This window comes from Rutidosis leptorrhynchoides, chromosome 1 (assembly GCF_046630445.1).
Source record: "Rutidosis leptorrhynchoides isolate AG116_Rl617_1_P2 chromosome 1, CSIRO_AGI_Rlap_v1, whole genome shotgun sequence".
NCBI lineage: Eukaryota > Viridiplantae > Streptophyta > Magnoliopsida > Asterales > Asteraceae > Rutidosis > Rutidosis leptorrhynchoides.
In genome coordinates, this window is record NC_092333.1 from 127,537,736 (window position 1) to 127,681,914 (window position 144,179).

General features: G+C 33.7%; 3 protein-coding genes and 2 long non-coding RNA genes across 5 annotated transcripts; 4 read left to right on the plus strand and 1 right to left on the minus strand.

The window, feature by feature from the left end:
• Window positions 1–25,698: 25,698 nt before the first annotated feature.
• On the plus strand, window positions 25,699–26,022 carry LOC139889027 (uncharacterized). Its single transcript, XM_071872002.1, has one exon. It carries the CDS (start codon window positions 25,699–25,701, stop codon window positions 26,020–26,022), a length of 324 nt encoding a protein of 107 aa, XP_071728103.1.
• A 14,588-nt stretch (window positions 26,023–40,610) lies between these two features.
• LOC139864787 (transcription factor-like protein DPB) lies at window positions 40,611–47,037 on the plus strand. Its single transcript, XM_071853360.1, has 9 exons — window positions 40,611–41,032; window positions 41,390–41,469; window positions 44,032–44,075; window positions 44,624–44,683; window positions 45,361–45,507; window positions 45,652–45,720; window positions 45,827–45,925; window positions 46,413–46,483; window positions 46,606–47,037. Exons 1-9 carry the CDS (start codon window positions 40,794–40,796, stop codon window positions 46,823–46,825), a joined length of 1,029 nt encoding a protein of 342 aa, XP_071709461.1. The 5' UTR covers window positions 40,611–40,793; the 3' UTR covers window positions 46,826–47,037.
• A 4,380-nt stretch (window positions 47,038–51,417) lies between these two features.
• On the plus strand, window positions 51,418–51,775 carry LOC139886369 (uncharacterized). Its single transcript, XR_011772411.1, has 3 exons — window positions 51,418–51,492; window positions 51,568–51,618; window positions 51,722–51,775. It is a non-coding gene; the product is annotated as an uncharacterized lncRNA (long non-coding RNA).
• Window positions 51,776–52,512: 737 nt separating this feature from the next.
• Window positions 52,513–55,284, plus strand: LOC139864796 (uncharacterized). The gene is made up of 3 exons (XR_011764493.1): window positions 52,513–52,639; window positions 54,600–54,651; window positions 54,916–55,284. It is a non-coding gene; the product is annotated as an uncharacterized lncRNA (long non-coding RNA).
• Window positions 55,285–55,978: 694 nt separating this feature from the next.
• Window positions 55,979–57,377, minus strand: LOC139864803 (S-adenosylmethionine synthase 3-like). Its single transcript, XM_071853375.1, has one exon. The coding sequence runs from the start codon at window positions 57,371–57,373 to the stop codon at window positions 56,201–56,203; it is 1,173 nt and encodes a 390-aa protein (XP_071709476.1). The 5' UTR covers window positions 57,374–57,377; the 3' UTR covers window positions 55,979–56,200.
• Window positions 57,378–144,179: the final 86,802 nt, after the last annotated feature.

The window sequence follows — 144,179 nt, forward strand, 5'->3', positions numbered from 1 at the left end:
AAAGAAAAAGCTTTTATTTAATTGAAAACGGATTATAATCAGATACAGAGTGACAGAGGATTGGTTTATGGGGTGTCCGGGTGAGCGGGTGGTCATGGGTTCGAGTCCAAGCATGCACTTTCTTTTTTTTGGAACTCATTTCACTTGAGGTAGTTTTTCTGAATTTGTTATTATTATTATTATTTTTATTATTATTGTTAATATTTTTATTATTATTGTTATTATTATGATTATGATTATTATTATTTTTTGTTAGTATTATGATTATAATTATTATCACATTTATATTTATAAGTATTATAATTAATATTAGTGTTAGTATTATAATTACCATGATTATTAATAATATCATTAGTATTATTATTATTATTGCTACCAGTATTATTAATATGTTGATTATTGTTAAATTGTATCATTTATGAAATATAGATATTGTTACTAATATATGTATTAATATTATTATGATTAGGGATATTATTATTATTATGAAATATATTACAAGTTATCATTTTTCTTATTAATATTAGTACTAGTATCACTTTTGTAACTTTTAGTATTATTATTATTAAACAAAGGTATCATTATTAACAATATCTTTATTAATATTATCGTTTTTAACAAAGTTATTATTATTTTTATTAGAAAATCATTAATATCATAACTACCCTAAACAGTAAAATTAATATTGTTATAAGTACTATTATTAATATCATTGTTATTATCACTAATAGGGTTATTATTAACATATGTATATTATTAATGTTATTATCATTATTTACTTTTACTAATATTAACTTAGTATAATAGAACTACTATTTTGATAAACAAATTAAATACATACATAAATATATATATTTAACACATATAATATAACAAAATTTAATATTTTTATATATATACAAAATGAACATATAAAACATATATATATATATATATATATATATATATATATATATATATATATATATATATATATATATATATTAACATAAAAATGATATAACTAATACATTTATATATATATATATATATATATATATATATATATATATATATATATATACGTGTTCAATTACAACTATGAATATTAATAAATATACAAATGATATAGGTTCGTGAATTCGAGGTCAACCCTGCATTGTTCAGTTGTTCAATGTCGTCATATGTATTTTTACTACAAAATTCAGTATGGTGAGTTTCATTTACCTTTTTACCCTTTATATTTTTGGGCTGAGAATACATGCGCAATTTTTATAAATGTTTTACGAAATAGACACAAGTAATTGAAACTACATTATATGGGTGAATGATCGAAGCCGAATATGCCCCTTTTTGCTTGGTAACCTAAGAATTAGTAAACCGATCTACTAATTGACGCGATTCCTAAAGATAGATCTATTGGGCCTAACGAACCCCATCCATGGTTGCGGATGCTTTAGTACTTTGATGTTGTTTTATCATGTCCGATGGATATCCTGGAATGACAGGGAATATACTTATATTCATCTTGTTAATGTCGGTTACCAGGTGTTCATCATATGAATAATATTTTTGTCTCTATGCATGGGACGTATATTTATGAGAAATGGAAATGAAAATCTTGTGGTCTATTAAAATGATAAAAATGAATGATTATGATAAACTAATAAACTCAGCAACCTTTTGGTTGGAACTTTAAAGCATGTTTATTCTCAGGTATGAAAGAAATCTTTCGCTGTGCATTTGCTCATTTTAAAGATATTACTTGGAGTCATTCATGACATATTTCAAAAGACGTTGCATTCGAGTCATTGAGTTCATCAAGATTATTATTAAGTCAATTATAGTTGGATATATTATGAAATGGTATGCATGCCGTCAACTTTCGATGTAAAGAAAGTTTGTCTTTTGAAAACGAATGCAATGTTTGTAAAATGTATCATATAGAGCTCAAGTACCTCGCGATGTAACCAAATGTAATGTATTCGTCCAGATGGATTAGGACGGGTCATTAGATATATAACTCATTGTTACAATACCTAATGAGATACTTACTTATCATACTATCATGTTAACTATATATATATATATATATATATATATATATATATATATATATATATATATATATATATATATATATATATATATATATATATATATATATATATATATATATATATATATATGTCATCATATAGTTTTTACAAGTTTTAACGTTCGTGAATCACCGGTCAACTTGGGTGGTCAATTGTCTATATGAAACCTATTTCAATTAATCAAGTCTTAACAAGTTTGATTGCTTAACATGTTGGAAACACTTAATCATGTAAATAACAATTTCATTTAATATATAAAAACATGGAAAAGTTCGGGTGACTACAGTACCTACCCGTTAAATATATTTCGTCCCGAAATTTTAAGCAGTTGGAGGTGTTGACGTATCTTCTGGAAATAAGTGCGAGTATTTCTTCTTCATCTGATCTTCTCATTCTCAGGTGAACTCGGGTCCTCTACGAGCATTCCATCGAACCTTAATAATTGGTATCTTGTTTTGCTTAAGTCTTTTAACCTCACGATCCATTATTTCGACGGGTTCTTCGATGAATTGAAGTTTTTCGTTGATTTGAATTTCGTCTAACAGAATAGTGAGATCTTCTTTAGTAAAACATTTCTTCAAATTCGAGACGTGGAAAGTGTTATGTACAGCCGCGAGTTGTTAAGGTAACTCAAGTCGGTAAGCTACTGGTCCGACACGATCAATAATCTTGAATGGTCCAATATACCTTGGATTTAATTTCCCTCATTTACCAAATCGAACAACGCCTTTCCAAGGTGCAACTTTAAGCATGACCATCTCTCCAATTTCAAATTCTATATCTTTTCTTTTAATGTCAGCGTAGCTCTTTTGTCGACTTTGGGCGGTTTTCAACCGTTGTTGAATTTGGATGATCTTCTCGGTAGTTTCTTGTATTATCTCCGGACCCGTAATCTGTCTATCCCCTACTTCACTCTAACAAATCGGAGACCTGCACTTTCTACCATAAAGTGCTTCAAACGACACCATCTCAATGCTTGAATGGTAGCTGTTGTTGTAGAAAAATTCTGCTAACAAAAGGTGTCGATCCCAACTGTTTTCGAAATCAATAACACGTGCTTGTAGCATGTCTTCAAGCATTTGTATCGTCCTTTCACTCTGCCCATCAGTTTGTGGATGATAGGTAGTACTCATGTCTAGACGAGTTCCTAATGCTTGCTGTAATGTCTGCCAGAATCTTGAAATAAATCTGCCATCCCTATCAGAGATAATAGAGATTGGTATTCCATGTCTGGAGACGACTTCTTTCAAATACAGTCGTGCTAACTTCTCCATTTTGTCATCTTCTCTTATTGGCAGGAAGTGTGCTGATTTGGTGAGACGATCAACTATTACCCAAATAGTATCAAAACCACTTGCAGTCCTTGGCAATTTAGTGATGAAATCCATGGTAATGTTTTTCCATTTCCATTCCGGGATTTCAGGTTGTTGAAGTAGACCTGATGGTTTTTGATGTTCAGCTTTGACCTTAGAACACGTCAAACATTCTCCCACATATCTAGCAATATCAGCTTTCATACCCGGCCACCAAAAATGTTTCTTGAGGTCCTTGTACATCTTTCTAGCTCCGGGATGTATTGAGTATTTGGTTTTATGTGCTTCCCCAAGTACCATTTCTCTCACATCTCCAAACTTTGGTACCCAAATTCTTTCAGCTCTATACCGGGTTCCGCCTTCTCGAATATTAAGGTGTTTCTCCGATCCTTTGGGTATTTCATTCTACAAATTCCCTTCTTTTACAACTCCCTATTGCGCCTCCTTTATTTGAGTAGTAAGGTTAGTACGAATAATTATATTCATAGCTTTTACCCGTATAGGTTCTCTGTCCTTTCTACTCAAGGCATCGGCTACCACATTCGCCTTCCCAGGGTGGTAACGAATCTCAAAGTCGTAATCATTCAACAATTCACTCCACATGCGCTGCCTCATGTTCAGTTGTTTCTGATTAAATATGTGTTGCAGACTTTTGTGGTCGGTATATATAATACTTTTGACTCCATATAAGTAGTGCCTCCAAGTCTTTAATGCAAAAACAACCGCGCCTAATTCCAAATCATGCGTCGTATAATTCTGCTCGTGAATCTTCAATTGTCTAGACGCATAAGCAATTACTTTCGTTCGTTGCATTAATACACAATCGAGACCTTGCTTTGAGGCGTCACAATATATCACAAAATCATCATTCCCTTCAGGTAATGACAATATAGGTACCGTAGTTAAATTTTTCTTCAACAATTGAAATGCTTTCTCTTGTTCATCCTTCCATTCAAATTTCTTCCCTTTATGCGTTAATGCAGTCAAGGGTTTTGCTATTTTGGAAAAATCTTGGATGAATCTCCTGTAATAACCAGCCAGCCCTAAAAATTGGTGTATGTGTTTCAGAGTTTTCGGGGTTTCCCACTTTTCAACGGTTTCAATCTTTGCTGGATCCACCTGAATACCTTCTTTGTTCACTATGTGACCGAGGAATTGAACTTCTTCCAACCAAAATGCACACTTTGAAAACTTAGCGTACAGTTTTTCTTTTCTCAGCAACTCTAGCACTTTTCTCAAATGTTCTTCGTGCTCTTGATCATTCTTCGAGTAAATAAGTATGTCATCGATGAAAACAATGATAAACTGGTCAAGATATGGCCCACACACTCGGTTCATGAGATCCATGAACACAGCTGGTGCGTTAGTCAATCCAAACGGCATAACCATAAACTCGTAATGACCGTAACATGTTCTAAAAGCAGTCTTCGGAATGTCATCCTCCTTCACCCGCATTTGGTGATATCCAGAACGTAAATCGATCTTCGAATAAACCGACGACCCTTGTAGTTGATCAAATAAGTCGTCGATTCTCGATAATGGGTATCGGTTCTTGATGGTAAGTTTGTTCAACTCTCGGTAGTCGATACACAACCTGAATGTACCATCTTTCTTCTTGACAAACAGAACAGGAGCTCCCCATGGTGATGTACTTGGTCGAATGAAACCACGCTCTAAAAGTTCCTGTAACTGACTTTGTAATTCTTTCATTTCTAAGGTGCGAGTCTGTATGGAGCACGAGCTATTGGTGCAGCTCCTGGTACAAGATCTATTTGAAATTCAACGAATCGGTGTGGAGGTAGTCCTGGTAATTCTTTCGGAAATACATCGGGAAATTCTTTTGCGACGGGAACATCATTGATGTTCTTTTCTTATGTTTGTACTTTCTCGACATGTGCTAAAACAGTATAGCAACCTTTTCTTATTAGCTTTCACGCCTTCAAATTACTAATAAGATTTAGCTTCGCGTTGCTCTTTTCTCCGTACACCATTAAGGGTTCTCCTTTTTCCCGTACAATGCGAATTGCATTTTTGTAACATACGATCTCTGCTCTCTCCTTTTTCAAACAGTCCATGCCAATTATCACATCAAAACTTCCTAACTCTACTGGTATCAAATCAATCTTAAATGTTTCACTAACCAGCTTAATTTCTCGATTCCGACATATATTATCTACTGTAATTATTTTACCGTTTGCTAATTCGAGTAAAAATTTATTATCCAAAGGCGTCAGTGGACAACTTAATTTAGCACAAAAATCTCTACTCATATAGCTTCTATCCGCACCAGAATCAAATAAAACATAAGCAGATTTATTGTCAATGAGAAACGTACCCGTAACAAGCTCCGGGTCTTCCTGCGCTTCTGCCGAATTAATGTTGATGACTCTTCCACGGCTTTGCCCATTTGTATTTCCTTGATTTGGGCATTTACTCTTGACGTGGCCCAGTTTTCCACATTCATAACAAATAAAGGCGGCATTACTTGTCCCGACATTACTCGTTGCATTATTTTTGTTAATCATCGGTCCATAGATTTCCACACTTCGTCGCGCTATGACCACCTCTCTTACACTTAGTACACATTTTCGTGCAGAACCCAGTCGGATGGTATCCTTCACACCTCTGACATGGTTTTTGCCTTTTGTTATTATTGTTGGGATGGTTGCTGTTGTGGTTGTTGTTGTTGTTGGGACGTTTGTTGTAGGTATTGTTAGGATTGCGGTTATTGTTGCGATTGTTGTTGCAGTTATTGGGATAGTTGTTGCGATTGTGGTTGTAATTGTTGTTGTTGTTGTACTGGTGACTCTTGTCACCGTTTTCCTCCCACTTTCTCTTGAGTTGTTTCGTGTTGGCTTCTTCGGCCGCCTGCTCTTTAATTCTTCCCTCAATCTGATTTATGAGGTTAAGAGCCATTCGACTTGCCTTTTATATGGAAGTGGGCTTGTGTGAACTCACATCTTCTTGAATCCTTTCTGGTAACCCTTTTACAAACGTGTCGATCTTCTCTTCTTCATCTTCGAACGCTCCCGGACACAATAGGCACAACTCTGTGAATCGTCGTTCATACGTGGTAATGTCGAACCCTTGTGTTCGTAACTCTCTAAGCTCTACCTTGAGCTTATTAACCTCATTTCTGGGACGATACTGCTCGTTCATCAAGTGCTTGAATGCTGACCACGGTAACGCGTAGGCAGTATCTTGTCCCACTTGCTCGAGATATGTATTCCACCATGTTAACGTAGTACCTGTGAAGGTATGCGCAGCGTACTTTACTTTGTCTTCTTCAGTACATTTACTTATGGAAAACACCGATTCAACCTTCTCGGTCCACCGTTTCAATCCGATTGGACCCTCGGTTCCATCAAATTCCAAAGGTTTACAGGCAGTGAATTCTTTGTAGGAGCATCCTACACGATTTCTTGTGGAATTAGTTCCACTGCTAGAACCAGAATTATTGTTGTTATTTTGCATTGCGGCCTATACGGCGGCTATGTTCGCAGCAAGGAAAACACGGAAGTCTTCCTCACTCATGTTCAAGTTCTGACGAGTCGTCGGTGCCATTTCCTTCAAAAATAGCCAAAAGAATTGAGTTAATCATATAGAATTTAAGAGTAGTCAATAGTATTTCGTAGCATAATATGAACTTATTTATAAAAGCTTTTTCTTCATATTAGTATTTTATAGTTTTAATTCGGGTAGTACCTACCCGTTAAGTTCATACTTAGTAGCTATTATACAATTCAACTACTACGATTCTATTTGAAAAACTTATTACAATAATAATTCGCGTTCAAACTTTTATACAATATTTTACAAACATACAATACCGCTATTATACATATAGGATGAAATATAGCACATAATAACTTGCTACTCGGCAGCTATAAAGGCAATTCTAGTTAGTACGCAAGCCGTTCAGCAAAAGAAATAAAGAAACGTAATTCATAAGTCCAGAAACAAGTCATGCATCCTGGTTGTACTAATATTATTTCCCATCCTTGGTTATGTAGCAGATAACCATTATGACCGTTAGCTAGGCAGCATGTTGTAACATCGTCAAAAGGACGAGGGTTTCGTAATGCCTAACAGCCCCGTAACAATCTAAAAACCTTGTTTCTCACCTCAACTACCGAGTCCGTCACTTGTGGGAATGTTTTATTTAAAAGTTGCAACCCAATGTTCTTTTTCTTAATTTGATGAGAAGCGAACATTATTAATCCGTAAGCATAACATGCTTCTTTATGTTGCATGTTAGAAGCTCTTTCTAAAGAACGCAGTCCTATGTTGGGACATGTTGAGTCAAAATAGGTTCGTAACCCGTAGCGTAAAATTGCATATGGGTTTCCCGCACTAAATGCCTTAAAGAAAACTTGGCGTAACTTAAAGTCTCCCCAATGTGATATACCCCATCTTTCAAAGGAAAGCCTTTTATATACTAAGGCATGCCTGGAATGTCTTTCAAACATTTGACAAACTAATTTTGCCGTAACTAATTGTGCTGATGAATTCTGCCCGACTCTAGACAAGATTTCATCAATCATATCTCCTGGTAGGTCTTCAAAAAAATTTGGTTGTCTATCCTTAACGTCCATTTATGTTTTTATACTGTAAAATAAACAAGGATTAGATTCGTAAAAGGTTATTAACAAACAATACAAGAAATTTTTACATATAAAAATACAAACACACTACAATACATATATTACACAACATGATTACAACTCTTTATTCCGACTCACTCGTTTCTTCTTCTTCAGACTTAGTTCGTTTGGCTAATTTCCTAGGGATACTTGGTGATCCTCTAATACGAGCCGTCATTTTCACAAATGGTTTAGAAAAACCTGGTGGCCTAGATGTTCCCGGATTATTGTTAAAATTTAAGAAATACGGGCGTTTACGATATATATAAAGTTCATCGAGGTTGTAATCAGGTTTCTCTATTTTGATACCTTTTCCCTTATTGTTTTCTTTTGCTTTTTCAAATTGGGTCGAGGTAATTTCTATAACATCATCGGAATCCTCGTCGGGATCCAATTCATCAGAAAATTGGTAATTTTCCCAATATTTTGTTTCCTCGGCGGAAACACCATTGACCATTATTAAGTTTGGTCCATTGGTTGAGGATTTTCTTTTATTTAATCGTTTAACTGTAGGTATTAATATTTCTTTCTCCGAAACCACTTCTTCTTTCGGTTCCTCCTCTTCCGGTTCCTCCTCGGGATTTTGTAAATCTTCCCAAAATATATTCAACTCTTCATTATTATTAGGTGAGTCAATGGTATTTGTACTAGAAGTAGACATCTATCACACAATATCAAACACGTTAAGATTTATATATCACATAATATTTACATGTTAATAATATATAGTTTCCAACAAAAAGTGTTAAGCAATCGTTTTTAGAAGAAAACACGGTCGATGTAGAGACCCGTCCTAATCCATCCGGACAAAGTCCGTATCGATTATAAATGATTCACAATAGTTGATTACATCGCGAGGTACTTGACCTCTATATGATACATTTTACAAACATTGCATTCGTTTTTGAAAAGACAATATTTCATTACATCGAAAGTTGACGACATGCATACCATCTCATAATATATCTAATTATAATTGACTTAATATTAATCTTGATGAACTCAACGACTCGAATGCAATGTTTTTTGAAATATGTCATGAATGACTCCAAGTAATATCCCTAAAATGAGCAAATGCACAGCGAAAGATTTCTTTCGTACCTGAGAATAAACATGCTTTAAAGTGTCAACCAAAAGGTTGGTGAGTTCATTAGTTTAACATAAATAATCAATTCATAATTTTAATAGACCACAAGATTTCATATTTCCATTTCTCATAAACATACGTCTCATGCATAGAGACAAAAATATCATTCATATGGATTGAACACCTGGTAACCGACATTCACAAAATGCATATAAGAATATCCCCATCATTCCGGGATCCTCCTTCGGACATGATATAAATTTCGAAGTACTAAAGCATTCGGTACTTTGGATGGGGCTTGTTGGGCCCGATAGATCTATCTTTAGAGTTCGCGTCAATTAGGGTGTCTGTTCCCTAATTCTTAGATTACCATACTTAATAAAAAGGGCATATTCGATTAGATAATCCAACCATAGAATGTAGTTTCGATTACTTGTGTCTATTTCGTAAAGCATTTATAAAAGCAGCGCATGTATTCTCAGTCCCAAAAATATATATTGCAAAAGCATTTAAAAAGGGATTAATGAAACTCACGCATATAAATATTGTAAAACAGTTAATAAAGCATTTGCATGTATTCTCAGCCCAAAAACGTAAAAAGTAAAAAGGGCAAATGAAACTCACCATAATGTATTTTGTAGTAAAAATACATATAACGTCATTTAACAATTGAACAATGTAGGGTTGGCCTCAGATTCACGAACCTATATCATTTGTATATATATATATTAACACACATACTTGTAATCGAACAACTTATATTTATTTTGTTATGTATTAAGATTAATATTCTTATTTTATTAATACTTAAAATATGTTATAATACTTATTTGATATCTAATTCAATTAACGTTATGATATTGTTAAAACATAATTTTTATGTAATATTAGTATACATATATAATAAATATATTTAATGTTCAAAATATTTATTTGTTAGAATGTTAGTTTTTTTTTTAAATATTGATTTACTAATAATCATAATAATAATAATAATAATATCTTTAACGTTCATAAATAATAATAATAGTAATTAATTAATATTACTAATTATATGTTTATCGTAATCATAATTATAATATATATATATATATATATATATATATATATATATATATATATATATATATATATATATATATATATATATAAATCAAAATTATCCAATATTAAAAATAAAAAGATTGAATTATAGGTTATACCCTTCGAGATAACGAGAGATTGAACGATCGAGTGTGATCGTGGTGAATCGAACTGAGAACAAACGGGGTTATTATCATGATCATATTTATAACCATAATCATAACTTCGCCATTATCATTATTCTTATATCATCGTCATCATGAACTAACCTCATCATCATTACTTAAACTATATCAACTCATCATCGTGAACATATATAACATAAAATTATGTAATATTATTGTGATCATATCATTATCTATATCTTCTTAATATCACGACATCCATCAGAATCATCATTAATCGGCTACTGGCCCATCAGGAAATCATGCAATGAATCTCGACCCAATCACAAGTACACGCTCCAAAATAACAAGGATATATGTTGACCCATTAAACAACTGCATCGTGGCCCCCAAACACATATGCGTACACAGCTCAAGAACAGCCCACGAAAGTAACAAAAATATTTCGATATTTAGGTACATACTTGAACGGATGTCGGCGTTTGAAAATGGAAATAACAAGAGTCTCGACTTTATGCAATTATTTAATCATAGGCATGCTAGTAGTGATCCCACATGCATTATCATTGCAGCAATATCATTATCATTTCAATCATCCATATCAACAACTAAAAAAAGTAAAAGTATTGCAACCTCACTCCCTTAACTCACGGCTCAAAAGAATGGCCACAACTTGCATTTTTATACTTGATTGATTTCCCTTCTTGTGGAGAAAAAGAAAAAAAAAATAATAAGTGGAGTTAAAGGTGTCGGTAATGACAGAATGTATACGCGATAGATTTCAGTTTCATTTTTTTTTTTTTGTATATATTGTTTCATCATTCATGGTCCCTTTGTGTCTCAAAACACCTTCACTGCATCGTTGTTAAAAATAACTCCAACAAAGGTTGTAGCAGCAAGAAAAGAGAGAGTTCACGAAGAAGAGGAAGAAAAGGGTGGAATTGGTTGTCTTATTCGATATCCATAAACCGAAAACGAAAGATAAAGAAGATGTAAGTGATTATGGTGGTTCCTGATTGTTAGTGCTTGATTAAAGAAAGGGTGTGAGGATGGGTGTTCCAAAGTGGTTCTCGATTAGCAAAGATAGAAAGCAAGTAAGAGTATCAGTGATTGATCAATAAAGATTAAAGACGATAGTATCAACGAATGAGTGTAGTACTCAATCAAGGGTGGTTTGGTCTTGGGTCTCATTTGAACCATAAAACGGAAATAGGTAGAAGTTCATTAGTGTGTGGTTTGTCATCAGGAAACAATTGCAATTGCAGCATAATAGTTTCATATTGGTGATTGTACATGGAGAAAACTCGATGGTAGTTTGTCTAGCTATTTTTCCTTTTAGACTGAAACAGAAAACTCGATGGTAATACCAGGGAAAGAATTGGTGATGATAGGGATTCTAAAGGTGGTGAGAGTCTCACGATGGTGGGTTATGTGAGAGTGAAGATGGCTGTTTTTATGTTGGTTCAAGGTGGTTTGTTTCTTCATGACAGAAAATAGATACACCTTGTGATTAGATGATGTGATTGACGGTTAAGGTGGTGAAGGTGGTTTTGGGTATTCAATGGTGGCGTTTGGTGTAGAAGTGTGAAGATGACAAGAGAGTTGAATGAATCGTTTTCTCATCCACACAAGCTTAATCGAATCAAAATATAATTTATAACTCGACAAAAAATACTATCCATGAAGAAGAGTACAAAAAAAAATTAAAAGGAGAATAAGATTCATACCAGAATCAGATACAGTTAAACTTGGAAATTGGCTTGTAGTAATTTTTAGGTCCCAACTGTGAAATGAAATCGACATATACAGTTTACCCAAGTACAGAAAATATATAAAAATCTAAAGATGATATTACTCTTAACTGATTTTGGATTTAGTTTATTGTAAAGGAATCAACTAGTAGATAGGTACAAAAGTCTATACAGAACAATCGTGATATCATACTGAATCCCTCAAGAAATTCGTGGGTTATTCCTTTTAATAAATAATTGCAAATATATTATTAATAATAATTCCAATAATAATATTAATAATAATAATACTTATAATAATATTTACTAATAATAATATTACTAATGATATTAATAATAATGACAAAGATAATAATAATATGATAATAACATTAAGGATAATGATAATAAAATTTATGATAACATTAACAAATAATAATAGGTTGATATTAATAATACTCAAAATGATAATTTTAATAAGTTTATTACTAATAGTTAACAAGAATGATAATAATAATAATATTATTAATGATGCATATAATAAATTGTATTATTTTCTAAGAATATTCATGATAATAATCATTTTAATGATAATGATAAAAATAATAATCTTAATTAAAATTTTAGTAACTCATTATGATATTATCTTTTAATTCCGTAAATAAACATATTGAACAAATACCTTTATGTAAAGTATTTTATATCTAATACTTTGTTAACGTTTTCAATTAATAAGTATATATTATATATACCTATCAGTATACACATAAATGTTCGTGAATCGTCAGGCATGGTCAAAGGGTAATTGATTACATGAATATAGTTTTCAAAACTTTCGAGACTCAACATTACAGATTTTGCTTATCGTGTCGGAAACAAATAAAGATTGAAGTTTAAATTTGATCGGAAATTTCCGGGTCATCACAGTACCTACCCGTTAAAGAAATTTCGTCCCGAAATTTGAGTGAGGTGGTCATGGCTAACAATAAAAATGTTTTCATGACGAATATGAGTTGATAACTTGAGTTTTATCATCATTGAGTAATATGGATAAAAATAATTCGATTATTCGAAGAGCACGAGTGAAGCTATTCACAAAAGAATGAAATGAGAAACAAAGATTTGTTTTTAGCTTTTGACGTAGTCAGGTTTGAATTTAGAAAATAAGGCGCGTCTTAACTTTTGACATTGCCTTGGTTGAATTCCGGAATTTAAGGGATTTAAAGAAAATCTTGAAGATCTATAAGATCTGATTCTTCGGGATTTATGGAAATTAAGATCTCTTTAATTAAATACGGTGATCTGCTCCGATTACTACGTCTGATATTTCCTTTATAAATTTACCTTTTCCATTCCATTTATTTTCACCACTTCTATACTCAATTCCCAAATTCAAAAGATTTATGAAAATGCTTAACCCTGTTCTGATCCTTGTTCTTATTCTAACTATCGCAATGATCGTTCTTCTTTTCCAACTCCCACCTGAAGAATCTGTTTATTTCTATTATGCTCTAGGGATTATTGTATTTATAATCCTCCCGTGTCTTTATATTGCTATACGTACTGATATCCACGGTTTGTAATTTCGGTGTTGTCATTGGGCTTTATATTTTCTCTTATATTTTGGATCTCTTTGCCTTTTTATTATCCTCCCGACCTCTATTAAAGCGAGTAATGGTCCAGAATTCGTAAGTATGGAATTTCAGATAAACATCATGTTCTAAATAAGAAAAAAGGTATTAGCACGATTTGATTTGTCAAATTATCAGAATCACTGAGTATAGAACTATCAAGAATATATATATTTTTGATATGTTCAGAAGTTACGCAGAATGAAAGAGTTATGTAACATGGCACATGATGACGTTATGATCTGTGAATCATCACGTCCCATTAGAAACTCAGCATGACTTACTGTAATATAATCACGTTGATCAAGTGTTATTATATTATACTAACTCATGCTTCAGTTCCCAACATTACTTCAATAACATTCATATTTTAAGCTCGAAAGTTTACAGAATATAGAAACTAACAGTTTCTGTATGATGTAATACTGATAGCACGAAGAGATTAATGATTTCAGATAAGAATAATTATAAAAATATCTCCAGAAATATGGAGAATATTTATAATGAAAGATACGATAATATCTCAGAGTATCTAAGATCAGAGGATGATAGAAACTATTGTCTGCAAGGGTTTAGAGTAAGGAGCAAGATATTCACTAAAGACTTTAGCAAACATTGAATCATTTGGATTCTTTGAAGTCAAACTTATTCTTTGTGATTTGTCCACGGCTTTCTTCATAGTTTCGCGTAATCTGCTTTTCGGTACTAAATTGTCTCTTGAATGTTTCCAATATAATGATACACAGGAAGCACGAAGAGGTATATAATTTCGTACGAGAATATTTATGAAAATATCCTCAGAAATATCGAAGATATTGATGATGATATTTTGGAATTTCTAAGTTCGATGGTTGATGGAGAAAGATTTTCCGCAAGATTTTAACATGACTTCGGGGCAAGATATTCTCTAAAGATTTCAACGGATCCAGAATTATCTGGATTCTTTGAATATAGGGTATGGTCCTTGTATTTGTCCTTGGTCTCCTTCATGGGTAGCTCAATCTATTTTTCAATACCCAATTTTCTATCGAGCGTTCCTAACACTCCTTTCTTTATCATCAAACTTTTGGTTGTTTAGACCATCTACCATTTTTCTGTTTCCTCTGCATTTAATGCTATGATATCTGAATCATCAGTTATTAATCCGAGGTGGTTTCAGGAAAATTGTGTTTTTAGATGATTAAACGTTGATGGTAATATGGTGGAATATGAAAGGTTCCCTGGTAACAATAAAAGAGCACGCGTATATATCAACGTTATAATAAGGTTGTTTCGTACGAAAAGTCGAAGTTGTCTTGCTGGAGCTGTGACAAAACTGGCTATCTCGAACAGCAGATGCAAAGTTATTTTTGGTAATAATAACGCTAAATGAATTAGCACAGCTACGTGTTAAACGTTTACTCAGGTTCCGAGTGTTTTCAGATGCATAATTATATGCATAAATCTTTTCTCTCGTAAATGAAGTGCGGTTGGTTCATCCTCTCGATCGAGGTGTTTTCAAGAATCATGAAAGGTTTGAACGCAGAATGTAATCGTGAAGATACAAATGATGTTTAAGACGAAATCAAGTGGCAACTTGAAGAATTGTTTAGTTTCATATGTTATAATCAATATTTTAATTCATTTTAATTGTCCAATATTATTAATCCACAGTCAATAGCCCACAGTTGACAGTGCAATCATTCATATATAGTTTAATATATAATATTCGAATTAATTAATTCATGTCGTGACCCGTATACGTCTCAGACTCGATCACAACTCAAACTATATATATTATTGTAGAATAAACCTCAACCCTGTATAGAGAACTCGATCATTACTGCATATAGAGTGTCTATGGTGATTCCAAATAATATATATAGATGCGTCGATATGATATGTCAAAACCTTGTATACGTGTCCCGATATTTAAAGTGCGTAAAATAAATAACAGAAAATTAAATAACGATAAATAAAGTGCGTAAAGTAAATAACAGAAATTTAATGACGATAAATAAAATTGCAAGAATGTAATTTGCGATAAAATAAATTGTGATAAATAAAATGTAATCAGTTAGCTAGGAACAGTTAGGTAGGATTTCGTTAGCGTGGATTCTTAACAAAATTTCTCATAGTTAATTTGTTTGTTTCTAACAAATTTTATTTTGTCCAATATTTTCTTCATTATGCCACTTGTCGGATTCTGATAGGTCAAAATCCAAATATGAAATTGAATGAAAATGGTTATTCTGTGATGAACGGATTCGTATAGCTGTGGTTGCAAGTAGAATAGTAAATGACTGTTGAATCAGATTCGAAGAACGTACAATGTAACTTATTAATGTGAAATTTAAATATTCCTTGGGTATTACCTATCCGTTAAAATATTTTCACCATTAACAGTTTGTACAAGAGAATTTTTAATTACAATCTTTATGAAAACATATATACATATATATTTTCTTCAGATGTATTCATGGATTTAATGAGTTAATATGATATTAAACTCATTTTCTTTTCGGTTGGAACTAGAATAAATAATCTTTAAAACTTTAGAGTTTACATATTCGTCATGTCGAACGAAGATAAATGAGGTAGAACGATACGTAGAACGAAGATCATACTCAAGTACAGATGATGATATTGAAGCATGGATTGTTGATGGTACTGTTGGTGCCGGTGATGTTGCTGAAGCTGGTACATTTTGCACCATATTCTCTGAATTGATTATTCGAGCGCGAAGTTCGTTGACTTATTACTTCAGGATGATTGTCGGTCGGAACGAGCTGATGAATAAGGTTCAGAAATGTGGATAGAATATAATCTTGTCGAGTTACCCTAGAAATGAGACTGAAAATGGTGTCTCGAACAGGTTCACCGGTAAACGCTTCAGGTTCATTGTCAAGAGGTAAATTCGGTTGGTGGAAGGGATTGCCTTCTGCGCGTTTCCATTAATTAAGTCGACTACGAACCCATCAGATGAATTGATAATGGCTGATTGGTTGATTCATGCCGATGACGTTGTTTTCGGAGCTTAGGTGAACATCTATGTCGGAATAGCTGTCGGAATAACTATCGGAATAGCTATCGGAATCCGAGGGACTCGAACTGGTTGCAGGATTCATCTCGTACGATCAGATGGAGGATTTTCGATAAGAAATAGATTATAGGATGTAGATTAGTATCCTGCAATACATAATTTACATATGCATATATAATACTAAAATTCCATAAAGTTACGGAGGAATCTACGGAAGTTGTCAGGCAAAGTTACAGTAACAGATACGCTAAGATATGAATTTTGTCTATACACTATTCATGCAGTCAATGCAGTAAAACGTGTCTAGACTAAGAATGATAAGCAAGTGATTCCCTAAGAATGATAAGCATGAAATTTTTGACACGAAATGATAAGCAAAACTTTTGACATGTAGACACGGTCGGAGTCCAGACTCACTAATGCATCCTAACGACTTATCAGTTAGACACACTAATGCAGACCTGGTTCACTAAGACCACCGCTCTGATACCAACTGTAGAGACCCGTCCTAATCCATCCGGACAAAGTCCGTATCGATTATAAACGATTCACAATAGCTGATTACATTGCGAGGTACTTGACCTCTATATGATACATTTTACAAACATTGCATTCGTTTTTGAAAAGACAATATTTCATTACATCGAAAGTTGACGACATGCATACCATCTCATAATATATCTAATTATAATTGACTTAATATTAATCTTGATGAACTCAACGACTCGAATGCAACGTTTTTTGAAATATGTCACGAATGACTCCAAGTAATATCCCTAAAATGAGCAAATGCACAGCGAAAGATTTCTTTCGTACCTGGGAATAAACATGCTTTAAAGTGTCAACCAAAAGGTTGGTGAGTTCATTAGTTTAACATAAATAATCAATTCATAATTTTAATAGACCACAAGATTTCATATTTCCATTTCTCATAAACATACGTCCCATGCATAGAGACAAAAATATCATTCATATGGATTGAACACCTGGTAACCGACATTCACAAAATGCATATAAGAATATCCCCATCATTTCGGGATCCTCCTTCGGACATGATATAAATTTCGAAGTACTAAAGCATCCGGTACTTTGGATGGGGCTTGTTGGGCCCGATAGATCTATCTTTAGAGTTCGCATCAATTAGGGTGTCTGTTCCCTAATTCTTAGATTACCAGACTTAATAAAAAGGGCATATTCGATTAGATAATCCAACCATAGAATGTAGTTTCGATTACTTGTGTCTATTTCGTAAAGTATTTATAAAAGCAGCGCATGTATTCTCAGTCCCAAAAATATATATTGCAAAAGCATTTAAAAAGGGATTAATGAAACTCACGCATATAAATATTGTAAAACAGTTAATAAAGCATTTGCATGTATTCTCAGCCCAAAAACGTAAAAAGTAAAAAGGGCAAATGAAACTCACCATAATGTATTTTGTAGTAAAAATACATATAACGTCATTTAACAATTGAACAATGTAGGGTTGGCCTCAGATTCACGAACCTATATCATTTGTATATATATATTAACACACATACTTGTAATCGAACAACTTATATTTATTTTGTTATGTATTAAGATTAATATTCTTATTTTATTAATACTTAAAATATGTTATAATACTTATTTGATATCTAATTCAATTAACGTTATGATATTGTTAAAACATAATTTTTATGTAATATTAGTATACATATATAATAAATATATTTAATGTTCAAAATATTTATTTGTTAGAATGTTAGTTTTTTTTAAAAATATTGATTTACTAATAATCATAATAATAATAATAATATCTTTAACGTTCATAAATAATAATAATAATAGTAATTAATTAATATTACTAATTATATGTTTATCGTAATCATAATTATAATATATATATATATATATATATATATATATATATATATATATATATATATATATATATATATATATATATAAATCAAAATTATCCAATATTAAAAATAAAAAGATTGAATTATAGGTTATACCCTTCGAGATAACGAGAGATTGAACGATTGAGTGTGATCGTGGTGAATCGAACCGAGAACAAACGGGGTTATTATCATGATCATATTTATAACCATAATCATAACTTCGCCATTATCATTATTCTTATATCATCGTCATCATGAACTAATCTCATCATCATTACTTAAACTATATCAACTCATCATCGTGAACATATATAACATAAAATCATGTAATATTATTGTGATCATATCATTATCTATATCTTCTTAGTATCACGACATCCATCAGAATCATCATTAATCGGCTACTGGCCCATCAGGAAATCATGCAATGAATCTCGACCCAATCACAAGTACACGCTCCAAAATAACAAGGATATATTTTGACCCATTGGATATATGTCGACCCATTAAACAACTGCATCGTGGCCCCCAAACACATATGCGTACACAGCTCAAGAACAGCCCACGAAAGTAACAAAAATATTTCGATATTTAGGTACATACTCGAACGTATGTCGGCGTTTGAAAATGGAAACAACAAGAGTCTTGACTTTATGCAATTATTCAATCATAGGCATGCTAGTAGTGATCCCACATGCATTATCATTGCAGCAATATCATTATCATTTCAATCATCCATATCAACAACTAAAAAAAAGTAAAAGTATTGCAACCCCACTCCCTTAACTCACGGCTCAAAAGAATGGCCACAACTTGCATTTTTATACTTGATTGATTTCCCTTCTTGTGGAGAAAAAGAAAAAAAATAATAAGTGGAGTTAAAGGTGTCGGTAATGACAGAATGTATACGCGATAGATTTCAGTTTCATTTTTTTTTTTTTTTTGTATATATTGTTTCATCATTCATGGTCCCTTTGTGTCTCAAAACACCTTCACTGCATCGTTGTTAAAAATAACTCCAACAAAGGTTGTAGCAGCAAGAAAAGAGAGAGTTCACGAAGAAGAGGAAGAAAAGGGTGGAATTGGTTGTCTTATTCGATATCCATAAACCTAAAACGAAAGATAAAGAAGATGTAAGTGATTATGGTGGTTCCTGATTGTTAGTGCTTGATTAAAGAAAGGGTGTGAGGATGGGTGTTCCAAAGTGGTTCTCGATTAGCAAAGATAGAAAGCAAGTAAGAGTATCAGTGATTGATCAATAAAGGTTAAAGACGATAGTATCAACGAATGAGTGTAGTACTCAATCATGGGTGGTTTGGTCTTGGGTCTCGTTCGAACCATAAAATGGAAATAGGTAGAAGTTCACTAGTGTGTGGTTTGTCATCAGGAAACAATTGCAATTGCAGCGTAATAGTTTCATATTGGTGATTGTACATGGAGAAAACTCGATGGTAGTTTGTCTAGCTATTTTTCCTTTTAGACTGAAACAGAAAACTCGATGGTAATACCAGGGAAAGAATTGGTGATGATAGGGATTCTAAAGGTGGTGAGAGTCTCACGATGGTGGGTTATGTGAGAGTGAAGATGGCGGTTTTTATGTTGGTTCAAGGTGGTTTGTCTATTCATGACAGAAAATAGATACACCTTGTGATTAGATGACGTGATTGACGGTTAAGGTGGTGAAGGTGGTTTTGGGTATTCAATGGTGGCGTTTGGTGTAGAAGTGTGAAGATGACAAGAGAGTTGAATGAATCGTTTTCTCATCCACACAAGCTTAATCGAATCAAAATATAATTTATAACTCGACAAAAAATACTATCCAGGAAGAAGAGTACAAAAAAAAAAATAAAAGAAGAATAAGATTCATACCAGAATCAGATACAGTTAAACTTGGAAATTGGCTTGTAGTAATTTTTAGGTCCCAACTGTGAAATGAAATCGACATATACAGTTTACCCAAGTACAGAAAATATATAAAAATCTAAAGGTGATATTACTCTTAACTGATTTTGGATTTAGTTTATTGTAAAGGAATTAACTAGTAGATAGGTACAAAAGTCTATACAGAACAATCGTGATATCGTACTGAATCCCTCAAGAAATTCGTGGGTTATTCCTTTTAATAAATAATTGCAAATATATTATTAATAATAATTCCAATAATAATATTAATAATAATAATACTTATAATAATATTTACTAATAATAATATTACTAATGATATTAATAATAATGACAAAGATAATAATAATATGATAATAACATTAAGGATAATGATAATAAAATTTATGATAACATTAACAAATAATAATAGGTTGATATTAATAATACTCAAAATGATAATTTTAATAAGTTTATTACTAATAGTTAACAAGAATGATAATAATAATAATATTATTAATGATGCATATAATAAATTGTATTATTTTCTAAGAATATTCATGATAATAATCATTTTAATGATAATGATAAAAATAATAATCTTAATTAAAATTTTACTAACTCATTATGATATTATCTTTTAATTCCGTAAATAAACATATTGAACAAATACCTTTATGTAAAGTATTTTATATCTAATACTTTGTTAACGTTTTCAATTAATAAGTATATATTATATATACCTATCAGTATACACATAAATGTTCGTGAATCGTCAGGCATGGTCAAAGGGTAATTGATTACATGAATATAGTTTTCAAAACTTTCGAGACTCAACATTACAGATTTTGCTTATCGTGTCGGAAACATATAAAGATTAAAGTTTAAATTTGATCAGAAATTTCCGGATCATCACAGTCGAAGTCCAGACCCACTAATGCATCCTAACAACTCGGAAAGACACACTAATTCAAAATTCTGGTTCTCTAAGACCAACGCTCGGATACCAACTGAAATGTCCCGTTCATATTGATTATAAACGTTCCATATTAATTGATTTCGTTGCGAGATTTGACCTCTATATGAGACATTTTTCAAAGACTGCATTCGTTTTTAAAACAAACTTTAACCTTTATTTTATCGACAAGGTTAAAAAGTCACCACCTAGATTATCCAGAAATGATAATCTAAAAATATCACACTTACACACTACCAATACATATTGGTTTACAATATTAATATGTTACAACAAAGTAAATCTCGAATGCAGTTTTAAACAATATTATACAAGCATGCTGACACCAAATCTTGTCCATATTTTAGCATGCAACAGCGGAAGCTCTTAATAATCACCCTAGAATAAACATGCTTTAAACGTCAACAAAAATGTTGGTGAGTTATAGGTTTAACCTATATATTTATCAAATCGTAATAATAGACCACAAGATTTCATTTTTCAATAACATACAATCTGTATAAAAATCATTCATATGTTGAACACCTGGTAACCGACATTAACAAAATGCATATAGAATATCCCCAAAACAGAAATCCATCTGTATTAATAACTCGAAGTACTAAAGCATACCATTTTCTAGTATGGGGGGAGTTAGGGCCTGTAGATCTACCTTTAGGATTCGCGTCAATTAGGGTGTCTGTTCCCTAATTCTTAGGTTACCAAGCTAAAAGGTGATATTCGGTATTCATAATCCAACATAGAATGTAATTTCAAGTACTTGTGTCTATTTTGTAAAATATTTACAAAATTTCATATATTCTCATCCCAAAAATATTAGATTTAAAAGTGGGACTATAACTCACTTTCACATATTTTTACTTCGTCGGGAAGTAAGACTTGGCCACGGGTTGATTCACGAACCTATAACAAATATGTACATATATATCAAAGTATGATTAAAATATAATTACAACATTTTTTATTACGTTTTAAAGATTTGAGTTTGTTAAGTTAGCAGTCCTCGTTAGTAACCTACAACTAGTTGTCCACAGTTAGATGTACAGAAATAAAGCAATATATATTATCTCAAATTAATCCACGACCTCGTGTATACAAGTCTCAGGCTAGATCACAACTCAAAGTATATATAATATTTTGGAATCAACCTCAACCCTGTATAGCTAACTCCAACATTACTGCATATAGAGTGTCTATGGTTGTTCCGAAATATATATATAGATGGGCCGATATGATATGTCAAAACATTGTATTCATGTCTATGGTATCCCAAGATTACATAATATATGTTAGAATACATGTATAATATAATATAAGTTAGTTAAGTTATGATTTGTATAAATTTGATACAAATTTCACGTAGCTACAACAATCAAAATTATCCAATCTTGTTTTACCCGTAACTTCTTCGTTTTAAATCCGTTTTGAGTGATTCAAGTTGCTATGGATTCATATTGAACTTAAGTTTATGAATCTAAATAGAAAAAGTATAAGTTTATAGTTGGAAATACAGGTTACAAGTCATTTTTGTAAAGGTAGTCATTTCAGTCGAAAGAACGACGTCTAGATGACCATTTTGGAAAACATACTTCCACTTTGAGTTTAACCATGATTTTTGGATATAGTTTCATGTTCATAAGAAAAATCATTTTTCCAGAATAATAGCTTTTAAATCAAAGTTTATCATGGTTTTTAATTATCCAAACCAAAACAGCTCGCGGTGTTACTACGACGGCGTATATCCGGTTTTTACGGTGTTTTTCGTGTTTTCGGGTTTTAAATCATTAAGTTAGCATATCATATAGATATAGAACATGTATTTAGTTGATTTTAAAAGTTAAGTTAGAAGAACTAACTTTTGTTTGCGAACAAGTTTAGAATTAACTAAAATATGTTCTAGTGATTACAAGTTTAAACCTTCGAATAAGCTAGTTTTATATATATGAATCGAATGATATTATGAACATCATTACTACCTCAGGTTTTGTAGATAAACCTACTGGAAATGAGAAAAATAGATCTAGCTTCAAAGGATCCTTGGATGGCTTGAAAGTTCTTGAAGTAGAATCATGACACGAAAACAAATTCAAGTAAGATTTCCACTCGAAATAAGATTGTTAAAGTTATAGAAATTGAATCAAAGTTTGAATATGAGTATTACCTTATATTAGAAAGATATCTTACTGTAAATAAGAAAGATTTATTGAGGTTGGATGATCACTCAAAGTGGATTTGCAAGATTGGAAGTAAGCTAGCAAACTTGGAAGTGTTGTTGGTGTGTTCTTGAGTAGTTGTTTTATAACTTGGTTTATGTATGGATTTATGAACTAGATTGAGCTAGATTTTGATGAAGATGATGAAGAAAACTTAGAACAATGGAAGAACACTTGAGAGAGAGTAGTTTGATGCATGTAAGTTGCAAAATGAAAGTGTTTGTGTACACCATACTTCACGTGAATATTGATCCATCATATAGGCTCCATTAGTTTGTTATTTTGTGAGATATTTTATACTATATGTTAAATGATGGTTCCCACATGGTTAGGTGACTCACATGGGCTGCTAAGAGCTGATCATTGGAGTGTATATACTAATAGTAAATACATTTAGAAGCTGTGTATTGTACGAGTACAAATACGAGTGCATACGAGTAGAATTGTTGATGAAAAATGAATGAGGATGTAAATGTAAGCATTTTTGTTAAGTATAAGTACTTTGATAAGTGTCTTGAAGTCTTTTAAGAGTGTATGAATACATATTAAAACACTACATGTATATACATTTTAACTGAGTCGTTAAGTCATCGTTAGTCGTTACATGTAAGTGTTGTTTTGAAACCTTTAGGTTAACGATCTTGTTAAATGTTGTTAACCCATTGTTTATTATATCTAAAGAGATATTAAATTATTACATTATCATGATATTATGATATATTAATATATCTTAGTATGATATATATACAGTTAAATGTTGTTACAACGATAATCGTTACATATATGTCTCGTTTCGAAGTTATTAAGTTAGTAGTCTTGTTTTTACATATGTAGTTCATTGTTAATACACTTAATGAAATGTTTACTTATAATTTATCATGATTAAACATAGTGTATCAATATCTTAATATAATTCATATGTATTTAGTAAAACGTTGTTATAACGATAATCATTATATATATCGTTTTCGAGTTTCTTAAATCAATAGACTCATTTTTATGTATATAACTCATTGTTACAATACCTAATGAGATACTTACTTATAATAATATCATGTTAACTATATATATATCCATATATGTCATCATATAGTTTTTACAAGTTTTAACGTTCTTGAATCACCGGTCAAATTGGGTGGTCAATTGTCTATATGAAACCTATTTCAATTAATCAAGTCTTAACAAGTTTGATTGCTTAACATATTGGAAATACTTAATCATGTAAATAACAATTTCATTTAATATATAAAAACATGGAAAAGTTCGGGTCACTACAAGAGAATCATCCGGCTACTTCTGAACCGTGTTACACTCATTCTGAGAAAACACTTAAAAATCCTGATTCTTTTCCTAGTGATTACCACATTAACTCATCAAAGTATAAAAAAGAAATTAATTCTAAATTATTTAACTGTCAAACTTATGTAGAAGAATTTCTTAAAGATTCAAAAACCATTATTGAAAATTTCTAAATTTTATTAAATGATATGTTTTAGGCTATAAAAGATGAACTAATAAATGAAAACAATGAATCTTGCGATGAGATGTTGGTAGTAACTAGAGGGGGAAAAGAAACAAGGATTGATCCATTCCCATAAAAAGATATACCAGTCACTTCTGAATCTGTTATACCACAGTCAGTTCAAGATCCTCTTGATCTAACTAAACCCGAGACCTTCAAAAGAGATTCAAATCCCCGGATCCCTTTTCTCGGAAGGCTAAAAAAGGAAATATTTGAGGCAGATTTTGCATGGTATCTTGACATGTTTAAAGGGTTAAACTTAAATGTCAAATTTTTGGATGCTCTTTTAGAAATGCCAAAGTATGGTAAATTTCTAAAAGAGATCGCTGCTAATAAAAATAGACTTAGGCAATTGATTACTCTCCCTCTAGGAGAATAATGTTCCCTAATCCTAACAAAAGGCATTCCGCTTAAGTTAGGAGATACTGGGCTATTTATTATACCTTGTTTCCTTCAAGAAGTGCAAGTCCACAATGCACTAGCTGACTTAGGAGCAAGTGTCAATCTGATGTCTCTATCTTTATTTGAGAAACTAGGGTTAGGAAAACTAAGACCTACCCTAATGACCATTCAACTAGCTGACAGATCTGTCAAACTTCCAAAAGGAATAACTGAAGATATAATGGTCCAAGTTAACAAGTTCATATTTCCAGTTGACTTTGTTGTCATGGAAATTGACAAAGACACAGATATACCTCTTATCATAGGAAGACCTTTCCTAAATACTGCAAGAGCTATCATAGATGTAAATGATGGATCTCTGAAGCTAAGGGTTGGTTTAGATGAAGTCACATTCAGTATCGATAAAATCATGAAACATCCAAATGAATGATGTGTAAAATCTAGTATATAAATTATGTCTGGAAAGAACTAGTTAAAAGAATATTACACACTCACGGACAGTGTACCCATTCGTGTAGCAGTATAGAATGTAGGTAATTCCAAGTACCGTTCCAAGGACAGTTTCACACAAATACCAATTGTCAACTAAATAAAAATAAGCAAATAATAAACTAAGAATCAGAAAGTACGAAATTGTTTATTTTTTGGCTATTTAACGATTAGCCAAATCAAAGGTAGATTTAATGTAAAGAACAATATTTTTGCTTTTTAAGTTTATAGAAAGTAGAAAATAAAATGCAGACTCAACAAACAAATAAAGATAGTTTGAATTCAATAGACAAAGAAATGCTCGCCTAGATCTTTTACTCTCAGTGTCAGATGATTTAGTATTAAGCACTAGTTATATCGATAAATGCATGCGATTACAAAATCGGTTTACGCAAAGTTTTATTTAGCAAATACTTCAATCTGGGATTTATCGGTTTAGGGTTCCCTTTCACCAAAGACCTTGCTCGATTTATTGGGCCATTTAAAGTGTTGGCACGTGTTGGTGAAGTTGCATATCGGTTAGATTTACCCGAGGAGCTTGTGGGGATCCATAACACATTTCATGTTTCCTACCTTCGCAAGTGTATTGCGAATGACTCGATGTAGGTTCTGTTAAATGAGATTACTCTAAACAACAAATTAGAGTATGTGGAAGAGCCGGTTGCAATTCTCGACGAAAAGGTTAAAGAGATCTGGAATAAGAGAATTCAGACTTATAAGGTTCAATGGCGACACCGGAAATGGTCGGAATTTACTTGGGAGACGGAAGAGTTTGTGCTAGAGTATTTCCCTTGTTACACGCAGCTTGGATCTCGAGGATGCGCTCCGGTCTAAGTGGGGGAGCTTGTAACAGCTCGTGACCATCGTTTCTAGTCACAGGTCGCGTCGCGACCCGTATTGTCGTGTTGCGACTCCTGTCTGTTTCTGGTGGACTGTTTTGTAAATAAATTAAATAAGTTTGGGGGACCATTTTGCAATTTTGAATGTCCGGTTGAGAGAGGGTTTGATATTGCTCATCCACGCTATGTTTCTCACGCAATATCTACCTCGTTTTACTCAGTTTTTGTTTCCAAAGTGATCGAAAAGTTATGATCTTGGGTTTTATCGCGTCCTGAGTGCTATTGCAGTTCTAAGTTTAAATTTGGTGTAAAATTGACCAAAATGTGCAAGTGTTTCAAGAAAACTGCAAAGTGCTCATCCTGGCAACAAGAACGACGTTCCACTATGTAAGAACGACGTTCCATAAGCAAGAACGACATTCCAATGCCAAGAATGATGTTCTACCTGGGAAATTTACAAAGGAAATGAAGACAGAACAAGATGGAAATTCTAGCACGATTCAAGAACGACGTTTCGAATTAAGAACGACGTTCTACATGAAGCCAAGAACGACCTTCTCACAACCAGAATGACGTTCTACATCAAGAGTAAAGGAACGACTTTCCTTATAAAGGAACGACGTTCCACCTGCATTTTCTGGGTAGATTTTGAAGAGTATAAAAAGGAAGAGATTAAGGGTTTTAAGATATCATTCACTCAATAGAATAGTTCATGGTGGCTGATCAAAATTAGGGTTTCTTAGCTATTTTCTTAAGGTTTTCATCAAGATTCCATCATCCATTCCATTCTACATCAAGAATTTGAAGATTGAATCAGGTTGTAGGGCTTGTTCTTCACCGTCTTCATCTTCTTCATCTAGTCACTTTTGTAATTTCTTAATTTTGGTACAATATACTCTTGTTTATTGCTTAATGATGTTTATGTTTACTATTATAGCTTGTATTGATCTTGTTCTAGCCATTATTGGCTAGACTTATTATGTACACTTGTTTATGATACTTGATTGCTATGGGTTATTCTTATCTTGTTAATTGATTGTGTTTGGATGATCATTTGAGTTGATAATTGTGGTTTGTCATTAGAACTAGTCACAAGATCCTTTGCTATGCTTGTTTTAGGCTTGACTTTGATCATATGATTTGTGGAACTTTCAAAGGGATTTGATTAGGGAAGCATTTCATACTTCAACACTTAGGTGATCTAGACAATCAATTTGGGGCTATCAAGGGACTGAGTCTTAAATTGGGTTAGTTTTCAATTGGTCTTTAGTCAACATAGTGAGGTTGGTTTTCTTAAGGGATTTTGATCACCAAAAGGTTTTAAGGGACTTTAACCTAGGCTAGGTACTAAAGGTAATCACATGATTCAACCAGATTCAATTAATGCAAGCTTATGGGAATTTGTAAGTGTTGATTGATCATATTAACATCTAGTAGAGATACTAGTCCAAAGTTTGAACAAAATTAGCTCTTAAGTGAACAATAGAACAACCCGAATGCATCAAGTGGATTAAACAAGTGTACATGCCTTTAATATTGCTATTTACCAAATCATTCTTAGTTTCTAGTTTTAAATTGAATTAGTTTTCTTAATATCTAAACTTCAAAACCCCCCAATCAAACAAACCTTAGGATGATTATGAGTTTTCATAGATTCAACTAGCATTCATCGCTCTCTTGGGACGAGTCTTAAATGGAACACTTACTAACTACAACTACCGAGTCATAGTTTCTCGTGAGTTTGTTCATAGTTGAGTCAAAGTTTAATTAAAATTATAAAGTTAAAAGAGAGTAAGAAAGCATGTTTGCAACGAACTCATCGGGGTTTTAGCAGATTTTGGGTTTTCCTTCTCACTTTTCATCTATTCAAAACACTCCCAAAGTTAGAAAGAGGGAATCCTAGTGAGAGAAAGCTTAATCCTGTGAAAAAGGAGCTAATCCATCCCCAAATTGAAGCTCTAATCTTGTGGTAGTTGCTTCCTAGCTCCATTTCATTCTTGAGGTAAAACCCTAACTCGATTTCAATTGTGTAAATTCAGATTATAATTAGGATTTGGGTTTGAAATGGGTTGTAAACCTCATTTCTTGAAAAAAAAAAATTGAGGTTTTCGCGGTGAGATTGGGTGTATGAACCCTAATAAGGGAGGTTAGGATTTGGAAAACGAATTTGTGAGACTCAAGTGTTGCATGTGTTTATAAATCACTAGTACACTTATGAACTAGTGATATGGGTGCTAGTGTTAACTTGATTTTGAGTTCAAACCCTAATTTGGGTCAAATGGGATTGGTGTCAAATGGGTCTAAGAGTACTTCAAGTACTAGACCTAGAGTTAAAATTGGTGGATTTAGGAACTAGATCACTAACTATTAGTGGTTTAAGGTGTTAAGTCATGACTTGGGTTGGTGACCAAGTGCAAAATGGGTTGAAATTGCACTTGGGTTGTTTTGGGTTGTAAGAGCTATAGTTGATTATAGCTTGTTATGTGTAATTGGATTAAGTAAAGCTCAAGTTTTGGTTGTAACTCATCAAGTTGAACAAGGTGAGTGGAATACTTATGCATTTATGTATATGGTTTAATTGCTTGTGTTTGATGTGGTTTAGTGATTCCAAGTGTGTCGGTTTCTCTAGAGTAATTTCCAAGTGTGTCGGATTCACTCAAGTTTGCGTGTTCGATACCACATAGGTCGTATGGTGTATATCGTGTGTTCGTATCACCATGGGTCGTATGGTGTATACCGTGTGTTCGTATCACCCTGGGGTTGGTGTATACCGTGTGTTCGTATCACCATGGGGTTGGTGTATATAGAGAGTTCGTATCACCATACGGTTGTTATGAATAATCGGTGGTCCTTGGAAAGAACCACTCCATTGTGCTATAGGTTACCCATGGAGTGTTAATTTAAAATGTTGTGTTTAGCATGCTATTTTGGGTTACTTGTGCCTTGCTTGTTGTGGTGCTACATGTGTGCTTATATATTGAATTGTTGTGGCAATACCAGTAGGTAAGTTGTATGCATATATGTATATTTATTCTTTTCACTAAGCATTGCTTACCCTCGTTGTTTTACTCTTTTATAGATTCATGCACGATGAGGGATAAGGGTAAGGATGTAGCTTAGCTCACGTGTTGGTGGCTTGGGAGAAAACGCTTTTGGTAATGGTCCCGACGGTCATGCTCTATATTGGGTCATTTTGGTGTATTGGGTTGTATTATACACTTTGTTAGATTATGGGACTTGAGTTCCCGATTGTGTAAACTTGTAACTTGTTGTATTTTGAGTCGTACTTAACTTTTGGGTAGATTAATGTGGATCAAGACTTGTGATGTTGGAATTAATTTGTGTTGAACCTTGTTGCAAACTGCAGAATCTGTCCCAGCTTGAGGTCACGTCGCGACCCACAATGTGATGACCCGAAAATTTCTGATCAAATTTAAACTTAATCTTTGTATGATCAACATTTCTGACGCGATAAGCAAAGTCTGTAAAACTGAATCTCAAAATTTTTGAACTACTTTCATATATTCAAATACCTTTCGGTTGTTCTCGACGATTCATGAACAATTATATGTATGTATATATATATATATATGTACAAGTAAAAACGACTTTTCTACAGTAAAACACTATTTGCAACAGTAAAAATGACTTTGCTACAGTAAAACACTATTTACTACAGTAAAACACTATTTGCTACAGTGAAACCGTACTTTGCTACAATGCTACAGTACTTTGCTACAGTGAAACCATATTTTGCTACAGTGCTACAGTGAAAACGACTTGCTACAGTGAATTGCTACAGTAACGCTATTTGCTACAGTAACACTATTTGATGTCAACGAACTAGCAAACAAAAACGGAAAAGGCGGTCATGCGATCGCATGGCAAAGACACTGAAAACTCATGCGATCGCATGGAGTCTGAAATCTGGCCACATCTATAAATCGAGCCATTTCTGCATTCTGGTTCTCATTTTAATTCCTACTCCGTATTATATTTATTAATTATATTATTATTATTATTATTATTATTAATTATTATTATTAATTATTATTATTATTATTATTAAGATTAATCTTATTATTATTAGTAGTATTTGTATTATTATTAGTATTACACATAAAATACTACGCCGAGGTCATGTTCAAACGATTTCAAAAATGATTTTCGAGTGAATTAAAGCTAAGGAAATTATGGGTTATTGCCAAGGAGGTTATGGGTAATGTTCGGGGGTATAATTGTGAATCAAACTTAGTGTTTATCATCTCCGTTACGTCTACGTACTTTTCTACAATATTGAATCTCAATATTAATACGTAAGCATTTATATTTTATATTTTATAAATTAATAGTGTATACATACTAGTGCTCGAGTGTATATATTTATACATGCTTGTATGCTAAATTTCGTCGTTAAACAGTTTATAATAAATCACGAATTAAATACATATATTACGGGTAAAAGGTATATGATATACATGTTTTCGGAAAGCTGGCGAAAAATCAATAACTTTTCATTTAGATATCGAATAGTTTCGAGGAACGAATCAAAAGATATGGTCAACTGAATTATAATTGACATTAATTAGAATTGATTTTTGAATCTGCAATTAATACTTAAACAACTTGTTTACGAGATTGATAAAATGGATTTTTGAATATTACCAACCGAGTAAATGAATCCTTATATAAGGTACATCTCGTTTGTTGAACTATTGTCAAAATTGACTTTTTGAAACAACTTTGAATAACTTTTGTATGTCAATTTCGAGCATTAGGATTGTGATACACTATGACCTGACCTAGCTTGATAGACATTTATTGACCAACATATGTTCTCTAGGTTGAGATCTACGATTATTTGATATACCGAGTTTCGGTCACATTACGATGAACAACTTTATGTGCTGCTAAGGTGAGTTTCATTGCTCCCTTTTTAATTGCTTTTGCAATATATATTTTTGGGCTGAGAATACATGCAATTTATTTTAAACGCAATGGATACAAGTACATACTTAATTCTACACTGAGTTTGAACCTAAAATCCCTTAACTTTGGTAACTAGTAGCTGCCAGTACATAGGCTATGGACTGGTGGGCGCGAATAATAGTATATGGATCCATAGGGCTTGACATCCCCGTCCGAGCTAGAGCGCTAGCCTTTTAACGGACGTGTGTTATTTGAGTTTAGGACACGTTGGTTTGCGTGTATTAAAACGAATGGGGTATTTATCATTATAACGTTAAAGCTTAGTTACCAGGGTGCTCTGTTACGTAGAATCTATTGACAAACTTTTGATAAACGTTTCTGGATGAAACAACTGAAATCTTGTGATCCATCTTTATATACAGATTATGCGAAACATACAAACTATGAACTCACCAACCTTTGTGTTGACACTTGTTAGCATGTTTATTCTCAGGTTCCCTAGAAATCTTCCGCTGTTTGCTTATATGTTAGACAAGCTATGTGCATGGAGTCATACAGGGCATATTTTTTAAGGAAACGTTGCATTCACTAAATCATCACCATGTATCTTATTTTGACTGCATTGTCAACGGAATTACTATTGTAAACTATTATTTACGGTGATTGTCTATATGTAAAAATCATCAAATGTTGAAAACATTTGATTTAAATATTCATTTATGGTGTGCCTTTTCAAAAGAATGCAATGTTTACAAAACGTATCATATAGAGGTCAAATACCTCGCAATGAAATCGATGAATGACGTGTTCGTCCATATGGATTTGGAGTGATCGTCACAGTTGGTATCAGAGCGTTGGTCATAGCGAACCAGGTCTTGCATGAATGTGTCTAACTGATAGTTGTTAAGATGCATTAGTAAGTCTGGACTTCGACCGTATCTGCATGTTAAAAGTTTTGCTTATCATTTCTTGTCAGAAATTACATGCTTATCATTCTTAAGTCTAGACACGTTTTCCTGCATTTATTGCATAAATAGTGTATAGACAAAAATTCATATCTTAGCGTATCTGTTACTGTAAACTTTTCCTGATATCTTCCGAATATTTCTCCGTGATTTATGGAATTTGGTATTATATATACATATGTAAATTATGTATTGAAGAATACCAAACTAAATTCTATAATCTAATTCATATCTAAAATCATCTCCCTAATTATACAAGATGGATCCCGTATCTAGTTCAAATTCCTTAAATTTCGACAGCTATTCCGATATGGATATTCACCTGAACTCCGAAGACATTGTAACCAAAATGGATCAACCAATTAGCCATCATCTATTCTGGATGAATTGGGGATGGGTTCGTAGCTTACTTAGTCATTGGAGACAAGAAGAAGGCGATCCCTTCCATCCACCACATTGCCCTCTTGGCGAAGAACCTGAAGCACTTACCGGCGAACCTGTTCGTAATACCATTTTCTCTCTCATTTCCAGAGTATCTAGTCATGATTATATACTATCTCACATTCTAAATCTTATTCGTCCGCTCGTCCGAACCACCGATCATCCCGGTATAATAGAAGAAGTCAACGAGCTTCGCGCTCGGGTAGTGGCTTTGGAGAATATGGTGCGAGGGTTACAAACACCAGCAGTAGCACCAGCAACAGCACCAGCAGCATAACCAGTACCACCATCATCAACAACAACAGTACCATTACCACCACCAACAACCACATCCGCATCCCACACCTCAATATCACATCTAAAAACTGTACTTCGAATATCAACATCATACGTACCGTAGATACCAAGGAGTGCCAACAACAATAAATGATGAAGTACTGATTCATAACTTCGTCGAATAAATATTCTACGGTGATTATGTAATCTCTAAAATCTTAGAGATTATTTATCCCAGTTCTAACCGTAAATCAGATAAATAGAAGGAAGAATAGAAACCCTGACAAGAATGATGCGTAAGGTACAAGCTAGACTTGTTTTACCAACAGCATCAATAGTACCCTTAGCCTCACCAGCACAGTTAGTGCTATCAACATCATTAGAATCATCAGCACCTCTAACATCACAAGCTCCGCCAGTTCAAGAAAGCACCGTGGATATTATTACAAGTCAACAACGCGTATATTTGTATCAACGAGTTATGAAATATTAACTCATTTCCTCTGAAGAATTTATATGTATATCTTATATATATTTTAAAAACCATCATAAATCTTTTCGTACTAAGCTATTAAGTATGAATTGAAAAAGGGTAAATACTACTCGGTTAAATTCATATTACTAATATGCTATGATGTACATCCTTCGTTAACAACTTAACCTTCGTTAACTACAATCTCTGTTTCAATCCAAAGAATTCCATTTCATAATAAACCAAGTGTATTAATTAATTACATAATTAATTTTACATTTTCAATTTCAATATACTCGAAACTTTTCAGAAAACATCATCTGTGCCTTGTAAGCTTCACAAAAATTCCACGAGCACCAACATCCTTCACCGAGGAATATCAATAAGAATAAATAATGAAGTATCGATTACATTAGCGAAATACTCCGTAAAGATTATGTAATCTTTAATGTTTTAGAGATTAATCATTTCTAAGTCAAGCCGAAAATTAAATGAGCTTAATATGATATTAACTCATTAAATCTGTGTTACATCTGAAGAAAATATACATACATATATTTTCATAAAGACGGTAATAAAAATTCTTTTGTACAAAGTATTAATTGTGAAATCTTTAACGGGAAGGTAATACCCGGGAAATATATAAGTTCGCAATTAATATGTTACACTGTACATTCTTCAACTTTGATTCAAAAATTATTAACAATGCTCACAATGATATACAATCGTTTTCATACAAATTCGATTACATATTGACGGATTAGAATCCAAGACTCTGAACCGGTGACATCATTCTTAGATCTTGACATCTTTCAAAGCTATATTTTGACTTCAAAACTGTGCAAGATCCTTTAGCGTTGTTTTTACCGAAAATAATCTTGCAATCCTTTTCAAAGTATCCAGTTTTATCACACTTCCAACCAACTTCGACTTTTCATATTAGCCTTATTGTGACTTTGATATATACGTTCTTGTTACTGGGAAACCTTTCATGTTCCACCACATTAGCAGTAAATTTACCAACAACTCCATTGATCTTTGACCTTCCGAAAAATCATAATATTCATTGAAACCCTATCATGTACTCATCCACATCTTGTAACAATAATTGCCATATCAACTACCTAGAATTAGCAATCAGTATTTCGAATATCGCAGCAATTCTACGTCAACAGTTATATATATACATATAATGTCTATCTTCTAGATTTACATACTTCGAATGTGAAGTTTCTGAAAAATATCCCAAACTATGAACTAGTTCTCTGAAATTGAAACAATGTTGATGAAGCAGCAAAAACTGTAAACGACCTTAACAGTCAAAAGTTTAATGATAAAGAATAGTATGGTGGTAAAGCTGAGAAAAAGAGAAGGTTTGGAACTGGAAAACGGATTGAGCAAAGTATGAAGGAGGCTGTGGATAAATCACAAAGACTGAACCTGCCTTCAAAGAATCTAAATGATTCAGTGTCTGCTGAAATCCTTAGTAAATACCTTGCTCTTTACTCTAAAACCTTTGCGGACAATATTCTTCATCATCATCATTATCTTAAATATTCTAAGATATCATCATATCTTTCATTATAAATATCCTCGATATTTCTGAAGATATTTTCATAACCATTCTTATTTGAAATCATTCATCTCTTCACGCTATCTGTGTTACATCATAAAAGAAACTATTTTAGTTTCTAATTTCTGAAAATTTCAAAAAATGGATGTTTTTGAAGTAGTGTTGGGAATTGAAGCATGAGTTAGTATAATAAAATGACACTTGATCAACGTGATTATATTACAGTAAGTCATGCTGAGTTTCTAATGGAACATGATAAAGGTTCACAGATCATACCCTCATCATGAACCATGTTACATAACTCTTTCATTCTATTTAACCTCTAAACATATCAAGAAAATATTTTCTTGATGATTCGATTTTTTTTCGAGGTATTCTGGTAATTTGACAAGTCAGATTGTGCCATTACCGTTTCTTTCTTAGAACATTAATTATGTTCATTTCAAAATCCATACCTATGAATTTTGGACCATTATTCGCTTGACTTAAAGTCGGGAAGAGAAAACGAAAGCATGAAGCTCAGAAATATAAAGGAGAATATAAGCCCGATAACAACCCTAAAATTTACAAACCGTGTATATCAATGCGTATAGCAATATAAAGACACGGGAGAATGAAAAACACTATAACCCCAAGGTAATGGTAGAAGAAAATAACTTCCTCCGGTGGTAGATGAAAAAGAAGAATGACAAATATGAAAGTTAGGAGTATATCAAGAATCAGAACTCGATGAAGCATTTTCACAATATTTTGAGAGTATGAATTAAGGAAGAAGATGTAGGAGTGATGAAAATAATGAAACGGGAGTGGTTAATTTATAGCAAAATATCAGACATAGCAATCGAGGCAGATTACGCATTTAATCAAAGGAAATCTTAATTTCCTTAAAATCCGAAGAATCAAATCTTATTTAGATTATGAAGATTTTCTATTCCTTAAATTCCGGAAATCAATCGTTACTACGTCAAGAGATAAGACGCATCTCTATTCTCCATTTCACTCGATTAGGATAACTTCTCTCATACGCTTCGAGTAATTGGATTGCTTTATCCATATTATTCAAAGGTAATAAAACTCTATTTATCGACTCATATACGTCATGAAAACATTTTTATTGTTAGCCATGACGACCTCACTCAAATTTCGAGACGAAATTTCTTTAACGGGTAGGTACTGTGATGACCCGGAAATTTCTGATCAAATTTAAACTTAATCTTTGTATGATCAACATTTCTGACGCGATAAGCAAAGTCTGTAAAACTGAATCTCAAAATTTTTGAACTACTTTCATATATTCAAATACCTTTCGGTTGTTCTCGACGATTCATGAACAATTATATGTATGTATGTATATATATATATATATATATATATATATATATATATATATATATATATATATATATATATATATATATATATGTACAAGTAAAAACGACTTTCCTACAGTAAAACACTATTTGCAACAGTAAAAATGACTTTGCTACAGTAAAACACTATTTACTACAGTAAAACACTATTTGCTACAGTGAAACCGTACTTTGCTACAGTGTTACAGTACTTTGCTACAGTGAAACCGTATTTTGCTACAGTGCTACAGTGAAAACGACTTGCTACAGTAAACACTATTTGCTACAGTAACACTATTTGATGTCGACGAACTAGCAAACAAAAACGGAAAAGGCGGCCATGCGATCGCATGGCAAAGACACTGAAAACTCATGCGATCGCATGGAGTCTGAAATCTGGCCACATCTATAAATCGAGCCATTTCTGCATTCTGGTTCTCATTTTAATTCCTACTCCGTATTATATTTGTTAATTATATTATTATTATTATTATTAATTATTATTATTATTATTAAGATTAATCTTATTATTATTAGTAGTATTTGTATTATTATTAGTATTACACATAAAATACTACGACGAGGTCATGTTCAAACGATTTCAAAAATGATTTCCGAGTGAATTAAAGCTAAGGAAATTATGGGTTATTGCCAAGGAGGTTATGGGTAATGTTCGGGGGTATAATTGTGAATCAAACTTAGTGTTTATCATCTCCGTTACGTCTACGTACTTTTCTACAATATTGAATCTCAATATTAATACGTAAGCATTTATATTTTATATTTTATAAATTAATAGTGTATACATACTAGTGCTCGAGTGTATATATTTATACATGCTTGTATGCTAAATTTCGTCGTTAAACAGTTTATAATAAATCACGAATTAAATACATATATTACGGGTAAAAGGTATATGATATACATGTTTTCGGAAAGCTGGCGAAAAATCAATAACTTTTCATTTAGATATCGAATAGTTTCGAGGAACGAATCAAAAGATATGGTCAACTGAATTATAATTGACATTAATTAGAATTGCTTTTTGAATCTGCAATTAATAATTAAACAACTTGTTTACGAGATTGATAAAATGGAGTTTTGAATATTACCAACCGAGTAAATGAATCCTTATATAAGGTACGTCTCGTTTGTTGAACTATTGTCAAAATTGACTTTTTGAAACAACTTTGAATAACTTTTGTATGTCAATTTCGAGCATTAGGATTGTGATACACTATGACCTGACCTAGCTTGATAGACATTTATTGACCAACATATGTTCTCTAGGTTGAGATCTACGATTATTTGATATACCGAGTTTCGGTCACATTACGATGAACAACTTTATGTGCTGCTAAGGTGAGTTTCATTGCTCCCTTTTTAATTGCTTTTGCAATATATATTTTTGGGCTGAGAATACATGCAATTTATTTTAAACGCAATGGATACAAGTACATACTTAATTCTACACTGAGTTTGAACCGAAAATCCCTTAACTTTGGTAACTAGTAGCTGCCAGTACATAGGATATGGACTGGTGGGCGCGAATAACAGTATATGGATCGATAGGGCTTGACATCCCCGTCCGAGCTAGAGCGCTAGCCTTTTAACGGACGTGTGTTATTTGAGTTTAGGACACGTTGGTTTGCGTGTATTAAAACGAATGGGGTATTTATCATTATAACGTTAAAGCTTAGTTACCAGGGTGCTCTGTTACGTAGAATCTATTGACAAACTTTTGATAAACGTTTCTGGATGAAACAACTGAAATCTTGTGATCCATCTTTATATACAGATTATGCGAAACATATAAACTATGAACTCACCAACCTTTGTGTTGACACTTGTTAGCATGTTTATTCTCAGGTTCCCTAGAAATCTTCCGCTGTTTGCTTATATGTTAGACAAGCTATGTGCATGGAGTCATACAGGGCATATTTTTCAAGGAAACGTTGCATTCACTAAATCATCACCATGTATCTTATTTTGACTGCATTGTCAACGGAATTACTATTGTAAACTATTATTTACGGTGATTGTCTATATGTAGAAATCATCAGATGTTGAAAACATTTGATTTAAATATTCATTTATGGTGTGCCTTTTCAAAAGAATGCAATGTTTACAAAACGTATCATATAGAGGTCAAATACCTCGCAATGAAATCGATGAATGACGTGTTCGTCCATATGGATTTGGAGCGATCGTCACACACAAAGTCGCGTCGCGACTTATAGTGTAAAATTGATGCCGAGCATAAAAGTGGTTATGGGCATCTCGTACAGTGGGAGGTCGCGGCGCGACTAAGTGATGGAACAGATGGTCCGGGGTGGGTTTTAGATTCGGCATTAAGAATAAAATGTGGACTGCGTCGCGACGAGAATGGTCCGCGACGCGATGATGACCTATTTTTTTTCTTTCTAAAATGTGAGTCGTTTTCGATAACGGATTCGAGTCGTTTCAATTGAGGTTTCATTACTAACTCATTTTATATATCATTGTTTCTTGTATTTTTTTATCAATAACTCTGACAAACTAATATAATAATAACGAATCGTTTTATTTTATTTTGTAACGCTCGCTTATCGCACAATTTAAAAACCTGAGTATATGTATATTTCGAACAAGAAACATGTAATTTATTTTTCTTGTTTCATTATATTTTTTTTTTTTGGCAAAAAAAAAAAACGATAACATTAAAACTAAGTCTTTTCATCAATAGATGAAAAGACGAATAGAGATACAAAAGAACCAAAAGCACTGCAAGGCTCTGAAGCAGTGAACGAACCCTAAATCTAAACAAGGATCAAAAAGTAACTAAATCTGAGCCTTGAGCAAGCAGAACACAAAACGAGCCCGACACACAAACAAATCCAAGTCCTAAATAGTCCTATCTAACCAAATAAGAATAACAAAACATTAAAAACAATCATCTCAATAACAAACCGGTCACATCTACCCGACAGCCGCTTTAACCTTCCGCGTCTTTGTGATTAGCTTAACAATCACCCCGTCAACCTTCAACCGAACAAATTAATTCTTCGACCGATTTTCAATCGCATAAGACGAAACCTTAGTCGAAGCGCTACCAATCCTAATACCCGGCACAGAAGGGGGTAGCCAACCTTCCTCCTTAAGGACCTCAAAAAAGCCAATGTTTCGATTCACTCCTGCACCATCGCCACTGGTACCATTATTGTCGGACACTCCAGGATCTTCTCCTTCCCGAATCGCGAGCTCATTACCATCATTGAACGACCTGACCGACATCTCTTCATCCCTAAGCGTAAACCCATTATCAACCGACTCCGCATTAGAATTAATAACCACGTTTCTATTCTTTTTCGTGTTTCATACAAGCAATAGCTTGTCCAATTTTAATCATAAAAGTATAAATAAATGTCTCTTATTCACATTCAGTAATTTTTTGAGTAAAAATTAAATAATTTAGATTTAATTGAATAAATAAATAAAGAAATCTAGATTTAATTGAATAAATAAATAAAGAAATTATACAAACCCTTATTGGATTTCCCTCCTTCCTCAATTTCCACCTCTTGAGCCAACGCCTCTCATCTTACTTTAAACACACAAATACACCTTCTGATCAACACGTTACACATTCCACCATCAAACTCTGCAATTTCACTCACTTTCCTTTTTACCCTTCTCAAAACAAAAACCCAATTTGGATTCCCATAAAAGTTTCAATCTTTGTATCCTATTGATACCCAATTTTTCGGTTTTCATCTATAAACCCTTAAGTTCGCCCTTCCAAATTCAGATCTAATTCGGTTTAATTCCATCTGGGTATCTTTCAAAATCGTAACTTTTTGATGACTTTAACTGGGTTTATAAAGTAACGATGGGATCAAATGGTAATTCAGAGAATGTGGTTGCGAATACAAATCCGTTTTCAGGTGTTTCTAGAGGAGCCGGGTCGACCCGGTCATGGGGTACAGCGGGTTCGGGTCAATCCGTTTCGACAAGCGGTAGTGCCGGGTCGCCGTCCACCCGGAGTGAGTTGGCGATTGTGAGCTCACCGGCAAGTGATAATACATTATTGAGGTTGAATGATGATGCTGGATCTCAAGGGGCTGCCGGGTGCGACTTTTTATTTGGTCAACTCTGATTCTGTACCTACTTTAATTATGAAAACCTAACCTAATATAAGTTGACTTTTAAGTTGACTAAAAGTTCTTGAATTTGGTGGGAAAATTGATACCTATTTTGCATCAAATACTGTATAATAGAATATATGTCAATCTTTTAAGAACTGGAATTTTGTTATGCAATATTGAATATATTGTTTTGAAGCTAAAATTTGTTTTTTTTTTTTTTTTTTTTTTTTTAATGATTGTTACTATGATGATGGTAATGAGCCACAGTGACATATAGTTTTATTCAGTTGATAGTCTATTATGGGATGATACTGAATTACTGATGTGTGGCCTTAAACAGTAACAAGAAGAAAAAACGAGCTCAACGTGTAACTGGAGGAGATAAAGGTGGCAGAGGACTCCGTCAGTTTAGCATGAAAGGTTTGTTCTTTGTTCGTTTCTAATTTTCTATTTGGGCTAGATGTGGCAAGTTCAACCCATTTATTGAAACGACCCGCAACCAACACTCGAAAAAAATGACAACCATTTTTTTAGCATAGCACATTATGACCCATTTCAAACCAACTCATTTTGACACTAGTATTTATCTACTCAAACACAACCTGTTTTAACTACAGTTTTCACATTAACAATGATACTAATATCAAAATAAGGACCCAAATACAAAAGTGGTAATTTCGACCCGTTACACACATCTTTGACTCGAAAGACCAACATATCGATAGCATGAGTCCTCGGGTTATTGCTAGACATTCCAAAGTACAAAAGCCAACTAGCAAGCCAAGCCTCTGTGGCACAAGTCCTCCAACTCTAGCAACTCCATACAAAGCAAACTATCATCTAGCTTACCTTCCTCATTATTTGCAAACACCTCTAAAAAGGATTAACAACAACGGGTAAGCTTTCACTTAGTGAATACCAAGGTTGCAAAATTCGCTATTCGGGGATTAATCGGTCGGGACTTTGGAAGGATTAATCGGCAATTCGGGGATTAATCGAAGATTAATCGGATTGTACTTTATACATTTAAATATTAAATTTTAAAAATTATATGTGTAACTTTAGAAAAAAACCATAACTATAAAGATAATTTTTAACATAGTAGTCTAAAATTGTTCATTTTGCTTCAAAACTATAAAATTCTAGTTTGAATTCATGTTAAAATGTTAACCATTTTTTACTTTGACCGACTTTGATTACCAAATTCGATTTTGATCCATTAATTGACGTTGACCGTTTAATTAAACGGATTTATGGAAATCGGAACGGATTACTCCTAAAAATGATTAATCGGGAATTAATCGGCGAGTAATCGGATTTTTTACAACACTGGTGAATACAATATAATGCATATTAGCCAACAAAATTCATATGGATAGTCAAATTGCATCCAACACTCAACCAATTACAAATTCATACCACACTTAACCATTCACAAATTCACTTTAGGTACTAACTTGGGTCATTGATGCGTTCCCAATGTGAAGCAAGTCCCATTAACATCATACAATCAATCACAACTGCACACTTGGTGCTAACTTAGGTCCTTGCTGCGTTCCCAACATGAAGCAAGTTCCACTTGATGCGTTCCCAACGTGAAGCAAGTCTCTCCATACAAATTTTTAATTTCATAATAACACTTGTTGCGTTCCTAATGTGAAGCAAGCTCTTATAACATATCCAATATCGTAAACATACATTTGCACATCAATATCAATTTCATCAAATAATATGCACACATTCTCAATTCCAAGCAAGCAATTCAACAAGTACTTCTAAGCAAGAATTCAACACAACCGTTCTTGAGCACAATCACCTAATCATCATACAATCATACATATATCACAATCTATCCATACTTGGTCTATCAAGACCAACTATACTCAGGGTTAAATCCCCATTTTCCCAATACCCACAAGACTTTGGCTAGGCTTTAACACTTACAAGTGTTCTTACAAACTTTATTATCACTTCATTAACTTATCAAAAACCAACAAGTCTAGCATGCAAGTTTACTAGACTCTTAATTCATAATTTTACCAATTACTCCTTTCAAAGTCTAGCTGTTACATTTACAACATATCCAAACACATTTTGTTAATTTTAACCAAAATTATCAATTTGTACATCTAAAGATTTCTAGACTTATTCACAATTTTAACCAAACTCATGCAACTAGGAAGTTCTAAACCAACATTCCCTTGACACCAAATTACAACTAAGACGAACTCATGTTCATCTTCATTATATTAACTAGCCAAAATCAAGATTGTAGTCACAAGTAGTTCTTACATGCGCTTTAATGACAACTAATAAAACCCACAAACAATAAATTGGGGTTTTGTTCATCATCAAACCCTAACCCTTAACAGATTTTCTTCAATTTCTTGCACTTCATCTCACTAACTTATCTCTCTAAAGATGAGAGCAACTTCTGTAATGTTTTAGAACCAAATGATCTCACCGAACAGATTTTGGGGCCGAAATATGATTTTAACATATTTACACTTTCAGTCCCTCAACTTAACAACACTATTCTGGCGGCGCATCTGTATAGATGCGGCGCATCTGTCCAGTTTTTAGGACGTTACGTTTATTGAGAAACGGGTGATTTGGGTTATGTTTTCCTCCCTCAGTGGATCTGATCGGTAAATATTAGAGTAATTTTAGTTTTTTAAAATGGAAACCTGCTGACTGGGTCAAACAGGTTGATGATCATCCAAACGTATTTAAATCGCATTAACCTACTACAGTATTTTATTATTGAAAAAGTTTAATTACTATTCTCTTACTTTATTTTGTAATTATATTTTAACACAATAATTAAGCAATTATAAATTTCAGTATAGAAAGATGAAAGTTTCTGCAGGTTGGCCCAACCCGTACCAAAAATTACTCGTTTTGACCTGTTACCCAACATGCGGTCACCGATTTCCATCTTTAATGTAGGCTAATGTTAGATTTTTTGGTTTTGTGACTCAGTTTGTGAGAAAGTCGAAAGCAAGGGAAGAACCACTTATAATGAGGTCAGAGCTTTTTTCCCCTTCAGTTCTTTAACACGTGATTGTAGATATTTAGGTGGCGTTTGATTGGGGGTTTTATAATCCTAGGATTTAAAATTCCATGGGATTTGAAATCCTTCTGAAATCCTATTTTTTCGTTCGGTTCATGTTTTTTATTCTAAGGGATTCAAATGCAAATCCCACCAACCAATCGCACCCTTATAATATTCTTTTTTCGATAATTTGGGTACTACTCTCAATGCTAAACATTCTTTTTATAGTTTGTATTTTTTTCTATGTGTTAGTTGCTATGAGTACAATGTGTGTCATATCCATACTCCATTATCAGGAATATATTTGTTTTATAACTTATGGCATGTAATATGTATTTCAAAGTTATCGTTGTTTAGAGTTCAAACTTTTGCTTTTCTATTTAAAACTATATTATAAAAATATTATATGTTATAAATTATAAATATGTCCGCTTTTTATTCTATAGAAGTATGATATTTAGTAATTATATTTGAAAGAAGTGTGTAGAAAAAACTGAATTGGAAAGTCTGATTTTTCAGGTTGCGGATGAACTTGTAGCTGAATTTGCAGATCCCGGCAACGGTGAAGTTCCTGACCAGGTTTGTGTCACAATTTCCAATATGGAATTTATAGAAAGTTGCAACATTTGACTAAAACATCATAGTAATGTTAGTTGGTTTGACTATTTGTGTCAAATATGTGCATGCCACAAATTTTCTTTATAAAGATTATGATGGGCATATATGCAGTTTTTTCCTTTAAAACTTTCGAAAACGGAGATGTTTAAATTAATAATTATGAAAATAAGGGTAAATGGCACAAAAAGTACCCAACTTTATCATTCCTGGGTACTTAACTTCTTTTTGATTATATATGCAGTATCCTAAGTTTTTTCACCACCAAAAAGGGATATATTTTTACCTTTTGAAACTATTATTATTATTATTTTTCCAAGCATCATAACACCAATATAAAATTAGAAAGAAAATAAAACAAAAAATTAACATGAAAAAATTCAATTAACGTAGATTTCCAATATTAATAGGAAAACTTGGTGCTGGTTTTCTTCTATGATAGTATTACAAAATTTTACAAGATACAACAAAAAATATTAACATTAGAGGACATAGGTAAATATTGTTTCTTTGTTTTGAACTTTTGATTTATATATTATTTGGGTGTGACTTGCTAATAACAATACTTATAGAAGTGAGTAGATATTAGTAATGTGATTTATGTCTCTATATATGAAACTTATATCTAATGCTCATATCAGAAACAATACGATGAGAAGAATATTCGGCGACGAGTATACGATGCATTGAATGTTCTAATGGCTATGGATATTATTTCTAAAGATAAAAAAGAAATACAGTGGCGAGGTCTCCCACGTACTAGTTTGAACGATATCGAAGAACTCAAGGTCCATCTCTCCTCTTAAATCCGTTTGAATATATTTTTTGTCTAATTTTGTTGTCATTTTAAAACTTATGTTCATTATTCCCCTTTCTGAATCTATAAACTTAATGTATTTTAATTATTTTCTATATATATTTAAATGTGACAGAGAGAGGGAGTTGCTCTCAAGAACAGAATTGAGAAGAAAGCAGCTTATTTACGAGAACTAGAAGATCAGGTGAGATTTTTTTTATTTATTTAATTTTTTTTTTTTTTGATACCACGTTAGTTGGAGAAATTTCGATTCATATTTTCCTCATGTGTTTTTTTTTCCTTATATAAAGCACGTAGGTCTTCAAAACCTGGTTAAACGGAATGAGCAGTTATATGGCTCGGGAAATGTTCCAAGCGGGGGAGTGGCTTTACCTTTTATACTGGTCCAGGTACGAGTGTCGATTTGTAAGAAACGTTACTATTTTTTTCTCTTATTAAGAAATGTACTGAACAGAATTGTAAATATGTGATTCTAATTACCACACCCAACTGCGATAACTCTGCATTTATGATAACTTGATGTCGTAATTTCAACTCAGTTTTAGACGTGTGGGACAAATGGGTCGATTCGGGTTATAGTTCTTCTCTAATGGGTGAATTAGTAAAAGTACTGAGTTGAATTTTCTAAAGGAAGTTAGCTAAATGGGTTGAAAGTCACTCAATGTGTATTTAAAAGGCATAAAATATTCTAAATCGTTATGTTTTTTAAATATTAGAGCATCATGGTCATAAATCTTTAGACAAGAACTTGCAGTTCAACCCGAACCATTGCTCATTTATATAGAATATATTGGATGTCTCAAGTAGAAAACATTTTAAGCTTTCATAAGTCGAGTTATTAATATTTAACTTTTTTTAATTTTGCATTGATTTTAGACCCGTCCTCATGCCACTGTTGAGGTGGAGATCTCAGAAGATATGCAACTTGTTCATTTCGACTTCAACAGGTTAGCTAATATTCTGTTATGATTGCCTTTTTCAATTGTTATTATTTTTTTTTTTTTTAAATATTACACTCTATTAATATCATATTGATGATTGGTTTTTTACTTTTTATTCCAAATTACAGCACACCATTTGAGCTACATGATGACAATTATGTCCTAAAGGCCATGAAGTTGGGAGATGAATCGAACAACGGTTGTAGTAGTGAAGGAGGTGTGGGGCCCAGCATGTCCGCCGTGTTTCAGTCTCAACCGACTGTGCCACCGCCACCAAGTTCCACCAGACCTCCACCGTCACCTCCACTTCCTGGGATACTTAAGGGACGTGTTAAATATGAGCCTTAGTCGTTACAGTTTCTTCTGCTATGTCTGTATATATTGTGTAAGCATATTTATTTCCTTTTTGTAATGGTGGAGTATAATGCCTAGCTAGTGTATTTCCTTTTTTTTTTTTTTTTTTTTTTTCATAATCTAGGTTAAATTTTAAATTCTGTGTTGTGACTGAATATTAGAAGTGTTATACTTTTAGATCAGGGACGTATAGAGCCTTTTGTTTTGAATGAGATTTAATTGGTTTGTGTGCTTTGGTTGGTGTAATCAGTCTTTTGACAGCAAAATGGTTAGCAAACAAGTTGAACTTTTTGATCAGGAACAGACAAGTTTGACTTCCTTTATGTTTGAAGTGATTTGGATATGTTTTATTAATCAAAGCACTCATTTTCATAGCAAACTATAAGCATACACCCTCAAATAAACGTAATTGTCAAAATGACCTCGCAAACCTTCCTTGCGACCTGGAATTTATTGGTCAAGGCCGATTACTATCATTCAGACCGACCTTGTGACTTGCGATTGACCATGTGTACTCGGTGTTACGCAAGTCACAAGGTACGCTTGCGACTTGCGTGTTTCTTATCCGGACAAGATTTCCCGACATATTTTGAATTTTAAGATAACGTTTTGTACGACAATTTTTATTTTTTTTACTGAGATTACACAAACTTTCAAGAAATAAACTTTCTTCATTAATTTACACATTTCATGGAAACATTCAACCTATACACTTCCCACACTTTCAACAAAATTGTAGAGATTACATTACGTTTCATGTACGATTTTAACAATCTATTTTACAATGCGTTCAGGTAACGAGAAATTTGTTATGCATGCATGTATGTTTTTTTTGGCGAAAAAATTATGAAACTTCTATAAAACAACGAGAAAACTTCATCTAAAAGATGAAGTCCCGCACAACAATACAACATACAAAGAAAATATCCGATGAAGTGTATACAGCAAATGTGGATAACATAATTGATGAAATAGTTAGTTTGTATCAAATACAATGTGGATAACACGATTAATTCACAACATGTCACATAGCCGACACATGCCGAGTGACGTCCTAGAGACAATCTTTTAAAATAGGAGAGCATTTGCCCTCATTGTGATACATGAGCTCGTCGTCTAAGGATCGAATTGACGGTTATAAATGTGTAAATTTTATGTGACTATTATTTCTCGTATTAAAATTAAAAATTTACAGGTTTGACTTTCGAAGAATATAAAATATTTACTTGTCACGATGTTAAATATTAGTGTAATGTTCACCCGATGTTATTCATTGTTTAACGTTGACGATCGACGTTCAACACTCATCAGCTAGCAATAAACGCGACGTTAAAACTCTGTCTTAGCTCTCAACACCAGCTAACTGAAAGTTAAACTTTATTCTCTACTTTTATTTTATTGGTTTAAACGTATTTTAGCCAACTCGTTTTGTACCTTATTCATATTAAAATGGAGTTTCAATACATGGATATCTATCATCCAATCTATTTATAATGAATATGGATGATGTAAGTTGACGAATAATGAATATGGATGATTTAAATATCCTATGAATTAGATATGGATGACAATTTATCATTGATGAATATATTCGTTACTATCTGAAATACATCTATACATATGTATATATATACATATGTATATATTAAAATACAAGAGTGAATTTATCATCCCTGGTGATAACAGAAGCAAGAGGGAGAAAAAAAAAACACTTTGACTGGTAAATTTATTTATCTACCCTATCGTGTGAATATTTTTGATACAAGTATATCAAAAAAAGTACCAATATTTAGATAATGTTGCCGTTAAACTTGTTTAATAAAATACTAATATATCTATATCAATCTAAGATTCTATTCTTTTACCAGTAAATTTAACGGTGCCTGTTGAAAGCGTGGGGAGATTTCGGAAACCTGAGAAACCGTTACTTACGGCGGTGACCGCTCAACGGTGGTGCCCGTTGACCGGTGGTTGACTGGTGGCAGCAAAGTAAATTACACCACACTGTTTCTTCTTACAATTAAACATCGAGAAACATTATCATCTCAATGCTCCATTTCAACTGATAATGGCGACAACACACATCACTCACTCTCACTTCTTTGTTCCTTCTAACAAATTCATCTTCTTCACCGCCGTTCCACAACCTCGCCGTTGTCAATTCCGTCATCTTCACGGCGGCACTCGCCTCGCCGTAGTTTCTGCTTCCTCACCGAATAAAACTAGGTTAATCTGCTACTTTCTTTTTTGAATTATAATTGCATTTGTTGTGATTATGCTAATTATGTTATTAATTGATGCCTTTACAGAATAAATAAATAAATAAAATAATTTATGTAATATATATTGAGTTTTTTCGGATTTAGTGTTGCTCGAAGGAGACAAGGAAAGAGCAATGTAGATCTGTGCAACGATTTACGCGAATTTGTATCGGAGTTTGGGCTTCCTGATGGTCACGTTCCTTCTCTCAAGGAGCTTTCGCAGCACGGCAGGTTTAGTATTTGTTGCATTTTAATGTTGGATTTTGCTAACGACAGCCTTTAGGCTGTCGTTAGTGTGCATCAATGAGTTGTACACGACGGTTCATTTTGACTTTTGTAAGGCCGTTATTGAAATTTACAAGTATTTTATGCACGTTAACGACAGCCCTATGGAGGACTCTCGTTAACAAAATCCTTTAATGTTTTTATAATATTAGTTTGATTACTAGTGTTGTGTTAATTTGAATTCATGTTTTTGGATTGACTGTTTTACTTATAAGGGAGCTTGTTTTAATACCTTGATTAGCATTTTAAATGAGGTATGTATATGTACTAGCAATTGAGGCCTTATGTGTATGTGTATGTTTGGCTTGCGTAGAAATTTAAAATTCAATGTAGTAATATTAAGGATTAAGTTCTGCAAAAGTGTCAAACTTGCCCAAAATTCTGTTGTATGTATCCAACGTAAAAAGTTGCTATTATATATGTATTGAAGTGTTTCTATTGTACGTATCGACCTTTTAAATGAGGTATGTACTAGCAATTGAGGCCTTATTTAAGTGTAACATAGTATAGCTGTGAATGAACAGGTCAACATGATTAAATTCTATATTCTCACGAAAGCAGTTTTTTTTTTTTAATCCAGTAGGATAACTATCTTTGACAATGAGACATAATTGACACCAGAAGATAGTTATTTCTGTTAATAACAGATCTGTTTCTGGATCTGATTCATGTTGTGTCACCATCCATCCTGCTTAGCTGCACTAATCATAATACAAATGCGTTTCCCCCAATCTTATGATCACAAATGACAAATGATGATTTCCTTAGAGACGACCTGTTTTTAAGGAAAACGGATGATTGATTGAGAGATTTTATGAGGATGACTTATTTAATATAGGGAAGGGTTATACAATTATGTCCGCATTCTGTCCTATTTGCAAGATGATCCTATCATTTAGGCTACTGCTAATTGTATGCTACTGGAAATGGCTGGTGCTACTAATAGCGTTGTTTGAATTATTCAATTTTGTTTTTACATTATTGTATAGGCAAGATCTTGCTAACCTTGTGAGAAGGAGAGGATATAAACTTATCGGAGAGCTTCTTGCAGCCTCACAAGAGATCAAAGTCACTGATTTTTATGAAGACGAGAGCTTGACTGAGTCTAAAGCTATAAACAAAGAAGATGAATCGACAGGTGGTATTTAATGTTTTTTCTTCATTTATTTTCGCTCCTCTGTGCCATTTCAAGTGAAAATCAAAACGTATATTATTGAAACGTGTATACTTAAAAGGTGTGGATGAGGATGAAAAAGAGTTGGCTGAAGAAGTATTATCGTCAAGTAAAGATATCATCATAGAAGAGACTTCAAGTACCGACACTTTTAATGATTATACAAATTCTGATGTAGAGAGCCACATTATAGTTGATGGAATAACCAAATCATCATTGCGGGAACATGAATCGATAGGTAGCGTTTACTTTTCCCTTTTCATCTATTTTCTAATCTTTGTGCCCCATTTCATGTTAAAATCGAAACTTTGTGTACTGAAACATTTATACTTAAAAGGTCTGGAAGAAAATGAAAGTGAGTTGGCTGAAGAAGTATCATTGTCAAGCGAAGATACCGTCATAGAAGAGACTTTTGAGGATTATACAAAAGCTGATGTAAGCGAAGCATCATTGCAGGAAAAGGTGGAAAGATTCATTCAGACTGGAGAACTGGAGGCAATTGATGGCAAGTCATACTAAAAAGTTATTCTTGACTTTTGGAGCCCATCAAAATAATGTGCCTGCTTACAAACTATTTCATAAATTTATTTGAAGATGAATTGATCCTTTGATGTTTATTGATTTTCAGATGATGACATGGACATAGTAAATGGTAAGGAAGACAGTGGATCACATAATTTTACAGAGCTTTGTGTATCTAATTCAGAGAATTCAGCAAATGGAGGTATTTTGACATCTCAGCTTGTAAATTCACCTTCTCAATTGAGGTTCGTGCTATCATTTCTGCTACATTATTTATGTACATCATGAATAATTAAAATTCAAATTATAATGGTGAATGATTGATGCATAATCATTTGCATCCTTTTAGGAATATCACTGATGATGATCAACTAGAAAGTGCCACATCCACTATCACTGATGAAGATGTGAAAGTTGAGGTCTTTTCAGTAACTCGTTGTATATTTTGTATGTAAATCTAACCCCTCTCTCATACTTTCTTTTATGTAAGATAGATTAGAAGAAAGGAGGATGAAGCTGAAATCAATCGCATCAAAGTTATGCTGGTATGATATTTCATCTAGTCATATCCAATAATTATTCATCACAAGGTAGTTTTTAGATCTTTGTAGCATTTGTTAATCTTTTAATTTTTTATTGTGTGCCTAGCATCACAAGGAGTTGGAATTGGCGCAGTTGAAGGAACAAATTGAGAAGAACAAGGTAGTTCTCTAACGTTATACCTTGTCATTTTGTAGTATATTCATCAAAATATAACATGAGGTCATTAAGTTTTGCAAAGGGTTTCGAACAATCATCATAAGAACATTCCTTGCAAGCAATGGCCCTTATGTTTTAGTGGCTAAAAGCTTGGTACTTGAAGGGTGTCATGTATTGGACATCTTATTTCGATGATGTAATATGTGTTTCACAAATGTTAGCTTCATTTTAGGCCCTACGTTCGACTATATCACATAATAATTGCTTGTTAACGTGTCATACTCCTCAGCAAGCCTTGTCTGAATTACAAGCTATAGCTGAAACAGAGATAAGCAAAGCACAGAAGCTTGTGTTAGATAAAGATGCAGAGTTGCTTGCAGCCGAAGAAAGCCTTTATGGATTAAAACAGGTAACCCCTTTGGCTTTTCTGTTTTACTAGTAATAAAGCCAGATTTCATATATAGCCCAAAATGAAGTACTTCTTCATCTTCTTTGAGTGTTTTGTTATATATTGTTAATGAACGCAAAGTTAAGAAATACTGACGATATCAATAATCCAAGCTGATCCTGTCTACTATGCACTCATTAAATGAGTGATAAGATGGATGGTCCGTATAACTCTATGAGTTTGTCACAGTTAGTCCTTTATGAATGGTAGAGTTTGTGTGTGTGTGTGTGTGTGTGTGTGTGTGTGTGTGTTTTGATGACATTTGCGGTTAAACGGAAGCTTCCACTTTCCTAGGTTCAATTGGAGTACTGGGGAGATGGTGAGACTGTAGAGGTGGCAGGTAGCTTCAACGGTTGGCATCATGGAGTAAAGTTGGATCCACAACCTTCTTCAAATATCACAGACCCTGTTGAATTGAGGTTTCCAACTTTCTTTCTATTTTCGGAAAGCTCGTCTTTGATTAAATTAGCATTGAGTTCCATTCTTGTCTTCGTTACCTAAGCACTAATCGAGTTTAGGAAACTTGGAGTTGGTTAAGTCTCAGCTTTGGTAAGGAGGTTCATAATTAGAGGTGAAACAAATGGGCCCTTGGGTAATTGGTCACATGGGTTGGTCTAGTCATCCAGAAACACTTTTGTTTACATTTAAATTACTACCAATCCAAAATATGATTTTAAAGATCAGATTATTACTAAAATTATTATGCTTCTTTAATAAGATGATTTAAGAGGTCTATATGCTTCTGGTAGTTTTCATGCCATTTCCTTATTAGTTAACTTTAGCTTAACCGGTCTGACCTGTTAGAGATATCACAATATGCAAATCAAACCTTTCATAAGTAACTTGGTCGAAATTGGCTGCCACCTTTAATTGTATGACCATGTGAAGCTTGGTCTTTCTATGGTCCTGCCTACACTTTATAGAGATATGTCGAGTCGTGATATCACAAACGAAATGAGTCCGTTTACTTCCAACTTCTGAGTAAAGAATCCTTTTTAGATGTTTTTTCATCTTCTTGTTGGAGCTTTTTATTTAATCTTTGTAACCTAGAAATGTAGGCAGCGAAATACCGAAAACTTCATTATTGACTATTGGAACACAGTGTTCTCTATTCAGATAATAATGGTCAGAGCTAGGGGGGATAGTTTAAACTTTAAACAATCTTGTTCGTTGACTTCAACTTGAAAAGTAACAATTGCAAATACTGGCTATGTAAGCCTTATATTCCCACACTTATTTGCAAGCCTGGGCTTCAGACTATAATTGAAGCAGTATGTGTCAGGTCAACCTTTTCAAAGTCCTAAGTTGCTTGTTAGTACTCCCACAATTTCAAGTTAAATGACTTTTTGAAAGAACAAAAGAAGCTATTTTGATAGATAATGACGTACGTCTTGTTACAAACACATCACGTGATGCTTTGACTTTAAAAAATGTAGAACATATGATTTTGAATGTCGTTTCATGCAACACATATTACAAGGAACAGTACTTAAGGAGATGTGCTCTGACTTTTGTCATACGCCACGCTATGGCGTGCATAGCGGTTTATTCCCTTATCAAAGGAGAGAGTCCACTACGTGTCCGGAAATATCGCTCTGCGTGAGCAATCGTGGAGCAGATCGTGGGTTCAAGTAATAAAGCCATAAGTGTTGTTTTCTAGAAGATTCGGTGATAACGCAGTTATGGCTAGTGCAGTTATCTAATAACCGTCACTTGTACACCTATAAATACCGGGCTTTTGGCTCATTTGAAGGGCATTTAATACACACAACTCTCTCATTATTTTTCAACGATTAACTCACTTGGAGAAGTTGAGCACCAACACCAAACTCATCTCAACCACTCTAACCGAGATTCATATATCAAAGGTATGAGTGTTCATGACGGCTTAATTAAATGTGCTCAAGTCGAAATTGGCACAATCAATAGAAATAATCACAAGTGAACACAATTCGTATATCTTTTGATTAATTGAAATACATTTTGTCTCTAAACATCCTTAGGTTAAGTTTGACAAATTTGGAGGAGAGAAGCTATTATGTATGAAATTTGTGTAGAGTACTCTTTGAGTATCACTTAATTTATCCTCCTAAGTCAATCACGATGAGAAATGTAATGAACTCAGAAATAGTAACCGAAAGGCTTTCTTTCTTTGGGTTACATCTAGTTGACGTGATCTCACCCTCGACGCAATCTGTTTTGGTTGTAATTGTTGTGTGCGTTTTACCATTTTAAAAACCTTTACTTGTAAATAATTCGAAAAGGGTGTCTATATCAGGCCCCAGTCGGGGAATTGATATTCTCATAATGTTTATTTTATTATTTTCATGATTACTTTTTCATGACGAATTATTTTATCATTTATAATGTTTTCACCAGGAATACTAAGCTCTGGAGGTCTATGTTGTGGCTATATCCTGGGATTTATGAGGTATGAAAGTCTGTGCATCTTCGATCAACTTATACATTGCGTGTGTGTTTTTCTATAACGGTGTATACATATGCCTAAACAGGTGTATATAAGTATATGTAATCTTTCATTATATGACGCGTCTTGGACATCTTCTCTTTTCTTATCTTTACGCTTGATTTTATCATGTGTCACAATTTTTTTTGTTAGGCATACATTCTACTCGTAAGAATCATTTTCCATGCTGTAAAGTTACTGAAAATTAGGCATATTGATATTTTGCAGATCAAGTTTATTGTTGATGAAAATGGATGATTGATCCCATGAAAGAAGTGGTTTACAGGGGAAGCATAGCCAATAATGTTCTTCGGGTCGATAGATCATGATCCAGCTCGTCAACTGTATATACCATTTAAGGTAGCACAAGTTTTTTTGTTTCTTCTTTAGGATGGGGTCTTAAAATAACTTGAGAATTGAGACGACTTCATGACTTATATCTGGATTATCAGATGTTCATGATTAGATAGGTGACAATAAACACATGATGTGCGAAGATCCACGATTAAATGATCATGCAGTAGAGTTTACATTCATAAATCCATCTTGTTCCACATGCAGTTAGGATTTTTACGGGTAGTGTTTGTGAACTGTTCGTTTATATGTTACGACTAAAACCCGGTTTTATATGCAGATTGAAAACATTAAGACACCTATAAATAAAAGCTTTCGATCCGCTCAGCACTTAACACTGTGGTAGACTAGTTTAGCGAATATGAATATGTGGTAGACTGGTTATATTTTGACCCAATAACGTCTTCCTAACTAAATATTAACTGTTTAATATCTATTATAGTTATGTTTCCGGTCAGTTAATCAGCTAATCATCACATTTACAAATTTAAACTAAGTGATGAAAAACACTCCAAACTTAATCCAGAGTCCACCCCATTCAACAAGCCATCATCATTTAGGATATGGGTCACCCTTGAAACTAGACTATGAGCCAGTGATGTAAGCCACTACGAATCTATATGTTGCCGACGATTGCATCTCTTAACGATTCGTTCTCATTATATACATTTTGATATTTGTTATTCTTCATTGTTTTCTGTGGACTCTTTTTAGTGATGTTACAGGTTAGGAAGTGAACATCAGTAATTAAATTTAACAATTATGAAGTATACTACATACTACATATTCATTATTTCTTACCATCATCAAAATGTGCATTTAAAATGTATGACCATTTGCAATACATGATTGATTGTGTGACTGTTAGCATTGAATCAACAAATCCCTTCTAAAAAACAGAAGAGGAAGTTAAGAACCAACTATATAAATCTTGTATTTAAGCTTAGTTGAAGATTACATTAAATATGAATATGGCATTCACTGTTGATTGTACAAAACTAATCATACAATCCTAAATGCTTCATAATAACCACAAACAAACACAAAAGTATTGTAAACACACATAAATAATCAAAACAATAAAGAACTTTGAATAATTCCTACCCATTTTTAACCCATTTGGGTAACAAAATCCATCACTTCAGTAAACCGGCTATATTCAAGCGTTCGGCTTTAGAACTTTGGGAGTCTCCCAGGTGAAATCGGGATCTTCCCGCCCAAAATGACCGTATGCAGCCGTTTTCTGATACCTAAAGTTCCCACCCCTTTTAAGGTCAAGATTAATAGCCATCATTCCTGGCCTAAAGTCAAAGTTTTCTTTAATCAGAACAAGAATATCTCTATCCGGGATCGTTCCTGTTTTATACGTGTCAACAAACACAGACAACGGCTCAGCAACACCTATAGCATAAGAAACCTGAACAATGCACCTGCGGGCTAACCCAGACGCTACTATACTTTTAGCCGCTTGCCTAACAATGTAGGCCCCACTTCGGTCCACTTTAGTTGGGTCCTTCCCTGAAAACGCACCACCACCGTGAGCACCCCACCCACCGTAAGTATCAATGATAATCTTTCTACCTGTTAGACCCGCGTCTCCATGGGGCCCACCAATAACAAACCGACCCGACGGGTTCAAATGGAAGATGGTGTTCTCATCAAGATATTGTTCTGGGATAACTGGTTTGATCACATGTTCCTTAAGATCGGCTGCTATCTGATCGTTAGTCACGGTCTCATCATGTTGGGTTGAAATAAGAACGGTGTGGACCCGGATTGGGACCATCGCGCCGTTATCGTTGTGGTACTCGACGGTCACTTGGGTCTTACCATCGGGTCTTAACCACGCGCACGTCTTGTTTTTTCTAACTTCGGTTAGCTTAGCACCTAGCTTGGTTGCGAGAACGTGTGTTAACGGCATAAGCTCGGGGGTTTCGTCGGTTGCATAACCAAACATGTGACCTTGATCACCTGCACCGATTTCTTCAGGTTTTTTGGTTAAGTGACCATGAACACCTTGAGCAATATCTGGGCTTTGTTGCTCGATGTTGACAAGAACGTTGCACGTGTCAGCATCGAGTCCGACGTCAGCAGATGTGAACCCGATGTTTCTGCAAGTGTCGCGCACAATTTTTTCATAGTCGACGGTTGCTTTAGTAGTGATCTCGCCGAAAACCATGACCATGTTGGTTTTGGTGCATGTTTCACAAGCAACTTTGCTTTCGGGGTCTTGTTCTAGGCACGCATCAAGGATGGCGTCTGAGACTTGGTCACAGAGTTTGTCTGGGTGTCCCTCGTTTACGGATTCGGATGTAAATAGGAAGGTTTCCATATCTCAAATGTACTGCACGTAATAAAATGGGCAAAAAAAATTTAGTTTTTACACTAAGTACTATAACTAATGCATAAAGATGTTTATTATAGCAATTTAATTGGCATCTTTGTAATTATGTTAGTTACCAAAAACTTCAAAATAGCATATGAATGGATAGTTTACAGCATCATGAAAGGAATGATCATTTCATGAGTTTAGATTCTTACAAAAATTATTACAAACCTCAATGACATAGGGAGTGAGATCTATACTCTAATATAAGAAAATTTATAATTCAGACATGCTAATATATAATCTACAAAACCATTATAAGATAGTCTGATGCTAATATATAATCTACAAAACCATTACAAAGAGCCAATTGCTTAGCGGTATCGAGGTCACCTTCACAACCTTGAGGTTGAGGGTTCGAGTCATGCTTAGGACATTTCGTGGTGTATATTCGTGTTAGTATTAGACCGAATTTAACGGAAGCGTGTTGCACCATGTGTTGGGCCAACACGCCACCGAACACATGGTAATGGGGCGTGTTGGCTCATGTGTTGGTGGTGTGAATCAAGTGAGCACGGACAAACTAGCTCATGTGCTGCATTTTTCCTCATTTTTTAATTAGTTTTTATCCCCCTTTTCACCCAACTTCCAATCAGATTTTAACACACCACTTAACACTCCACCCCATTACACAGCAGTCTAGCAACACGCTCATCAAGCACACCACTCCCACCCAGCAACACGCTCATCAAGCCCTTCAGGGATAAAGATGATCTTAAGGGTGTGTGAGTTTTACCTTTCAAAAAAAAAAAAAAATATATATATATATATATATATATATATATATATATATATATATATATATATATATATATATATATATTGGCCAGAGGTCCTATAATCAATCTCTCTACCCTACCCTAGAAGAGAGGGAGATATGTTTTTATCTGTCCACGTGTAGAGAAACGACTTCCTTTTAAATTTAGAACTCATCTCCCCATACCCCACATTCGTGGAGTTGGGTATACACAATCTACTAGCATCTTAGATGGTTCTGTAGGTTACTAAATTAACTGAAAGTGCAACTAAACGAATAATGGACATTGCTTGATTTACTTTATCCCAAATGTAGTCAGGTATAGATTAAATACAATTTACATTACATACAAGTGGTTAATCAGTGAAATTAACACATGTGGAACATTAGAATAGAATCCTAATAAAGCTTACAACTATTTATACAATTAAAATGTTTACGTTATCAAAATTAAAGTTAAATCTGGTCTTAAATCAACTCGCATACATAAAAGCATAAGCAAGATAGTACTGTAGTTGAAAATTTACCTGGTTATATGAGATGAGATGCGGAGTATTTGGAGAAATAGAGAGAGATGGCGAGTTGGGTGATCGAAAAGTGTGGGATATTTATAGGTGCGGATGGTTGAACAGGGAATGGGCGAGTTGCGACTCACTGAGTGCCGACACAAGTTGTACACGCAGGTGGACCCAATTGCCAACCCAGCCCCACTCCTCTCATGGGTCCCACTTTTCTTTCCACCGACGAAAATTTAAGATCTATCATATGTTATGTTAGTATCATTCAAAATCATATGTTATGTTACTAGCAGGGAGGCCCGGAGGAGAAGTAAAGTGATCGATCGCTCAGGGCCTATAGTTTTCTGGGGCTCAATTTTTTTATATATACAGAAATAATCGGAGATCTGAGAAGTATGAGAACTAGGAAAACTAAAATGAAGCAGCGAAAACAAAGCACAATAGACCCAAAAACAACAATCAAGGCCCCAGAAATAAAAGAAATTAAAGTCCACTAGCATTCTAGTAAAATCGAAGGAGTTTTTTTTAAATAGTTTACAATATTCGTTATGGCCTAAGGGCCCTTTTTTTCAAATCGTTCAGGGCCATTAAAATCTCTAGACCAGCCCTGGTTACTAGCGTTCATAATCATATGTTATCTTACTAGCTTACTATCGTTCTTAATCATAAGAGCACGACATGTCGTTATGTGTTCATAATCATATGTTATCTTACTAGCTTACTATCGTTCTTAATCATAAGTCGGGCCCTTCATAAAAAAAAAAAAAAAGACGACTTGTGGATGTTTTGTCACCGGTTGCGGGTGATGAAGTTAATTGTGAACTCCTTGATAATTTGGCCAAAGTCGCTACAGGTAATAGTGTGGGTCGAAAGTATTGCATTTGTGCGGATAAGAATTGTAAAGGGCATTGCAGGGGTTGGCATGTGTATGCTAATAAATTCCGATTTTACACGAAGAAGAATGGTGATACGAAGGGTGCAGGTAAGAGGAAAGGTAAAGAAAAGAAAAAGAATGTAAAGGACGGGGCGCTTTGTTTGCATGATTCGAGTGACGGGGACGAGATCAAAGGGGCGGCTCAAGGGAGGTTAAAAGTTGACAATACTTTTCAAAGTGTTATAGGGAAGCGTATTGGAGCGGAGGCGGGAGAGAAGTTCGTTGGTGTCGGCTTCTTTGACGAATTTAGAAATGGAGGTTTGAACTCGGATGAGATTGGGATCGAGTCTACTTTTTCGTTTAAGGCGAATGCGGAAGATGGCATCAACATTTCAAACAGTGGTACTTGATTAGGTCTTTATTGTTTGTGCGTTGTTTGGTTAGTTTTAGCTACATTGGTCGTGGTTGTATTCTTTTGTGTTGTCTTGTCCACGTAAAAGCTCGGCTTTAGTTAGCGTCTCGGTCTTTGTTTTAGTTAGAGTTTGTTTAGTGTCTAAGCCTCTTTCCTGATCGATCCTTTGTATCATTGTTTTCTAGTCTCTTTTTTGGAGATTAGTTTTATTTATATAGTTTTTGTTTCTTTGCTAAAAAAAAAGTGCTCATTTTCAGTATGTATTAGAGCATTCCTAACCATGACGCCCTTCTTCAGATTAATACACTGCCACATCAGCGACACATCACCATTTACTTCTCATTTCTTTCTCATCACTAACCCATCACATTTTACTCTCAACCATTACACACTTATTTAACTAATTAATAAATACATTGTATAACTTTGAATGCAACATGTACAACAAATTTATGCAAAGTGTTAGTGATGGAAAATGCTTAAAATTGGCTAAATGGAAGACTAGCATAAAATTGGCAAAGATTGGCTAAACACTCCTAATGGGTGCATGAGATTGGCATAAAATTGGCATGAGATTGACAATACATTCACATCCATATTGAGAATCCTCGTAGAGACATTGAAATTTACTATGTAGAAAAAATGTGAATTTGTTCTCTAAGTGTCCATTAGAAATATTGAAATTGACTTGTGTTGAGAAAAGGTGAAAGTGTTGTTGAGTGTCTATTTTAATTATTTTATTTATTTTTAATCCTATTATTAATTAATATATAATATATAATTATAATATAATAATAATAGAAAATAATAATAATTAATGATAGTAGTAAAATACTTAACATTTATAACTCAAAAACGTTTTCATTATTACAAAAAAAAAAAAAAAATAAATAAATAAATAAAATAAAATAAAATAAAATACATATGCAATTCGGCTAAATGAATATTATTAAATTTGGGCCTAACATTGTTAATACTAACCAATTTATTTTATTTTTGGGGCAAACTTAACCCTTACCCATAGCCTTCTTCTTCTTCATCTTGTCATCATGCCACTGCTACATGAATTGACATGGAACCTGCAGAGAGAAAAAAAAAAGATTAAACGATTAAACATCAAAAATACAAAGAAACAAAAAAGATAAAGAAGAGAATTAGTTAACGGTTAGAAATCTTAATTTTCCAAACACAAACATGTAGAAAGCAGCGTCGGAATATCCACGCTGCAAAACCTTCCCATTTTCAACTTCTTTTGGGTTTTCATACCTTGGGACTTTATGCAGCTACTCGTAAGCTACTTATTTTTAATTTATTAAAAGTTTGATTCAAACTGAACTTAAACGAGCTTAAATTCAGACTTGAACTTTCCTTGAAGATCATTTAATAAATGAGGTCGAGTTCGAACAACTCGCAAACCAAAACAAAGTTTTTAGTTATTGTCATTAATTAAATTATATATATTGTTTTAGACAATAGCAAATCTACATTGTTAATGTTGGAGTTCCCACTAGCTTGAAAATTTTTCATACAAAGTATCACTCAAATTGTGTAGGACACAACTAAATTTAAAAATATGATCTCTCTAATTTTTGAAATTAGTATAATTTTTTTTGTAAAATTGTATATGATTTCTTTAAAATTTGATTCTAGAATTGCCACTGTTTTATAATAAGAAATATATATATATATATATATATATATATATATATATATATATATATATATATATATATATATATATATATATATATATATATATATATAGCGGACCAATTCATGAATAAGCACTAAATGGGGTACAAACTAGATAAGTGAATATGGGCCTCACATTTTAAAAATCCTAATTTTATATTAAAAAACGCGAAAGGGTATTTTGGTCATTTTTATAATTTATTTTTTCCATAGCTTTTTTCACTGTAATAAATGAAATGAAAATAAAAGACTCCATTCATACACTATCACTATCACGTTCATCATCGTCATTTATCAAAATTCATACTTTCAAAAGATGATTCCAACAACAAATTGAAGTTACATTCATGATCTTAACACTAATCCTAAACTACATTCATCGTCAATTTCGATTTACATCAACAAATTTGAAGAGTTTGATCTCGAGTTCATGTTTCATTCGAAAACTTCACAAATCGAGGAATCTCAGGATGAAATGAGCATAGATCTGGATTCATTATCACTTGTTTGTACTTCGTGATTCATCGATTCAGATTGAAGTCATGGAAATTGCAGATTCCAAGTCAAAAGTCGCCGGAGATCAAATCGAGATGGTAAAGTTAAGGTTTCGGGATCAGATTCGGAGTATCAAACGTCTGACGATGAAGTTGATTTGAATAAAAACGATTCTATTGATGTTGTGAAATACATATTGAATGAGTTCCCTGCTGTAGCTAATGATTTGGAGCAGGTAAGAATTTCTGCTAGTATATTTTATGGTGTTATTTGTCTCTAAATAATTGATACGGAGTACTTACTAAATTTAAGTATCATGACATGGACTTCAGGTTAGGCAAAAAAGTGTTATGATTATAATGAACAACCACATTTTAAGTTATCGTGTTTGATAAATACCATCTAATTTGCACTATATTAAAAGATGGCATTAATTCTATAGAAGAGAGCAATATAAGAAGTTTAATTTGCTCATTGTGCTAGGAAGTTTGTTTTTTAGAATTAAAATGTTAAATAATATATTTTGAAATATCCATTTAGCCATCCAAAGTAGTTTTATAAAAGTGACTAAGATGCCTTTCTTCTGTTATTGTAGTCCTCATATTTTAAGATAATACAGTTTCAGTTCCAGATCAAAAGTAAGAACTGTTAATTATGAATAAATTGTCATTTTGTTCTGCTTGTTAAGTGATGTGCTTGTTAAGTGATGTCTGCTACAATGTAAATTTTTTTACCAGGTTACATATTATTGTGTCCAACAACTACTAATCGAATTTCATACAATCCTTTTTATCCATAAGTTGATGGTTTGTGAACATTGATGTTGGATAAATGGGTCAAAATGGCCACCTTTAATTGATAATTTGTTCTGGTAACTATATGAATAACATGGTTGGCTTGTATGACACTTGATGAATGTTAGATCTGTTGGAGTCTTGGATAAATATGTGGCTTTCTTTATCTTTTACCATTTCATGGATATTATCTTAAATTTTGTCTTCATTGTTGCTCGGTAAAATTAACTATTACTGTTTCTGTACCCCATAACAGTTGGCAAAGGATCTTGAGCTGTTTGCACATCATGCTGGTAGAAAGTCTGTGAATATAAACAACGTCATTATATCTGGTATGCATATCAATCCATGTTTAAAGTTAAGGTGACAATTTTGACCCGTTCACTTTTAACTGAGCCACTTTGGACTGTGTTTTATGTCTAAATGGGTCGATGGGTTAAGCTAATATAACAGGTTAATCAATGCATTAATTTTCATTCGAAATGTAATCAAATTTGTAAAAGAACACAGAAAATTTGCTTTGGGCTGTCTTTTAGTGTTTGAATGTCAGTCAATGGACTCAACCCATATTTACAAGCACTTAAAAGAACTGTATGACCTGTTATCCATTTTTCACCTTTAATCTAAAGCTTTATCATTCATCATCTAATTTTATCATTCATTTGATATTTTTATCAATTATCGGGTATTTTGATGAATGATAAATGCTTGATGAATGATACTGTTTTTTGATAAATGAGAAGTGTTTGATGAATGATAGCATTATGATGAATGATAACCGTATTTTGATAAAAGATAAGTGTTTTTTTATATGAATGAAAACAATTAGATGAATGATAATTGTTTGATAATTGGGCATTTGGTCTAGTGGTATGATTCTCGCTTTCGTTGTGGGAGGTCCTGAGTTCGATTCTCGAAATGCCCTATTAGTGGAAGGACATGCATATTCCATAACTACAGTTCTTAACAGACCTTCATCTCTCAACGCGCTCAACACTGATATGGTTCGATTTCTTCACTATATAAATATATTTTTTCGTTTTTATTTGTGTGCGTAGTTGTGTTAGATTCTTTCTAATATCAATTAAAATATTGTTTGGGTCAAATATATATAATTGTTTATAGTTTATATCACCATGTTCCTGCTGTATTTTTCTTAGGGGTTTTTATGATTGACTGCTATTATGTAGACTAATCCATAATATTTTACTACGTAGACTCAGGACCTTCATCCTTTCATTAAGTTTTAATTATCAAATTAATTATTTTTATTAGGACTTTAGGTTTCTATTTTTATTTTTTATGTTGTTAATGATATTTCACTATATACTATCGTTCACTGCTCATTTTTGTCATTCATCTAGTTTTTTTTTTATAATTATTCACCTCATTTTTTAGCAAATCTTTTATCATTCATTATATCCTTTTTTATCCTTTATTAATTTTTTTTATCATTGACCCCCTTTTTTTTATCATGCATCACCTAATTTTTATCATTCATCACCTCCTTTTTATCATTCATCACCTCCTTTTTATCATTCATCACCTCCTTTTTATCATTCATCTTCTTTTTTATCATTCATCACATTATTTTGTCATTCTTCGCTTATCATTCATCAGCTATCTTTATCATTTACTGGTATTTATATCATTCATCGAATATTTTTATCATTCATCGGGTACTTTTTATCATTCATCACGTTCTTTTATCATTCATCAGCTACTTTTATCATTCATTTGGTATTTTTATCAATTATCGGGTATTTTGATGAATGATAAATGCTTGATGAATTATACTGTTTGATGAATGAGAAGTGTTTGATGAATGATAACATTATGATGAATGATAAACGTATTCTGATAAAAGATAAGTGTTTTTTATATGAATGACAACAATTAGATAAATGACAATTGTTTGATAATTGGGCATTTGATCTAGTGGTATGATTCTCGCTTTCGATGCGAGAGGTCCCGAGTTCGATTCTCGGAATGCCTTTTTCTTTTTTATAAAACTAATCATATTATATCATCTATTTGAAATTCCACTACTTTTGTAATTATATTAAAATGTTTGATGATATAAAATATTTTAATGCAAGATAATCATTTTGTGATGAATGATTATTGTTTTCTTATGAATAACAACCGATATTTAAAAATGATAACTATTTGACGAAAAATAATTTAGATGAATGATAATTTTTCCTAATGAATGATAAATGTTTGATGAATGATAATTATCTGATGAAATGATAACTATTTGATGAATGATAATTGTTTTTCGATGAATGTTAAATGTTTTTCGATGAATGATAATTATTTTTCAATGAATGATAATTATTTTTCGATGAATGGTAAATGTTTTTCGATGAATGATAAACGTTTTTCGATGAATGATAAATGTTTGATGAATGATAAATATTTTTCGATGAATGATATTTGTCTGATTATAATTGTTTTTTGATGAATGATAAACATTTTTCGATAAATGATAAATCTTTTTCTGATGGTTGGTGGTGGTGGTTGGTTGTGGTGGTTAGTGGTGGTGGTTAGTGGTGGTGGTTAGTGGGTGGTGGTGGTGGTTGGTGGGTGGTGGATGGTGGTGGTGGTGGGTGATGGTGGTGGGTGGTGGTGGGTGGTGGTAGGTGGTTGGTGATGGTGGTGGGTGGTGGTGGTGATTGGTGGTGGGTGGTGGTTGTTGGTGGTGGTGGGAGGTGGTGTTGATTGATAGTGCTGGTTGGTGATGGTGGTGGTGGTTGGAGGTGATGGGTGGTAGTGGTGGTGGTGGTTGGTGGTAGTGGAGGTGGTTGGTGGTAGTGGTGGTGGTTGGTGGTGGTTGGTAGTAGTGGTGGTGGTGGTGGGTGGTGGGTGGTGGTGGTGGTGGTAGATGGTGGTGGGTGGTGGTGGTGGTGTTGGTTGGTGGTAGTGGTGGGTAGTGGTGGTTGGTGGTTGGTGGTGGGTGGTGGTGGTGGTGGGGGGTTGGTGGTGGTTGGTGGTTGGTTGTGGTGGGTTGTGGTGGGTGGTGGTGGTTAGTGGTGGTTAGTGGTGGGTGGTGGTGGTGGGTGGTGGTGGGTGGTGGTGTGTGATGGTGGTGGGTGGTGGTAGTTGGTGGCGATGGGTGGAGGTGGGGGGGAGGGGGGTTGGTGGTTGGTTGTGGTGGGTGGTGGGTGGTGGTGGTGGGTGGTGGAGGTGGGTGGTGGTTGTTGGTAGTTGGTGGTTGGTTGTGGTGGGTGGTGGTGGTGGGTGGTGGTGGGTAGTGGTGGTGGTGGGTGGTGGTGGTTGGTGGAGGTGGTGGTGGTGGGTGGTGGTTGGTGGTGGAGGTGGTTGATGGTGGTGGGTGGTGGTTAGTGGTCGTGGTGGGTGGTGGTGGCGGTTGGTGGTGGCGGTTGATGGTGGTGGGTGGTGATTGGTGGTGGAGGGTGGTGGTTGGTGGTTGGTGGTTGGTAGTGGTGGGTGGTGATAGGTGGTGGTTGGTGGGTGGTGGTGGTGGTTGGTGGAGATGGGTGGTGGTGGTGGTGGGTGTTGGTGATTGGTGGTAGTGGTGGTGGTGGTGGGTGGTGGTGGTGGTTGTGGTTGGTGGAGGTGGGTGGTGGTGGTGGTGGGTGTTGGTGATTGGTGGTGGTGGTGGGTGGTGGTGATGATTGGTGGTGGTTGGTGGTTGGTGATTGGTAGTGGTTGGTGATTGGTGGTGGTGGTGGTGGGTAGTGATGGTGGTTGGTGGTGGTGGGTGGTGGTTGATGGTGGTGGTGGTGGGTGGTGGTTGGTGGTGGTGGTGGTGGTGGGTGGTGGTGGGGGGGTGGTTGGTGGTGGGTGGTGGTTGGTGGTGGTGGTTGGTGGTGGTGGTTGGTGGAGGTGGTGGTGGTGGGTGGTGGTGGGTGGTGGTGGTGGTTGGTGGTGGGTAGTGGTGGTGGTTGGTGGTGGGTGGTGGCGGGTGGTGGTGGTGGTTGGTGGTGTTGGTGGGTGGTGGTTGGTGGTAGTGGTGGTGATGGGTGGTGGTGGGTGGTTGGTGGTGGTAGTTGGTGGCGGTGGGGGGGGGGGGTTTGGTGGTTGGTTGTGGCGGGTGGTGGTGGGTGGCGGGTGGTGGTGGTGGTGGGGGTGGTGGTGGTGGGAGTGGGTGGTGGTGGTTGGTGGTGGTGGGTGGTGATGAAGGTGGTTGATAATATGTTAACTTTTGTATAATTAAATTTTATTAATTATAATTATTAAATGACCTTTTTACCATTCTATGCATTTTAAGTTAAATTGAAATTTTATGATATTTTGTAGTCCATATTTGCTTATCCAGTTTGTACTCATTTTAAGCTTAACCACGGATCGTGGTCATATATATATATATATATATATATATATATATATATATATATATATATATATATATATATATATATATGTTATAATTCAGTAGGCTTATAACTACCTTTAGTGGTTCTTGACTGTAGAAGGTATATAGAGATAGAGATACTGTAAAACTGAGAAAACAAAGGTTGAACAAAAGGTATGAGTAATTGTTTTTTTATTTATAGAAAAATGTACAATGAGAGTTTGGTGGCATTTGGAATCTAGAGAGAGAGAGAGTGTTTTTGTTAACCAAAAAAATACATACCATAAACTCTAACTCAACACACCTATTTATACTCAAAAAAATATACTATGCAATATCTATAATAATAATAAAATTATCATCCAATTATTACTTTTATAACACTCCCCCTTGGATGATAATTTTATTAGTGAATAACTAGTACTGCCTCGTTAAAAACCTTGCTAAAGAAAACCCTTTGGGATAAAACTTTAGCTAAGGGAAAAAGAGTGCAGCATAGAGTTGACTCCCCCTCAAGTAGGCAACGCCTGAGTTGTTACATCTTCTGAACATGCCTCATGCCAATATTATGAACGTGTGTTCTGAAAATAGCAGTTGGAAGTGCTTTGGTGAAAAGGTCAGCAGAGTTTTTGCTGGACTGAACATATCTCATTTCAATCTGGTTGTCCTTAATGAGATTTTGAGTGTATGAGAAAAATCTAGGGGGTATGTGTTTTGTTCGGTCACTTTTGATATACCCTTCTTTCATCTGTGTTATGCAAGCTACATTATCTTCATAGATAGTTGTTGAACTTTTATTGCGTTCTAGTCCACAAGAATCAGTAATGAGTTGTGTCATTGATCTCAACCAAAAACATTCCCGACTGGCTTCATGTAATGCAATTACTTCGGCATGATTTGATGATGTTGCAACAAGTGTTTGTTTTTGAGAACGCCATGATATTGCGGTACCTCCATTTAGGAATACATATCCATTTTGAGATTTAGCTTTATGTGGATCAGATAAATAACCTGCATCTGCATAACCAACCAAATCTTGTTTTGATTCGTTAGAATAAAATAATCCTAAATTAGTAGTTCCTCGAAGGTATCGAAATATGTGTTTGATCCCATTCCAGTGTCTTTTGGTAGGAGCTGAGCTGAACCTTGCCAACAAATTAACTACAAAAGAAATGTCAGGTCTTGTACAATTTGTAAGATACATAAGAGCTCCAATTGCACTAAGATATGGTACTTCTGGTCCCAGGATATCTTCATGATCTTCACAGGGACGAAATGGATCAGTGTCAACATTAAGTGATCTAACAACCATAGGAGTACTTAATGGTTTTGCCTTGTCCATATTAAAACGTTTTAAAATCTTTTCAGTATATGTTGTTTGATGTACAAGTAAACCATTAGGCATATATTCAATTTGTAAACCAAGGCAATACTTGGTTTTTCCGAGATCTTTCATTTCAAATTCTTTCTTTAGAAGTTGAATGGCTTCATGGATCTCTTTATTTGTACCTATGATATTAAGATCATCAACATAAACAGCTATGATCACATATCCGGATGTTGTTTTCTTAATGAAAACACATGGGCAAATAAGATTATTGGTATACCCTTTGCTTATCAAGTAATCACTTAATCGTTTATACCACATGCGACCCGATTGTTTCAACCCATATAAAGACCTTTGTAACTTGATTGAGTACATTTCTTTGGGTTTTGCATTGGTTGCTTCTGATACCTTAAATCCTTCAGGTATCTTCATATATATATCACTATCAAGTGATCCATAAAGATAAGCAGTCACAACATCCATGAGATGCATTTCTAAATTTTCAGAAACTGCCAGGCTGATTAAGTATCTAAAAGTAATTGCATCCATAACAGGAGAATAAGTTTCCTCATAATCAATTCCCGGTCTTTGAGAAAAACCTTGAGCTACAAGTCTAGCTTTATACCTTGTAACTTCATTTTTCTCATTTCTTTTTCGCACAAAAACCCATCTATATCCCACAGGTTTCACATCTTTAGGTGTGAGAATGATAGATCCGAAAACTTTTCTTTTATTGAGTGATTCAAATTCAGCTCGTATTGCTCCTTTCCAATGATCCCAATCATGTCTATTTTGACATTCCATGACAGATTTTGGTTCTGGATCATCATCATCATTCATGATGTCATATACAACATTATATGAAAATATCTCATCAAGATTTTTCATTTCATTTCGGTTTCATAATATTTTTGAATGTGCGTAATTGATTGAAAATTCCGTATTGACATCATCAATCTCCTCTGCAGAAGGAGTATTGATTTGTAGTTCTTCTTGAACACTTTCTTTTACCTCATTATCAGCTGATTTTCTTTTCCGAGGATTTTTATCTTTGGAACCAATTAGTCTCCCACGTTTCTGGCGTGGCAAAGACTCAAGAATAACATTATTGCCAGTTTTTGGAATTTCAATTCGAGCTGGAGCATTTGCTGCTGGTATATATGATTTAGTCACTCTTTTTGTATCTGTAAATGCATCAGGCAATTTATTTGCAAGTTCTTGCATATGCATTATTTTTTGAATTTCGATCTCGCATTCTTTTGTGCGAGGATCAAGATACATTAATTGAGGTTCACACCATGAAACATCATTTTCTTTATTTTTTATTTCTCCCCCTAATCTAGGGAATAATGTTTCATTAAAGTGACAATCAGCAAAACGTGCTGTAAAAACATCACCCGTCATGGGTTCAATATATCTTATTATTGAAGATGTTTCATATCCAACATATATTCCCATCCTTCTTTGAGGACCCATTTTAGTGCGTTGTGGTGGTGCGATAGGGACATAAACCGCACAACCAAATGTTCTAAGGTGGGAAATATTTGGCTGATGACCAAAAGCAAGTTGCAAAGGAGAATATGTATGACTTGCGCTTGGTCTAATGCGAATCAATGATGCAGCATGCAAAATTGCATGGCCCCATACAAATACTGGGAGTTTTGTTCGCATTATCAATGGTCTAGCTATTAGCTGCAATCGTTTAATTAATGATTCAGCTAAACCATTTTGTGTATGCACATGGACAACGGGATGTTCAACAATAATCCCAATAGACATGCAAAAGTTATTAAATGCTTGAGACGTAAACTCACCGGCATTATCTAGTCTCACCCTTTTAATAGTATAATCAGGGAAATGTGCTCTCAATTTAATAATTTGAGCAAGAAATTTTGCAAATGCCATATTTTGACTTGATAATAGACAAACATGAGACCATCTACTAGATGCGTCTATTAGAACCATAAAATATCTAAATGGTCCACATGGTGGATGAATTGGTCCACATATATCACCTTGAATTCTTTCAAGAAAAATTGGTGATTCTTTTTCAACCTTAAGAGGTGATGGTCTTATTATCAACTTTCCAAGTGAGCATGATGTACATGGGATAAGTGCATCATGAGGGATCCTTTGATCCGCCAATGGATGTCCATGTGTATTTTGTATTATTCTTTTCATCATTGTTGATCCTGGGTGACCTAATCTCTCATGCCACAAACTGATCATTACAGGATCACATAATTTTTCTTTAACTACCACATTTACTTCAGGTACATTTATATGTGTATAATGTAAACCAGAATGAAGTCTTGGTAGTTTTTCAATTACACGATTCTTATCAGTGATACTTAAATATTTTTCATTTTCTGTTGTCACTGACTGATAATTATATCCATTTTGGTATATGTCAGAGAAACTTAACAAATTTCTCTTTGACATGGGAGAAAATAAGGCATTATTTATCAGAAAATTCGTACCATTTGGTAACATGAATTTTGCCTTTCCCATTCATTTTATTAAGTCCACAGGACCTGATATAGTATGTATAGTTCCTTCCGTTGCTTTCAAGTCTGTGAAATATTTTTTAGATTTGAGTATGGTGTGAGTGGCACCACTGTCTGCAATACAAATATCTCCACCATTTGACTGATTTTTTACTCCAGCAGTATACATCATGAACTTCAAAAAAAATATGAGAAACAAATAATGAGTATATAATTCATCAATATATTACATTCAAAACATGTTACAAATGATAGCACATAATAAGGAAATATGTAGTAAACTAGATATGGTGTAGATTGAAAATCTACAACCATTTATTTAACGAGAACATATAATAGGATATCTATATATATATATATATATATATATATATATATATATATATATATATATATATATATATATATATATATATATATAGATATTAGAAATTTATTCATTAAAGTAGTCACAAGTTGGCTCAGTGATTTTTGTATCAAGGTCATCCACAAGATTTGCTTCTTTTCCTTTTCCCTTTAGGGATTCTTGATACCGATTAACAGAATGCTGATTTGTTCGGCAGTTTTTAGACCAGTGGCCAATTTTACCACATCGGTAACAAGAATCTTCAACATTCTTTGAAGAGCCTTCTTCAACATTGTGATTTGTGGGATTGTATGGTGTTTGGATTTTATAATTTTGTGGATTATTATTTCTTTGTCCACGACCACGACCACCACGACCACCACGACCACGACCACCACCACGACCATTACCATAAGGGTGATTTCGAACATAGTTATGATTTTTATTATTGTTATGGTAATTTCCATGATGATGGTTTTGGCCAATATGGCTACGACCTCTTCCACACCCTCGTCCATGTGCATTTCTTCTTTTATTATTATTATTATTATTGTTAATAGCATTAGCTTCAGGAAATGCTAGCGCACCGGTAGGACGAGATTCTTGATTTTTCATCAGTAATTCTTTATTAACTTCTGCAACTAAGAAATAAGTTTGAAGTTTGGAAAAAGTTTTATAATTCTGCAATCTTAAATTTTCTTGCACAGTTATATTTGCAGAATGCATTGTGGAGAAAGTTTTCTCCATCATATCAGCATCACTTATTTCTTGACCACAGAATTGAAGCTTTGAACGGATCTTGAACATGGCCGAGCTGTATTCACTTACCTTTTTGAAATCTTGGAACCTTAGATTTCTCCATTCTTCCCTCGCAGCTGGAAGTAATATTTCCTTTTGATTATCGAATCTACTCTTGATACTTTCCCATAAAACATGTGGATCCTTGATAGTGAGAAACATATGTTTTAAGGTGGTATCAATATGTTTGCGAATAAAAGCAATTGATTTTAATTTATCTTGATCGGAACAAGTATTATTTTCTTTTAAAGTTTCTAGAATACCCAATGATCCAAGATTTATTTCTACGTCCATAACCCATGATGTGTAGTTTGTTCCCGATACGTCTAAGGCATCAAACTCAAGCTTTGATAAGTTTGACATTTTCTATTTTCAGAAAGATGAACAACATAAATCATAATCATAATCATAATCATAATATATTTTTTTTTTCTCGTAGATAAATAACAACATGCAATTAGAATTAGTTTAGATTCATAAGTAGTAAACAAAGGAATAATGGTATGATTACAAATAATAAAATCATAAGGGAATATAGGTTCATATTATATTATATTATTAATGATATTATTATAATATATATTAAGTTATAATATATATTATTATAATATATTTTTCTTATTTTAACCTTTAAGATTTACTTTTAATAAAAATACAAACTACTTTTCTTATTTTAACTTTTAAGATTTACTTTTAATAAAAATACAAACTATTTTTTTCTATTTTAACTTTTAAGATTTACTTTTAATAAAAATACAAACTACTTTTTTTTATTTTAACTTTTAAGATTTACTTTTAATAAAAATACAAACTACCTTTTCTATTTAAACTTTTAAGATTATAAATTTAAGAATAAACATTAGTATGCATGAAATAAATAATGATTAATTGCATAAGTAATCATAAATGTTAGATAACATATAAAGACCCCATCGTATTCGTATTGATCGGAATTAATCTCGACCCATGGTACCGTGTTGTCAAATGACGTGTTGCGTACATAAAGTACCGTGTTGTCAAATGACGTGTTGCGTACAATCATGAGGTCTTATTAACATAAATATAAATGTTAGTGAAGTTAATAAGAGTTAGATTACAGAAAATATAATTCAGGTGGTATAACCGACCATATATAACTTAAATAACATAAATATAAATGTTAGTGAAGTTAATAAGAGTTAGATTACAGAAAATATAATTCAGGTGGTATAACCGACCATATATAACTTAAATAACATAAATATAAATGTTAGTGAAGTTAATAAGAGTTAGATTACAGAAAATATAATTCAGGTGGTATAACCGACCATATATAACTTAGATAACATAAATATAAATGTTAGTGAACATAACTGTAAATGTTAGTATACATAAATAAATGTTAGATAACATAAATGTAAATGTTAGTATACATAAATAAATGTTAGATAACATAAATGTAAATTAGGCGACAGTGTCGACCATATATCATTTAGGTGGTATAACCGACCATATATTAGTTAGGTGGCAGAGCCAACCATATTTAGTATAAATGTTGAGATAATCGTGCTGATAACGTGTTATAATTCAGTAGGCTTATAACTACCTTTAGTGGTTCTTGACTGTAGAAGGTATATAGAGATAGAGATACTGTAAAACTGAGAAAACAAAGGTTGAACAAAAGGTATGAGTAATTGTTTTTTTATTTATAGAAAAATGTACAATGAGAGTTTGGTGGCATTTGGAATCTAGAGAGAGAGAGTGTTTTTGTTAACCAAAAAAATACATACCATAAACTCTAACTCAACACACCTATTTATACTCAAAAAAATATACTATGCAATATCTATAATAATAATAAAATTATCATCCAATTATTACTTTTATAACAATATATATATATATATATATATATATATATATATATATATATATATATATATATATATATATATATATATATATATATATATATATATATAAAATTGAAAATAGGACCCTAGTCATCCCTACACCTGTCCAAAATTATATAACAAAATTAAAAATATTTAAATTCGAAGTTGAAAAAGAAAAATTTTTAAAAGTTAAAATTAAATAATTTTTGGATGAAGGAAGTATAATATTATTATTATCGCTACCTATCAATATGTCTAAGAGTATACCTACATTTTCACTGTTGGTATCAGGGGTGTGCATGTTTGATGCAAAATTCATAGTTAAATGATCAAGTGTCACAGTCTGTCACACTATAATAACGTTCTAACAATCTAACCTAGAGCTAAACAAGGAATATTCATTTGAGTTCATAAATTAAGTTGAGATTAAAGGGATCAATGAGAGCGCGACATGTGTCGCAAAAATCACATGTGATTGAAAAAAAAAAAATTCAAAATTTTTTTTTAAAAAAAAAATTTTAATTTTTTTTCGAAATTTAAAAAAAAAAATTTTAATTTTTTTTTTACAATCACATGTGATTTACCTGCACAATCACATGTGATTGAATTGTACAATCACATGTGATTGGATTTGTCATGCATAATCACATGTGATTGGGTTTACAATCACATATGATTGACATGTATAATCACATATGATTTTAAAAAAAAAAATTCGAAAAAAAAATTTTCAAAAAAAAAAAAAAATTTCGAATTTTTTTTCCCAATCACATGTGATTTTCGCGCCACATGTCGCATTCTCATTGGTCCCTTTGTTTTCGAGCAAATTTATGGATGCAAGTGATTACAACTCACCTAGTATCTATATTATTTTGAGCCGTGATACAGAAATCCTTCCTTTTACAAAATACTACTCCACTCGTATATATGTAAAAGTATGGATATTTTATGATCAAACACATCAGAATACAGATGAATTAATATAAAGATTAAGTAGTAACGGACGTAGCTAGGGCCTAGGAAAGCTAGTGTAGTAGAATTTCAACATGAATTTTCAGATCTAAACATATCAACTTTCATTCAGTGTTTGAGTAAAAATTAAGTTGTGACCTTTTAGTTGAGGAATTGTTTGTTTTAATGGAGCATGTGTCAAGTGGGTGGGAATCATATCCACATGGGTGTGTACTTTGTACCTACTGAAATTGCTGACTTTGTTGCATGTGACACCTATTTTAATGGGGAGTGATACGTAGACAACCATTTTTTACACATACACAACCAAACATATTTTACAGTGTTGTACAGTACAACATTGTAAAACATGTTTGATTGTGTATGTGTAAAAAATGGTTGTGTATATATCATCACCCTATTTTAATACTAACTAGTCCGGACCGGCCAGCGCGTCGCGGCGGGGACTTTCGGTCTGTGTATTCATATTTAACGTAGCGTTGTGTATTTACAGAGGGGAACACGGCCTATGTGTTAAACGCCGTTTTAAATGTCGTTGTGTTAAGCGTTTTTTAAAAAGTATCCGTTTCGAACGTAGTTAGTCTTGTTTTGTTCAATAAATTTTTTCGATTGTAACGGTGCTGTCGGAAAAATTTAACTCGTGGCGAACAGAAAGAAATGTATTGGCGATAGCCCGAGGTGTTTAGCGTTTTTTGAGAAGTGTCCGTTTCGTGTATAGTTAGTCTCGTTGGGTGCGTGAGATTTTTTCGCGTTGAACGTTGGTCTCGAAAAAATTTAACTCGCACCGAGCGAGAAGATAGGCCCGTTATAAATTCGGGTGAAATTAGTTTATTTTATTTTAATAAAATTATATATTTACACTTTTGACCCCCGAAAAAGTGTAAACTTGAGGGGCCGTTGTGTAAATATAACGGAAGTTGAGGAACCATATGCAATGTGAACGCAAACTCAAAAACGACAATCGGGTGTAACTTAAACCGTATATTCTTTAATATTCATCATGTAGGATATATCGCTCAACAAATATAACATAAATTTAGGGAGGGGGGGGGGGGGGGGGGGGGGTTTGGCAGTGGCGAGTCTATAGCTTGGCCTGTGGGATCACGGGACACCACTAGTTTAAAAATTTTGTTTGAAAAATACCTTTTAAGTTGTATAGGACACCACTAAATTTAACTACAGGACCCCATATATTTTTCGAATTTATTGTATTTCCTTTAAACTCTATAGAATACCACTAAATTTAACTAATCGGATCTCATATATACTTTGAATTTGTAATTTTTTAAAAGTAAACAACTATTGAAATAACATTCAAATATAATTGGTACTGGAAAAAAAAAATAAGACCCCATTGTATTTTGTTTCTGGAATCGCCACGGGGGAGGGGGAGGGGGAGGGGGAGGGGGAGGGGGGGGGGGGGGGGGGGGTGGTTCATGCATAACTTTCATGTTGCCTATTATATTTATATTTATTTATACATATACTAAAAGCCGTCGGAGTTTTGGTCATTTGACAAACCCAAAACGACTAAGGGGTAAAACAAAAAATACCCCCACACTTTGACCAAACAGTAATCTCAACCACTAAAATAGGGGTACAAAACGTAAATTCGTAATAAATCTCTACTAAAAGTCGTCGGAGTTTTGGTCATTTGACAAACCCAAAACGACTAAGGGGTAAAACAAAAAATACCCCCACACTTTGACCAAACAGTAATCTCAACCACTAAAATAGGGGTACAAAACGTAAATTCGTAATAAATCTCACTGGTTTTCTTCTATTGAGTCTTTTTAAGATTCTGAATAGCAGAGCCCCGTCGTTGAGTCCTAACAGATTCTGAATAGAGAGACCTATCCCAGCATTATAATAGCACGCACCATTCATACACTACTTCATATATTCCGTCACTACCCGTTTATACACCATAAAATATTATGCACCATGAAACATGTCTTCCATTATCACAAAGTTAGTCTCCATGAATGTATCATATCATTCATGAATCATAAATTCATATACGCATTATATATTGATCGGTTACTTTATATCGATTCAATATTAATTTACATTTATAGACAGTGGCGATTCCAGTATAATAATTCAATGGGGTCCCGAAAATTTTTTCATTACTAATTATTTTTTAATACTATTTTAATGGTAATTTACCTTAATAAAAAATACAAATTCAAAACATATATAGGTTCCGAGTAGTTAAAATAAGTAGTGTCCTATACAATTTAAAATAAAAACTATAAATTTGAAAAATATATGGGGTCCCTCCAATTAAATTTAGTGGTGTCCTAGACAATTTAACGGGTATTTTTTACTAAAAATTTTCAAACTAGTGGTGTCCCGTGACCCCACGGGGTCACACCTAGATACGCCCATGCTTATAGAAAATATTTCGCAACAACGTAGTTAAGTAAAATCCTGGTATATGTTGCCTATTTATATTTATTTATATATATATACTAAAAGCCGTCGGAGTTTTGGTCGTTTGACAAACCCAAAACGACCAAGGGGTAAAACAAATAATACCCCCATGTGACGACTCGGAAATTTCCGACCAAATTTAAACTTAATCTTTATATATTTCCGACACGATAAGCAAAGTCTGTAATGTTGAAATCTCAAAAACTTTGAAAACTATGTTCATGTGTTCAATTAACCTTCGACCATTCCCGATGATTCACGAACAATTAATTATAAATAGATACGTGTGTATATAGATATAAATAATAATTTGAAATATAATTTGATGTATTATATGTCATTGTTATTAAAATTAATTATGTAAAATAAAATAAAAATATGATATTATGATAACTATTATTTAAAACATATGTATATATATAAATAAAGAATATTTATGTGATTTCGAATTCATTTAATAAACGATTGTAGGCCTCGTTGGTTGTTTGAACAAGTTAAATTCAAACTTATGTAATTTTAAAATAAACGGTGATACGAAAATGAGTTCTATAAATTATAGGCTCATTAAAAATATATTTAGGAACTATTTGTTGAATTTTAAAACTTTTTATATTTTTACTTGGGGTTGGGAGTGAACAATTAATGTAATTTTTATTTAATAGTTAATGGCCAAATTTTATACCATGGTGACCAGAATAAATAAATGGACTTAATTTAAAATTTTGAGATTTTTAGGAACACTTTTATATCTTAACTGTTTAGCAATGGACACGATATAATACCCTAATAAACTGTCGGTAGATTAATTTAAATATCTTCGGCTGCTTTCCTGTTGATTGATTGAATTAGGAAACGTGTTTGATTATTTTATTCATATACTATTATAATATATCTATATATATATATATATATCTATATATATATATATATATATATATATATATATATATATATATATATATATATATATATATATATATATATATATATATATATATATATATTATGCATATATATTATGTAATATATAAAACACACATACACCACCATCATTAACCTTCTTCAACACCCGTCACCTTCACCGGACAACCACCACTCGCCACCGACACCAACCGCCACCACCTTTAGAAACTCACTTTAGCTCTACACCCGCCACTAACCACCATCTCATCATTTATTTCTTTTCATTTCGCTATTGCTGTAACCAATTTAACCCACAAGAACATTATGTACAACCACAATCCGAAACATCACCCTTGGCTATTATTTAGTCTACTATCACCCCCACGAAACTTCACTTGTTGTTTAACGTAACCTGCAACCACAACAAAACCGACACCTCTTGTTGTTACTACTACTATTCTTCGTTGCTGTTATGTTTTCTTTTGTTTTGAGCTGACAACTATCACGAACCAAACTCTCATGAACTGATAAGCTGTTAATTCTTTTTCTGTTTCTCATCAAACAAACACCAAACACCCCATTTTACTGCAGCTATACTTTGATGTTTCTATTCCTAGTGAACATCAATAACACCACCGCCCTTCCACAACTTTCTTCTATTTTAATCAGGTTGCTAAACTGCTACTCGCTGCCATGCTTTGTGTTTCCTGCTTTACAACCAACAACCACTAAATCGAACCCCATTACTCGTCACTACTACTCCGTATTAGATTATTTCTGTTTATCTACTACTAACGAACTCAACAATATTCAAAACCTGCTGCAATGTCATTGTACGTTGCTGCATTTCTGTTCCAAATTCAACATCTACAACCAAGAACCACCATCCTCGAATAAACATGGCTGCCGTTTCACATAATTAACCAAACACCCTTATTTTTTTTTTCTGTTTTGCTTTACTGCTACTCGTCTAAAGTTTTCCTGTTTCTTCACACCATCACGACAGCAAGAAAGGATTGGACACCCAAAAATGGGTCCGGATACAACAGGTAGTTATTTTTTTAAAACCGAAACTCTTATATACCTTTACTAGAAAATTCTTGTCTGCCATTAAGTTAAAGTGGTACCAACACCATGATTAAATTCAAAGATAATGAATCAATTATATACAAAAAGTATTCAAAATCAATTAATTAGAAATTTATAATTGCTGTTATTAATGATGGTGATAATAATTAACAAGAAGGATGAGGGTACATATTATGATTATGATTATATCAAAATCAATAATTTTAATCCGTTGCACAAAATGAGTGATAACCTTATGGCAGTGTTAAATAAAACGATTATGATACTAAATTAATAATGATGGTAGATGATGATGAATTACGAACATGAATGATGATGATAATCGATAACAAGCTTGACGATGATAACGAAGGTAATGAGAAGATGATGATACAGTAGGGTATGACGATGGTGTTGATATTGCAGCAAGTATGATATGGTCTTATAATTATAAAGATAATGAAGATGATTATAACGTTGTTGTCAAACCCTATAACCCCACTGTCACGACCCTACTTTTTCCGCTATCTTTTTCCATTAATTATTTAACGTCCGTTATTTGTTATTTGTGTCACGTCATTTCTATGACCTATATTATTATTTTAATAATAATATATTAATTATTATGTGTTAAATGAATATTTGTATTCATATTTCAATTTGTACGTTGATGTCGTAGCGTGGGGGTACGTGATAGTACTATATTTTACTACGAAATACGTTACAAATTACACAAGTTTTAATTATTTATTTACAAATGGGATATACCTAAACCTTGCTACAACACTATAAGAAGTGTACCTAATCGTAGAGTAGTATAGTTTTTAGTAAGTCCGGTTCGTTCCACAGGGAGCTGGCTTATTTCACACTATATTTTAAACAATTATATTCGTACAAAATATATTATATTAATAATATATAAAAGGGGGTTTTACCGTTTAATGACCGGTTTGTCGATTTTATATTTTAAGCGAAGCGTAAAGTAAATGACGATATTTAACAAACAATATAAAATAAATAACAATAATTAAAATGACAATAAATAAAAGTACGAGGAAAAATGAAATAAAATATATTATGCTTATTTAAACTTCCGTAATCATGATGTTTGACGTGTTGATTTTAGTTTTATGCCCATGGGTTAATTGTCCTTTGTCCTGGATTATTTAATATGTCCGTCTGGTTTTTGTCCATAACAGTCCATCAGTCATAAATATAAAGTGCGAGTGTCCTCGTCAAATTATCCTTATACCCGAAGTCAAATATTCCAACTAATTGGGGACTTAAACTGTAACAAAGTTTTAATACTTTGTTTAATAATTACACCAGATTATCGACTGCGTGTAACCCAAGGTTTTAATACTTTGTTATCAATTATGCCAAGTGTCCTTGTACATAATTTCACCCTTGTTTTAATAATTCCATAGACTATTAATCCATTCCCGTATCCAGTTAAATGAACGATTATTCGTACATATAAATATCCCGCCCATCGTGTCCGATCGAGTGTATGTGGTTATTTATAGGTACGTCCAATTGTAAATCTTTATATTAAAATTAACAAACTATCATTTAGTTAAACAAATATAAAGCCCATTAATAGTCCATAGTCTAATTTCCACAAGTGTCGTTCTTTTGTCCAAACCCCAATTATGGTACAAAGCCCAATTGCCCCGTCTTTAATATTTAGTCCAACATCATGATTACTTTGGCTCAAATAAGCATAATAATAACTTAAGTACGAGACATTAATTTAAAAAGGAGAACATAACTTACATTGAGTATTTATCGCGTAGTGTTACACGGACAGAATTTCGACTTCAAAAACCCGTAAAAATAACTTTTACATAACCCGAACTAATCTAATATAAAACTACCCTATACTATATATATTATATATATATTTATTTATTTATTTATTACAGAGTATTATTATTATTATTTATTATATTTTTACTCGCAGAATTCGTGATCTTTTATAGGCATTTTGGAATTTGGCAGCTCCGCGAGTCGTGGAGTTTTTGGCCTTCAAACTCCGCGAGTCGTGGAGTTTGAAAATTCAGCTCACAAACTTTTGGCTCCTAGCTTGTCGACATAATAAATATATAAATATAAAATATAAATAATTAATATAATTATTTATATATTATATTATATTCTTGTGCATAGTTGACTTGTAATTTTTGGTCCGTTGCGTCGGGCGTTGATAGTTGACTCATGTCCCGGTTCCGGATTTTAGAACGTCCTTGCGTACAATTTAATATCTTGTACTTTGCGTTTTGTAACTTGTACTCTTGTCATTTTTAGACGTTTTTCATCAATAAATTGAACCTTTTGAATTGTATCTTGTACATTTGAGCTTTTTGGACGTTTGTGTCTTCAAATCTTCATTTTCGCCTTTTGTCTTCGCACTTATTTATTTAAACAATTACAATGAAAATATAATACAATTACATATGAAAACCTATTATTTAGGAGGGATATTGCTATGACATATATGTTACTTTTTAGCCTTATCAAATATCCCCACACTTGAGCGTTGCTTGTCCTCAAGCAATACAGAACTTGAAATAAAAACATACATGAATCACTTTTTTATTCATCACACTTTGTTCATCAGTGATTTTGATATGGTGGTATAAACAATGATAGTAACGATAGAACCATGGTTAAAGGTGGGTGTGTCATCCACAGTTGCCTCGGGTTTAGGTCAACGACACTTGCAATCAAATAGCTGATTTACTTTCGGTTTCCAAAGCAAAGTGTACATTTGAAAGGCGATTTACAGTCCCACATGACTATGAAAATGTAGATCCTTAAAGAAATTGGATCTTTATGAAAACATTTGATCTTTTGAAAATTCAATCTAGCTTTTACCCCAGATAAGTTTTCCGGAATAACCCTTCACCGGTGTTTGCAAAATGATTTTTTTTGGGTTTTGTGGGTTTCAGATTTGAAAATTTTAGCTCAAAACTTATGGTTTTGTGTTACCCACTTGCTAACCTTGTATTAGGAAAGCAACACGTCCAGTTTACTTGTCCCGTATATTACCTTTCGGTAAACTACCGTCCGGTTGTAAAGGAAAGCGATGAACAAGCAACTGTTAAGGCAATGTCCAGTGACTTGCTTTTGATTATGGTCTATAAACGTGTCGGATGCTAGTACTATCCTTTGTAGGAGAAAAAGTAAAGATCATCCTATGATTTTTCGGTCTGGCACAAGGTCCTGTCTCCGACCATGCTATGCAACCACCGTTCTTACGGTTGACACCCGATTTGGTTCAGGTGACCTAATGAATTCTAGGTGAATTCCTAGGATTTTACGTTCAATGGTAATGAACGCATTGAAAATGGGTTTTCAGAAAACAAATCGGTTTATAATTTGATCAAAATATTTTCTCGTTCAAGCTCGAGTTTAGATATCATTGAATTCCATGAGTTTGAATTCTCAATCTTTAAGGTCAATCTCAAGGATTGAGTAATATCAGTCTTAGAAGCTGATTTCTAATCTTTAAGGAGATTATCCTTTCTGGGGGTCTGATTCATTAGTCTTATCAAGCTAATTTGCACGGTGCCCTCCCCATTGTACGAGATAGATCCTCTCATGGTTAGGATAAGTCTGACCACTTGACGACACTGTCTGATGCTGAGGTCCGTGGATTTCCTGCTGATTTTAGAGTCAAGATTTTTCGTCAACCTACAGCTGGTCTGGACGACAACTTCTTGACCTAAATCAAGAAGCGCGTGTCTTTTTCGGAAGACTTTACTTCCTTTTAATGATGGAATTGATTCATCGTGTAGATCCATCTTTTCTTTTCTTTCATCGGGTAAAATAGTTAATTTAGTCCAAAACAAAAGCACCTGCAATAAACTTTACAGAAACATGTGCTAGATAGTTTTTAATTGAATAACTAGGTACATTCTCCCCACACTTAGTTTCTTTCTTTGCCTTTTTATTCTCCTTTATTCCATTTTAAATGAATTCAAGCGATAGGGTGTTTCTCCATTTATGTCCTTTTCGAGGTAACGATAATTTCGGTATTAACACCTAATTTTCATCGTTCATAAATATGTATAAACATGATTTTGAATTCATTTAGTTTAAATTTTTTTAAATTTTCACAAAATTTGGCAAATAAAACCAAGTGTAAACCCGAGAGAATTTATAATCCTTCCCCACACTTAAGATCATGCAATGCCCTCATTTGCATGAAATCAGACTCTAATTATAAATTCATGAGGGTGATTAGTGTAGAAAAGTGATTGAAAATACCCAGTTTGTAATTACAAAGCTCGTCGAATGATAGATGGCGCGCCTCATCGTTCATTCCTTCTTGTTTTATCACACATGCTTTTTTTTTTCCTTTTCAAAAACGGCTGCTTTTCTGAACTATTTACTAATATTTGAAAAAGCGTCTTTTACCCTAATCATGCATTTTTATTAACGAGTTATGCGCTAACCCGAACCCCTAATTTAACGTTAAGTGGGGTTACACTTCCCCACACTTAGCTGACGACATGTGAAGTCGGTAGAATAAGTTCCACGAATTAAAATAGTGAGCCAGTTATTTACATCTCGGGTGGCATAAAATATATCAATGGGTTTAAAGTTTAGACCCACCCGAATATCACTACTTAATTCTTTTTTAAGTGTAGCTTTTAGTAAATGGATATGTCTCTTTTCTGGTTCTTGGTCAAATGGATCGATATACACCGACATACATATTTTTATAGGGTGGACAATTCCTAACACTTCCTTTCGTTCATTCTCGGAATCAAAGTTTTCACCTCTATTACCCAATTGGGTGAAATTTGAGGTGTCAATATCTATTACAGCTTGTAGTTCATCTTTGGTAGATGACTCGTCTATTAAGAATATTGGGTTGGAAGGTTGTGGCTGGATTGAAGCAAATTCTTTTTCATTAACGGTACTTATCGGTCCCACCATTTTGGTCTCGGGGGTAAAATTTTCAATGTTATCGTTTTCCCAAGAGTACCAATTTGTCATCCTTACTTCTTCTTCATCCATAGATGGATCGATGATTTCGTCAGTTGAGGCTAATGTGTCGTTATGTTGTGAAATTGGTAAGACTGAATAAAAAGTATCATCGGGATAGTTGGTGATTTCGGAGCTCTCGAATTCATCAAAATTCGATGATCTAAGATTTTCTTGCACACGACTCCTCAGATCAACATGTGTGTAATCTGATAGAGTTTCAGCTTGCCGATTTACAAACTCTCTCATTTGTTCATTTTGAGCATCAAGTTCTTCGAGTTTGATTTTCATATAATCTAAAGAATTTTCAGGCACATAATTTTTCTCGTCTTCTGGTTGTTGAGTTTGGATATATTCTTGGAAATAATCCCAATTAGAATTGTATTCCTCATAATCGTTCCATTCAGGTTCCATGGGTGCATAATTTTCCATAGGAACGTAATAATAACATTCCCATGTTGAGTGATAATCTCCACATATTTCACAACCAGTTATTGTTTCGTCATTAATGATCCAAGATTGACCGAACGAATTGTCATCAACACCCGTTTGAGAGTATTGATTAAATTGATTTCGGATGTCATAAAGAGTTTCCAAGGCCTTGTTTTCAAAATTTTCCATTTTATTGCGATGGTCAAATTTTAGCTACAATGTGGTGCATTTACTAATTATCCTATTAGTTATAAAAATAGAAAAACTTATATAAGTTGTCCAATTAATAGACTTTTCTGCTTTTGCCCACGTTTCGAATAGCCAAAAGATGCAGCAGGGAGCCAGAACCCTTTAAATCGGAAGCTCACAACTCAGCCACTAACAAATCCAACTATTGCTACGAAGCAGAAAATTGTCAACGTCCATTAATTTAACCACTTAAATAATTTTTCTTTCCGTTTGAGATATTAGATAAGAAATAGAGAAAATTTCTAAGTCCTAAAAACTAAAGCGTCGAGAAATAAGAAAGAAAAAGATTGCGCGTCGAAAAAAACGTCGAAAAATAAAAATAAGAAAATAGCGCGTCGAAACTTAAAAGTCTAAAAATTAAATCTAAAAAGTTGCGCCTAAATGTATTAAAGCTTAAAGGAATTCTATATCCAAAACGGCAATAACTTAATTAGGCACTAAAATCTAAAAACTGCGTCGCAAAATTCTAAAGCACCTAAATCTTAGTCTAAAGAAAAAGCACTTAAGAGATTTTACGGCAAAGCCTAAAAATCTAAAAATAAAAATAAGCTACGGCAAAATACTAGAACTTAAAACTAGCTACGAACAATAAAGATACAAATATTACACTAAAAATATTATTTTTTATACAAATAAAAATAAACTTAAAGTTGTAAAAAGTACAATTTTTATAAAAATATTATTTTTATATTTTTATTTTTATATTTTATAAAAGTATTAATTTTTTATATATTAAAACTAAATATAATTAGTTATAACTAATTAATTAAAACTTAAAACTAAATTATATTAATAATAAACTAATTAGGTTTAAATAATAATAAATAATAATCCGTAATTGTAGCGTGGGGGTACGTGATAGTACTATATTTTACTACGAAATACGTTACAAATTACACAAGTTTTAATTATTTATTTACAAATGGGATATACCTAAACCTTGCTACAACACTATAGGCAGTGTACCTAATCGTAGAATAGTATAGTTTTTAGTAAGTCCGGTTCGTTCCACAGGGAGCTGGCTTATTTCACACTATATTTTAAACAATTATATTCGTACAAAATATATTATATTAATAATATATAAAAGGGGGTTTTACCGTTTAATGACCGGTTTGTCGATTTTATATTTTAAGCGAAGCGTAAAGTAAATGACGATATTTAACTAACAATGTAAAATAAATAACAATAATTAAAATGACAATAAATAAAAGTACGAGGAAAAATGAAATAAAATATATTATGCTTATTTAAACTTCCGTAATCATGATGTTTGACGTGTTGATTTTAGTTTTATGCCCATGGGTTAATTGTCCTTTGTCCTGGATTATTTAATATGTCCGTCTGGTTTTTGTCCATAACAGTCCATCAGTCATAAATATAAAGTGCGAGTGTCCTCGTTAAATTATCCTTATACCCGAAGTCAAATATTCCAACTAATTGGGGACTTAAACTGTAACAAGGTTTTAATACTTTGTTTAATAATTACACCAGATTATCGACTGCGTGTAACCCAAGGTTTTAATACTTTGTTATCAATTATGCCAAGTGTCCTTGTACATAATTTCACCCCTGTTTTAATAATTCCATAGACTATTAATCCATTCCCGTATCCAGTTAAATGAACGATTATTCGTACATATAAATATCCCGCCCATCGTGTTCGATCGAGTGTATGTGGTTATTTATAGGTACGTCCAATTGTAAATCTTTATATTAAAATTAAGAAACTATCATTTAGTTAAACAAATATAAATCCCATTAATAGCCCATAGTCTAATTTCCACAAGTGTCGTTCTTTTGTCCAAACCCCAATTATGGTACAAAGCCCAATTGCCCCGTCTTTAATATTTAGTCCAACATCATGATTACTTTGCCTTAAATAAGCATAATAATAACTTAAGTACGAGACATTAATTTAAAAAGGAGAACATAACTTACATTGAGTATTTATCGCGTAGTGTTACACGGACAGAATTTCGACTTCAAAAACCCGTAAAAATAACTTTTACATAACCCGAACTAATCTAATATAAAACTACCCTATACTATATATATTATATATATATTTATTTATTTATTTATTACAGAGTATTATTATTATTATTTATTATATTTTTACTCGCAGAATTCGTGATCTTTTATAGGCATTTTGGAATTTGGCAGCTCCGCGAGTCGTGGAGTTTTTGGCCTTCAAACTCCGCGAGTCGTGGAGTTTGAAAATTCAGCTCACAAACTTTTGGCTCCTAGCTTGTCGACATAATAAATATATAAATATAAAATATAAATAATTAATATAATTATTTATATATTATATTATATTCTTGTGCATAGTTGACTTGTAATTTTTGGTCCGTTGCGTCGGGCGTTGATAGTTGACTCATGTCCCGGTTCTGGATTTTCGAACGTCCTTGCGTACAATTTAATATCTTGTACTTTGCGTTTTGTAACTTGTACTCTTGTCATTTTTAGACGTTTTTCATCAATAAATTGAACCTTTTGAATTGTATCTTGTACATTTGAGCTTTTTGGACGTTTGTGTCTTCAAATCTTCGTTTTCACCTTTTGTCTTCGCACTTATTTATTTAAACAATTACAATGAAAATATAATACAATTACATATGAAAACCTATTATTTAGGAGGGATATTGCTATGACATATATGTTCCTTTTTAGCCTTATCATACGTTTATACGAATCGCGGATTTTTAACCGGCAAATCTTTTCGGTTTTCAGACCAACGGTTGAGCTTTTGGGATTTTCAAGTCCTATTTATTTTAAATATGATATTTTAATGTATTATATTTGTATATGGTATTTATATATATTTTACGTCGCGTAGTTGATATCTTTCCGAATAATTAATCGCGTAATCGTGTTTTCGCGTTTCGGGTTTCGTTCGAGCGTTCGGGCCACAAGGATTTTACCAACAAGAAAAATTTAGGCCATGGGACCCACCCACAACCCCATTCGGCCAAAACCAAGGGGAGGGGGTATCCCCCTTTGTTTCCTTTTTCATATTTATTTACATTCCATATATATACCACTTTTGATTTCCTAAAAACCTATTTTCTATTTTTCTTGCTCTATCCTCCCTTCTTTGCACCTTTGGCCATCGCCAACCATCACACCATCATCATCATCTTCATCAAAAATTAAAGCTTGGATCATTCTATTGTTTGCATAAACGCGTTGCTCTCGTTCTCCTCTACACGTTCATACTCTTTGATTATCGATTAGGGTATAAACTCTAACCCTAAATTTTCTATTTTTCATTTATTTTGCTGATTTTATATGTTATTTTAGTAGTATGATGATTATATGTTATTGTATTGTTGATTATATGCGTAGAATTGCTCGTTAATTCATGTTTTCGGTTTGATTATTTTGGGACAGCGGTTTGTTTGTTATTTTCTGTAAATATAACTGATATAAAAGTGAAATTAAAGTGTTTAGATGAGTTCCTCTCATCAAGACATTTATTTTAGACTCCGAATTCATGTCGTTTCGATTCCCGGAGCCCTAGTTATGATTAAAGTGGTGATTAATTGGAATTAAAATATAAAAACGTATTGAACCAGGTTTGGTCCGACTTTGTGAACACTTTTAGAGTCTTTAGGGTGTACTAGTATGTTAGGATTGATAATGGGATGAACATTCATGTTCGGGTCATCGAAACCCGAGCCACGGATCACCGGTATGACTAAAACACGTTTTTGAGCGGATTAAAGATCCAAATTGAGCAAGGGCTGTAAGTCACGACTTGAATGCTGTTCTTGGGGTGTTCTTAAGTACACTAATGTGTCAGGTGGGTTGGTTAGGCGAAGATATATATAAGGCTCGCCGAAAACCGACACCCGGGGCTCAAGATATGACCCGAATAACTTTTGATTTAAAACTTATGGTTAATTATTAAAACTTATGATATAAATAATGATTTTCATTATTATTAAATTACTTATGATATAAAAAGTAATTATTATTATTTAAGACTTATGATATATATTTATTATATCATTTAATTATTACTTATGATTTAATTAACATTTTAATTAAACTTATGATTAATAATACCGTTATTATTAATGGAAAATACTTATGATAAGTATTAAACTTATATTATAAGATTATTATCATAAGACTTATAATAAGGATTAATTAATTATTTAATTATTATAAGGCTTAGTTATTATTTAATTATTATTTAATTATTAAATATTTATGATTTAATGATTATAATTAGAAACTTATGATATGACTAATAATTCATTATTAATTAATAATACTTATAATATGATTTAAAATTTATTATTAATTAATAATACTTATATTATGACTAATATTTAATTAATTAATTAAATAATTATGTTATATTAATTATATCATTTAAACTTATATTAACTTTAATAATTCATTTTAATTTAATTGAACTTATGTTATGACATAATTATACATATTTAACTTTAATAAACATTATAACTTACATTATTATTATAACTTATACTTTTAAAATTAACGTTGACTATGTTTGACCAAGGTTGACTTTTGAGTTGACTATCGATTGACTTTGACTTTCAGTTGACTTTTGTTGACTTTCTAATTAAGGAAACTTTCCTAACTTAGAAACTTTCCAAAAATAGAAACTTTCCAAAAATAGAAACTTTCCTAAAATAGAAACTTTCCTAAAATAGAAACTTTCCTAAAATAGAAACTTTCCAAAAATAGAAACTTTCCAAAAATGGAAACCTTCTAAAAATAGAAACTTTCTAAAAATAGAAAGTGTGTGTCCATACGCTGTTCCGATCAAACCAATGCATGCTGAGTATTGTTCTATGTCAACTTGTAACATGTACAATAGCTATCATACTAAGACTTGACCTAAGTTAGTTATTTATATAGACCTGCTTTATTTATAGGTCGGCGTTGTGATCATTCCTGATCACTGTACTCATTTGCTGTTCGCTTATTTGTGTTGGTTACTTCGTTACTATTAAGGTGAGTTATAGTCCCGTTTTTACATACTTTTCAAAGTATATTTTTGGGATGTGATTACATGCATTTTATTTCACGTTTTGACACAAGTGACAATTAAATATAAATTATTCATTGTGAGTTGGACAAAAATATTCCCTAGTCTGGTAACTGTAATCACTGGTTTCTACTGGTGAACGCGAATCCTACGGATAGATCTATCAGGTTTGACAACCCCATTTCGAGCTAGTCGCGCTAGTAATTTATAATCGGAATGTTTAGTACTTCATATTTTGTTGTAGATACATTGTCCAGTGTATATCATTTATTGTGTTTGGCAAGGGTAAATAAAGGGTTAAGTGGTTACCAGGTGGCTCATTGATAATGGAGTAATGTTTAATGTTTTCTAACATTTTTAAATCTTGTGGTCTAAAGTTTATTCAATTATTTAAACATATAATTCACTCAACCTTTGTGTTGACAGTTTACTCGCATGTTTTCACAGGTACTTGAGTTTATGTGATGCTTTCGCTGTGTTTAGAAGAGTCTGCATGCATTTGGTCAGATTTTATGAAACTATTATGAAACTTAAGCTTGCATTCTGTTTTTGAATAATTTAAATTTATGGGTTTGTTGGCAATGTTTCGTGTCAACTTTGGTTAATTAATATGTTGGGTTACTTTTAAACTACATATTTTGGTATGCTTTCCTTTTTGGGAGACTTTTGAAATAAAAGAATGCAATGTCGTTTGTTAAATTCATTTAAGTTCGATCAAGCTGTGGGATCAAGTGACGGAGCTGTTAAGTGTTTTGACGGGGCCATCACAGTTGGTATCAGAACTCTGGTTGTAGGGAACTAGGCGGTCTTAATGTGGTCAACCCGTGGTTCTTAGGGTGCATTAGAGTCTAGTCTACAGCCCGACCCTTTTGCTATAGCATTATTATGCATTTCATTTCGTATGAGATATATCATAAGCATTTATTTCTATTTGGTATATGGTTTGTGGTTTTACTGTTTGCAGATGTCGACTTCGAGCAACAACTTCGTTCCTGCTCCTGCTCCTTCGGCTGCTGAAAGACGCCGTGCTGATCAACCTTTGATCGATGATCCTGTTCACTAATACTTTTCCACCCTCACTCACATGAACAGAGCTTACACCGACAAGATGCGTATTAATGCTCTTAGTGATTGTATGCGTACCTTGCCGCATAACGAGGTGATGGACGAGATTCGAGCTAGTATGGATTCGTTCATCAGTTTCAAGCATAATGTTGGGATCGAGAATCGTAAGCGTAACCGTGAGGTAGAAGCTAGGTTCGAGGCTCTCGAGAGCACAGTTCATGGTTTGAAGGCAGAGTTGGATGAAGTGAAAGGAAAGTTGCGGAAGTATGAGACTCCTGCCGAGACTCATGCTGGCCCATCTTATCACACCCGCTCTAAGCAGATGTGATATGATGATTCATGATTGATTATTTATTTCATAAGACTTAATGTCTTTTTATACATACATTTTTGGGTTATGTACGGCGTTTTATCGAGGATTTTATTAAGGTTTTGTTATGGGATGTTTTTCATTATGTATAGATGGTTATTTTTATGACATCTATTATCATCATCACATTTTATTTCTGATGTTGTGACTCTTGGCATGTTATATTATGCGCAATGTAGATCATGTATGTTAGGTGCTATGTATGTTGTATGATGTTATCATAAAATATATATGCATGTGGTGGCTATTTCTATAACTATCATAACTGTCATGTTATTACTCATAGTGTTTGCTGACTATTATTTTAATGGTTAATCTTTTCGTGTTTTGATCTATTCCTGTATAACACTGGTATTATTCTTAGTACTAACGGTTGTGTTATTCTGTTTTGAAGATCATGCCTCCTAGAGAGTCCAACGAAGCCCGTATGCAACGACTTATCACCGAAGGAATAGCAGCTGCTATGGCAGCAAATGCTAATGCTAATGCGAATAACAACAATCAGGTGGGATGCTCTCACAAAACGTTCATGGCAAGTCGTCCACAGGAATTCAGTGGTACGGAATGACCCATAGGACTTACCCGATGGTTCGATAAAATTGAGTCTATTTTCAGGGTTAGTCGAGTCAGAGAGGAGGACAAGGTTAGTTTTGCTAGCTTCACTCTTAAGGATAGTGCATTGACTTGGTGGAACAACTTGGTTAGTAGTTTGGGAAATGATGTGGCTTATGGTTTAACTTGGAATAATTTCAAAAAAAGAATGATCACCCGTTATCGACCCCGGGGTGAGCTTAAGAAGTTAGAGGTTGAACTTAAGAACTTGAAAATGAAGGGCACCAAGTTAGATTCCTATGAGTAGAGATTCTTTGAGTTGACTTTGTTGTGTCCTAATGTCTATGTTGACGAGAATCTTAAGATTGAAGCTTACATTGATGGGTTATCTGAGAAAATTGAGCATGGGGTTGAGTCTAGTGAGCCCCAAACTATTGAGGCTGCTATGTCTATGGCTCATAAGCTTAACGATAAGATTTTAAGGAGGAGTAAGGCTGCTGTGACCGATGCCAGTGAAGAGGTTGTTAAGAAGGCTAATAATGGGAAAAGGAAGTGGGATAATAACCGCAACCAGAACCAAGGTCAGCAAAAGAAACAAGATACTTCCAGTGCTAGTAACTGAAATCAGCGTGTGTGTCCTCGATGTTATAAGACTCATGATGGATATTGCATGGTTACTAGTAAGAGGTGTTCCAAACAGGGACACATTGCTAAAGATTGTACGGTGCTTCTGTCGGGTTCTGCTACTCCTGCTGCAGGTGGTAATAATGGTAATAATGCTAGTAATAGAGGTGGGAATGGTAATGGTAATGGTAATGGGAAGTCAAATAATGGTGGTAATCAGAGAGTTTGTTACGAGTGTGAGAAGCCGGGGCATTTCCGTGATGTCTGTCCTAACAAGAAGACTACTGAGAATGCACGTGGAAGAGCGTTCAACATTAATGCCAGGGATGCTGAGGAAGATCCTAAACTTGTTACGGGTACGTTCTCGGTCAACGATTTATCAGTTTATGTACTATTTGATTCAGGGGCTGATTTGAGTTTTGTGTCGAGTAAAATTAAGTCCAAAAATTAAAACACCGTTAACTCCTTTAGACAATACTTATGTTGTTGAGATAGCTAATGGTAAAGTGCTTACTGCTAAAACTGTGTATCGTAAATGTAACATTAATCTGGCTGGTAGAGATTTTGAGATAGATTTGGTACCGATTGACCTAGGCAGTTTTGACATTGTTATTGGGATGGATTGGTTGTTTGCGAATCGTGCTGAGATTGTGTGTTATGATAAAGCTATTCGTATTACCAATGTGGTTGGAGAGCCACTGATGGTTTTTGGGGATAAGAAATGCAGAAAGTTAAATCTTATTAGCTGTTTAAAAGTTCATAAACATCTTCGCAAAGGCTGTCATGCTATTCTAGCCCATGTTGTTGATCCCGATAAAGAAATGAAGGGCGTTGGTGATGTTCATATTGTTAGAGATTTTCCCGAGGTATTTCCCGAAGATTTACCTGGCCTTTCGCCGCAACGCGCGGTAGAATTTCAAATTGATCTTGTACCCGGTGCTGCTCTTGTAGCACGTGCTCCTTACCGACTTGCGCCCTCTGAACTTCAAGAATTGTTGAGTCAACTCCGTGAGTTGTTAGACAAAGGTTTCATTCGTCCTAGTTCGTCCCCTTGGGGAGCTTCTGTTCTATTTGTTAAGAAGAAGGATGGTTCTTTCGTTTGTGCATTGATTATCGTGAGTTGAACAAGCTTACTGTTAAAAATCGATATCCTCTTTCGAGAATTGATGATCTGTTCGATCAGCTTCAGGGTTCATCTGTTTATTCAAAAATCGATCTTCGTTCCGGCTATTATCAGTTGCTTGTTAAAGAATCTGATGTTTTGAAAACTGCTTTTCGCACCCATTACCGTCACTTTGAGTTTCTTGTTATGCCGTTCGGATTGACAAATGCATCTGCTGTGTTCATGGACCTCATGAACCGTGTGTGTAGACCCTATCTGGACAAATTCGTTATTGTTTTCATCGACGACATCCTTATTTATTCTAAGAGTGATGAAGAGCACGAAGAACATTTGAAGTTAGTGCTTGATCTATTGAGAATAGAAGAGTTGTACGCTAAGTTCTCTAAGTGTGCTTTCTGGTTACGAGAAGTTCAATTCCTTGGACATATTGTTAGTAAACAAGGAATACAAGTTGATCCTGCTAAGATTGATGCGATTGAAAAGTGGGATATTCCAAAAACTCCTACTCAGGTTCTTCAATTTCTAGGATTAGCATGTTACTATAGGAGGTTCATTCAAAATTTCTCTCGTATAGCGAAACCTCTGACTGCATTAACGCACAAGGGGAAGAAGTATGAGTGGAAGGATGAACAAGAGGCTGCTTTTCTGATTTTGAAGAAGAAGTTGACTACCGCTCTGATATTGTCACTACCTGAGGGTAATGATGATTTTGTTGTTTATTGTGATGCTTCGCGTCAAGGTTTTGGTTGTGTTTTGATGCAACGAAAGAAAGTTATTGCGTATGCGTCACGTCAGTTGAAGATTCACGAGCAGAATTATACAACTCATGATTTAGAGTTAGGGGCCGTTTTTTTTGCACTTAAGATTTGGAGACATTATTTGTATGGGGTCAAAAGTACTGTGTATACAGATCACAAAAGTCTTCAACATATCCTCGATCAGAAACAGTTGAACATGAGACAACGAAGATGAATTGAGACGTTGAATGATTATGATTGTGAACTTTTATATCATCCGGGTAAGGCCAATGTTGTGGCAGATGCGCAGAGTCGTAAAGAAAGGGCTGAACCTCGCAGGTTTAGGGCCTTAAATATGACAATTAGAACAAACCTCACAAGGCAGATTCTTGAGGCACAATAAGAAGCCTTGAAGGAAGAGAATTTTGTAAAAGAGAATGTAAGAGGTATGGCTAAGAAGTTTAAAGTATGAGCAGATGGTACTAGATACTTTGCAGGACGTCTTTGGGATTCGAAGTTTGGTGAACTGCGACAACTTGTTTTAGATGAGGCTCATAAGTCTAGGTACACTATTCATCCTGGTTCAGGAAAGATGTATCATGATCTTAAGGAGCTGTATTGGTGGCCTAATTTGAAAGCTGATGTGGCTACGTATGTGGCTAAGTGTTTGACCTGTGCTAAGGTTAAAGCTGAACATCAAAAACCGTATGGACTTTTGGTGCAACCTGAGATTCCCGAGTGGAAGTGGGAAGGTATTACGATGGATTTTATTACTAAGTTACCAAGGGTAGCGGGTGGCTATGACACCATTTGGGTGATTGTAGATCGACTCACTAACTCAGCTCACTTTTTGCCGATTAAGGAAACAGATTCTATGGAGAAGCTTACTCGTTTGTATTTGAAGGAGATTGTTTCTAGGCATGGTGTTCCTGTATCTATTATTTCAGACCGAGACAGTCGATTTGTATCGAGGTTTTGGCGATCCTTACAGGAAGCCTTGGGAACTAAGTTAGATATGAGCACCGCTTATCATCCTCAAAAGGATGGTCATAGTGAAAGGACCATTCAGATGTTGGAAGATATGCTACGAGCGTGTGTTATTGATTTTGGAAATGGGTGGGATAAATATTTGCCGCTAGCTGAGTTTTCTTATAACAACAGTTATCATGCAAGTATTAAAGCCGCACCATTTGAAGCTCTGTATGGTAGGAAGTGTAGGTCTCCTGTCTGTTGGAATGAGGTTGGGGATGCTCAACTCACAGGTCATGAGACTACCGAGAAGATCGTACAGATTAAGGAAAGGTTGAGAACCGCTAGAAGTCAGCAAAAGAGTTATGTCGATAAAGGAAGGAAAGATGTAGAATTTCAAGTGGGTGACCATGTTATGTTAAAGGTTTCACCTTGGAAAGGTGTGATACGTTTTGGTAAAAGAGGAAAGTTGAGTCCTCGTTTTGTTGGACCGTTTGAGATCATTGAGAGAGTTGGACCGGCGGCTTATCGATTGAAGTTGCCACAAGAACTCAGTGCTGTTCACGATGTCTTTCATGTATCGAATCTGAAGAAGTGTTTAGACGAGGCCGATAAGACTATTCCGCTGGAGGAACTTCATGTGGATAAGCAACTACATTTTATTGAGGAACCTGTTAAAATTATGGACCGAGAGGTTAAGACTCTTAAGCAGAGTAGAATTCCTATTGTCCGGGTTAGATGGAACGCCAGACGCGGTCCCAAGTTCACTTGGGAGCGTGAAGATCTGATGAAGCAGAAGTACCCGCATTTGTTCCCAGATGCTGAGTCAACCCCTGCACCTGCTTAAATTTCGGGACGAAATTTCCGTAATGGGAAGGTACTGTCACGACCCTACTTTTTCCGTTATCTTTTTTCGTTAATTATTTAACGTTCGTTATTTGTTATTTGTATCACGTCATTTCTATGACCTATATTATTATTTTAATAATAATATATTAATTATTATGTGTTAAATGAATATTTGTATTCATATTTCAATTTGTACGTTTATACGAATCGCGGATTTTTAACCGGCGAATCTTTTCGGTTTTCAGACCAACGGTCGAGCTTTTGGGATTTTTAAGTCCTATTTATTTTAAATATGATATTTTAATGTAATATATTTGTATATGGTATTTATATATATTTTACGTCGCGTAGTTGATATCTTTCCGAATAATTAATCGCGTAATCGTGTTTTCGCGTTTCGGGTTTCATTCGAGCGTTCGGGCTACAAGGATTTTACCAACAAGAAAAATTTGGGCCATGGGACCCACCCCACAACCCCATTCGGCCGAAACCAAGGGGAGGGGGTATCCCCCTTTGTTTCCTTTTTCATATTTATTTACATTCCATATATATACCACTTTTGATTTCCTAAAAACCTAGTTTCTATTTTTTTTGCTCTCTCCTCCCTTCCTTGCTCCTTTGGCCCTCGCCAACCATCACACCATCATCATCATCTTCATCAAAAATTAAAGCTTGGATCATTCTATTGTTTGCATAAACGCGTTGCTCTCGTTCTCCTCTACACGTTCATACTCTTTGATTATCGATTAGGGTATAAAACCTAACCCTAGCTTTTCTATTTTTCATTTATTTTGCTGATTTTATATGTTATTTTTGTAGTATGATGATTATATGTTATTGTATTGTTGATTATATGCGTAGAATTTCTCGTTAATTCGTGTTTTCGGTTTGATTATTTTGGGACAGCGGTTTGTTTGTTATTTTCTGTAAATATAACTGATATAAAAGTGAAATTAAAGTGTTTATATGAGTTCCTCTCATCAAGACATTAATTTTAGACTCCGGATTCATGTCGTTTCGATTCCCGGAGCCCTAGTTATGATTAAAGTGGTGATTAATTGGAATTAAATTATAAAAACGTGTTGAACCAGGTTTGGTCCAACTTTGTGACCACTTTTAGAGTCTTTAGAGTGTACTAGTGTTTTAGGATTGATTATGGGATGAACATTCATGTTCGGGTCATCGAAATCCGAGCCACGGATCACCCGGTACGACTAAAACACGTTTTTGAGCGGATTAAAGATCCAAATTGAGTAAGGGCTGTAAGTCAAGACTTGCATGATGTTCTTGGGGTTTTCTTGAGTACACTAATGTTTCGGGTGGGTTGGTTAGGCGAAGATATATATAAGGCTCGCCGAAAACCGACACCCGGGGCTCAAGATATGACCCGAAGAACTTTTGATTTAAAACTTATGGTTAATTATTAAAACTTATGATATAAATAATGATTTTAATTATTATTAAATTATTTATGATATAAAAAGTAATTATTATAATTTAAGACTTATGATATATATTTATTATATCATTTAATTATTACTTATGATTTAATTAATATTTTAATTAAACTTATGATTAATAATACTGTTATTATTAATGGAAAATACTTATGATAAGTATTAAACTTATATTATAAGATTATTATTATAAGACTTATAATAAGGATTAATTAATTATTTAATTATTATAAGGCTTAGTTATTATTTAATTATAATTTAATTATTAAATACTTATGATTTAATGATTATAATTAGAAACTTATGATATGACTAATAATTCATTATTAATTAATAATACTTATGATATGATTTAAAATTTATTATTAATTAATAATACTTATATTATGACTAATATTTAATTATTTAATTAAATATTTATGTTATATTAATTATATCATTTAAACTTATATTAACTTTAATAATTCATTTTAATTTAATTGAACTTATGTTATGACATAATTATACATATTTAACTTTAATAAACATTATAACTTACATTATTATTATAACTTATACTTTTAAAATTAACGTTGACTATGTTTGACCAAGGTTGACTTTTGAGTTGACTTTCGGTTGATTTTGACTTTCAGTTGACTTTTGTTGACTTTTTAATTAAGGAAACTTTCCTAACTTATAAACTTTCCAAAAATAGAAACTTTCCAAAAATAGAAACTTTCCTAAAATAGAAACTTTCCAAAAATAGAAACTTTCCAAAAATGGAAACCTGCTAAAAATAGAAACTTTCTAAAAATAGAAAGTGTGTGTCTGTACGCTGTTCCGATCAAACCAATGCATGCTGAGTATTGTTCTATGTCTACTTGCAACATGTACAATAGCTATCATACTAAGACTTGACCTAAGTTAGTTATTTATATCGACCTGCTTTATTTATAGGTCGGCGTTGTGATCATTCCTGATCACTGTACTCATTTGCTATTCGCTTATTTGTGTTGGTTACTTCGTTACTATTAAGGTGAGTTATATTCCCGTTTTTACATACTTTTCAAAGTATATTTTTGGGATGTGATTACATGCATTTTATTTCACGTTTAGACACAAGTGACAATTAAATATAAATTATTCATTGTGAGTTGGACAAAAATATTCCCTACTCTGGTAATTGTAATCACTGGTTTCTACTAGTGAACGCGAATCCTATGGATAGATCTATCGGGTTTGACAACCCCATTTCGAGCTAGTCGCGCTAGCAATTTATAATCGGAATGTTTAGTACTTAATATTTTGTTGTAGATACACTGTCCGGTGTATATCATTTATTGTGTTTGGCAAGGGTAAATAAAGGGTTAAGTGGTTACCAGGTGGCTCATTGATAATGGAGTAATGTTTAATGTTTTCTAATATTTTTAAATCTTGTGGTCTAAAGTTTATTCAATTATTTAAACCTATAATTCACTCAACCTTTGTGTTGACAGTTTACTCGCATGTTTTCACAGGTATTTGAGTTTATGTGATGCTTCCACTGTGTTTAGAAGAGTCTGCATGCATTTGGGCAGATTTTATGAAACTATTATGAAACTTAAGCTTGCATTCTGTTTTTGGATAATTTAAATTTGTAGGTTTGTTGGCAATGTTTCGTGTCAACTTTGGTTAATTAATATGTTGGGTTACTTTTAAACTACATATTTTGGTATGCTTTCCTTTTTGGGAGACTTTTGAAATAAAAGAATGCAATGTCGTTTGTTAAATTCATTTAAGTTTGATCAAGCTGTGGGACCAAGTGACGGAGCCGTTAAGTGTTTTGACGAGGCCATCACACCCACGATTTGCTATCTCGTTTCTGTTACTTAAACTGCTAACAATAAAACCCTACAATAATTAATCGGTATAATTACATCAAGTAATGGACCTGATGGACCTAAATGAATTGGTAAGTGGGCTATTTTGTGGATAAATTAAATAAATACAATGGGCTCGGGTAAATGTTGTTGGGGTTAGGCCGAAGGGATAATTGGTAATGATACGATTACATTAATACAATATATAATAATGATGGTGCTAAATGATGATGATGTGATGATGTTGTTATGGTGAGTTGTGTGATGATAATGGTATGAAGATGATGAGAGTATAGATTGGGATGATGATGATGATAATTGCATGATAATGCATGATCATGAAAGATGATGAGGGTATAATCCTTTATTATTATTATTATTATTATTATTATTATTATTATTATTATTATTATTATTATTATTATTATTATTATTATTATTATTATTATTATTATTATTATTATTATTATTATTATTATTATTATTATCATCATTATTATTATCATTATTATTATTATTATTATTATTATTATTATTATTATTATTATTATTATTATTATTATTATTATTATTATTATTATTATTATTATTATTATTAGTATTATCACAAATATTACTACTAACATTATCATTAAAAATGATTATTTAGTATTATCACTATAATTATAAGTAATTTTATTAGTATTATTATTTTATTATGAATATAAATATAAGATTATAAATAAGAATATTAATATGAAAATGATTAAAATTACAATTAAGTACATAAAAAAAGAATTATTAAAACTATTATTATTATTATTATTATTATTATTATTATTACTATTATCATTATTATTATTAAAAGTATTAAAATTATCAATATTATCTTATCATATAACTATTAATTATATAAAACTATATTTAATACATATAATATAAATATGTTAATATTTTTATAATAAATATTAATCATTCATTTAGGGTATATAAAATAAATATAATTAATTAAGTTATTAATAAAACACATGATTAAAGTAACAATTAAATCACTAATAATATATAAATTTGTTTGTTTACAATTATATGTGTTAACATATATATAAATGATATAGGTTCGTGAATCCAAGACCAACCTTGCATTGATCAATGTCGTCATATGTATTTTTACTACAAAATACATTATCGTGAGTTTCATTACTCCCTTTTTAAATGCTTTCGCAATATATATTTTTGAGACTGAGAATACATGCGCTTTTTAAATGTTTTACGAAAAAGACACGAGTAATCGAAACTACATTATATGGTTGAATGGATCGAAGCCGAATATGCCCCTTTTAGCCTGGTAATCTAAGAATTATGGAACATCACTAATTTTGAGAATTAGTGCACCCCTAATTGACGCGAATCCTAAAGATAGATCTATTGGGCCCAACAAACCCCATCCGTTGTAGCGGATGCTTTAGTACTTCGAGTTTTTATATCATGTCCGATGGGTGTCCCGGAATGAAGGGGATATTCTTATATGCATCTTGTTAATGTCGATTATCAGGTGTTCAATCCATATGAATGATTTTTGTCTCTATGCATGGGACGTATATTTATGAGAACTGAAAATGAAAATCTTGTGGTCTATTAAAATGATGGAAATGATTATTTATGTTAAACTAATGAACTCACCAACCTTTTGGTTGACACTTTAAAGCATGTTTATTCTCAGGTATGAAAGAAATCTTCCGCTGTGCATTTGCTCATTTTAGAGATATTACTTGGACTCATTCATTACATATTTCAAAAGGCGTTGCATTCGAGTCATCGAGTTCATCAAGATTACTATTAAGTCATTTATAGTTGGATATATTAGGAAATGGTATGCATGCCGTCAATTTTCGATGTAAAGAAAGTTTGTCTTTTAAAAACAATTGCAATGTTTGTAAAATGTATCATATAAAGGTCAAGTACCTCGCGATGTAACCAAATGTAATGACTTCGTCCGGATGGATTAGGACGGGTTGTTATAGGTGGTATCAGAGCGGTGGTCTTAGCGAACCAGGTCTTGCATTAGTGTGTCTAACTGATAGTTGTTTAGATGCATTAGTAGGTCTGGACTTCGACCGTGTCTGCATGTCAAAAGTTTTGCTTATCATTTTGTATCGAAAATTACCTGTTTATCATTCTTAGGAAATCACTTGCTTATCATTCTTAGTCTAGACACATCTTACTGCATTGATTGCATGAATAGTGTATAGACAAAAATTCATATCTTATTGTATCTGCTAATTCATATCTTATCGTATCTATTACTGTAAACTTTACCTGACATATTCCGTAAATTCCTCCGTAATCTACGGGATCTTGTGTACTATATTTAAGTATCCTATGTAATTAGAATACCATCCGATAGCCGGAAATCATTTTCTATCAAAAAATCCTTTACTTAATCGTACGAAATGGAACTCGTCACTAGTTTAAGTTATTCGGAACCCGACAGCTATTCCGACATGGATGTTCACCTAAGCTCCGAAAGCAGTGTCACCAGAATGAATCAACCAATTCATCTGATGGGTTCGTAGCCTACTTAATCATTGGAGACAAAAAGAAGGTGATCCTTTCCATCAACCAAATTAACCTCTTAGCGAAGAACCTGAAGCATTCACCGGCGAACCAATCCGAAACACCATTTTCACTCTCATTTCTGGAGTATCTCACCACGATTATATCACAAGTTAGATTCTAAACCTTATTCATCCGCTCATCTAAACCGACAATCACCCATGTGTAATAGAAGAAGTCAACGAGATTCGCGCCCGGGTAGTAGTTTTGGAGAATATGGTGCAAAGGTTACAAGCACCAGCAACAGCACCTGCAGCAACAGTACCACCAGCAACAGCACCAACGGTACCATTACCAACAACAATATCCGCATCCCACACTTCAACAACACAATTTGTACCTCGAACATCAACGTCATACGCACCATAGATACCAAGGAGTACCAACAACAATGAGCGATGAAGTATTGATCCATAATTTCATTGAAGAAATATTATGTGAAGAATATGTGGTTTCTAAAAGTTTTAGAGATTACTTATTCTAGCTCAAACCGAAAAGCAAATGAGATTAATATCATATTAACATATTAAATCCATAATTATATCTGAAGAAAATATATATGTATATATATTTTCATAAAGATTGTAATTAAAAATTCTTTCGTACAAACTGTTAATGATGAAAATATTTTAACGGGTAGGTAATACCCTAGAAATATTTAGATTTCACATTAATAAGTTACACTGTACATTCTTCGAATCTGATTCAATGATCATTTACTATCCTATTTACAACCACGGAAGTACGAATCCATTCATCACAGAATAACCATTTTCATTCAATTTCATATTTGGATTTTGACCTATCAGAATCCAACAAGTGGCATAATGAAGAAAACATTGGACAAAATAAAATTTGTTAGAAACAAACAAATTAACTATGAGAAAATTTTTGTTAAGAATCCACGCTAACTGTTCCTAGCTAACTGTTCCTAGCTAACTGATTACATTTTATTTATCGCAATTTATTTATCGCAATTTATATTCTCACAATTTTATTTATCGTCATTTAATTTCTGTATTTATTTTACGCACTTTAAATATCGGGACACGTATACAAGGTTTAGACATATCATATCGACGCATCTATATATATTATTTGGAATAACCATAGACACTCTATATGCAGTAATGTTCGAGTTAGCTATACGGGGTTGAGGTTGATTCTACAATAATATATATACTTTGAGTTGTGATTGAGTCTGAGACATGTATACAATGGGTCACGATAAGTATTAATTAATTCGGATATTATATATTAAACTATATATGAATTATTGAATTGCTAACTGTGGACTATCAACTGTGGACTATTAACATTGGACAATTAAAATGAATTAAAATATTAATTATAACATATGAAACTAAACATTTCTTCAAGTTTGCCACTTGATTTCATCTTAAACCTCATTTGTATCTTGACGATTACAATCTGCGTTCAAACCTTTCATGATTCTTGAAAACACCTCAATCGAGAGAATGAACCAACTGGATCTCATCTACGGAAGGAAAGATTTATACATATAGTTATGCACCTAAAAACACTCAGAACCTGAGTAAACGTTTAACACGTATCTGTGCTAGCTCCTTTGGCATTGTTATTACCGAAAATAACTTTGCAACCCCTTTCCAAATTAGTCAATTTTATCACAGCTCCAGCAAAAATCAATTTCGACTTTCATTCAAATAAGCCTTATAATAACTTTAATATATAAGTTTGTTTTTCGTCATCGTTACCGAGAAACCATTTATATTCCACCACATTAGTAGTAAACTTACCAGTAACTTCATTGATCTTTGACTTTTTGAAAAATCATTATCTTTATCGAAATCTTATCATGTGCTCATCTGCACCTTGTAACGAGAATTGCCATATCAATTTCTGGGAATCAGAAATCAGTATTTTGAAATCTCGCAGCATGTCTACATCAATATTTATATGTATACATATAACATTTATCTCTTAGAATTATGAACTCTTATTCTGAAATTCTGAACAGCACTCTAGTCTACGAATCAGTTCTTTGAATTTTGAGAAAGATGATAAAGCAGCGAAAACTGTTGATGACTTTAACAGTCAAAAGTATGATGATAAAGAATAGAGTGTTGGAAACGCTCAATAGAAAATTTAGTACCGAAAAGCGAATTATGCAAAACCATGAAGGAGACTCTGAACAAATCACAAGGACTAAACTTGTACATAAAGAATCCTGATGATTCTGTTTCTGATGAAATCTTTAACGAATACCTTACTCCTTAAATCGCTCTAAATCAACATGAATGAATTTCTTCATCACAATTTGATTCTAAAATTATAAGATATCATGGTATCTTTCATTATAAATATCCTCAACATTTCTGAAGATATCTTCATAAATATTCTCGTCCGATATTAATTATCTCTCCACGCTATATGTGATATATCATAAAAGGAAACTATTTTAGTTTCTAAATTATGAAGAAAAAAAAAATTCGAATTTAAATTATGAATGATTTTGAAGTAGTGTTGGAAATTGATGCATGAGTTGTGACAACCCAGAAATTTCCAACCAAATTTAAACTTTAAATCTTTATATATTCCCGACACGATAAGCAAAGTTTGTAAGTTGAATCTCAAGAATTTTAAACTGTGTTCATACATTCATTTAACCTCGACCAAATTCCAAAGATTCACGAACCATTATAGGAACGAATACGATTATATATGTATATATGTATATATTATAACTTGAAAACATTAACAAAGTATTAGACATATAATACTTTACATAAACGTATTTGTTTCGAAATATATATATTCAAATAGTTATCAATGGGATTAGAAGATGTTATCAAATGATTGACATAACAGATACATTGAATTAGGATTACGAGTCTCTGTTAAGAGGTCCACTTTGATTTAGAAAACCTTTCCTTTTTAACGATATTCGGAATATTTGATAAAAGTGATTTACAAAAGTGTCATTAACGTGAGTTTGTCAAAAGTTAGTAATCATTTCCGTTTAAATTTCAAAAATACTCTTTACTAGATTAACTCGTGTCCCTAGATAAAGCAACCCTTTAATTTTCACATTAAAAACATTATTTGGTGAAATAACTACTATTATTTAAAAACGAGTTAAAACGAACTTTGAAATCTATTTGGTTTTGAAAGGCTAAATATTATATCATTAGTTAAAATAATTCAAATATATTTATTAGGTACAAATTTACAATTTTAAATTAATATATATATATATATATATATATATATATATATATATATATTAATTTAACTTAGTTATAAAACGTCCCAATTTAGAATAATATAGCTTGGAAAACAACGAGTCACTAATTTATAGAAGAAAATAACCACAACACTCAAATTTTATAAGATACATTTTTACAAGGTAATTTATTGTTGAATAAAACAAACTATTATTAAAGGTACACGTCGCATAACGTAAAAGGCTAGTTTTCTAAACGTACGAAAGTGCGCCCGAAAAACCGAAAGTGGTACATGGGTTGTGAGACCACGTCCGTGTCATTTTAGTAAAAATTATATTTTTACCATGAGCGTAAATATAATATAATATATAATTAATTATATAGATTAAATAATAAATTATAATTAATATATATAATAATAATAGAGTGTCGGCAGCTTTGGTTGGTTAATTGTGAGCTGGATCCCCATTTCATGCGATCGCATGAATTAAACAAAGAGACTCCATGCGATCGCATGGAGTCAAAATGTTGCACTCATCTATAAATCGAACGGGTTCTTCACTCATACACACACACATCACACTGATATATTACTCCCTCTATTTTTATTATTATTATTATTTATATTATTATAAATATTATTATTATTAGTCATATAATTATTATTAGTAGTATTAGGAGTAATTATTATCAGTATTATACATAAAATACTACGACGAGGTTCTGCCCAAATGTTTTCAAAACTGGTTATCGAGTAGAATAGGGCTAAGGAAATTATGGGTTATAGCTATGGAGGTGATGGGTATGGTTCTTGGGTATGCTCGTGAGGTCAATTTAGTATTTATCATCTCCTTTGCGTCTACGTACCTTTCCTGCAATATTGATTCTCAATATTGATACGTGAGTACTCGTAAATTAATTTTTACATATCAATAGTGTATCCCTGACTAGTGCTCGAGTATTTAGGATTATGCATGCTTGTACTTTTGAAATTGCCCTTAGTTAGGTTATGTTGAATTTCGAATTAGTTACACCTGCGATTGAGATAAGGTATAAGATATGCATGTCGTTGGAAAGCTAGAGAAAAATTAAGAACTTTTCCTTTAAATGTCGAATGGTTTCGATGAACAGATTAGAAATTATAGTCAACTGAATTTTAGTATTATTGTTAAAATGATTATTATTACTATCGTCGTTTTTTATCGTCGTTCTAGTTTTATCTTATTATTATTATTATTATTATTATTATTATTATTATTATTATTATTATTATTATTATTATTATTATTATTATTATTATTATTATTATTATTATTATTATTATTATTATCTTTATCAATAAAAGGGATTTATCATTAAAAATTGTTATTTTTTATTATTACTATCGTTATTATCATTAAAGTTATAATTAGTATTATTATTATTATTATTATTATTATTATTATTATTATTATTATTATTATTATTATTATTATTATTATTATTATTATTATAAACTTAAAAGTTTTAAAACTTACAAAAAATTAGTGGGAAGCCTAGAGACAATCTGGGCCCCCACACCTCTAGCAATAGCAAAACCTATCCTAGTAAAAATATGAGCAGCAGCACCGGCACCAATATCTTGCGCCATCGAACTCTTCTGAACCCGCTTTAGCAAAGAAACAGCCTCCTTCTCTAATTCCCCAAGAGAAGAAAATGAGAAAGGAATGAAACCATAACCAATCGCCAGACAACTAGATTCGTACTTGACCCGCTTCCGACGAGCCGCATTAATCACAGCACGTCCAGGGACAAAGTCAGAAAGCCCAGACTGTGTCAAAGGAGAAGACCCTGTCAAGTCAACACAAACATCGCGACCACAATCCCAGGAATAAAGTAACACATCTGCAGGTCTGAGGGCCCTGTCGTTCCCTCCAGACAACCCAATGTCAACCTCCTTTCTTACTGAAATCCCAGATCGATAACAAACATCAACAAGGGAATCCCGGACAATATTATGTCGATGCTTAATACCCACCATACCAGCACAAAACACCGCGTGATCCCCGAAAATATCCCCAGTAAAAACCCTTGAACAGGCAGAGCATGCCGTCGAGATAGAGAACAATGGAACACCTAACCGGTAGCACAACACACATCGGTAAGTCTTTGCGTTCATCGTCTGACCCAACCCCAAAATAGGGACTGCCCTTAGCCAAGCAGAGGTGTGATCACTCTGCTGTGATTTCCATAAGGCCAATTGTCGGGGAGATAACGAAAAAGTGGATTCTGCAGAAGCGGTAACCTTTGTGAAATAAACATCTGCCAATTTCTTCATGAGTATTGGGGCAGCGACCTCACTCGGATTACCTAAAATATCAAACCCAACCGTTTTATTAAACAGACCCAATGCATCTTCAAAAGCACGACCAAGACCAACAATACCCGCATGACGTAGGAGCTTGGTCTGCAATCCAGCAGACTGTAATCGAGAAGCCAGAAAAGCATAATGACGAACATCTCCCGCAGAATAAACACCAAGCCCTCCAAATGCAAATGGGAAGGTGGCAAGCCGCCACTGCCAATCACCAAACCCAGGCCCTGAAGCAGTAACAATACGCTCCAAGGAAGATCGAAGAGCTCCATCGAAAGCGCGTTGAGCCGCCTCAAATATACTAGGAGGACAAGTACGCAAGGAAAAGTAGAGTTTAGAAACTCCCGTACATGCCCTAAGCAACAACAACTCACACTGAGGATCATCAAGCTTAGCAACCTTATCCATAAGCGCAATGGACTTGGTCACCCTTTGCATCACCAGTTCACTACTAAAACCAGGATCGGAACTTGCGGGGGCCCCAAGCAACTTAACACCATTTAAAGGCCGAGCAATATTAGGAGGAAAGACACCTACTTGCCTGCTGCGAGGGTCCTCCGTAGGTCAGAAAATTTCTGTTTTTTCAACGTTGAGATGCAGCCCAAAACGAGGCCCATCCTCCATAATCAAATGCAAAACCTTCCCCACCACCAAAGTGTCCCCAATAATAGTACCATCATCCAAATACCACGCCTGAAGACAAACCTCAAAATTATCTCTGATTTTAGAAACCAAGGGTTGTAGGACCAAAGCAAAAAGCAGCGGACCAAGGGGATCACCCTGTTGCACCCCCTGAGAGGACCATAATGTGTGGTTCCCATAATACAATCTGGCTGGATTAGGCCAGAAAATTTTTATTATTATTATTATTATTATTATTATTATTATTATTATTATTATTATTATTATTATTATTATTATTATTATTATTATTAGTATTATTATTATTATTATTATCATTATTAATATATATATATCATTATTTAAAAATATTTATTGTTATTGTTATTATTATTATTATTATATTATCATTAAGATAATTATTAGTATTATCGTTAATAATGTTATAGTAACTATCATTATTAATATTAGTGTAATTAAAGCAAATATTTGTAACACCTAATTATTTTGATTACTATTATTATCATTATTATGAACACGATATAAAAGACGATTAAAAACTATTAAACGAAACGATTAGGAAATAATAAGTAAGAGTATCATGATGAAATTAAAATATTATAAGATATTGATTTAGATAAAATTATCATTCTTATTATTTTATCATTACTATTATTATTAAAAGTATCGTTAGTATTATTATTATCATTTTAACAAAAATTATCATTTTAATAGAAATGGCATTGTTATTATAAAATATCATTATTATTATCATTTTAAATAGAATTATTATTTTAAAAGATAATATTAAAAAGTATCGTAAATATTAAAGTTATCATAATTAGAATTATCGTTTATTCATAATATCACTTTTAGTAAATATAAATATTGATATTTTTATTAATAGAATAATAAAAATTATTATCTCAAAATAATACAAGTTTTGCTTATTATTATTATTATCAATGTTATTTTATCAAATAAATATGTAATACAAAGATATTTTACTACGTGTAACATAATTACGTTAATACTACCTATCATATTATATTAAATGAACTTTATAAATTTTATTACTTAAGATATATAAAAGCATATTTTTATATATAAATTTTAATAATAAATGAATTATATTATTTACTCTATTAAAATCTTTTAAAAATATTTAAAAATATAAAACGACGATATTCAAGTTATATGTTAATCATGTATGGATTTTGAAAATCATTTTGGGTCAAATTGACTTTTATTGACCATTGTATATTAGTCTCGAGCATTAGGATTGTGGTACACTATGACCTGACTTAAATTGTTAGACAAATATTGACCAACATATACATATACATAATTAATATAGGTTCGTGAATCCGAGGCCAACCTTGCACTAGTTCAATGACGTTATATGTATTTTTACTACGAAATACAATAGGTGAGTTTCATTTGCCTTTTTACCCTTTATATTTTTGGGCTGAGAATACATGCGCAATTTTTATAAATGTTTTACGAAATAGACACAAGTAATCGAAACTACATTATATGGTTGAATGATCGAAGCTGAATATGCCCCTTTTAGCTTGGTAGCCTAAGAATTAGGGAACATTACTAATTTTGAGAATTAGTGCACGCCTAATTGACGCGAATCCTAAAGATAGATCTATGGGCCCGACGAACCCCATCCAAAGTACCGAATGCTTTAGTACTTCGATGTTGTTTTATCATGTCCGAAGGATTTCCCAGAATGATAAGGGATATTCTTATATGCATCTTGTTAATGTCGGTTACCAGGTGTTCACCATATGAATGATTTTTTGTCTCTATGCATGGGACGTATATTTATGAGAACTGGAAATGAAATTCTTGTGGTCTATTAAAATGATGAAAATGAATGATATTGATAAACTAATGGACTCACCAACCTTTTGGTTGACACTTTAAAGCATGTTTATTCTCAGGTGTTAAAGAAATCTTCCACTGTGCATTTGCTCATTATATATATATATATATATATATATATATATATATATATATATTGAGTTCAATAGAGATTATTATTAAGTAAATGACAGATTAGGTCATTTATAGTTGGATATTATGAAATGGTATGCATGCCTGTCAATTTTCGATGTAAAGAAAGTTTATCTTTTAAAAACGAATGCAATGTCTGAAAAATGTATCATATAGAGGTCAAATACCTCGCGATGTAATCAACTATTGAGAATCATTTATAATGTATATGAACGGGTCCTTTCAGTTGGTATCAGAGCGGTGGTCTTAGCGAACCAGATCTGTATTAGTGTGTCTAACTGATAAGTTGTTAGGATGCATTAGTGAGTCTGGACTTTGACCGTGTCTGTATGTCAAAAGTTTTGCTTATCATTTTGTGTCAAAAATTATCTACTTATCATCTGTAGGAAATTACCTGTTTATCATTCTTAAGTCTAGACACATCTTACTGCATTAATTGCATGAATAGTGTATGGACAAAATTCATATCTTATCGTATCTGCTAAATCATATCTTAACGTATCTGTCACTGTAAACTTTGCTTGACATATTTCGTAAATTCCTCCGTAATCTACGAAATCTTTTGCTCTATATATTTAGATATTCTATGTAATTAGAATGCTATCCGATAGCTGGATATCATTTCAATCGAAAAATCTTTTATGCAATCGTACGAAATGGAATTCGTCATTAGTTCAAGTTCTTCAGATTCCAAAATGGAATCCCACTCAGGCTTCGAAAGCAGTGTGACCGGAATGGATCAACCAATCAGTCATCACCTATTCTGGATGAATTAGGGATGGGTTCGTAGCCTCCTCAATCATTGGATACAAGAAGAAGGCGATCCTTTCCATCCACTACATTGCCCTCTTGACGAAGAACCTGAAGCACTTACCGGCGAACCTATCCGAAACACCATTTTCTCTCTCATTTCCAGAGTATCTCGTCACGATTATATATTACATCAAATTTTTGATTTTATTTATCCGCTCGTCCGAACCGAAAATCACCCCGGTGTAATAGAAGAAGTTAACGAGCTTCGCGCTCGGGTAGTGGCTTTGGAGAATATGGTGCAGAGATTACAAACACCAGCAGCAGCACCAGCAGCATAACCAGTACCACCATCATCAACGCCAAAAGTACCATTACCACCCCCAACCACAACCGCATTGTAAACCTAAACTTCACAATCTGTCTCACGAGCATCAACGTCATACGCACCATAGATACCAAGGAGTACCAATGATATCGGCCAAAAAGTCATGTTTTTACCCCCGATATTGAGCCCTAAAACCATAAAGTTCCAAACTTTATCACCAAAATAATCACTTTATTGGTTAATTTGGTAGATTTAGTCATTACAAAGGCTATGTTTCAAGAATCACTAAAAACGGATGAGAAACGAGGAAAAACAAGCAAAACCGGCTAAGACGATTAACTCGCGTTTAAATAACTTATTTTATAATTTTTGGAAAAGTTTAATTACTTAACCTCATGTTGTAGGATATTCAATTACGAACGCGTGGGCGCAAGAATCGTCAAAAACGGAGCTAAAACGAAGATTCTAGAGCGAAAACGAGAAATCAAGTTACGATCCAGGGAATCAAGGCTGACCAGCACAAAATCCGCCCTGCCATACCACCTGCCATCCGCCCTGCCAGTATGCAAATGGCCTGCCAAATACGGCCTGCCAGTGCACCTTGCCAAACGGCCTGTCAGACGTTTTTCAGAAAATACGGCCTGCCAGTGCACTTTGCCATACGGCCTGCCAGGCGTTTTTTGGCCAAAAATTACAATTTTGCCCTCAAGCTTTGCTTATAAAAGGAGGGCTTCATTTCTTATTTCAACACACCAAAAAACATACCAATTCTTCACTTCTCTCTCTAAAACATCTCTCTATAGTCGCTCTCTAGTGATCTATAGGAGATTAGTTCTCTCTCTCTCTACTTTCTCTCTCTAGTTTCTAGAGAGAGAAAAGTACAGAGATTAGGAAATATAGTTATCTCTCTATTGTTGCTCTCTAGTGATCAATAGGAGATTAGTATGTAGTTAGTAGTAGAAGCTATCGAGCATTGTAACGCTATGGATATTATGAAGAAATACAAGTGTTATTCTGCCGACATTATTCGGTATTTTCTATCCTTTCTTTTATCAGTTTATTATAATATTCTTGTTCGATGTTTATGATTTACTGATGTTAGAAATGCTTGTTGCCATGATGTGTGAGTAATTGCTTGATTTTTTGCCATGATTTATTAATGTTAGTTAGGGATGATTATCGTCTCGTACTCGCTTTCTGTCTATGATATTAAACCTTGTTATTATCGTCCTTCCACCAATAAATGTGATTAAAACCTTTTATAAAGTAGACATTATAAAGGTAATTAATTATCTGTGTTTATACATTGGTCAAGGTATGAACCCATCGGAAATACTATAAAGTACATGGGGAATTACCATAGGACCAGATCAAGACATTGGTCAAGAGTATAAGACTCATGTCGATGTACTATAGGACCATGTTAGGACCCCGAAGTTGTATAGTGTTAATGTGAATTAAGCTTAAATGAAGGTTCCTTAGAAGAGGGCTATATAAGGAACCTAAGTAGTCCTAATTAGATAGCCATTGCATTGTAAATGAGTTCTAAAAGCTGTGGAATGTAATTTTACCGATTCTCTCTCGTACCGAGTCTCCTTCCTATATACCGAATCTCACTCTATCTTATCATTTCTCTCAATCTCATCATGATCTGACCTATCATTTGGTATCAGAGCTTCCAGGAAGTGATTCTACATCACTATATCGATCCAGAGATTGTAGATTATAGAATCTGAATACTCTCGGTAAAATGAATCAGATTCAATATTATCGAATTTGATAATCTGACGTTCAGATTCTTGTGATAAGTTCAGCGAAGGTGTATTAGGTCTATTAGAAAGAGTTTCGATCATCATTACAGCTTATTAACTTCAATAATGGAGAATCAAGTTGATTTTTAGAGTTTGTGGCTAAAACTCTTGGTATTGCTTAATTCAAGCTTGATTCTGGATTTTTGTGAAGATTTAAAGATTCAGTTGTGTTCGTGAGGTGTTAAATCACATTTCTATCGGTTCAATTTCTCCAATTCTTCAAGTTTTGAAGATTTGATCAACATTCGGTATCGTAACTGTCATACCGAATCTGCTTCATTACTGAAAATTCATCTTAAGTGTTGCAGATTGTGGTGTGTTTGTGATTCTATCACATTTGGTTTGATCATACGTAGCTAATTGGTGTGGTTTGGGAAAGGATTATGTTATATTTCTAAGTTTTAGACTTAGACTCGGTATTGTCAACTGCTACAGTTGACATTCGGTATCCTGAATCTTCGGTATCATTGATATTCTATTTGTTACTAACTTGTGTTCTTGTGCAGCAAGGTTACCGAATCTAATTCAAGGGAATTGGATTGAGTTTACACATAATATTTTACAGAATTTGACTACCGAGTCATTTACCGAATCAGAATCTCGGTTTCACTAAATTCTTTGGTTTTAAGTATTCTGAGGCTTCAAGTTGTGTGGTTACCGAATCCATACCGAATTTGGGTGTGTTACTTGTGATTCTTATCAGTTTCTGATACAGAATCTGGTTTACCGAATTATTACCGAATCTGCTACAGTACCGAACCACTTACCGAATCTGCTACTGTACCGAATCTTTACCGAATCTGACATTCTTGCTAGATTTTATACTGAACCCTGATCATAGATTGTGTTTAATACCGAATCTATACCGAATCTACCTCAATTTAAGATGTCTACTCAGGATACTCTTATCATTGGATCAGATTCCCGACCTCCAGTGTTGTTTGATGGCAAGTACACTCAGTGGCTTCATCATATCACTCAGTACATAGACTATAAGGGTGAGAAAGCTAAACATATATGGGCTTCTCTGAGAGATGGTCCAGTTGTTGATTTTCATCCCGATACTGGTATGCCAATTCCAGTCTATGAACTTTCTGGTGATAAACGTGAAAGAGCTCAGGGTGACATAGAGGCTAAGAATATTGTCATGCAAGCTATCCCATATGAGCTATTTGAAAATATTGATAGCAACACTACTGTAAAAGATATATGGGATGAGATCAAACGACAACAAGAAGGTTATGACATGTCAGACATTACTAAATTAAATAAGGCTCTGAGATTGTATGAAGATTTCAAGCAGGAACCAGAAGAACTACTCAAGGACACCTACCGTCATTTCAATGGTGTTCTAAATGAGTTGAAAATGTGTAAGATTGTAAAAGTACATACTGAAGTCAACATGAAATTCCTCAAAAAGCTCAATGCTGATTGGCTTCCTTATGGAACCATTGTTCGATCTACCAAAGAGATTGACAAGTTGACTATTCATGAGCTTGTTGGAGTTCTTATGCATTACCAACCTGAGGTGTCTAAACTTCAAGAAGGAAGGAAAGAGTCTTCTCCGGGTGATCCTCTTCTCTAATTGCCAAAAAGAAGAGCAAATCATTTTCCAAAAGCTTGTCCAAGAAAGTGCTTGTTGAAGAATCAACTGATTCTGAAGAGTTGAATCTTTCTAATGTTGATGATTCTCACCTTGAATTAGTCAAGATGGCAGCCATGTTCACAAACGCCTTGAACAAACACAAGTTTAAAAGCAAATCAAGCAATCAACGCAAACACTCATCATCTTCCTCGTACTACAAGAAAGCTGATCAATCCAAACAACAACGTGCTGATGATTCCAAGAAGGAAGATTCAATCTGTTTCAATTGTGGCAAAGCTGGTCATTACTCTCATGAGTGCAAGATGCCTAAGAAGAAGGACGCAGCTTACTACAAGAAGAAAATGTTGATGGCTAAGATTGTGGAAACTGGGGGAGAGCTGAAACCGGTTGATGATACTTGGTTTAACTGGACTGATGATTCAGACTCAGAGGTGGAACATGCAAATGTCTGCAAGGTGACTAAGCTCATCAAAGCTAAGGAAGCATTGGAGAATTCTGACTCAACATCTGACGATGATGAGGTACAATCAACTGAAATCTCACCTGATTTTATAAAAATGCAAAATGACTTGATGAAGAATCTGGTCTCAATGTCAAAAGAAGTCAAAGGCTTAAAATCTGAAAACAAGATTTTAAAAGATAAAATCAAACTAAATGAGACCAGACCTTCCTCATCCAAATTGCAAACGGATGTGCAACGATTGACTCTCCAACTCAACTCTACGGAAATTGAGTTGGAAGATCTTAAGAAGACAATTCATCCGATTAAAGTCGAACGAACTGATAATCGTTTAAAATCTGAACGACTTGTAGAAAAAGTTCAATTCTTAGAAAAAGATCTTTCTGATTTAAAAAACCGACATGAACCCACACTTTCAAAGCTAAACAAGAAAATTATTCATTTGGAAAACGCCATAATTGAAAAAGACACTGAAATTTCTTCGTTGTCAAAAGAGTCTGTTTAAATGAAAGCACAACTTGCTCGATATGAGGAGAAACTCTATCTAACAGAGCAATCCAAAGCTATCATGGTTATGGAACTTTCAAAACAAACGATTTTCATGAATAGACCAAAAATGATTCATGGTAAAAAGTGGGGGTTGGGTTATGAAGATCCTAAGATCTTAGATGGAGCTTCCAAAAAGATTTCAGGATTATATCATTCTGATTACTTTCAAGCAGGTTTACCACCGCATTTTGTGCATTCTTCTGATGCTGATTTTGATGATATTATTGTTAATCGCAAATCTAAAAAATACCATCAAATTAGCTTAATGTATGAGATAATTAATGCAAAAATGGGTAAATCAAATCCTGCTTTCTTGAAGGAACTTGTTGAAACTGAAAAGAATGTGCAATGTGATAATTATGTGCCGACACGTAGATTGGTTTATATTCCTACACTCATGCTAGAGAAATACATTTTAATGCTTGAGAATGAAGTGTTTAACAAACCCAGTTCTAGCATTGTTAACATAGATGAGGTGTTTGATGAATTAACTTTTGATGTGAAACCAATTCTACCTGCTTTACCTGCATGTTCTGATAATGTTTTCCGTGAAGACCTAGCACATGAACAAACTGTTTTCTTTGAGACAGAATCTCTAGGTCAATAGTCTTTCGATGAAAAAGTAGAACCTCATAATGAACCAATCATTGAACCTTTGATAGATTTTGAAACTCAACTTGATCCTTTGCATGATTATTATTTGCATTTACCTGCTGTACGTAATTTGAATCGTATAGTAGCTCAACTAGAAAAGGAGAATATTGACTTGCAACTTAAGTGCCAATCATCAGAATAAATGCTTGCTTTGTGTGATAAATTGCCCCTCACTGCCTAAGAAAGAATGTTCCTATGCTTTTAAGGAGGGTGAAGTGATAGTTTCTGCTGAAGAATTATGTCTTGAGATTAAAAGCTTAAAACAAAAGATAATTCAACTGAAACAGGCTAACACACTTAAGCAATCGTCTAATGTTGCAACCAATGTGCTTGAATGTATTGGTGAGATTACTAAGAATGGGAAGGGAACAACAACATCTAAGGATGTAAAACCCATTACTATTCTTAAAAATCCTCTACGTTCTCAATTTGGCAATCATGGTTCAAAAGTTGTTTCTACAACTCAATTTGTTGTCAAAAAGGTTCATTGTCCCGATGGTTCTGTGTCAACTGAAAAGATTCCTATGATTCCAATGTCAAAAACTTCAAAAGCGAGTCTTTTAACGACATCAGTTAAGTCCACACAACACACAAGTCCTAAACCTGATTTAAGTGAGTATGATGCAAAAGAACGTAAAATCAAATTGGAAATTTTGCAAAATCAATCATCTTATGTGTCAACTGAAAAGTTTAGACGTCTAACTAACAAAGGTGTTTTTCGTGTCACAGGTCATAATCCAAACTTGAATTACAAATCTGTATGGGTTCCTAAGTTCACGACTAAGAAAGTAGCAACCAAACCAACGCAATTTGCTAGTCGGCCTAGGAAATCATCTCATGTTTTTCAATTTTTATCTGTGAACAAAACATCCACTTGGAATAAGTTGTGTGTTAAGACTTCTGATAATGATGTAAAACTTGATATTGCGTATGATGCTTCATGTAATGTGATTTTAAATGATGCTTTATTGTCTAAACTGCATGATGATTTACGTGATTATCTTGTTTTTGATCCAAAGTTTATTGCTGGTACTAACCGTAGAGGACCCAAGAAACTTTGGGTACCTAAACTCTAGGAAATTCACATTTACAGGGTTTCGACGTATGTGTTTGGTATATCGATTTCGGTTGTTCTCGACACATGACGGGCGATAAATCCTTGCTTGTCAACTTCATTGACAAATTCCTAGGAACGGTTACTTTTGGAAATGATGAAATTACAGCGATAACGGGTTATGGAGATTATGTGCAACATGGCATAACAATCAAACGGGTCTCATATGTTGAAGGTTTGGGGTGCAGTTTATTTAGTGTGAGTCAATTCTGCGATGGAGATCTTAAAGTTCTGTTTGAACGTCGACAATGCTCGGTGCAATCCACCGAAGGAAATGATCTTCTTGTTGGTAAACGTTGTGCTTCACTATACACTATTGACCTCAATGATGCACCTTCACATGCAACCATGTGTTTGGCTACTCGTTCTACCAAAGAAAATTCATGGTTATGGCATCATCGGATGTCACACATGAATTACAAGGGTATCAATCGACTAGTCTCTAAAGACTTAGTTGATGGTATTCCAACCTTTCACTATGATAAGCATCATGTGTGTCCATCATGTGCGATGGGTAAGCTGAAACGGTCTAATCATCGGCTTAAGCAAAACCCCAGTACTTCATCGTCTTTGAAATTATTGCATATGGACTTATGTGGACCCATGCGTATTTCTAGCCTCGGTGGTAAGAAACATGTGCTTGTCATTGTCGATGACTATACCCGGTTTACATGGATTTTTATTTTGCGAACTAAGTCAGAAACCCCCGCCATTATCATTGAGTTCATTAAAAAGACTCAACGCTCTTTTAACAAACATGTTAAGAGCATTCGCACTGATAATGGGATAGAATTTAAGAATGCCCCGCTTGATAGTTATTTGAAAGACCAAGGCATTGAACATCAGTTCTCTGCTGCTCGGACCCCCCAATAGAATAGAGTAGTCGAACGATGTAATCGTACGTTGTGCAAAGCAGCTCGAACGATGCTTGCTTACTCCAAACTACCTCCAAAAATGTGGGGGGAGGCCATTTCAACTGCATGCTATACCCAAAATCGTTGTATTGTTAATAAACGTTTTGATAAAACTCCATATGAGTTATTATATGGTAGACGCCCGAATGTCAAATATTTCCGTGTCTTTGGTTGTATATGCTATGTGCTTAACGATTTTGACAGCCTCGGAAAGTTTGATCCAAATGGAGATTAAGCCATATTTCTCGGTTATTCTTCGAACAAAGTTGCTTATCGGGTTTATCACAAACGGACAAAAATGATTAAAGAGAGCATCAATGTCAAGTTCGATGAATTTTTGGGGATGGCTTTTGAACAACTCAGTTCAAAACCCGATCCTAACCTGACTACTTCTCCTTCCGCGCAAAACTCAATTTTCTCGACGAAGGATGTTCCTACGGTTACATCAGAGGAACTGGATATCTTGTTTGATAGTCTTTATGCTCCTCAACGGAATTCAAATGTTCAAGCCGTACCGGTTACACCATCACAGTCAACTAATGTGGAGACTCAACAAAGTCTTTTTGATAAAGATACAACACCAACTGATTCACCTGTTGCTTCTTCATTTTCCCTACCACCTCCTGTTACTGATAATCTTGAACCAATTCAAGATTCATCAGTTGATACAACTCCAGCTGTTTCTCCAGATAATCAATTGAATCCATTAGATCATGTTACATCAGATCAAGCGGATCAAGGTTCAACGTCAACAACGGTTGATGTTTCAATGGATGCCATTGATGTATAACATCTTCCACACAACCGATGGACTAAAAGTCATCCAATAGATCTTATTATTGGTGATGCATCTGCTCCAGTCTCAACTCGAAGGGCCACTTGGAATATGTGTCTATACACTGCCTTTCTTAGTAAGATTGAACCAACAACGGTTGCTCAAGCTTTACTAGATCTGAACTGGGTGGTTGCAATGCAAGAAGAGATCAATCAATTTGAACGGTTGAAAGTATGGCGATTAGTTCCAAGACCAACGGGTCAACGACCAATAGGGGTTAAGTGGATTTTTAAGAACAAGAAGGATTCTGATGGAATTGTGGTTCGGAATAAGGCACGTCTTGTGGCCAAGGGATATCGACAATAAGAGGGTATTAATTATGACAAAACATTTGCTCCGGTTGCTAGGATTGAGGCTATTCGTCTTTTCCTTGCATTTGCTTCTTTTATGAAGTTTACGGTGTTTCAAATGGACGTCAAAACTGCTTTTCTGAATGGTCATCTTCAAGAGGAAGTCTATGTCGATCAACCAGAAGGCTTTGTCGATCCCATTCATCTAAATCACGTATACTACTTGGAAAAAGCTTTGTATGGTCTGAAGCAAGCACCGCGTGCATGGTACGAGACCTTAACAAAGTATTTGCTAGACAATGGCTTCTCTCGTGGAACGATTGATACAATGCTATTCATCCGTAAAAACCATGGTCACATTCTCTTGGTTCAAATTTACGTTGATGACATTATTTTTGGTTCCACGTCCCCGACCTTATGCAAAGAATTTGGTGATCTTATGGCCAACAAATTCGAAATGAGCATGCTTGACCAGTTAAATTTCTTTTTGGGGTTACAAGTAAAACAATTACCAAACGGGATTTTTCTCAGTCAAACTAAGTATATCAATGATATGCTAAAATGTTTTAAAATGACTGCTTTAAAACCAATGACAACCCCAATAAGGACTTTACTGAATGCTGATACTAATGGGGAACCCTTTGATATTACACTTTATCGAAGCATGGTTGGTTCTTTAATGTATCTGACTGCAAGCCGACCTGACATTACACTTGCTGTAACTGTCTGTGCCCGCTTTCAGTCAAACCCTAAGAAATCTCATTCCAAAGTGGTTGTTAGGATTTTTCAGTACCTTAAAGGTACACCTAACCTTGGGATCTGGTATCCTCATGGATCCGATTTCAATCTCACTGCTTACACTGATGCGGATCATGGCGGTTGCCATGTTGATAGAAAAAAGCACATCTGGATCAATTCAGATGTTGGGGAATAGGCTAGTTGGTTGGTCATCCAAAAAGCAGAACTGTGTGTCTTTATCAACAGCTGAGTCTGAGTACATTGCTGCAGCTCATTGTTGTTCACAAGTTTTGTGGATGCAAATTCAACTTTCAGACTATGGCTTTAAGTTTTCTAAGTCCCCGATTTACTGTGATTCACAAAGTGCTATTGCAATAATAAGCAACCCGGTCCAGCATTCTAAGACTAAACACATTGGTATTCGCTATCATTTCATTAAGGACCATGTAGAGAAAGGGGATGTAGAGTTATACTTTGTGCCTACCAAAGTGCAATTAGCTGACATGTTCACTAAGCCCTTAGATGAACTTAGGATAAAGTTCTTGATCAAAGAGATTGGCATGGTAGAGTATAGTGCTTGATATTCCTTAGATCTGTTGGGACTTATTCTTGGGATCTTGTGTTTAAGGGGAGTAGATACTTTCTAGGGGGAGCAACTACTTTCATATGCTTTGGATATCATCTTTTAAGGGGGAGCCTTTAGATTTATGATAACTTCCTGGATATAATTGTTCAATGGTTACGAAAGGGGGAGGTAACTCATTGATACCATATTTCAAGGGGGAGTTAATTCATTTTCTTGGGAATTTTATCAAAATGCTGATTTACATTCTTGTATATCACATTTTGAGGGGGAGAAAAAGGGAGAAAATGAGAAAATTACCAAAAAATAATAATATTGTTTTTCAAAAGTGAATTCATAAATTCTTTGTTTTATATCTAAAATAATTCACTAAGGCTTGTATACATCTCAGTATGCAACCCGTTTTAACAATTGGTATCACTGAAGATTTGTACTTTGTTCACAAATTCAAAGTTCTTTTAAATACAAATCTTATTTTGAAAAATTCATAAAAATTGGAAAAGATAAAATCCAAAAATCTTTGATTTTTACTGAATAAATGCTATTTTTAGCAGTATACCGAATCTGACATCCAACATTACAGATTCAGTAAGTTCAAAGTTTTCAAAAATTGTCTCAGAATTGTTTATCATGAAAAGATTGAAATGATTTTTAATAGGAAAAATCAATTTGTCAAGATTTTGAAGTTAAATTGATAAAGTTTTGAAAAGTGGACTGTATTCGGTAAAATAGGCCCATTCGGTAAAGCCCATTCGGTATTTTATCTTCGGTATCTATAAAAGGAGGGTCAAAGTCAAACTAACTCTCTTACTGTGCTTAATTACCTACCGAGTCTAATTGAACATACCAAATCTGCCTAATCTACCGAATCCGTTCTTCTGTTCTTCAAATCTTTGGTATAATTTCATTTTAATCATTGCTTTAGATACATACGTGTAGATCTGAGATAATTAAATGTTTTTCAACCAGAAAAGATCAAAATAACTCGATTTTGACTCTCAATTTTGAAATTTTGTTGATTATACCGAGTCTGAGTCATATTCTACTAATCTTTGATTAAACTAAATTGATTTGGTTAATTAACATGAATTCTTGTCTACTCTGAGTTATATTAATTGATCTATCATTTGACCAAGTTTGATTACATGTTTAATTGATTGTTTGATGGATTCTGTATCTATCGAATATGTTCTGTCTACTGTACTGAGTCTGTTCATACGATTAACATGTTGATCTGCTTCTAATTGAGTGGTTAATTGATTATGGTTGTGATTTTACATGATAGAATATGCATGTTTGAGTGACTTTATGTTAATTTTGGAGATACCGAATCTGTTCTTCTCTTGATACCGAGTCTGACTTTTGGTACCTTGAAACTTTCTGATTTTTATCTTCAAACACTTAACATGTTTATTTTATATCTTTCTGATCTGAAAACTCAAGCTTATTTGGTTACAGAATCTCAAGTTTTCATGACTACCGAATCTGCTTGTATTGTGTTTAAAAATTGACTAAGTATTGTTCTGATTCTTTATGTTATATAATTGATTTTGCATGATGAATTTGTATTGTGATGAATATCATATGAATGTCATGATTGTCAATTACTTGTTCATATTTGAGAATAAAGGATTTTTATATCTTTGAAAAACCATAAAAATCATAAAACATAAAAGATAAAACATATACAAAGGATTTCAAAGGCAAATAAGAATAGAGATATATGCTTTATGTTAAATATCTTGTGGTCTTCTATTTCTTATTTATACAGCTAAATGACGAACAATCACTTCATCAGCTCTGAAACCAACATTCCCTGCAACTACTGGACTGCAATTCTAGAGAGACACACTCTGTGGCCTACTCTCTAAACTCTACAGTCAGTGTACCTGTAACATATCTGGAGCTACTTAACAAAACAATTAGGTTTGTGGAAGCTACACAACCTACTGCTGAAAATCTAGAGGGAACACAAGCTTGTTTTGAATTTCAACTGAGAGGAGTTCAAGGGAGGAGGAGTATCACTAAAGCTGATTTCAGGAGGATATTCAGACTTCCTGTTGTGCAGAATGCTCCTGCTTTTCCTGATACTCAGCAGATGATGTCATCTGTCTTTGATCTTGGTTATGTTGGAGCCCGCAATGTTCCTCCGGCTAAGTTTCAGAAGAAATATCTGCACTCAAGGTGGTATGTGATCTTTTCAATCATCAACAGATGCTTGCTGATGACAAGGAGTGGATCCGACAGCCTGACTGTGCCTATGCTGAAGTTGTTCTACTCTTTCATAAGAGTAGAAGCTTCTGACTATGCAGAACTAATATGGGATTTGGTTCAAGCTCAAGTTGATAACTAAGGGGTTCATACATCCCTTGCGAAAGATTTTTCTGTATCTTTATCCATGATGCTATAAATGCTTGCAGAAATGCAAATATATTTGTACCAGGTACACATGGATTACAGATGAAACGATTTGAGGAGCTGAAGATGAATACCCCGATGGTATCTGATAATCAATTCACTGCGCCGATTCCAAATTGGCTAGTGAGGCTAGCTGAACCCCAAGACGCTCATATGCGTTCTTATTTTGAGGCTGTAGGAATACCTCTTCCAAACCCGGTACAATAAGAACAAGTTGAACCCGCCGCGGTTCCAGCCCCAGAGGTTGTAGAGGAACCTGTAGTACAACCACCCAGACCAGCTAATCCTCCACTTAGGGTGAACCTTAAACGTTCTAAGGCAGCACACCAACTCAACCCGTGAGGATCAGGGAACCTAGTCCAACTAGGATTAAACCAACCCTTTCCACAACACCCGAAGTGAGCAGTGACACCGAAACTTCAGCAACAGTATCTGAATCGTCTCCCGAACATTCTCCTAAGAGAACTCGATATATACCTGATGAGATGATTCAGACTCCACCAACCCAACGAGTAACTAGATCTAGGAGTTTGATGTAGTGACCCGAACTTTTCCATGTTTATATATATATATATTAAATGAAATTGTTATTTACATGATTAAGTGTTTCCAACATGTTAAGCAATCAAACTTGTTAAGAGTTGATTAATTGAAATAGGTTTCATATAGACAATTGACCACCCAAGTTGACCGGTGATTCACGAACGTTAAAACTTGTAAAAACTATACGATGACATATATATGGTTATATATATAGTTAACATGATTTTATTATAAGTATGTATCTCATTAGGTATTTTAACAATGAGTTATATACATAAAAATGAGACTATTAATTTAAGAAACTCGAAAACGATATATATAACGATTATCGTTATAACAACGTCTTACTAGGTACATATGAATCATATTAAGATATTAATACACTTGGTTAATTATGTTAAAGATAAGTAAATATATTATTAAGTGTATTAACAATGAAATACATATGTAAAAATAAGACTACTAACTTAATGATTTCGAAACGAGACATATATGTAACGATTATCGTTGTAACGACATTTAACTGTATATATATCATACTAAGATATATTATATATCATAATATCATGATAATGTAACAATTTAACATCTCATTTGTTATAATAAATAATGGGTTAACAACATTCAACAAGATCGTTAACCTAAAGGTTTCAAAACAACATTTACATGTAACGACTAACGATGACTTAACGACTCAGTTAAAATGTATATACATGTAGTGTTTTAATATGTATTCATACACTTTTGAAAGACTTCAAGACACTTATCAAAATACTTCTACTTAATAAAAATGCTTACAATTACATCCTCGTTCAGTTTCATCAACAATTCTACTCGTATGCACCCGTATTCGTACTTGTACAATACACAGCTTTTAGATGTATGTACTATTGGTATATACACTCCAATGATCAGCTCTTAGCAGCCCATGTGAGTCACCTAACATGAAATGTCCCGTTCTTATTGATTAAAAACGTTCCATATTAATTGATTTCGTTGCGAGGTTTTGACCTCTATATGAGACGTTTTTCAAAGACTGCATTCATTTTAAAACAAACCATAACCTTTATTTCATCAATAAAGGTTTAAAAAGCTTTACGTAGATTATCAAATAATGATAATCTAAAATATCCTGTTTACACACGACCAGTACATAATGGTTTACAATACAAATATGTTACAACAAAACAAGTTTCTTGAATGCAGTTTTTACATAATATCATACAAGCATGGACTCCAAATCTCGTCCTTATTTAAGTATGCGATAGCGGAAGCTCTTAATAATCACCTGAGAATAAACATGCTTAAAACGTCAACAAAAATGTTGGTGAGTTATAGGTTTAACCTATATATATATATCAAATCATAATAATAGACCACAAGATTTCATATTTCAATACACATCCCATACATAGAGATAAAAATCATTCATATGGTGAACACCTGGTAACCGACATTAACAAGATGCATATATAAGAATATCCCCATCATTCCGGGACACCCTTCGAATATGATATAAATTTCGAAGTACTAAAGCATCCGGTACTTTGGATGGGGTTTGTTAGGCCCAATAGATCTATCTTTAGGATTCGCGTCAACTAGGGTGTCTGTTCCCTAATTCTTAGATTACCAGACTTAATAAAAAGGGGCATATTCGATTTCGATAATTCAACCATAGAATGTAGTTTCACGTACTTGTGTCTATTTTGTAAATCATTTATAAAACCTGCATGTATTCTCATCCCAAAAATATTAGATTTTAAAAGTGGGACTATAACTCACTTTCACAGATTTTTACTTCGTCGGGAAGTAAGACTTGGCCACTGGTTGATTTACGAACCTATAACAATATATACATATATATTAAAGTATGTTCAAAATATATTTACAACACTTTTAATATATTTTGATGTTTTAAGTTTATTAAGTCAGCTGTCCTCGTTAGTAACCTACAACTAGTTGTCCACAGTTAGATGTACAGAAATAAATTGATAAATATTATCTTGAATCAATCCACGACCCAGTGTATACGTATCTCAGTATTGATCACAACTCAAACTATATATATTTTGGAATCAACCTCAACCCTGTATAGCTAACTCCAACATTCACATATAGAGTGTCTATGGTTGTTCCGAAATATATATAGATGTGTCGACATGATAGGTCGAAACATTGTATACGTGTCTATGGTATCTCAAGATTACATAATATACAATACAAGTTGATTAAGTTATGGTTGGAATAGATTTGTTACCAATTTTCACGTAGCTAAAATGAGAAAAATTATCCAATCTTGTTTTACCCATAACTTCTTCATTTTAAATCCGTTTTGAGTGAATCAAATTGCTATGGTTTCATATTGAACTCTATTTTATGAATCTAAACAGAAAAAGTATAGGTTTATAGTTGGAAAAATAAGTTACAAGTCGTTTTTGTAAAGGTAGTCATTTCAGTCGAAAGAACGACGTCTAGATGACCATTTTAGAAAACATACTTCCACTTTGAGTTTAACCATAATTTTTGGATATAGTTTCATGTTCATAATAAAAATCATTTTCTCAGAATAACAACTTTTAAATCAAAGTTTATCATAGTTTTTAATTAACTAACCCAAAACAGCCCGCGGTGTTACTATGACGGCGTAAATCCGGTTTTACGGTGTTTTTCGTGTTTCCAGGTTTTAAATCATTAAGTTAGCATATCATATAGATATAGAACATGTGTTTAGTTAATTTTAAAAGTCAAGTTAGAAGGATTAACTTTTGTTTGCGAACAAGTTTAGAATTAACTAAACTATGTTCTAGTGATTACGAGTTTAAACCTTCGAATAAGATAGTTTTATATATATGAATCGAATGATGTTATGAACATCATTACTACCTCAAGTTTAGTAGGTAAACCTACTGGAAGTGACAAGAAATGATCTAGCTTCAAAGGATCTTGGATGGCTTGAAAGTTCTTGAAGTAGGATCATGACACAAAAACAAGTTCAAGTAAGATTTTTACTCGAATTAAGATAGTTTATAGTTATAGAAATTGAATCAAAGTTTGAATATGAATATTACCTTGAATAAGAAAGATAACCTACTGTATATAACAAAGGTTTCTTGATCTTAGATGATTACTTGGAATGGATTAGAAAGCTTGGAAGTAAATTAGTAAACTTGAAGGGATTTTTGGAGTGTTCTTGAAGTGTTCTTCCTATGATGATTATAGCTCGATTCTTGAAGTGATTTTTGATGAAGATGATGATTAACTACTGGAAAAATACGTTCATAATAGTGTGGGTGTGTTGAGAGAGAATTAGAAAGAGAATTGGAAATGAAATGGAGTGAATGATGAGTGGTAATTGGTGAGTGTTGAGTGGGGTTAAAAGGAGTTCTAGTTAGTTGACTAGCTCATGGTAGAAGTTAAAATTGATTAGTCATACATGACATAATCAAGAGTGGAATCCCATGCTAGTTCCTATTGGTATATACCCATAGTAAGTACGTTTTGAAGCTGTGTATAATACGGGTAAAAATACGACTAGAATTCTTGATGAAAGAAAAGAATGGGAAAGTAACTGTAACCATTTTTGTTAAGTATGAGTGTTTTGATATATGTCTTGAAGTCTTCCAAAAGTATTTTAATACATCTAAATACACTACATGTATATACATTTTAACTGAGTCGTTAAGTCATCGTTAGTCGTTACATGTAAGTGTTGTTTTGAAACCTTTAAGTTAACGATCTCAATTAATGTTGTTAACCCATTGTTTATTATATCTAATGAGATGTTAAATTATTATATTATCATGATATTATGATATATTAATATATCTTAATATGATATATATACATTTAAATGTCGTTACAATGATAATCGTTACATATATGTCTCGTTTCGAAATCCTTAAGTTAGTAGTCTTGTTTATATGTATATAACTCATTGTTAATATACTTATGGAGATACTTACTTATCATAATCTCATGTTAACCATATGTATATCCATATATATATCGTCATGTCGTTTTTACAAGTTTTAACGTTCGTGAATCGCCGGTCAACTTGGGTGGTCAATTGTCTATATGAAACATATTTCAATTAATCAAGTCTTAACAAGTTTGATTGCTTAACATGTTGGAAACATTTAATCATGTAAATATCAATCTCAATTAATATATATAAACATGGAAAAGTTCGGGTCACTACAGTACCTACCCGTTAAATAAATTTCGTCCCGAAATTTTAAGCTGTTGAAGGTGTTGACGAATCTTCTGGAAATAAATGCGAGTATTTATTCTTCATCTGATCTTCATGCTCCCAGGTGAACTCGGGTCCTCTACGAGCATTCCATCGAACCTTAACAATTGGTATCTTGTTTTGCTTAAGTCTTTTAACCTCACGATCCATTATTTCGACGGGTTCTTCGATGAATTGGAGTTTTTCGTTGATTTGGATTTCATCTAACGGAATAGTGAGATCTTCTTTAGCAAAACATTTCTTCAAATTCGAGACGTGGAAAGTGTTATGTACAGCCACGAGTTGTTGAGGTAACTCAAGTCGGTAAGCTACTGGTCCGACACGATCAATAATCTTGAATGGTCCAATATACCTTGGATTTAATTTCCCTCGTTTACCAAATCGAACAACGCCTTTCCAAGGTGCAACTTTAAGCATGACCATCTCTCCAATTTCAAATTCTATATCTTTTCTTTTAATTTCAGCGTAGCTCTTTTGTCGACTTTGGGCGGTTTTCAACCGTTGTTGAATTTGGATGATCTTCTCGGTAGTTTCTTGTATAATCTCTGGACCCTTAATCTGTCTATCCCCCACTTCACTCCAACAAATCGGAGACCTGCACTTTCTACCATAAAGTGCTTCAAACGGCGCCATCTCAATGCTTGAATGGTAGCTGTTGTTGTAGGAAAATTCTGCTAACGGTAGATGTCGATCCCAACTGTTTCCGAAATCAATAACACATGCTCGTAGCATGTATTCAAGCGTTTGTATCGTCCTTTCGCTCTGCCCATCAGTTTGTGGATGATAGGCAGTACTCATGTCTAGACGAGTTCCTAATGCTTGCTGTAATGTCTGCCAGAATCTTGAAATAAATCTGCCATCCCTATCAGAGATAATAGAGATTGGTATTCCATGTCTGGAGACGACTTCCTTCAAATACAGTCGTGCTAACTTCTCCATCTTGTCATCTTCTCTTATTGGCAGGAAGTGTGCTGATTTGGTGAGACGATCAACTATTACCCAAATAGTATCAAAACCACTTGCAGTCCTTGGCAATTTAGTGATGAAATCCATGGTAATGTTTTCCCATTTCCATTCTGGGATTTCGGGTTGTTGAAGTAGACCTGATGGTTTCTGATGCTCAGCTTTAACCTTAGAACAGGTCAAACATTCTCCTACGTATTTAGCAACATCGGCTTTCATACCCGGCCACCAAAAATGTTTCTTGAGATCCTTGTACATCTTCCCCGTTCCAGGATGTATTGAGTATCTGGTTTTATGAGCTTCTCTAAGTACCATTTCTCTCATATCTCTAAATTTTGGTACCCAAATCCTTTCAGCCCTATACCGGGTTCCGTCTTCCCGAATATTAAGATGTTTCTCCGATCCTTTGGGTATTTCATCCTTTAAATTTCCCTCTTTTAAAACTCCTTGTTGCGCCTCCTTTATTTGAGTAGTAAGGTTATTATGAATCATTATATTCATAGATTTTACTCGAATGGGTTCTCTGTCCTTCCTGCTCAAGGCATCGGCTACCACATTTGCCTTTCCCGGGTGGTAACGAATCTCAAAGTCATAATCATTCAATAATTCAATCCACCTACGCTGCCTCATATTCAGTTGTTTCTGATTAAATATGTGTTGAAGACTTTTGTGGTCGGTATATATAATACTTTTGACCCCATATAAGTAGTGCCTCCAAGTCTTTAATGCAAAAACAACCGCGCCTAATTCCAAATCATGCGTCGTATAATTTTGTTCGTGAATCTTCAATTGTCTAGACGCATAAGCAATCACCTTCGTTCGTTGCATTAGTACACAACCGAGACCTTGCTTTGATGCGTCACAATAAATCACAAAATCATCATTCCCTTCAGGCAATGACAATATAGGTGCCGTAGTTAGCTTTTTCTTCAATAACTGAAACGCTTTCTCTTGTTCATCATTCCATTCAAATTTCTTCCCTTTATGCGTTAATGCAGTCAAGGGTTTTGCTATTCTGGAAAAGTCTTGGATGAACCTTCTGTAGTAACCAGCTAGTCCTAAAAACTGGCGTATGTGTTTCGGAGTTTTCGGGGTTTCCCACTTTTCAACAGTTTCTATCTTTGCCGGATCCACCTTAATACCTTCTTTGTTCACTATGTGACCGAGGAATTGAACTTCTTCCAACCAAAATGCACACTTTGAAAACTTAGCGTACAATTCTTCCTTCCTCAATACTTTTAACACCTTTCTCAAATGTTCACCGTGTTCTTGGTCATTCTTTGAGTAAATAAGTATGTCATCAATGAAAACAATGACAAACTTGTCAAGGTATGGTCCACACACTCGGTTCATAAGGTCCATGAACACAGCTGGTGCATTAGTTAAACCAAACGGCATGACCATAAACTCGTAATGACCGTAACGTGTTCTGAAAGCAGTCTTCGGAATATCATCTTCTTTCACCGGCATTTGATGATACCCGGAACGTAAGTCAATCTTTGAATAAACAGACGAGCCTTGTAGTTGATCAAATAAGTCGTCGATTCTCGGTAGTGGGTAGCGGTTCTTGATGGTAAGTTTGTTCAACTCTCGGTAGTCGATACACAACCTGAATGTACCATCTTTCTTCTTGACAAACAAAACAGGAGCTCCCCACGGTGATGTGCTTGGTCGAATGAAACCACGCTCTAAAAGTTCTTGTAATTGGCTTTGCAGTTCTTTCATCTCGCTGGGTGCGAGTCTGTAAGGAGCACGAGCTATTGGTGCAGCTCCTGGTACAAGATCTATTTGAAATTCAACGGATCGATGTGGGGGTAATCCCGGTAATTCTTTCGAAAATACATCGGGAAATTCTTTTGCAATGGGAACATCATTGATGCTCTTTTCTTCAGTTTGTACTTTCTCGACGTGTGCTAGAACAGCATAGCAACCTTTTCTTATTAGTTTTTGTGCCTTCAAATTACTAATAAGATGTAGCTTCGTGTTGCCCTTTTCTCCGTACACCATTAAGGGTTTTCCTTTTTCTCGTATAATGCGAATTGCATTTTTGTAACAAACGATCTCTGCTTTCACTTCTTTCAACCAGTCCATACCGATTATCACATCAAAACTCCCTAACTCTACTGGTATCAAATCAATCTTAAATGTTTCGCTAACCAGTTTAATTTCTCGATTCCGACATATATTATCTGCTGAAATTAATTTACCATTTGCTAATTCGAGTAAAAATTTACTATCCAAAGGCGTCAATGGACAACTTAATTTAGCACAAATATCTCTACTCATATAGCTTCTATCCGCACCCGAATCAAATAAAACGTAAGCAGATTTATTGTCAATAAGAAACGTACCCGTAACAAGCTCCGGGTCCTCCTGTGCCTCTGCCACATTAATATTGAAAACTCTTCCGCTGCCTTGTCCATTCGTGTTCTCCTGGTTCGGGCAATTTCTAATAATGTGGCCCAGTTTTCCACATTTATAACAAACTACATTGGCATAACTTGCTCCGACACTACTTGCCCCGCCATTACTCGTTCCGACACCATTTGTTCCTTTCGTTCTATTAACCCCTGGTCCGTAGACCTCACACTTCGCCGCGCTATGACCATTTCTTTTACACTTGTTGCAAAATTTGGTGCAGAACCCCGAGTGATACTTTTCACACCTTTGGCATAGCTGCTTCTGATTGTTGTTGTTGTTGCGGTTATTATTGTTGTTGGGATGATTGTTGTAGTTGCTGTTGTTTTTGTTGTTGTTGTTGTTGTTGGGCCGTTTGTTGTAGTTGCGATTGATGTTGCGATTGTTGGGATAATTGTTGCGATTATTGTTGTAATTGCTGTTGTTGTTGTATTGGTGATTCTTATCACCGTTTTCCTCACACTTTCTTTTGACTTGCTTTGCATTGGCCTCTTCAGCAGTCTGTTCTTTAATTCTTTCTTCAATCTGGTTCACTAGTTTGTGAGCCATTATACATGCCTGTTGTATGGAGGCGGGCTCGTGTGAACTTATATCTTCTTGGATTCTTTCCGGTAATCCTTTCACAAACGCGTCGATCTTCTCTTCCTCATCTTCGAACGCTCCCGGACACAATAGGCACAATTCTGTGAATCGTCTTTCGTACGTGGTAATATCAAATCCTTGGGTTCGTAACCCTCTAAGTTCTGTCTTGAGCTTATTGACCTCGGTTCTGGGACGGTACTTCTCGTTCATCAAGTGCTTGAATGCTGACCACGGTAGTACGTACGCATCATCTTGTCCCACTTGCTCTAGATAGGTATTCCACCATGTTAACGCAGAACCTATGAAGGTATGCGTAGCGTACTTTACTTTGTCCTCTTCAGTACACTTACTTATGGCAAACACCGATTCGACCTTCTCGGTCCACTGTTTCAATCCGATCGGTCCTTCGGTTCCATCAAATTCCAAAGGTTTGCAGGCAGTGAATTCTTTGTAGGTGCATCCTACACGATTTCCTGTACTGCTAGATCCAAGGTTATTGTTGGTATGTAGCGCAGCCTGTACTGCGGCTATGTTTGAAGCTAGAAAAGTACGGAATTCCTCTTCATTCATATTCACGGTGTGTCGAGTAGTCGGTGCCATTTCCTTCAAAATAGTCAAATGGAACAAGTTAATCATACAGAATATTAAGAGTAGTTAATAGTATATTGTAGCATAATATGAACTCATTTATAAAAGCTTTTTCTTCATATTAGCGTTTTATAAGTTTAAATTCGGGTAGTACCTACCCGTTAAGTTCATACTTAGTAGCTAATATACAATTCAACTACTACAATTCTATATGAAAAACTGATTATAATAATATTTCGCGTTCAAACTTTTACACAATATTTTACAAACTTACAATACCGCTTATTTTACATATAGCATGAAATATAGCACACAATAAATTTGATACAAGATGGTTGTGAAGATAATTCTAGCTAGTACACAAGTCGTTCAGCAAAGGCAATAAAGACACGTAATTCATACGTCCAGAAACAAGTCATGCATTCTGGTTTTACTAGGACTACTTCCCATCCTTGGTCTTGTGGAACATAACCGTTATGGCCGTTGATAAGACAGCGTGTTGTAACGTCGTCAAAGGGACGAGGGTTACGTAATGTCCAACAGTCCCGTAACAATCTAAAAACCTCATTTCTTACCCCAATTACCGACTCCGTCACTTGTGGAAACGTTTTGTTTAATAGTTGTAGCCCGATGTTCTTGTTCTCACTTTGGTGAGAAGCGAACATTACTAATCCGTAAGCATAACATGCTTCTTTATGTTGCATGTTAGCCGCTTTTTCTAAATCACGAAGTCCAATATTCGGATATATTGAGTCAAAATAATTTCTTAACCCATTGCGTAAAATAGCATTTGGGTTCCCCGCAATATATGCGTCAAAGTAAACACATCGTAACTTAGGGATATATGATGTTCCCCTAATACGAGCCGTAATTTTCCACATTGGTTTAGAAAAACCTGGTGGTTTAGAGGTTCCCGGGTCATTGTTACCACTTAAGGACTTCGGGGGTTGACGATACATATAAAGTTCATCGGGGTTGGAATTAGATTTCTCTATTTTTATACCCTTTCCCTTATTATTTTCTTTTGCCTTTTTAAATTCAGTTGGGGTAATTTCTATAACATCATCGGAATTCTCGTCAGAATCCGATTCATCGGAGAATTGGTAATCCTCCCAATATTTTGCTTCCTTAGCGGAAACACCATTGACCATAATTAACCTTGGTTGGTTGGTTGAGGATTTTCTTTTACTTAACCGTTTTATTATTTCCCCCACCGGTTCTATTTCTTCATCCGGTTCCGATTCTTCTTCCGGTTCCGATTCTTCTTCTGGTTCCGACTCTTCTTCCGGTTCCTCTTCGGGAACTTGTGAATCAGTCCACGAATCATTCCAATTTACATTTGACTCTTCATTATTATTAGGTGAGTCAATGGGACTTGTTCTAGAGGTAGACATCTATCACATAATATCAAACGCGTTAAGAGATTAATATATCACATAATATTCACATGTTAAAAATATATAGTTTCCAACAAAATTTGTTAAGCAATCATTTTTCAAGTAAACACGGTCGAAGTCCAGACTCACTAATGCATCCTAACAAACTCGATAAGACACACTAATGCAAAATTCTGGTTCTCTAAGACCAACGCTCTGATACCAACTGAAATGTCCCGTTCTTATTGATTAAAAACGTTCCATATTAATTGATTTCGTTGCGAGGTTTTGACCTCTATATGAGACGTTTTTCAAAGACTGCATTCATTTTAAAACAAACCATAACCTTTATTTCATCAATAAAGGTTTAAAAAGCTTTACGTAGATTATCAAATAATGATAATCTAAAATATCCTGTTTACACACGACCATTACATAATGGTTTACAATACAAATATGTTACAACAAAACAAGTTTCTTGAATGCAGTTTTTACACAATATCATACAAGCATGGACTCCAAATCTCGTCCTTATTTAAGTATGCGATAGCGGAAGCTCTTAATAATCACCTGAGAATAAACATGCTTAAAACGTCAACAAAAATGTTGGTGAGTTATAGGTTTAACCTATATATATATCAAATCATAATAATAGACCACAAGATTTCATATTTCAATACACATCCCATACATAGAGATAAAAATCATTCATATGGTGAACACCTGGTAACCGACATTAACAAGATGCATATATAAGAATATCCCCATCATTCCGGGACACCCTTCGAATATGATATAAATTTCGAAGTACTAAAGCATCCGGTACTTTGGATGGGGTTTGTTAGGCCCAATAGATCTATCTTTAGGATTCGCGTCAACTAGGGTGTCTGTTCCCTAATTCTTAGATTACCAGACTTAATAAAAAGGGGCATATTCGATTTCGATAATTCAACCATAGAATGTAGTTTCACGTACTTGTGTCTATTTTGTAAATCATTTATAAAACCTGCATGTATTCTCATCCCAAAAATATTAGATTTTAAAAGTGGGACTATAACTCACTTTCACAGATTTTTACTTCGTCGGGAAGTAAGACTTGGCCACTGGTTGATTTACGAACCTATAACAATATATACATATATATTAAAGTATGTTCAAAATATATTTACAACACTTTTAATATATTTTGATGTTTTAAGTTTATTAAGTCAGCTGTCCTCGTTAGTAACCTACAACTAGTTGTCCACAGTTAGATGTACAGAAATAAATTGATAAATATTATCTTGAATCAATCCACGACCTAGTGTATACGTATCTCAGTATTGATCACAACTCAAACTATATATATTTTGGAATCAACCTCAACCCTGTATAGCTAACTCCAACATTCACATATAGAGTGTCTATGGTTGTTCCGAAATATATATAGATGTGTCGACATGATAGGTCGAAACATTGTATACGTGTCTATGGTATCTCAAGATTACATAATATACAATACAAGTTGATTAAGTTATGGTTGGAATAGATTTGTTACCAATTTTCACGTAGCTAAAATGAGAAAAATTATCCAATCTTGTTTTACCCATAACTTCTTCATTTTAAATCCGTTTTGAGTGAATCAAATTGCTATGGTTTCATATTGAACTCTATTGTATGAATCTAAACAGAAAAAGTATAGGTTTATAGTTGGAAAAATAAGTTACAAGTCGTTTTTGTAAAGGTAGTCATTTCAGTCGAAAGAACGACGTCTAGATGACCATTTTAGAAAACATACTTCCACTTTGAGTTTAACCATAATTTTTGGATATAGTTTCATGTTCATAATAAAAATCATTTTCTCAGAATAACAACTTTTAAATCAAAGTTTATCATAGTTTTTAATTAACTAACCCAAAACAGCCCGCGGTGTTACTATGACGGCGTAAATCCGGTTTTACGGTGTTTTTCGTGTTTCCAGGTTTTAAATCATTAAGTTAGCATATCATATAGATATAGAACATGTGTTTAGTTAATTTTAAAAGTCAAGTTATAAGGATTAACTTTTGTTTGCGAACAAGTTTAGAATTAACTAAACTATGTTCTAGTGATTACGAGTTTAAACCTTCGAATAAGATAGTTTTATATATATGAATCGAATGATGTTATGAACATCATTACTACCTCAAGTTTAGTAGGTAAACCTACTGGAAGTGACAAGAAATGATCTAGCTTCAAAGGATCTTGGATGGCTTGAAAGTTCTTGAAGTAGGATCATGACACAAAAACAAGTTCAAGTAAGATTTTTACTCGAATTAAGATAGTTTATAGTTATAGAAATTGAATCAAAGTTTGAATATGAATATTACCTTGAATAAGAAAGATAACCTACTGTATATAACAAAGGTTTCTTGATCTTAGATGATTACTTGGAATGGATTAGAAAGCTTGGAAGTAAATTAGTAAACTTGAAGGGATTTTTGGAGTGTTCTTGAAGTGTTCTTCCTATGATGATTATAGCTTGATTCTTGAAGTGATTTTTGATGAAGATGATGATTAACTACTGGAAAAATACGTTCATAATAGTGTGGGTGTGTTGAGAGAGAATTAGAAAGAGAATTGGAAATGAAATGGAGTGAATGATGAGTGGTAATTGGTGAGTGTTGAGTGGGGTTAAAAGGAGTTCTAGTTAGTTGACTAGCTCATGGTAGAAGTTAAAATTGATTAGTCATACATGAAATAATCAAGAGTGGAATCCCATGCTAGTTCCTATTGGTATATACCCATAGTAAGTACGTTTTGAAGCTGTGTATAATACGGGTAAAAATACGACTAGAATTCTTGATGAAAGAAAAGAATGGGAAAGTAACTGTAACCATTTTTGTTAAGTATGAGTGTTTTGATATATGTCTTGAAGTCTTCCAAAAGTATTTTAATACATCTAAATACACTACATGTATATACATTTTAACTGAGTCGTTAAGTCATCGTTAGTCGTTACATGTAAGTGTTGTTTTGAAACCTTTAAGTTAACGATCTCAATTAATGTTGTTAACCCATTGTTTATTATATCTAATGAGATGTTAAATTATTATATTATCATGATATTATGATATATTAATATATCTTAATATGATATATATACATTTAAATGTCGTTACAACGATAATCGTTACATATATGTCTCGTTTCGAAATCCTTAAGTTAGTAGTCTTGTTTATATGTATATAACTCATTGTTAATATACTTATGGAGATACTTACTTATCATAATCTCATGTTAACCATATGTATATCCATATATATATATATCGTCATGTCGTTTTTACAAGTTTTAACGTTCGTGAATCGCCGGTCAACTTGGGTGGTCAATTGTCTATATGAAACATATTTTAATTAATCAAGTCTTAACAAGTTTGATTGCTTAACATGTTGGAAATATTTAATCATGTAAATATCAATCTCAATTAATATATATAAACATGGAAAAGTTCGGGTCACTACATAACACATGTGAGAACCATCATTTGGCAACGCAGATATTACAAAAATATGAGTAATCATTCATGACTTATTTACATGAAAACAAAATTACATATCCTTTATATCTAATCCATACACCAACGACCAAAAATACCTACAAACACTTTCATTCTTCAATTTTCTTCATCTAATTGATCTCTCTCAAGTTCTATCTTCAAGTTCTAAGTGTTCTTCATAAATTCCAAAAGTTCTAGTTTCATAAAATCAAGAATACTTTCAAGATTGCAAGTTTGCTTCCAAGTTTTCTAAATCCATTCCAAGTAATCATCCAAGATCAAGAAACCTTTGTTACTTACAGCAGGTTATCTTTCTAATACAAGGTAATAATCATATTCAAACTTTAATTCAATTTCTATAACTATAACAATCTTATTTCGAGTGGAAATCTTGCTTGAAATTGTTTTCGTGTCATGATTCTGCTTCAAGAACTTTCAAGCCATCCACGGATCCTTTGAAGCTAGATCTATTTTTCGCATTTACAGTAGGTTTATCAAAGGAACTTGAGGTAGTAATGATGTTCATAACATCATTCGATTCATACATATAAAGCTATCTTATTCGAAGGTTTAAACTTGTAATCACTAGAACATAGTTTAGTTAATTCTAAACTTGTTCGCAAATAAAAGTTAATCCTTCTAACTTGACATTTAAAATCAACTAAACACATGTTCTATATCATATGATATGCTAACTTAATGATTTAAAACCTGGAAACACGAAAAACACCGTAAAACCGGATTTACGCCGTCGTAGTAACACCGCGGGCTGTTTTTGGTTAGTTAATTAAAAACTATGATAAACTTTGATTTAAAAGTTATTATTCTGGGAAAATGATTTTTATTATGAACATGAAACTATATCCAAAAATTATGGTTAAACTCAAAGTGGAAGTATGTTTTCTAAAATGGTCATCTAGACGTCGTTCTTTCGACTGAAATGACTACCTTTACAAAAATGACTTGTAACTTATTTTTCCAACTATAAACCTATACTTTTTTTATTTAGATTCATAAAATAGAGTTCAATATGAAACCATAGCAATTTGATTCACTCAAAACGGATTTAAAATGAAGAAGTTATGGGTAAAACAAGTTTGAATAATTTTTCTCATTTTAGCTACTTGAAAATTGGTAACAAATCTATTCCAACCATAACTTAATCAACTTGTATTGTATATTATGTAATCTTGAGATACCATAGACATGTATACAATGTTTCGACCTATCATGTCGACACATCTATATATATTTCGGAACAACCATAGACACTCTATATGTGAATGTTGGAGTTAGCTATACAGGGTTGAGGTTGATTCCAAAATATATATAGTTTGAGTTGTGATCAATACTGAGATACGTATACACTGGGTCGTGGATTGATTCAAGATAATATTTATTGATTTATTTCTGAACATCTAACTGTGGACAACTAGTTGTAGGTTACTAACGAGGACAGCTGATTAATAAACTTAAAACATCAAAATATATTAAATGTTTTGTAAATATATTTTAAACATACTTTGATATATATGTATATATTGTTATAGGTTCGTGAATCAACCAGTGGCCAAGTCTTACTTCCCGACGAAGTAAAAATCTGTGAAAGTGAGTTATAGTCCCACTTTTAAAATCTAATATTTTTGGGATGAGAATACATGCAGGTTTTATAAATGATTTACAAAATAGATACAAGTACGTGAAACTACATTCTATGGTTGAATTATCGAAATCGAATATGCCCCTTTTTATTAAGTTTGGTAATCTAAGAATTAGGGAACAGACACCCTAATTGACGCGAATCCTAAAGATAGATCTATTGGGCCTAACAAACCCCATCCAAAGTACCGGATGCTTTAGTACTTCGAAATTTATATCATATCCGAAGGGTGTCCCGGAATGATGGGGATTTTCTTAAATATGCATCTTGTTAATGTCGGTTACCAGGTGTTCACCATATGAATGATTTTTATCTCTATGTATGGGATGTGTATTGAAATATGAAATCTTGTGGTCTATTGTTACGATTTGATATATATAGGTTAAACCTATAACTCACCAACATTTTTGTTGATGTTTAAAGCATGTTTATTCTCAGGTGAATACTAAGAGCTTCCGCTGTTGCATACTAAAATAAGGACAAGATTTGGAGTCCATGTTTGTATGATATTGTGTAAAAACTGCATTCAAGAAACTGATTTCGATGTAACATATTTGTATTGTAAACCATTATGTAATGGTCGTGTGTAAACAGGATATTTTAGATTATCATTATTTGATAATCTACGTAAAGCTTTTTAAACCTTTATTTATGAAATAAAGGTTATGGTTTGTTTTAAAAATGAATGCAGTCTTAGAAAAATGTCTCATATAGAGGTCAAAACCTCGCAACGAAATCAATTAATATGGAACGTTTTTAATCAATAAAAACGGGACATTTCAGTTGGTATCCGAGCGTTGGTCTTAGAGAACCAGAAAATTTGCATTAGTGTGTCTTATCGAGTTTGTTAGGATGCATTAGTGAGTCTGGACTTCGACCGTGTTTTCTTTAAAAATGATTGCTTAACATTTTTGTTGGAAACTATATATTATTAACATGTATATATTATGTGATATATTAATCTCTTAACATGTTTGATATTGTGTGATAGATGTCTACCTCTAGCACAAATTCCATTGACTCACCTAATAATAACGAAGAGTCGAATATATATTGGACTGATTCACAAGTTCCCGAAGAAGAACCGGAATAAGAATCAGAACCGGAAGAAGAATCAGAACCGAAAGAGGAGGAACCGGAGGAGGAAATAGAACCAGTGGGGGAAATAATAAAACGGTTAAGTAAAAGAAAATCCTCAACCAACCGACCAAGGTTAATTATGGTCAATGGTGTTTCCGCCAAGGAAGCAAAATATTGGGAGGATTACCAATTCTCCGATGAATCGGATTCCGACGAGAATTCCGATGATGTTATAGAAATTACCCCAACTGAATTTAAAAAGGCAAAATAAAATAATAAGGGAAAGGGCATAAAAATAGAGAAATCTAATTCCAACCCCGATGAACTTTATATGTATCGTCAACCCCCGAAGCCCTTAAGTTGTAACAATGACCCGAGAACCTCTAAACCACCAGGTTTTTCTAAACCGTTGTGGAAAACGATAGCTCGTATTAGGGAAACATCATATATCCCTAGAAACTTGGCAAAACGAACCAAAACCGAAGAAGAAGAAATGAGCGAGTCGGAATAAGATAGTTGTATTCGTGTGGTGTAATATATGTAATATAGTGTGCTTATGCTTTATGATATATGTAAAAATTGCTTGTATTAATAAGTAATTTTTTTTATTTTTATGAATCTAACTCTTGTCTATTTTACAGTATAAAAACACAAAATGGATAGACAACCCAATATTTTAAGAGACCTACCCGGAGACATGATTGATGAAATCTTGTCTAGAGTCGGTCAGAATTCTTCAGCACAACTATTTACGGCGAAATCAGTTTGTAAGACATTCGAAGAACGTTCCAAGAATGTCTTGGTTTATAAGAGACTTTCGTTTGAAAGATGGGGGATATCACATTGGGAAACCCATAAGTTACGATGTGTTTACATTGACGCATATATTGCAGGGAACCCAAATGCTATTTTACGCAACGGGTTAAGAAATTATTTTGACTCAATGTATCCGAATATAGGACTTCATGATTTAGAAAAAGCGGCTAACATGCAACATAAATAAGCATGCTATGCTTACGGGTTAGTAATGTTCGCTTCTCATCAAAGTGAGAAAAAGAACATCGGGCTACAACTATTAAACAAAACGTTCCCACAAGTGACGGAGTCGGTAATTAGGGTAAGAAATGAGGTTTTTAGGTTATTACGAGACTGTTGGTCATTACGTAACCCTCGTCCCTTTGACAACGTTACAACACGCTGTCTTATCAACGGCCATAACAGTTATGTTCCACAAGACCAAGGATGGGAAGTAGTCCTAGTAAAACCAGAATGCATGACTTGTTTCTGGACGTATGAATTACGTGTCTTTATTGCCTTTGCTGAACGACTTGTGTACTAGCTAGAATTATCTTCACAACTATCTTGTATCAAAGTTATTGTGTGCTATATTTCATGCTTTATGTAAAATAAGCGGTATTGTAAGTTTGTAAAATATTGTATAAAAGTTTGAACGCGAAATATTATTATAATCAGTTTTTCATATAGAATTGTAGTAGTTGAATTGTATATTAGCTACTAAGTATGAACTTAACGGGTAGGTACTACCCGAATTTAAACTTATAAAACGCTAATATGAAGAAAAAGGTTTTATAAATGAGTTCATATTATGCTACGAAATACTATTAACTACTCTTAATATTCTGTATGATTAACTTGTTCCATTTGACTATTTTGAAGGAAATGGCACCGACTACTCGACACACCGTGAATATGAATGAAGAGGAATTCCGTACTTTTCTAGCTTCAAACATAGCCGCAGTACAGGCTGCGCTACATACCAACAATAACCTTGGATCTAGCAGTACAGGAAATCTAGTAGGATGCACCTACAAAGAATTCACTGCCTGCAAACCTTTGGAATTTGATGGAACCGAAGGACCGATCGGATTGAAACGGTGGACCGAGAAGGTCGAATCGGTGTTTGCCATAAGTAAGTGTACTGAAGAGGACAAAGTGAAGTACGCTACGCATACCTTCACAGGTTCTGCGTTAACATGGTGGAATACCTATCTAGAGCAAGTGGGACAAGATGATGCATACGCACTACCGTGGTCAGCATTCAAGCACTTGATGAACGAGAAGTACCGTCCCAGAACTGAGGTCAATAAGCTCAAGACAGAACTTAGAGGGTTACGAACCCAAGGATTTGATATTACCACGTACGAAAGACGATTCACAAAATTGTGCCTATTGTGTCCGGGAGCGTTCGAAGATGAGGAAGAGAAGATCGACGCGTTTGTGAAAGGATTACCGGAAAGAATCCAAGAAGATATAAGTTCACACGAGCCCGCCTCCATACAACAGACATGTAGAATGGCTCACAAACTAGTGAACCAGATTGAGGAAAGAATTAAAGAACAGACGGCTGAAGAGGCCAATGTGAAGCAAGTCAAAAGAAAGTGGGAGGAAAACGGTGATAAGAATCACCAATATAACAACAACAGCAATTACAATAATAATCGCAACAATTATCCCAACAATCGCAACATCAATCGCAACTACAACAAACGGCCCAACAACCACAACAACAACAACAACAACAACAACAACAACAACAACAACAACAACAACAACAACAACAACAGCAACTACAACAATCATCCCAACAACAATAACAACCGCAACAACAACAACAATCAGAAGCAGCTATGCCAAAGGTGTGATAAGTATCACTCGGGGTTCTGCCCCAAATTTTGCAACAAGTGTAAAAGAAATGGTCATAGCGCGGCGAAGTGTGAGGTCTACGGACCAGGGGTTAACAGAACGAAAGGAACAAATGGTGTCGGAACGAGTAATGGCGGAGCTAGTAGTGTCGGAGTAAGTTATGCCAATGTAGTTTGTTATAAATGTGGAAAACCGGGCCACATTATTAGAAATTTCCCAAACCAGGAGAACACGAATGGAAAGGCCGCAGACGAGTTTTCAATATTAATGCGGCAGAGGCACAGGAAGACCCGGAGCTTGTTACGGGTACGTTTCTTATTGACAATAAATCTGCTTACGTTTTATTTGATTCGGGTGCGGATAGAAGCTATATGAGTAGAGATTTTTGTGCTAAATTAAGTTGTCCATTGACACCGTAGGATAGTAAATTTTTACTCGAATTAGCAAACGGTAAATTAATTTCAGCAGATAATATATGCCGGAATCGAGAAATTAAACTGGGTAGCGAAATATTTAAGATTGATTTGATACCAGTAGAGTTAGGGAGTTTTGATGTAATAGTTGGCATGGACTGGCTGAAGAAGGAGAAAGCAGATATCGTATGTTATAAAAATGCAATTCGCATTGTACGAGAAGAAGGAGAACCCTTAATGGTGTACGGAGAAAAGGGCAACATGAAGCTACATCTTATTAGTAATTTGAAGGCACAAAAACTAATAAGAAAAGGTTGCTATGCTGTTCTAGCACACGTCGAGAAAGTACAAACCGAAGAAAAGAGCATCAATGATGTTCCCGTCGCAAAAGAATTTCCCGATGTATTTCCGAAAGAATTACCGGGACTACCTCCACATCGATCTGTTGAATTTCAAATAGATCTTGTAC

Bases quoted from the DNA above. Each gene is read 5' to 3' on its own strand.
- LOC139889027 (XM_071872002.1), top strand. From the start codon at position 25,699: ATGTCTCTATCTTTATTTGAGAAACTAGGGTTAGGAAAACTAAGACCT.
- LOC139864787 (XM_071853360.1), top strand. From the start codon at position 40,794: ATGGGATCAAATGGTAATTCAGAGAATGTGGTTGCGAATACAAATCCG. The intron at 41,470-44,031 runs GTTTGTTCTTTG...TTTGTGACTCAG, and splicing joins CCGTCAGTTTAGCATGAAAG to TTTGTGAGAAAGTCGAAAGC. The intron at 44,076-44,623 runs GTCAGAGCTTTT...CTGATTTTTCAG, and splicing joins GAAGAACCACTTATAATGAG to GTTGCGGATGAACTTGTAGC.
- LOC139864803 (XM_071853375.1), bottom strand. From the start codon at position 57,373: ATGGAAACCTTCCTATTTACATCCGAATCCGTAAACGAGGGACACCCA.